General features: G+C 49.1%; 5 protein-coding genes across 7 annotated transcripts; 4 read left to right on the forward strand and 1 right to left on the reverse strand.

Annotated features, from left to right (window-relative positions):
- The first annotated feature begins 5,504 nt into the window (after positions 1-5,504).
- On the forward strand, positions 5,505-41,711 carry LOC117887077 (dynein heavy chain 17, axonemal-like). The gene is made up of 34 exons (XM_034789319.1): positions 5,505-5,849; positions 7,270-7,436; positions 7,867-8,059; positions 8,952-9,077; positions 9,951-10,106; positions 11,527-11,694; positions 11,944-12,060; positions 13,109-13,374; positions 13,574-13,769; positions 14,081-14,227; positions 14,739-14,847; positions 15,795-15,898; positions 16,788-16,931; positions 21,157-21,411; positions 22,802-22,971; positions 23,535-23,757; positions 26,009-26,125; positions 27,124-27,210; positions 27,735-27,887; positions 29,130-29,378; positions 30,708-30,830; positions 31,107-31,454; positions 31,550-31,641; positions 32,204-32,330; positions 32,967-33,119; positions 34,184-34,309; positions 35,364-35,471; positions 35,612-35,743; positions 36,170-36,330; positions 36,504-36,660; positions 38,108-38,269; positions 40,243-40,470; positions 41,383-41,520; positions 41,658-41,711. Exons 1-34 carry the CDS (start codon positions 5,505-5,507, stop codon positions 41,709-41,711), a joined length of 5,601 nt encoding a protein of 1,866 aa, XP_034645210.1.
- A 1,209-nt stretch (positions 41,712-42,920) lies between these two features.
- On the forward strand, positions 42,921-55,901 carry LOC117887078 (dynein heavy chain 17, axonemal-like). Its single transcript, XM_034789320.1, has 8 exons — positions 42,921-43,031; positions 43,166-43,314; positions 43,470-43,752; positions 51,717-51,890; positions 53,546-53,753; positions 53,852-54,017; positions 55,027-55,129; positions 55,427-55,901. Exons 1-8 carry the CDS (start codon positions 42,921-42,923, stop codon positions 55,586-55,588), a joined length of 1,356 nt encoding a protein of 451 aa, XP_034645211.1. The 3' UTR covers positions 55,589-55,901.
- Positions 55,832-92,744, forward strand: LOC117887079 (dynein heavy chain 17, axonemal-like). The gene is made up of 31 exons (XM_034789321.1): positions 55,832-55,865; positions 57,675-57,880; positions 59,056-59,220; positions 59,420-59,611; positions 61,455-61,721; positions 63,167-63,328; positions 64,577-64,810; positions 65,387-65,551; positions 66,789-66,884; positions 67,263-67,480; positions 67,826-68,033; positions 68,321-68,436; positions 69,179-69,371; positions 70,066-70,301; positions 71,229-71,351; positions 72,453-72,657; positions 73,599-73,763; positions 73,934-74,074; positions 74,216-74,386; positions 76,082-76,204; positions 77,941-78,134; positions 79,290-79,438; positions 79,593-79,720; positions 81,071-81,298; positions 83,259-83,450; positions 84,621-84,800; positions 85,263-85,445; positions 88,511-88,693; positions 89,502-89,645; positions 90,676-90,901; positions 92,319-92,744. The coding sequence occupies exons 1-31, from the start codon at positions 55,832-55,834 to the stop codon at positions 92,564-92,566; spliced, it is 5,475 nt and encodes a 1,824-aa protein (XP_034645212.1). The 3' UTR covers positions 92,567-92,744.
- PGS1 (phosphatidylglycerophosphate synthase 1) lies at positions 91,725-121,354 on the reverse strand. Of its 3 annotated transcripts, XM_034789581.1 has the most exons (10): positions 121,202-121,354; positions 113,516-113,705; positions 111,469-111,546; positions 109,719-109,818; positions 108,778-108,967; positions 108,011-108,189; positions 104,491-105,024; positions 98,549-98,697; positions 94,837-94,979; positions 91,725-92,500 (listed from the first exon to the last, which is right to left on the reverse strand). In XM_034789581.1, exons 1-9 carry the CDS (start codon positions 121,333-121,335, stop codon positions 94,860-94,862), a joined length of 1,674 nt encoding a protein of 557 aa, XP_034645472.1. In that variant the 5' UTR covers positions 121,336-121,354; the 3' UTR covers positions 91,725-92,500; positions 94,837-94,859. The 3 variants fall into 3 exon arrangements, 2 of the variants coding, with proteins under 2 accessions (XP_034645472.1, XP_034645473.1); XR_004648148.1 differs by lacking the exon at positions 98,549-98,697; XM_034789582.1 differs by lacking the exon at positions 91,725-92,500 and having other exon boundaries at positions 94,846-94,979; positions 98,549-98,624.
- A 6,760-nt stretch (positions 121,355-128,114) lies between these two features.
- SOCS3 (suppressor of cytokine signaling 3) lies at positions 128,115-130,814 on the forward strand. The gene is made up of 2 exons (XM_034790427.1): positions 128,115-128,252; positions 128,762-130,814. The coding sequence occupies exon 2, from the start codon at positions 128,830-128,832 to the stop codon at positions 129,457-129,459; it is 630 nt and encodes a 209-aa protein (XP_034646318.1). The 5' UTR covers positions 128,115-128,252; positions 128,762-128,829; the 3' UTR covers positions 129,460-130,814.
- Positions 130,815-140,831: the final 10,017 nt, after the last annotated feature.

The raw sequence follows: 140,831 nt of genomic DNA on the forward strand, positions 1-140,831 counted from the left end.
GTGGGGATGGCCATGCGCCCGGTCCCAGCTGCACTCCTCCCTTGCATGGCAGCCCCCATAGCAGAGCTCAGGCTGCCACCTCCAGCGCAGTGTGCTAAAGAGCTCAGGGCCAGAGCTCCAGCCCTGAGAGCTCCCTGACGGCCGTGCCCCATGGGTCTCTGCCCCGGTGCGCAGCTGGACTGTAGATGCTGTGAGCTCACTGCGTGAGCAGGGCTGGAACAAAGGTCAAGCCCGCAGGGGGGTGCGGAGGGGCCCAGCGCAGCTTGGCTTTAATCCTGCCCTGATTGTTGCAGGGAGACCCCCCTGGGGCATTATGATCTCATTGATGGCATCCTCATCATGCACTGGTGGTGGCGATTCATTGGTGACCCGTCCACCCAGCCATGCTGGCTGCTGCTGCTCCCTGGGGTCAAGCCAGGGGTGGATTAGGGTTTTGTGGGGGCCCCTCCCCACCTGCAGTCCCTCTGCCCCTCTCCCAGCGCTCCTGCTGGGAAGCAGGGTTGGGGCACAGGGGCATCCATTTTTCCAGGGCCCCCCAATTGGCCAGGACCTTTGGGCATGAGCCCTGTTGGCCCAGTGGCTGGGTAATCCACCGCTGGGTCAAGGTAATTCCAGATCCCAGAGAGTAAATAGCCACATGCAGGAGAACAGGGCGAAGGGGAGGGAGAGGCCAGTGACTGGGCCAGCAGGGAGTGAGCTGTAGGGCAGCAGGCAATACGGGGGGGGAGTGTGGGAGATGCTGTGCATGGGGGGTAGAGGTGTCAGAGCTTCACCTTCATTGTCTAGCCAGGAAGTTCCCCATCCTCCAGAGCTGAGCAAAGAGCTGCCCTGGAAACGGGGATCAGCTGCCACCTTTCCAAAATGCAAATCCACCTCCCTGCACGACAGCTAACAGGTGGCTAATGGGGGCCCCGGGCAGACCTCCAGCACCGATGCCCCGTGAGCAGCCCCCAGGAGGAATGGTTCGATGTGCTAAGGCTGAGCCGTGCCGTGCTGGCCCAGGGCCAGAGTGAGGTGTAGCTAATGCGGGTGCTGCCTCTGGCTCTGCCGGGGCGAATGCTGCATGTGTCTGCAGGCAAGGCATGGGCACCGCTGCAGGCTTTGTGCTGAAAACCTTGGGTGCAAAAAAGAGGAAGTTACTAGGTTCATGCTGGCTGGGGCATCACTGGTGAGTCTGATGGGCAGCACAGGCCTAGGGGAGAGGCCAGCTCGCAGGACATGGCAAAGCGAGGGGGGCAGTAATTCTAGGCCACACTAGCTGCATTTTTGGAAAGGGAACCCACTGCAGAAACTGGCCAAGGACACATGTTCCCCTGTCCCCCTAAAATGTGGCAGAGTAACACTGCAGTGAGAGGCAGAGAAGGAACAGGACATGGCTGGATGGGGCAGATTCTCCATCAAGGGAATGTACCCAAGAATCTCCGCCTTCCTGCCAACGCCAATTGCTACTTTAAACAGCTGCCAGGGGAGCAGGGGACCTCCGGTAAGGCCACTGGCTGCACCAGCCCCCCAGACCGTCCCAGCCAAACGTCCATGCCGTTAGGAGGGAGCCACCGCCAGTAGCCGAAGAAAATAACAGGTGCTGGGGCTGCTCCCCTGTGCTGCGGGGCAGGGCTGTGATCTCGATGCTACGGGGGGAACTGAGGCCCTGGGAGCCCGAGCGACTTGTCCAAGGCACAGGAGAGCAGGAAATTGGAACCAGGTGTCCCAGGGCCCAGGCTAGAAGCGGAATCACTGGACTGTCCTGCCCCTCCACAGGGAGCCTACAACTGTTACAATCTATGGAGCTTTTCTCTGGATTCTGCTGAGTGCATTTGCTGAGCCCCTGGCAGTGGCATTCACACGGCACGTGCGAGGGGGTGCAGGGTGCTGCTAGCTCCGCGGGCGCAGGAGGGGCTCTCCCGTTGAATTGGCACAGCCCCTCCATAACAGGGAGGAGGGGGAGGGACACGGAGTGCCAGGCAGCCAGGCTCCCGGAAATGCACTCCGCAGGGGCACTCGGGCAGCACCGCTCCTTCACGGCGGGGGGGGAATTAATCGGTGCTTGCGAAGCCTGGTTAGACGGGAGGCGCTGGGCAGATGCAGAGCATTAGTGCGGCTCAGTGTCACTAACCCCATTATCCAAGCCAAGGGAGCAGTCTGCTTCCTTCATCTTCGCCTTCGGGGGGAGGGGGGAAGGGGTTGGAATCTGCTCGGATTCACCTGCCATGTGTAAATCCATGTAACCCGGAGCATCTGGTACTGCCCCAACCGAGCTGCACCCCTAGTGCTGCAATGGCAGGAGTGCACGTGAGCGTTTCTAAACCCCCATCTCTTCCCCAGAGGGAAGACGTGTTGCCCACGGGATAGAGGTGGAGGGAGGGTTGGTCTAGCACAGCTTTGGGGGGTTTGCTCACAGGGAGTTCAGGAATAGGTAGCTTATGATGAGGTATAGCGGAGAGGCTGTAACAAAGCGCTGGGAGATCGCTCCAAGCGCCGGAAGTGCGTGTGCAATGCCATGTCCCATCACGCTCTCTTAGCAGGGTCACTATGCAGGAGAGACTGTGATCTGACCCCGTTTTCCCACCTCTACCAACTCTGACCCTCAGTGCTGAGTTCACAGGCTGGGAGCTGGGTCATTCCCCTATCATGCAAAAAGGCAACTTCAGTGGGCAATGTGGCTGGTGAACACTTTGAACTTGAGGAGCATTTATGGCCTCGTCGGCTGGCGTGGCCTAGGGGGTAAGTCACGTTGCGGACACGATGTCAATATATGTCCACATGAGAGAGCTGCAATTGGAGAAAACAACGTGGAGGTTTACAAACGTTGACTTGTCCATGCAGGTAGCTGCTTCACTGAGTCCCCTGGGATCGAGTCTCTGGTGCTTCCAGAACTTTCCCCTATTTCTGCTTCTGTTTCTTTCTAATGTGAAAGCAAAACAGGCAAACGCAGGCGATTGGACCCCGTCCAGGCTACCACGCTCCCGGTGACAGCCTCTGTGTGCCTGGGAAGAGCTGGACTTGGGTGATGCAAGGCTTGCTGCAATATCAGGCAACAGTAGGGTGAGTTACAGCCGGTGTCTCATCTTTACCCCTCAGGACAAAGGCCCTGACCGTTCTGGAGGTCAAACAGAGTTTGAAGGGGGTTGGCATGTTCAGGGCAGGGGCATGTCTAGTGTGGTCCAGTATCTATTGGACATGGACTTTCTCTGCAATCTCAGACCTCCTGCAGAATTGGGGATCGGTCCCTGACTGCAGGGTTGCATAATTCCTGGGTAGGGTCTGGAAAAAAGCCAGTCTCCTAAATCCTGCAGGAAAACTTCCAGTCTGTGTCTGTGCAGAAGATTTGTGAACCATGTGCTGTCTTGCAGAATTGCCCCAGTGCAGAGCACGGACTCTGGCAGAACAGAGAGCGTCTTTAATGCACTCCAAGCCTTGCACTGAAGCATCCTGAAGAAACAGACGTGGCCCCAGATCTCCTGGAAAACTGGAAAGAGACCAGGGTGAAGTGTGAAGATGGGCCAGGGTTCCCAAGAGAGCTTGGCAGGTTGGGCACATGTCAGGTGCAGAGCTCTTTGGAAAATCTGGCTGCCCTGGGCGGTTTCTTTGCCTGCTCTAGCAGTGGGCATGTTCCACACCACGGCTGACAAGGGTTCGGGATTCGTCTCACCTGGGTCTGTCCTGTGCCAATAAAAGTTGGAGGTGGAGACTTACTTGGGGACTCCCTGTTGTCGAGAGGGGCAAGGAGAGGGGATGATCTCAGCACCCGGTAGGGGCGAAAGGGGCTGCTGTGTTGGGCCATGGCAAAGCACGATGCCTGATGGGAGCCAGGCTGGGATCCCTGCCCCTCCCTGGGGTCCAGAGCTACTCTAGCCCTGGAGCAGGCCCTCCCGTGGTGGGGGGCACAGGGCCGTGCACCAAGCTAGATGGGGGCAGAGCGTGGGGACAGCTCGTGTGGCTGCCGGGCTCCCTGGCCCGGCCGGCCCCGCAGTGTCAGGGCAGGGGCGGGCGGAAGGTTCCGGCAGCAGGGGCGGTTGGTGGCGGATGTCCCTGACCCGGGGGGTTCCGGGGCAGTTGGAGCAGCCAGCTGGGGGCCTCCGCTCTGAGGGGAGCTTGGTGCCGAGACGGCTCAGAGCGCCCGCTCGGTGATTTGGGAGGCGCTGGGGTTCCTGTGGCCACAGGGCCCGGGGAAGCGGGACGGGGGGTCGATGAAGGAGCTGGGGGGGAAAATAGAGTCCGGGCAGAGCTATAGTGGCTGTGGAGCTGGGGCTGGGCTTGTGGGGGGACAGGGGGGAGTTGCAAGCTGCAGTTTAAGGGGGGGGTTCTGGGCCTGCATGCGATCAGTCCCACCTGCCAGCCCAGTCAGTCTGCAAAGAGCCAGCCTAGGACACACGGGGGTGAGGCGCCCTGGCCTTGGGGGCAGCCGGCTTTGTCTCTGTCGCTCTGGGACACACCCCAGTGTCACGCTGCAGCCTTCCGGCAAGAGGGTTTATGTCTTTGTCTAACTCTGGGCATGCGCTGTGAGCTCACCGGATGGGAGAGCGGCTATGGAGCCGGGAGAGCTGTGGGGCTGGACAGAGCTCTGGGGAGAAATATGGACCTGGATGTTGTGAAGCTGATGGGCAGGATATAGGCTTGGGCCCAGGGGGCATACAGGCTGCCAGACAGTCCTGGGCCTGAAGGCGATTGGTGGCTGAGGGAGGGGCCAAGGTGGGACTGTGAGAGTGGGTCACGGGGGGGGGGTTAATATGGGGCTGCGAGAAGGGGCTGGGGCTAGGGACATGGGGTCTGAGGGGAAAATGGGATGGTGGAGGCTATGTTAAGAATTGCCCCCTTCCTTTCCCTGAGAACGTGAGGGACCTATTGTTGCCTCTGTCCGGCAGGCAGCACCTCTCCCTGGGGTGGGGGTGAGGGCAGTTTTCCTGGCTCCTGTCCCCTCCCAACAGCTGGAGCCGTGAGGGGGCAGAGGCTGGCAACCCATTGATATAAATCTCACCCCAATCTTCCTGGGGGCAAGACCCAAAAGGAGGGAGGTGAAAACAACAGAAGAGGAGGCTCTAAAGGCCGGGCACTGAGCGCGCCAGGCACTGAGCACTCCGCTCACCCTCGAAGGCGGCCTCTCCCTTTGGGGCTCTCGGTGTGGGTGCCTGGTGTTAGGCACTGAGGCCCTGCCTCCAGCAGAGCCAAGCAGCCACAGCTCCCTCCTCCTGCCTTTGGCGTTGTGGGTGCCAGCACTTCCGCACACCAGCCCACGGGGCAGCCAAACGCAGGGAGCATTTCAGTCTAAAACTTCAGCCCCATGGCTCAGCCTTTGCAGCTAAAGACTGGCAGCAAGGAGAGCGAGAGCATGGGCGCCTGTGCAGGTGGGGCTAATTAGTCACTAATTACCTTGTCCTTTCAGTCTCACATTGCAGGAAGCACAGCTAGCCCTGAGTGCGGGAGCGACTAGGAGAAAACCAGCCTTGACCCCAGTGTGCTCGGTGTTACCCCTTTAAGTAGGACCCAGCTGAGCACCGAGGGGCAGGATGGCCACAGTGTCGGACAAGAGGGTGGAGTTCCTGGAGAACTATTCCACGCTCGCCCTCCGGTTCAAGCCAGACAAATGGGCCAAGTTCATAGGCAGCGAGGAGATCAATGCCCTGCTCATGGAGTTCTTTGAGAAGCAGGACCTGCTGGCGCTGGTGCTGACCCTGAACCCCGCCGGGCAGCTAACGCCCTGCCTGGAGTTCCCTCCCGCGCTCAAGAGCAAAGCGGTTTACTTTGTGAAGAAGAAGAGGGAAAACATCACCAAGGAAAACTTCCAGATCGGGCTCCTGGTGGGTGATATCAGCCCCTCCCCGGTGGATCAGCTAATGGCAGTGGTGGAGGAGGTGGGTGTCCTGGAGGCAAACGCTCCTGCCCCCCTCCGCTCCTTGGGAGCAGGCAAAGGGCTGGTTTCAGAGTACCCAGTGCTGAGGCCATGGGGGCAGAGCAAACCCGCTTGGCCCAAGGCTGGCTCCTAGAGTGTATCATTTCCACGCCAGCATCGCGTTCCATGCTGAGTGAATGAGCCGGAGTCCCAGGGACCTTCAGGAAGACTGTGGCTCCGAAGTTGCTGAGGTGCTTGCCCCTGACTCCCTTGTGTGTTTGCCATCTCTGCTCCCCATGGGCCTCCAGCACTGGGTACTCTGAAACCCCATTTCCCTGCTAGGCTGCTTCCAAACCTTCCCCAGCAACACCGAACTCCCCCTCAGCAGCTGCTCCCTCTCCAGAGCCAGGCCCTGCACATGACACATGCCCTGAGCTGAATGCTGTCTCCTTCACAAGGGCCAAGCCCTGGACGACCGCTTCTTTTGACTGGGTTTCCTCCTCTTTACATCTTGTAAGATACTGTGTTTTTTTTTTCCTGCCTTAATGTGAAGTGCCTGGGTCCCTGGCTGCACCAGGCAATAGCCGAGTGGTGCATCGGGGGGAGGGCTACCTGGGTCCCTGGCTGCACCAGGCAATAGCCAAGTGGTGCATTGGGGGGAGGGCTACCTGGGTCCCTGGCTGCACAAGGCAATAGCACAAGGAATAAAAAACCTCAAACCTTATTGCACATTCATGAAACACATTTTTAATAATTTATGGCTTGTAATTTTCCCCCCCAATTCCCCCAATGTCAGTGGCTCTGTGAGGGGAAACACATATCTCAGCTTAGTAGTTCTGGTGTTATTTATGTTGAAAAAATCTATTTCTTTAAAATATCGTGGAGTGTGTAATTTCCCCCCTCACTGAGATAACTTGGAATTGTCTGGATTTTTTTCAAACTACTAAATATTCACATTTACAGTATTGTCAACCCCAAGTGTTCAAAAATCGTGTTAGGCCCCCCCCAAATTCACGAGACATTAAAAAATATGCCAGGAGCATTTTCTTTTCTCTCTGAGCCATCGGGGTCTTACTCCTGTCATCTTTTCAAACTTTTCTCTGCAACCACAAGGACTAGAAATGTTGTTTTAACTGAAAACTGAGAGTCTCATGGAATCACCTGACTCCAGGAGCTAGGGCTTTAAGGAAAATGCCACACATTGCAAGGCTCTTGATACATTTGCCAGAGTTGGAAAGTGCAGCACCAAGCAGGGCACAAGCCATTCTTCTCAGCTGTGGCTTTGCTATATCACTTGGTAGTGATGTCACCTCTGCAAACAAGAGGATGATTTCTCAGCACAGTTTTATCTTCGGCCTCTGTCCCCCATAAAATACACACAGAGAACTAACAACTAAGGAAGTGTTTTCTTCTAGGTTGTTTATTCCTTATTCATGAACCAGGAGAACATGAGCGGGTGGCCTAAAGTGGTGTCTGATGATGTTGTAAAACAAGGCCACAGACTGAAAAATGAAATGTTTGTGATGGGAGGAAAGATCAAAGGGAAGACACTGCTCCCTCTCCCAGAGCACCTGGAGAACCTGGCCAGTTCCACCGATTCCCTAGACAGGTGAGTGCTCCAGGAAATTCACTCTTGTATTTTTCCTGCAAAGAATATAACCTTGAATCCCTAGGGACCAGGGACCTGCTCTGTTGCAGAGGCTGTGCTCTCACCTGGTACCAGCTCTATCTCACATGCATCAAACTGTGAAGTACCATTGGGAAGGGAAATTGGGAGTCAAAGGAATGGGTCTAACAGGGCGCTGGTCATGTGACCACCCCTAACCCATAGGCTCTGTGGAAGAGTGTGGGACACTCTGGGTTTTCATTAGGGAAGGTGTTTAGGATTAAAGCTGAAAATAAGGCTGCAGTTGCTCTGGCACCTAGTGGAAGTAAATGAGGGCAAGATTAGGAAAGAGTGGGGCCCCCACGTACACAGCATGAACTCCTGGAGCTGGTTTTTGATGCAGTCTCACCGAGTGACGGATGCTGCCTTTCAGACTCCCTGCGGCAATGGACAGCTCCTTATTACATGCCATTGAGACGATAATCATAGACTGGTCTCATCAGATAAGAGACGTACTGAGCAAAGATTCTGCCCAGCCCCTGCTGGATGGATCGAACCCACTGCCAAAGGTGGAATTTGAATTCTGGAGCTCCAGGCTGGTCAATCTACAATGCATTCATGAGCAGGTACCGTGTCTCCTGGCCATTTCTGGGCTGATAACGTTTCTCTCAAATACGCTGTTGTGCGCTCTTGGAATGCTGACGTGTTGATACTTTTTGATGTCTAGCTGCTTGCACCGAAAGTGAATAAAATAGCAGAGATTTTGAAGAAGGCGAAGAGTTGCTACTGGCCTGCTCTGAAGAATGTTTTCAAGGAAGTCAGTGCAGGTATAAGCCCCAGATAAAAATTTAACAAAAGGTATATCTCCATATATTGTATCTCATAGAGCTGGAAGGGACCCTGAAAGGTTATTAAGTCCAGGGCCCTGCTTTCACTAGCAGGACCAAGGACTGATTTTGCCCTAGATCCCTAAGAGGCCTCCTCAAGGATTGAGCTCACAACCCTGGGTTTAGCAGGCCAATGCTCAAACCACTGAGCTATCCCTCCCCCCTTTAGTCACAAAAAGGGATGGTTTCATTTTAGATTATATTTAATTGTATCTTCTGACTTCACCTACCCTGCAGTTTTCATTTGATGCAGGAGTGAAGGAAGCCAATGATATTAATCTATACTTGCAACCGCTTAAAGTTTTGTTGGAGGAAATGGAACAAACAGAATACCCTCAGGTATGTTGTTTGCAGAGAACTAGTACCCAGTTCTAAACCACCCAAGCTGCAAATTCCATGCAAGGATGTATGAAGCAGTTTCCAGATGTTTCCATGCATGGGTTTTCTGCGTGTCAGTTTAGTCTTGTCATCAGAATATTGCCATGTTTGACATTCTGAAATTCCGTTAAGTTTTATGATTTTCAGATTTCGTTATTGAAAGGTCAGGAAGTTCCAAGTGAAACTAACTTGCTTTACTGATGGGCCCATTGTTGCTTTTAAATGGATTCAAAGTATTGTCCTTTCTTCACAGCTGTCTCCCTACATTGACAGTGTCATGTACACCGTCTGCTTAATATGGGCTAACTCGGAACACTATAACACGCCGTCCCGGATCATTGTCATCTTACAGGAGATCTGCAACCTCTTAATTGAAATGGTACTGTCCTAGGGAAGGGTGCAATAGCATCGCAGTGTGGGTCTGCCTTCCAGGGTAAAGTCCATATGCAAGTGGGTTGCTGCCCCCCTTTTCCAGAGCGCCTGGAACGGTGGAGGGACAATTGCTCTGGGCTGCTGCTGTTCTGATTTAAATCCCCCTCCTCTGTTCCATAGCAGCACCCACAGTGGCACTCTTCCCTCAGACATTTTGGGATAGAGTCAAGCCCAGAAGTGACCTGTGCTTCAGGCTGAGGCACTCAGGAACGCTAGAAATTGCCCCTGCTGGAAAAACGCTCGCAGGGAAGGTGAGGTGAGGTGTCTGGGCCAGCTGGAAGGAGGGAGAAGACAGTCAGACAGTCAGTGTCCTGTTGCTGGGTGACCATTTATAGAGGCAGTTTCTCTTCTTTCTTAAAGGGCCAGGAGCCAAACTCACTGTTGCCCAACAGGGCAAAGGGGCTTCGGGGGTTGTATAGCCCCCGATGAATCGCATCCACACAGAGGCCTTTGTGCCACCATGGCAGAAACCCCTGGTTCATTCTGGCATGGGCCAGGTGAAGAACAGGGGCAGCAGAGAGGGCAGAGGAGGTGCTGTAGCCAGGACAATCCTACAGCCTCCCTGGCAATTCCCTGAGCTGCCAAGTTTGTGCTAGAGGCTGCCCCCGAGTAGGGGAGGCCCAGGATGCGCCACTCACTCCCTGTGCCAGCTCTTGCCCCGGCGCAGGGATGAACTGGGCTCGACAGTGGTGTATTGCGATTGCTGGTTTGCATAAGTGATCCGACTGGGGGAACTCCTTGCCTACAGAAGAAACAAAGCATGTGACCTTCTAGTTGGAACTGCTCTTAAAGGCCTGTTACTGCATTTTACTTTGTTTAGACCCGAACCTTCCTGAGCCCCGAGGAAGTGATGAAAGGCCTGCAAGGAGAAATAGAAGAGATCTTGGGAGGGATCAAGCTAGGCCCTTCAATTATAGAGAGACTTTACCAAACCTACCACAGGTGCTGCTCGGAGCTGATGCCCACGTTCTTTAAGGTATGTTTCTGCTGACCGCCTTTGGGATCAGCTGGGCACAGGGGCATGGAGAAAGCACTCAGCCGAAAGCACCACATCCCCATCTTACTAACCCTATCCCATAGCGATGCTGGGCTCGTATTACGCTGACAAATCTTTCTCTGGTTTCAGGACAAGGAGGCCAGGCTATGGGAGTTCCCTTCATCTCTTGTGTTTACCAGAATGAATTCATTTTTGCACAGACTGAAGACTATCGAGGTGCCTATGAAATATTTTGTGTCTGGTAGTTCAACTGGTGCTTGTTCTGATTGGGAAGCCTTTCTGTGTGCTCCATGTTTCCGATAGTGCTCACAAAATGGCAGGAGCCTGCCAAACCACCCAGAAGCTACAAGCCCTGCCCTGAGGTGCTCCCAGTCTAAAGACAGATGAATTAGCCGTCAGGCAGAGGGCAGGAGAAAGGGTACAACCAAATATACCTACAGGGTGTAAACTGGTCCCAAATGCCAAATCCTTACACCAGTTGTCACCATGTCAGCAGTGGGTCTCCAGGAGGAATGTGACAGGGAAAGAGGAGAGGTCTTCTGGGTGAACTTGAGGTGCTTCTTGCACAGTGGTCACCAGAGAAGCAGGCATTTGTGTGGGTGGAGGAGCTGCAGCAGAATAGGGCACAAGGCATTACAGGCTCATGAAAACTTCTGCAGCTGATGCATCCTTTGGTTTGATCCTTTTGTCATCAGCACCCTCGTGCCTTCCTTCTCAACGAGTGCTGCTTGTCAGTCATCCACTCTGTCATACACATAGGGGCCGGTACTTGAAGAAGAAAGAGAGGTTATGTATCTGTGCAATAACCAGAGTTCTTCGAGATGCGTGGTCCCTATCTGTATTCCACTACCCATCCTCCTTCCCTCTGCTTCGGATCCTTACAATTCATGGGAGAGAAGGCACAGGAGATGTGGTTGGTCTGTGCCACTCCTTGGTTTGGAGCATGAGGAGAGTAAGGGTGCAGGTGCAGACCAATGTCTTCTGGTCTCGGGCGCGTGGCGCACATACGCCCCCCACAGTGGAATACAGATGGGGAGAACTCCAGTTACTGTACAAGATAAGAAACCTCTCATTCATCACTCAGGCCCTGAGTCACTAAGCGTGTGCCGAAATGAAAGTACGTAACTAGTCCCATTAAGCTAGATGTGTGCTTAAGTACCTGGCTGAATCAGGGCTTTCTGTTTTCCCTTCTGCAAAGGTGAGGAGATAATCCTTTGAAGTCCTCTGATGAAAGACACTAAGTGCAACATAGAACTTGCATTATTATTAGTTAGTTAGCAGCTGCATTTTTCTTCTTGATCACCAGGTCCCTGTTCTCTTTCACTAGAACCCTGGCGTGTAGGTAACAGCATTTCGATATGAAGATGTATTGAGTGTGGTGATTGTTTCTGTTCATTAGGAGTTGTACGTAACAGCTATTGAATTTCTGAAGCTGGAGAAAATTGAGTTGGGAGGAGTGAGAGGAAACATCCTTGGGAGCATGGTATTTCAGATTTATGAGGAAGTCTCTGAACTCATTAAGGTTTTTGCTGATTGCAGATATGATCCCTTAGATCCTGCAGAAAAGGTGAGTAAATGTTAGTATGAAAAATGTATTCATTTGTTAGATGAATAAATTACTTGCTTTGAACAAGGCAGAGGACCTGCATATTAGAACAATCACCATGGCAACAAATGTACTTACTTTAGGGAAAAAAACTCTCATCTTAGCACTCATCCATAAAATCAGTTCATTTAAATTGAATGGTTCTCTATATAAAATACCTAAGCATGGCTTAATCCTATTATTTAAATCCTTTGTTCTTTTTATTGACAGGAATTTGATGAAGATTTTGCAGAGTTCCAGACCAAAATTCAGGATTTGGATAGAAGATTGGCAACCATTTTTTCTCAGGGATTTAACGACTGTAATAGTATTGAATCTGCTGTCAAGGTATAAATGTGCATGTATGGTTGGTGAGTCTCTTTTCTAGCAAGAGTGTTAGCACATGCCGTAATTAGGGTGAATTTGCTTTGGGGTCTGATACCAAATCTATGAACACTCTTGTCAGTGAAGAAGTTTCTGTATTTATATACACATTAAAATAACGATTGAACGTCAAGACTTTAGAGATCTTGGGGGCCCAACCTGAGACACTTCAAAGGGGGCTGATTTTCCTTAGAGGAGGCAGTCTGTAGGGGTGAGTGCAGGTCAGACAGAGGAAGCTAGTGGCGGGGGGGTGGGGTGCGCCCCGGCAGGGTCACTGAGGAAGATGTTAACTTGGAATGTAAATATTAGAGCTGGTCAAAACATTTTCAGTGGAGCCGTTTTCCATCAGAAAATGCAGTTTTGTCAAAAAAATTTTTTTACAGGAACTTGTCAATTTCGATGACATTTTCAATAGGAAAAAGCCTATATGAATTAATTGTTTAAACTTTTTCATTGCATTTCAACAATGCTGAAGTGTTTTTTGACATTTTCATTTAGACTTTTCTATGATTTTAAAATGTTGCCTATAAACTACAATATTAATTATATACATATTACATTTAACATTTTAATATCATAGAAAAGTCTAAATGAAATGAAACCATCAAATGTTTTGATGGTTGTGAATAAGAACATTTTGAAGTTTTTATGTGGAAAAATGTCTAAATTTCAGCTTTTTATTCCAATTTAGAACTTTTTTTTTTGTCAAAATTTGGAAATTTCCTATGGCCTGGAAATTCCGATTTCCTGCTCTAGTATCTATCCAATCTTCTGCACATGGACCAGATGGAGAGATGAGGCCATTTAACTGAAGTGGTTTGTGGAAGGGGCCTGTGGAAGAGGTGAATCTTTAGGTGATCCAGTATTTATAAAGTAGATGAAAGGCATTATATACATCTAGAGTGGTTTTAGCATAATTTAACTAATGCCTCTTGGAAGAATCAGCAGCATTCTCAATATGTCAGCAGATACGTTGATGTATAAACAATTTACCAATTTCTTTGTTCTTTAGCAAATACACATGTTTGGATCGCTATTGGACCGACCTCTGATAAAGGCAGAAGTGTCCCCTCACTACTCCACCCTTTTGGAAATGTTTAATGTTGAATTGGACAATGCAAAGATAATGTATGATGCCCAGATAGCGGCCACGAGATCAGGAGGCGTGCCACCTATCAGCAAAAATATGCCTCCTGTTGCTGGGCAGCTGAAGTGGGCTCTGGAGCTCCAAGAAAGACTAGAGACTCCAATGAAGGAGTTGCAAGCCATTGATCACCCGTAAGTAGGTTTCGTTGGTGTTTTGCACTTTAGGATATGCTGTTATCCAGTGTATGTACAACGGAGCAGCAATGATCATTTACAGAGGACAAAGCACATATCCACTTAGACCACCAAGGTTCTGTTTGGCATTGTGATTAAATCCCCAGCTCTATCAGTGTCTCTGTTTTGTCAATTCCAACTTTTCCTTTGGTTACAGTGTTATGGTCAGTGCTGAAGCTAAACTTGTGTCCGAGAAGTATAAGGAGATGATACGTTTGCTGCAGAATTACCGAGAGAAGACCTATGAAGAGTGGATAAGTAGAGTAGATGCAGACTGCCAATTTAACCTCGAACAGCCGCTGATACGGAGAGATCCAGACGCTACTCTCATCAGCGTGAACTTCAGCAAGGAGGTGGGTGGCAACTTTGTACACAAAGCTGTCTTGTTGAAATCAGTCTGGGCAGAAATGAAATGTTTGTAGCTGATACTGTATGAGCCCTGTTCTGTTAGTGTCTGTTTTATTTTGACTACTACTGCTGAGACAAACCCCTTCCAGTAACCTTGCTGCATTTGTGTACTGGTTTGGACTGGCACCTCAGTGAATAGCAGTGATAAACTATTTGGACTCATATCTGATTTTCTTGAGAGATTTTCAATATGGGATGATGCTGAAGCTTTTCCTTTTATGAAGAGGTAATTATTTCTAATTATTGTATTTCGTAGCTAGTTGCTGTTCTACGTGAAGTCAAGTATTTGAATTTTCAGAAGCAAAAAGATATTCCAGATAGTGCTGGCAATCTCTTTTCTCAAAATGAAACTTTCCGGAAGTTTGTGGGCAATCTGGATCTCATTGTCGGTTGGTACAATAAGGCAAGTTTGAAAAAGGGGGAGGCAATGTGGAAAGATAACAGGATCAGCGTGTGTCTGTCTCTTTGCCTTGTTTAGAAGAGTTAGATTCAAGTTTGTACAAAACTGGCTAACACTTTAAAATTGTGCTCCGACTATTATAAACTGGGTTATAAAAAATGCAGGTGGTTTGAATTAAACCGGTCAAACTGTCGTGTGTAACTAGCCCTACTTCATGGCTTAGGCAGCTCTCTCCTGCAGTGCTATCCTAGGGTTGCAGGTTGCTGCACATCACTGTAATATTTAAGAGCATGTTATTTGCTGGGACCTCTCCCATGTCACCTCCGCTGTTCCACCCTTCCAGCCTGTCTGTGTGGAATGTGAAGCCTCCATTTCTCTCTCTGAAACCAGCTAAGATGGTTCAAAAATGAGTGTGCTCAGAAAAGGCTGCTTTTCCGCAGTTACGGCAGCCGCTCACCCTTTGTCCCACAGAACTACTTTTGGATCCTAAGCCAGTGATGCTTTTGTTTTCCAGATCAAGACAACCATACTGTCTGTAGAGCTTCCACTGGTGAAGCAGGAGTTAGAAGAGAATGATATCAAGCTGCAGAAAGCCGAAACCACCTTGTTTTGGAGCAATGAAGGTACAAAGTCAGTCACGTCATCATTACCTGTTTCCAGTTGACAAAATGTTTCTGTGCGCGTTCTGGGGAGAATCCCCTGCGTCATGACATTAGAGCCATGAGTTCTCATTTATTTCCTGACCTTGGCCCAAAGGACCCGGGTTGGGCTGACATGTTCTCGGGTCCTAGAAGGGCTTTGATGTTGCTAGCATGGGGGGTCTTCAAGCGCCAGTCACGGACAGTGGTGCAGAGTGGCTCTGTCTGCCCCCCAGGCCGAGCACACACTGCTCCCAGCCCAGGGAGTGAAGGCTGACGCAGCTGCTCATTTGCTGGGCCAGCCGTGCTTCTCTGTGCTGATTTGCAGATGTCATTTTTGAAGCCTTTACCCTAATTCCTCCAAAGTGAGTCCCTTAAGAGGTCCCCACTCCCAAGGTCTGTACCCTGTGTGGGTGACTGCAGTCTTTGAGCACCTGCCACTGGCACATAGAGCTCACATGCCATTGCTAAGTACACTAGCAACTCCTTCCTCATGACTGACACTAAACTACTCGGAGTCCTAGCTTATTCCGCCAAGGCAATTGGAGTATATGGAAGCCCTGCCAGTTCCCACTCATTATGAAAAGCCTTTCTACCTCCTGCATGGATCAAGAATATACTGGGATTATCTCTAAGAAAGGGCTAATGATGGGAGGCAGTCGGGGTGTTAGACCCACTGAGCAGAGGCTGGGGGGTGCTGACATTCTGTTGTATGGCAGCCAAAGCCTTCAGTTGGGGAAGCCTCCTGTGCCACATGCATAAAGCAGAGCATGAATCCACTGTCAGATTTACCATCTGAGAATCCAAATTACAGGTAAATTTCTTTTGTATCTCTCCTCAACAATCTGATGATCAGAGCCATCAGGCAAGCAGTTACTTTGATGACTGGAGACCTTATCTGTCTACTAGATAGAAATGCATTTTTCTCTCAGGTGTTATGGAATATATTCAGGAGATGAGAAATGTCTTGCATGATTTAGAGGCAAGAATCCAGAAAACTAAGTTAAATGTGGAGAATATCAGCCAGCTTATGCAGGTGGGTGAAAGATTTTTCCAGGCACTTTTGAAAATAATATTCTTGGTATATATTAAATCTCTCTCCTCTGCAGGCATAGTATTTCCCAAGGGTAGTAAAAGTGCATCTTGTAGGTCTTTTTTTTCCATACAGGAATGGTCAGCCAGTCCTCTATTTGAAAGGAAAGACAATAAGGAAACGTCTCTCTTAGACTTGGATGGAAAAGCTAATACCATAAACAAACGCTATGCAGCAATTAAAGATGCTGGACAAAAGATTCAGACTATGCTTATGGTAAGAAACTAGGAAAGATAAACTCAGTCGAGTTGGGACTGTTTTAACAATAGTTAATGATATCTAGCACTTATGTGCTACAGCACTTTTAAACTTCTAACCACTTCCACACACAGTACTAATGGTTTCCATGCATGGGTATAAATGGTGGACTCAAACGATCTGGGGCACAGCCTTGAAGTCTTTACTCTGGCAGAACTCCCCCAGAAGTCAATGGGCGTTATAGTCAGTAAGGACTTCATGCATAAGTCTGTAGTGCTTTGTTAAAGACCTTTGGCTGGATTCATGTATTTTTTTTTCTCATGTTCTTACTGTACAACTGAGATTAAAAAAAAAAGTCTATATGACTGCTGTCTGGGGGGAATTTTTGACACATGTATGGCTTTTTGGCATGCCCTGGGGACAGTGTCTTTTCAGAGGACGTTACATAAAAGTTGTTTCTTTCCCTTACATTCAAATGGAATTGTAGAGGAGCAACAACATATACATTTGGTACCAGAAAACTAGACTTTTGACTTAATCAAATGTTAACTCCCGTTTTTCATTGAAAGAAGGTGGGACATTTGCCTGACCATTTATCAAACAAAAAGTTAATATAGCTTGTTTCTTTTTACAGGAGAATGCAGACTTATTTAAGGCTGATAAGACATCCAAAACATGGCAAGACTATGTGGAATATGTGGATGACATGGTTTTGGATGGATTCTTCCAGTTTATTCGCAAATCTTTACAGTTTCTGCTCACCAACATGGCAGCTGATGTATGTTATCCAGCTTCCTCTTCCCTTGTATGAACTGTCAGTGTTTGCACATATATAATGCTTGTGCCACTAGTATTTATGAATTATTTAAGGAAACCACCGTTTTTCTGATTTCTTAGAACATCTCTTGAAGTTACATTGCATGCACTGAATTTATTGTCTCAGTACATCCTATAAAGGTCTGTCCACAGGACAGCTGCCGCCATGCTTTTGTCCTAGTTAGTGGCCCGGTTATTGTAATCCGTTACAAATAACATGGTTCAGTGTGTGATCTGCCCTCACCCTCTCACCTCTTATTTGCCATTGCAGCCATCTGAGCACGTGCACACCAATCCCTCTGTGGATGTGCAAGTGAATCCTGGGACAGTTTCGACCACTATCCCATAGTGCTTCAGCAGCTGCTGAGCAGAGGATTGTGGGTCTTTGAAATTGCTAACGATAATAAAGAAGGGAGCAAGAGAGGAGAGCTTGGGAGCAGAGGTGGGGAGTTCAGATTAGCCCTGGTGTGGAGTGTGTGTGTGTGTGTGTGTGTATGTGTGTGTGTGCGGGGTGTCCAGGAGCAAATGGTGTTGCTCTGGCAGAGGGAGATGAGACTGAAGAGAGAAGACAGGATGAGGGTGGTGAATCGTTACTTGTGACCACACAAGTGCGCCCACTGACAAAGGGCAGAAGGTCAAGGACGGAGCCCTAGAAGCGATGCCTTCAGAGAGAGAGGGAGGAGAAGTGCCCCTAGGTGAGACAGTGGAGAAGTCCCCAGTTCCATCTGCAGCCCTGTGCTATCTCTTCTATTCTGAGTTTCTCCTCTGCTCTGCAATCATTAATCAGCCTCTCCTCCTCTGCGTTGCCCCTTCTGTCTAGTCCCAGATGCATCATTGTGTAACCCCGCTGCTTAACATGGCCAAATGAGCTCCTGTGTTTTCTTCTACACACTTTCTACCCTTCCCTCTTTCCCCATTGGGCTCTCACCATGTTCCCCTCCCTGTCATAGGGCATAACATCAGTGTCCTCTTTGACACGTCTTTCCTCTTCACCCACACATCCAGGCTGCCACTGAATTGCTCAGATACTGTGGTAACGAGCGTAGTCCAAAACCTGAATAGAATGGAATAGAAAAGAAATCTGGCCCTGATAATTAAAATGCTGCATGCCATTAATTTCTGCCTCAAGTTCAACTGCAGTAGCCCCCCTTGTAGAGAGGATAATGAGAAGGAGCAGTCAACAATGTAGGGGAGCACAGCGTCCCAGACCTCTGGGGAAGAGAGAGGTGCTAAGGGGGGAGCAGAGAGGCCATGCATGAGCGTGGAGAAGAGGCGACTGTCAGAGTCGGTGGAGTGCTGGGGCAGAAGCCAGGGAAAGGGGGTCAGACAGAGGGTTAGCAATGAGGCAGTGAATGTAGTGGGCTAAATAGCACATTCCAGATGGGGCTGAGGGCAGGTGTTTGGAAGGCAGACAGTAATGCGCTTTGCACTAATGTATCTCAGGCCAATGCAGCTCCTTTGTTTGAAGTGCACATGGAACTACATAATGATGAATTAAGATACCGTCCATCGCTGGAAGTGGGAGCAGATAATGGTTTTCTGGAAGTGGTGGAAAATCTAATGAATGATATCTACAACACGGCTAAACTTATACCCCGGCTGGCTAAGGGGAAACTCAGCTACAAGGTTAGTCCTTCTGTGACCTGGACTCTTTCCCTTAGCCATGTTTGTCTGCCACGCACGGAGCTCCTTGCCACGCACCAGCATTTCCTGAGAGCTGAATGACTGACTGGCTTGTTTGGTGATTTTTTCAATGCACTTGTCACTGCCTCTCAGGGAACATGCACATAAGCTTTTAGAATACAAGAAAATGAATCTTTGTAATGGTGCATAGGGAGAAAGCTTGTTTCTAGGGTTTCAAAACTCAAAATATAGGGGGCTTTCAGTATCAATATCCATATCTGTAATTGCAGCCCAAAGTGAATAGGGAGCTAATGCAGTATTTGGAACAAGGATGTAGCAGGCTCCTTATGGCCAGCTCTGCTAAGTAAATAGGCCCCTGCATTTTGCACTGTTTGTAGCTTCAGAGTGGTTTTCAAGGCTAGCCCTATATAGAGCACAGTGTGTCCGTGGTAAAGGCTTGGATAACTGTGATGATGTGAATATCAGGGAGACCGTCACAAGTATCACACGCAGCGCAGATGAAAAAGATGCACTTCTGACTGTGAAGCCATGTGCAATTCCAGGTGCAACCTGGGTGTGATGTTGCACTCCATATGCTTTATGAAAATATGCTTGGAATGTGAATATGATGTAACTGGAATATGCTTTATGCAAAAAGTCTCTTGTAAGGTATCATTACAAAGCTTATAATCTACTGAGTGTGTTCATCCTATTTGTATGTATGAATTATTCTTGTATCTAGAACTAGAAATATGAAGTGAACACTGAGGTCCTATTGTAATGATGCAAAGTGTGGGCCATTAATGGTGGTTTAGAATCTTGATAGCTCCCATTGACTAGGACAATTGGTTGTAGATGGTTTAACTACCTGCAAGCCTTCTTGTGGACCTGTGGGCCAGCCTGTGGGTAATGAAGAATGAGGTCTTACAGTGACATGTGATCATGTCACATGATACTGGAATCCATCTTAAACCTGGTGCTTTTCCATTTAGAAGGAGGGGTGGGGACCCAGAGAGACACAGGATTCCCGCCTTGTGCCAAAGCTATAAAAGGGGGTGGAGCAGGACAAAGAGGCAGCCAGTCATGAGAAATCCCATAGTTACCACCTGAGCTGGAACTAACAAGGATTGTACCAGGGGAAAGGATTGGGCCCAGACTAGGAAGGAGTCTAGTTTGTGAAAGAAGCTTATTGGAACATCTCTGAGGGGGAGATTTACCTGTATTCAGTTTCTTGCGTGTTTTGTTTTATTTTGCTTGGTAACTTACTTTGTTCTGTCTGTTATTACTTGGAACCACTTAAATTCTACTTTTTATACTTAATAAAATCACTTTTGTTTATTAATTAACCCAGAGAAAGTAATTAATACCTGGGGGAGCAAACAACTGTGCATATCTCTCTATCAGTGTTATAGAAGGTGGACAATTGGTGAGTTTACCCTGTATAAGCTTTATACAGAGTAAAACAGATTTATTTGGGGTTTAGGCTCCCAGAAAGACTGACTACTGGGTGCTGGGAAAGTCCCTGTTAACTGAGAAGCCCCTGGGCTAAGTGAATCTTGGTTTCTGTGAACTGAAGGGGGTGTGGCCCAACCTCTTGGTCTGTGCTGGAGCCGACTGGTGTGTCTAGCTCAGCAGGACGGGAGTGGAGGAAAGCCTTCTCTGGTGGGAGGTTTGTTCTCCATTGTATCCCAGCACACAGTTCTGAGGGAGTTTCTGTGACCCAACCCATCACACTGGGATCCAGAATGGTCAGTTGAACAAGAGGAGCAATGGGGTGGTGAGGACCGTAGCATGTAGATGTTGACTCCATGCTGACCTTGGTAGAGAGAAACAGTCTCTCTCTCTCTCTTTTTTTTTCTCTCTCTCTTTCTCTCTCTGAATAAACCATGATGGAAATTAAATGCAGAAACCTAACATGCTTATGGATTAAAACCAGGGCCGGCTCTGGCTTTTTTGCCACCCAAGGCCTCCCGCCGCCCCCTGCCCCCCGCCCCCCGGCGGGGAGCGCGGCAGGGGAGGGCGCCAAGCCCGGCTGCAGCCCTGGTCTCCCTGGCCGGCTGGAGCGCCGGGAGAAGGGCGGAGAGCCCGGCCGGGCCCCGCTCTCCCCGACCAGCTGGAGTGCCGGGAGGAGGGCGGAGAGCCTGGCCACGGTCCCGCTCTCCCTGGCCGGCCGGAGCGCCAGGGGAGGGCGGCAATCCGGCTGGGGCCCCGCTCTCCCCGAGCGCCGCCTCCCTCCAGGTGCCACCCCAAGCACATGCTTGGTAGGCTGGTGCCTGGAGCTGGCCCTGATTAAAACACTAATATGTCAAGAAACGTTTAAGTGAAGGGTGTCATAGTAACACTAGATTTCCCATACTGCACATGTGTATCATTTTTGGTGTATGTACACTGTAACTGCATATTAACAGTATGTATGTGCAATGCAGGTGAGATAATGTTACTGAGAAACCTTCACTTTTACATGTATTGCATTGAGCATTACTGTGTGACCCTAATGTAACATTTAATGTCGTATATTGCATTCGTTTACTTCCTGACCCTGATGAGAAGTGTGTGTCTTTCAGAGTGACCTGGAAGATATGTCAGATCTAATTGAAATAAGAGAGGAGGTGGTTTCTCTAGTTGTCAGTGCCATGAAACAAGCTGAGGAATATGAAGACTCCTTTGAGAAATATTCCTATTTGTGGATGGATGATCACCACGAGTTTATGCAACGCTTCCTCATGTTTGGTCATGTGTTCACCCCAGAGGAGCTGGAGTCTCATGCAGAGGACTACTTACCACGCATCCCACCCACCCTAGAGCAGTTCCAGCAACAGGTGAGAGAACTCCCAAAGCAAAGGAGCTGTGGCTCGGTGCATGGCAGGTCTATGATACTAGCCTGGTACTATGAGGAGAACAGCAGCGATGCTGGTGCAGGGCCAGCCATCCCCCTCATAGACCATCCTTCCCATGGCACCCAAGCTCTTTCCATCCTTCTTCAGGGGAGCAGAGGGACTGCTCCCACACACACCATTGAGGGAATCTCTCTATACCAGTGGTCCCCAAACTTTTCAGGGCCACGCCCCCCGTGGAACCAGAAATGGGGCTGCAGCTCCTGCCGGGGAAGAGGGGATGCAGACAGGAGTAATGGGGCTGAGGCTGGGGGTGGGTCTGGGGCCGGGAGCAGGGCATAGGACTAGGTGCGGAGCCATGGTCTGGGGAAGGGTCTGGCGTGGGGCTGGGAGCTGGGGGCATAGCTAAGGGCCGGAGCAGAGCTGGGAGCAGAGTGGGGCTTGGGTGGCGCTCCCTCCCTATCCCCAGTGGGGGTTGGCCTGGTCCCTACCACACACCCCTGAATAGTTTGGGGACCTCTGCTCTATAGCCATCTCACAGGGGCCCAGGACACAAGTTTCTTTTCCATCTTGCCATTGTATGGAGAACAACCATGCATCCACCAACCCTAATGCACTGATAGACATCTAGGGCCTGATTTCCCCACCCACCCCCCACTGCCCTGCCCCAGTCTCATTTATGCCTGTCCACAGTGGGTGTAACAGGGTCACCAAGTCAGAATAGAGAATCTGTATCCACTTTGCATAGGTGTAAATGGTGAGGCAAGGTGCACGACTGTGGAGAATCAGGCCCCTGAAATAGAGGGGGAGAGCGAGCAGCTGGTGCAAATCCATGTGGTTCCATTAAAGTAACATAGGCAATCTTCACTGACGTCAGTGGAGTGACGCTGACTTAGACCAACTGGGGATCTGGCCCATTGACTCTAATGGAGCAGGGCCGATTTACAGCCGCTGGAAGATCTGGCCCAGGATGGATAAAATGTTGGGTTTTTTACATTTAGACCTGTCCCTCAAGCACGTTTCAAAGCACAGCGCTGAGGGACTCGCTAGCTCAGCAGCCCTGTGCTACCTGGGAGTTCGGGTGGGAGAGCAGCCAGGAAGGCACCTGCATGGAGGGGTCTGGCTTTGGTAGCAGCTGCCCTGACAGCATTTTGCTCCAGCCTCCCTGAGAGCTGTTAATGCAGCATTACTGTGTGTCTAGGTGCCCCCAAACAGCGGAAAATCTGGGGCTTCAATAGTTTAGAAACAGTTGTGCTCAAAGTTTTACTGTTAAAAATCTTGAATTACAAAGAATGATTTTGTGAAGCCCCCAGACAAGAGCCCCACTGGCCGTTCCGAGCTTGCTCCATGCGTGTCATTTCTACGCACGTTTCAGATCGACTCCTACGAGAAGCTCTACGAGGAAGTGTCCAAGTTTGAGAACACCAAGGTGTTTAATGGCTGGCTGCAGAGCGACTGCCGTCCATTCAAACAAGCACTTCTAAATATTATCAAGCGCTGGAGCCTCATGTTTAAGCAGCATCTCATTGACCACGTCACGACCAGGTAAAACAAGAGCGTGGTTCTCCAAAGCAAATCTCGCCTGACACACCCGGGATGGGAACTAGGGGTTAAGATTAACGTTGGAGGCAAGGATTTTGTAGCTGTGCCAATGGCTGTCGTACATGGAGACCAAGACTAAGGTCAGTTTTGGACTAGGAAAATGGGGTGTGTTTAAACATAGTGGCCAAGAAATTCAAAGTAACGTGATATGAAATGATATCGCTTTGCACCCAGTGTTTAACGAGGTGCTAGTGGGTCGTGCTCAGACCTGAAGGCCAGTGGAATGGCATCCATTTACACACACTGAGGGTCTGAGACGCCAGTTTTTGTTCTCCTTGGAGAATTGCCCCCGGCATCCCCACTCCTGGGGCCCCTGGACTTGGAAAGGCTGTAGCCCCACTGGATGCTGCTCCCCTGGCCAGAGCCCCATGAGCCAGGGCTGTGGATCCATTTGGGCTGATATCTCAGGGAGCCACGGTGACTGTCAGAAGCAACCAGGCTTTGGATTTTTCTTGATCCTTTAACTGGCTGTTCAGAGAGGCTCCCACTGGCTTCTTTTCTTTTAGTCTCCAGGAGCTAGCAGCTTTCATGAAAGACGCAAATGCGGGCTTGACTAAACCTTTGAAAGAAGGAGATTATAATGGGCTGGTGGAGGTGATGGGACACTTGATGAGAGTCAAAGATAGACAGACAGCTACAGACCACATGTTTGAGCCCTTAAAGCAAACAATCGAACTGCTAAAGACTTATGGAGAAGAAATGCCGGAAGAAATTCATATGCAGCTGCATGTAGGTTATTTAATGTTGTTAGCTTAGCTTTGGGGTATTTTTAATAATGAAATCTGATGAATTTGCTTCTTTGTAGTAGGCTGAGATCCAAACTCACCTTTAATCATTTTTATTGCACACTAAGGTGCAAAGAGGTTCTAACTCTTTATAGAAAATGACTGAAATCAATCACTGCATTACTAATGCCATCTGTTACTGTGCTGCAAAAATAAGTACCTGTTATAAAAGAGAGCAGGAAACATTTTCTCTGAGATGGTCACTCTTTACTTGTTACCAGAAGGACCATAGGAATGGCCTTGCTGGATCTTCCAAGGGTCTGTCTAGACCTCTCTGACAGTGGCTGGTACCACATGCTTCAGAGGGCATTACAGTATTCAGGGAGGGATCCCATTGGGTTACACAAGGGCGTGTGAGGAGTCTGTCCTCTCTTCTCTTCCATTCTATCAGATTTTTGACATGGTTTTTTGTTTTCAGCATTGCTCCTCACTGAGACGAGAGGCTCACTGAGCTGCCCGCAGTCACGCCCAAATCATTTTCCTGAATGATTTTAGTTCATTTAGAACCCACTGTCAAGCTGCCTGCAGTGACTCAGGAGTGTGAATTCCAACCTCAGGGCAGATGGTTGAGAACCAGGGCACAAATCCCCAAATTGGTGATGAGTTTATACTTAGATTTCACCAACCAATTATTACATGTAAGATCCTCAGGCACCAGGAGTCTGACAGTCCCCTGGGATAAACTCCAATCTGTCTCGCCACCAAGGTGAGCTTGCCTTGGTAATAGATGGTCCCTTACACAAGAATCATTGCAATACTCAGGTTACTCCCAGAACCAAAGCACCAATCACTTTCCCAGGTCAACTGCACCTTAGGTCTCATTCCACAGACAATGTTTGTAGCCAATCCTGTAATAAATTATATACAGATTTATTCAACAGGAAAAGGAAATAAGAGAGTTATTTACAAAGTTAAAGCAGGTAAACATAGATACACAAATGAGTTACAATCTTAAGTTTCAAAAGTAATAGAAACTTCTATAATAAGCAAGTTCTAAGCTCTGGGGATCCCTTGTGTATGCCTAGAAACTTTGTCTCGCAGAGTCCAAGCAGCAGAGAGAGACAGTTTCTTCTGATTAAGGGTTTTTATTCCCCTCCTCCCATGTGCTCTGAGCTGTAAACTCAGCTGATTGGAGGAATCCACTTGCATGACTCATCTTCATGGGAGGTGGGGGAGCAGAGCACAACATCTTTTGTCCTCTTTAATGTCCCACAATAGTTTGGCTGCTGTTGACCAGGACACAACACCTTTGGTTCCCGATCGGCATGTCACACTAGTTAATGTCTCTCTCCTGTGTGGTGATTTACATAGTTATCGAGTCTTACAACACCAATGCTCAAATATTCCCTTTCAATATGGAGACTAATATTATAAGTGAGGCTATGTCTATGTCTACACTATTGCAGGATCGACGCTCTGGCGATTGATGCACCGGGACTCAATTTAGCGGGTCTAGTGAAGACCCACTAAATTGATGACTGAGTGCTCTCCAGTTGACCCCAGTACACCACCGGGAACAAGAGGAGTAAGGTAAGTCGACAGGAGAGTGTCTCCTGTTGACCCAGCGTGGTGTAGACACCGCAGTAAGTCGACCTAAGCTATGTCAACTCCAGCTACATTATTCACGTAGCTGGAGTTGCATAACTTAGGTTGACCTACCGCGGTAGTGTAGACATAGACTGAGATTATTGAATGCTTGTGAACTGCTGCATGCATTCAAGTCTAAACACTAAACACACACTCATAATTCTAATCCCTATTTTAACAATGCTAAACACAGATGAGCCAGGCTGATTCCATCTCTGTATTTGTCAGTGCTCCATTGAGACCTGGGAACCTTGGCATGAGCTGGCACCTGGTCTGCCAGTGTCACATCACCACTGTGTATGCAGAGTTTGAATAATTCCGTTCCACATGTTTGTCAACAGTGAGTTTGCTTTGCCCTTGTGCTGCCCATTCACCTAGCTTTGCCCAGTCCCTTTGACGTTCCTCCCAGGTTTGTGTTCTTTAGTCTCGATTAACTTAAATAATGTTATCTGCAAATGTTGCCCTGCCTGTTCGCTGCCCACATATTCTCCTTCGTAAGGAACTTCAGGATGTATTTGGGCTTATCTTTGCCAGACAAAGCATAAGCGTCTGTTACCTCTCTCGGGTGAAATGGGGTTTGGTGTTGATTCTACTTTTGCTTGCTGTAGGATCTGCCGGAGCAATGGAACAACACCAAGAAGTTATCTTTCCAGGTGAAACAGAATGTGGCTCCTCTGCAGGCCACCGAGGTCGCAATCCTTCGGAGGAAGTGTCAGCAGTTTGAGGTACTGTTACTGTGGGTGTTTCGCTGTAATGGGCTGAGTGGATTGGCCTCAGCTTCTCATCTAGGCTAGGATTCGTGTGAACCTACATTAACGCTGTGCAGACTTTTCGATTCAGATACCTGTCCCTGAGACTCTACACACTTCACAAAGCTTAAAAGCTACAACCTCAACACAAGGCAGTAATGGAAATAACCACTAAGCAATCAGGCAATGAACTGCCCACATCTGAACCACCAGACTAGTCCTGGTCACCCCACATCAGCCAACAGAGTAACATCCCTCCCCATGTGCCAGGAGTGAATCCAGGCCCTGTCCGAATGGGTGGGGAAGTGTTCCCCGGTCAAGGCCTCTTGTGGAGCGCCCCAGACGACTAGCCCTGACCCTGCTGAATGCAAGAGGGCTGTAGTGCAGTACCCCACCCTGATCACAACTGTGGAGTGCATAGGGAAGGAGATGGGCTTTGAAGGCAATACGGTCCCCAGCCATGCAGGGCTTTATAGGCTAATCCCTTCCTCTCCAGCAGGGAGCTGACAGGTGCCAGGGCAGATCCCAGAGCAGCAGTGTTACTGGCTCTTTGTCTGCAACTCTGCCCAACAAGCAAGCAGCCACGTCCTGCACTAAGTGGTTTCCCAGCGGTTTTAAAGTATTGCCCCATGAAGAGCATGTTGGACTCATCTGTCCTGGAGATGACAGCATGGCTTGGATGCCTGTAGCCAAAAGAAAACGCACACGCTTGGAAACCAGCATATATGGGAAACCAGTGCTCTTGGTCACACCAGATGCCTGGTCGTTCAAGCGTTGTGAGTCTGCTAGTAAACAGTGGATGCACTTCATTGTCCATGACTGCAGCTGTAACCCAGCTCCAAACAAGCTGAATTCGCTCAGTCTGAAGTGGCCTTGCCTCGGCCAGCTAGCCCTCCTCCACACCCGGGCCTCTAACTGCTGAATGTGCCTACCCCCGCCTGCGTGTGACACTCTCTGTCGCTGCTTCCTTGCAGATTAAACAACACGAGTTCAGGGAGAAATTTCGAGAAGATGCTCCCTTTTCTTTTACTGACCCAGATCCATACCGGTCCTTAAACACGGTAATTGGCTGAGATGGGAGGGCGTTTGGGGCAGATCCTCTCTCCACCTGCCTCGCATGGGCTGTGGCTGCTGCAGAACGGACACAATTCTCTTGCACAGCTGGCCAGCACGGTTCCAGGAGTCTGCGCCGCTCCTCTGCTCTGATTAGAGTTTGTGACCGAGGTCCAGGGAAGGGGGAGGGGCTTGGCTCTGGAGATCCACCCCTAGTGCATTCCTGCATAAGGGAGATGTTTCCTGAGCACTGGCTACTCCACCAGGGGCTGGACTTGATGACTTCTCAAGGTCCCTTCCAGTCCTACCTTTCTGTGAGTCTGGCCTACATGTGCAGGATGAGGGTTCCTCTCTCTTAGACTCCCCACCCTACAGGCTTGGGCCATGCACAGAGAGAGCACTTGGCCCTTTATGTATGTTGTGGCCAGTGAGTTATTCTATAAAAGTGGAGATGTTCCATTTCTCTTAACGCACAGTGAGGCCGCACCAGCACCTCGCTGCCGGCTCAGTCCTTTTCTTTTCCTGGTTCTAGCAACAAAAGAGTATCACTGCCATGGAGAGTGAAATGGAAGCCCTGTCCAAATCTGCTGGGTTGTTTGAGGTGTCAGTCCCAGATTATAAACAACTCAAAGCATGCCATAAAGAAGTACGTTTACTCAAAGAGCTCTGGGATATGATTGTCTTGGTAAGTGTTTGACTTTGGAATGTATCTGAAGTGCTGAGACATTGCTACTTGCCAGGCTAATCAGGATCACTTCACTGTTCCCCTTAAGAGACTGTCTTTATCTTTGTGTTTGCAGTGCCTAGCATTCTGGGCCGTGACCCCTGTCGGGGATGCTATGCACTACCCTCAGAGAAACAATGCATATTAATAATAACGGCACCTGCCTGATGATCTCACCTGCTCAGGGGAGATTGCTCACTGTTTCAGACAAGAGAATGTGTTTGCAGGAAGCTCAGAATAAGGGAAAGAAATTCTTTGCTGGCTTTTTAAACTGAACCCCCTGGACTTGTGACCTGCAAACAGAAAGCCAGAGATGTCTTAACAGGCTGGGGCTGGCACTCAGAATACTGAAGTTGCTATTTTTTAAATGACTGTGTGTGAAAAGCAAACGTTCTGTGTGCTAGTGTGGTTAAAAATCACAATGGCTATAGGTGGCAACATCCCCTTTCCAAGGCCCCGTGTGGGGCTAGCTGTTGGCAGTTTCATGGCCGGGCAGAATGACCAAAAAGGGAAAGTTTGCCGGAGGCTCTTGTTTGAGCACAAATTACTCTCAACCAGCAGAGGTTTTATTGTGGGAATACTGCTGTAATCCGGAGTGGCACCAACCTGGCAGGAGTCTCCAGCAAGATAGTACAAGCAGCAAATTCAAAATATCTGTAACCCTGCTGGCAGTGGGGATTAAACCTGGGACCTCTTGAGCTTAATACGTGAGCTGAAAGACAGATGTGACTTAGCCAGCTCTGTAGCCGGCTCCTCAGTCTCTAGCTAGCCTAGCCATCATGGGGGGTCGGGGAGACAGAGTTCCACACTGAGCACCATGAGTTACATACACAAAACCAAACTACAGACCACAGCGGGGCGCTCCTGTAGTTCCCCAGACAGTTGTGTTGTTGGAAGATGAAAATGAAGAAGCCCTGTTAACCAGGTTTCTCAGCAGTCTAGTGGAGAGGTAGTAGGCCATCTGCCAGTCATGTCACAACAGACTGTACCACTCAGCCCTTGCAACAAGGAGAAACGTCGGGGACCACGAATGTGTGCTCTGCAGTGCTGTGTTGGAGTGAAAGCAACATTAAAGTCGTTTGGAAACAGGAATAAGAATTGTGAAAGTGGAACAATAATACACTTAGGATGAATAAGTGATAGAAAATATTGATCTGCATGTTTGTTAACAGTATGGCATGTGGAACTGCTTTCCCAATTCAGGTTAATGCAAGCATCGATGACTGGAAGACCACCAAATGGAAAGAGATTAATGTGGAACAGATGGATATTGATTCTAAAAAGTTTGCTAAAGATGTGAGAAGTCTGGATAAAGAAATGAGGCCCTGGGATGCATTCATAGGATTGGATAACACAGTGAAAAACATGATAACCTCCCTCCGAGCTGTGAGTGACCTTCAGAATCCTGCTATTAGAGAACGTCATTGGCATGAGCTCATGCAAGCGACCAAGGTAAGCTGAGCAGGTTTCAAAAATGTATTGACAAGTAAATGCCATCATTCCCCAATCCCGGGAAGGGGGAACAGTTTCAAAAGAACCTAAATGACATAGGTGCCTAAGTCCCACTTTCGAAAGTAACTTTAGTCATGAAGTGCCTCCTTCTCTTTTGAAAATGCAACTTCGGCTCCTAGGTAACATTTTCAAAAGCATCTAAATTACTTCAGGCCTTTAATATCATTCCTTTCATACTGAAATGATCTGTCACATGATTTACTATTGCTGGATGGCCACTTCTAGCAAGTATCCAAACATATCAAACCTGGACACTCATCAAAATATAGAATAAACAAAAATTAAACAAAGCATGATGATTGTATCTACTGAACTCTGACTCACTGTAGAGAATTTTGACTGTGTCAAAAGCCTTATTAAAAATCAAGATATATCACATCTACATCTTTCCCCCTATCCATTAGGCCAGTAACCCTGTTTCTAAAGAAAGAAATTTGGTTGGTTTGGCATGATTTGTCCTTGGCAAATCCATGTTGGCTATTACTTATAGCCCTATTATCCACCAAGTGCTTACAAACTGATTGTTTAATAATTTGTTCCAGTATCTTTCTAGGTATTTAAGTTAGACTGACTAGTCTATAGTTTCCCAGGTCCTCTTTGATCCCCTTTGTAAAGATAGGTGCTTTGTTTGCCCTTCTCCAGTCCTCTGGGACCTCATCCATCCTCCAGGAGTTCTCAAGACTAATCACTAATAGTTCCAAAATTTAGTTCCTGAAGTACACTAAGGTGAATTTCATCAGGCCCTGCCAATTTGAATACATCTAACTTATCTAAATATTCTTTAAACTGTTTTTTCCATATTTTGGCTTGTGTTCCTTCTCCCTTATTAATATTAATTGAGATACATATCTCATCACCATTAACATTTTTAGTGAAAATAGAAGCAAAATAGGCATTAAACACTGAGGGACCCGCCGCCGAATTGCCACCGAAGACCAGGACCCCTTTCCATTGGCCGCCCCAAGCACCTTCTTTCCGCGCTGGTGCCTGGAGCCGGCCCTCTGTGTGTGTGTGTGTGTGTGTGTGTGTGTGTGTGTGTGTGTGAGAGAGAGAGAGAGAGAGAGAGAGAGAGAGAGAAAGAGAGAAATTAATCTTAACAAGCTAATGAACTGCAGAAATAATGTTTACCGGGTGACTGTCCATAAGTATTTGTTTGAAATCTTAGAGACAAAGACAGCCTTATGTATTGTGTGAGAAAGCTAGTGTGGGAGAAAATATTAGATGTGTCACTCGTGAAGAGTATTGCTGACTATGTCCATTCTGCACCAGGTGAACTTTATAATGTCAGACAAGACAACCCTCGCCGACTTGCTGCAGCTGAATCTACACAATTTTGAGGATGAAGTTCGCAGTATTGTAGACAAGGCTGTGAAAGAGTCAGGAATGGAGAAGGTACCGTCTGTGCCTCCGTTCCATTTCTACCACATCATTCCTAAAAACAGCCTTGCACTTGGATGTAGCACAGTCAGAAGCTATAACTTTCAGTTTTTCACTCTTATGAAAAGGCTGAAGGTTAATGCATAGAGTCTCACCCTTCCATGAAGTGCGTCTGTGCTGAGACACACATTTTAAGTTCTAGGACTTTTCTTTCCTGAAATGTTGTTTATTTTTTGTACATTTTGAAAGCTTTTGTGCTCAGAGCATTTCTGGATATCTTTTTATTCAAAGGTATTGAAAGCCCTGGATAGTACATGGTCAACCATGCAGTTTGAACATGAACCCCATGCTAGAACTGGTACCATGCTGCTCAAATCTGATGAATTACTCGTAGAGACCTTGGAGGATAACCAAGTGCAACTTCAGAACCTGATGACTTCCAAGTATTTAGCTCACTTTCTTCAGGAGGTGTCAGGCTGGCAACAGAAATTATCTACTGCTGACTCTGTTATTAGTATCTGGTTTGAAGTGCAGAGAACTTGGAGCCATCTGGAGAGCATCTTCATTGGTTCTGAAGACATCCGGAATCAGTTGCCAGAAGATTCTAAACGTTTTGATTCTATCGATAGAGATTTTAAAGTGAGCAAGTCTGTGTCACCCCTCACCCACAACAATTCTAGCCTGAAGGATGAATTTAAATGTAATGTGTCACAGATCATCTTTTCTTCTTGCAGGAATTAATGGCTGAAGCAGTAAAAACCCCTAATGTAGTTGAAGCAACAAATAAACCAGGCCTTTATGAGAAGTTAGAGGTCTTACAGAAAAGGTTAGGATGATGCCATATTTTGGGAGAAACATTTGGTCAATTTTAAAAACATCCAGATAAATTCTAGCTGCTGGGAGTGAATGCTTTTCTGGATTGGTAATGGGGACTAACAGCCTCACTCCCCTACATCACTAGGCCAAATTTACCCCAGATCAGTAGTGACTCTAAGTTTTAGTCTAATAGCCATTCAGTAGTTTGTGAAATCAGAGACTAGACTCAGTCCAGTTCCTGTGTTGGACATGTGTCCAGTTCAAAAAGCAACCATCACAAATGGCCAGATTGTTGGGATCTCAGTAAAGAGGCTAATGATGAAATGGTCATTAAGGCTGAATTATACTAGCTGTATTTTCAAAGTGCTGATTCTATTGCTGCCCTCTGACCCTTAGGCTCCGTAGAGAAGGTTTGAGGCATATTGGTGAAGTCAGATGGGGAAATTGCCACTGCCTGTTCTAAGGCTAAATGAAGGTTTTTGTTCCACTGCAGTCAACAAAGCATGATCCCATCACAGCCTTTACTTTGCAAAGAATAAAATTACGGCACCTTTTCCCTTTCTTTGTGTTAGCTTGGCACTTTGTGAAAAGGCTTTGGCTGAATATCTAGAGACAAAAAGGTTGGCTTTTCCCAGGTTCTACTTTGTTTCATCTGCAGACCTGCTGGATATTTTATCAAATGGCAATGACCCTGTTGAGGTAGGATTTAAATTTAATGGATAGTCCTTTGTTTCTTACATGAAATCTTTAGAATGTAATTATAATGTCTTTAATCTGAAAGGATTAAAAACGCTGAACCAAATTTATAACTAGGCTTGGAAGGAGTAGATTTTTTTTATTGGTAAATGTTGGTAAACATCAATTTCACTGCACACACACACGCAACTAAAAATATTTCCATCAATAAAATTGAAATTTACAGAGAGGCAAAGTAAGAAAAATTCTGTGTGAGAACTTATTAGAGATTGATTTAAGGATATTGACTTTGTATATTTTGACGCATGATGTTGACAGTTTGTGTCTTAATGGTTGTAAAGCTTTAACTTTTTGAATCTGTGTCTACTGTCTTTAAATAATTATTGTCTGAAGCCCCCAATAGTTTCCTGCAGCTGTGAACATTTAAATTGACAAAAATAGAAAAAAATGCTTTAAAATCAATATCCATATTATCCATCAAAATGTATTTAAAAAATCAAATTCTGCCAAGCCTGGTTATAACAGTGTGTCAGAGATGCAAGATCATAAAGAAAAGTATGAAAAGTTAGTCAAAACTGTAAAATATTTCTGTGCACTGACAGCAATTCCTGATTTATCCTTGTGTTGCTTTACTCTAAGGTATGCCGCCACTTGTCTAAACTGTTTGATAGCATGGCCAAGCTGAAGTTCAAAATGGATTCAGACAACAAGCCTTTGAAGATTGGCTTGGGAATGTACAGTAAGGAGGATGAGTATGTGGATTTTGATAAGGAATGTGACTGTTCCGGGCAGGTTAGTGGAGTTATTTAAAATTGCATTTTAAACATGCAGGTTGAATTGCACTAATACAAGAATAAAGTGGTTTCTGTGTCTAAGCCTGAATTCTCCTTGCTGCTATCAGCTGGGACCTTAACTAGTCAATCAACTGGGAGTCTATTTCCTCTGTCTTTTGTTCATCTGAGTAAGACCATGCTTCATCAGTTAGACTTGAAAACATCCCATTTGAGGCAATCCACATAGCCTCTTTCGTGCGGAATATCTCAAAGTCAAGGGAACAGCCCCCTGAAAAGACACACACACACACACACAAGTTCCATTGTCTTTGAGATGGCAGCCTAGGGAGGGAATTCTAAAAACACCTGGGGAAAGGCAGCGGCAGTGGGGGAGCTAATTGTCACCTACATGCACTCCAGAAACCTGCAGCAAGAGACAGGGTAGAAGAGCCTAAGTTGTCTGCCCCTGTTTTGTTTCCTCCAAAGCATCACAGACAGAGGCCTCTGTGCAGGGAAGTGCTTCAGAGGACTGCTGTATGCAGGCTGGGGGGTGGGCCACATTTTTGTCCCTTCCCCAGCAGTGGCCTGTGAGCACAGTGCCACAGACAGCCTATTCCTATCTGTGCAGGGACAGGTCTTGGATGGAACTGTGTCCATATAGCCCAGCACTTGTTTGGGGGCCCCTTATTCTAGGTGCCAACCAGAATCTGACCCCCAAGAGTTTAAAAGCAGCCCTGATTTCCTGTACAGAAAGTCATGTGACTAGGGTGACCAGACAGCAAATGTGAAAAATCGGGATGGGGGTGAGGGGTAATAGGAGCCTACATAAGAAAAAGACCTAAAAATTGGGACTGTCCCTATAAAATCGGGACATCTGGTCACCCTACATGTGACTGATAGATGCCAGGATCTTGGTAAGGTACATCCTGTTAAGAGAACAACTGCAGTTAAACACCATAGCCCACAGTAAGATTTACAAGTCTACGTCAGCAGCCGTCAATTTAAAAATAGACAAACAAAATAGGCAAGTAATGCTGAACTATACTAGCAAGGACACTTATTAGAATGGGGCTTTGTACCTAGGTTGAGGTTTGGTTAAATCGAGTGCTCGAGAGAATGTGCTCCACACTACGCCATGAAATTCCTGAGGCTGTAGTGACTTATGAAGAAAAGCCACGAGAACAATGGTTATTTGATTACCCAGCGCAGGTATGGAACTAGTCATGTGAGTAGAACATGGGGTTTATTTGATGTATTCAACATGTGCAACACACATACAATAAATAGAATGTCACTGTATGTGCAATAGATCCTGTGTTTAACCCTGAACTCTGGAGTATCGCTTCTCTTAGCTGGATATTGAGTTGTGACAGGGGAGGTGGGCTGGTTTCTGTCCAGGGACCATGTTTGAGATCAATTCAAGTTACAGGGAAACTGGAATTATTGAGTAGTGTTGAACAATTAAAGTGTTGTGGTCCCTTTTGAAATTTTGGCTTAGACTGAGACTAGCAAATGAATTAGGGTGAAATCTTGGCTCTGTTGAAATTCCCACTGGCCTTGCTGGGGCCAGAATTTCAGCCCTAGTGTTTAACACAGAAGCAAGGAAATGCAGCCAATACCCCAGGAGCTGGGGAGAACAGTTCTGAACAGGTTTAGAGGGCAAGGCGTGGGACGTGTCAGTAGTTTGTCTATCTGGGGCTCCGCGCCCTACTAGCAAGGGAGGTAGAGTGACACCACTGTGAGCAATGGAAAGAAATTTGTGCGGAATTTTCCTGGTGGGAATGAGCTAAGGGAAGCCTAGCAGGCTCACAGAGAAGCCAAGGGAGCTGAGGATTTTCTGATTTCTTAAAAGGTTTGAGTGTGCCTGGGCTGGGCTTAGGTCTAGCTTTGGACCATTTTATCTTTGATTTTGATTTTTCTAGTAAACTTTGTTTTATTTGAGACAATTGGGTCCTCTTCTGTCTGCAGTGGGAGCAGGCAGAGCTATCCTGGAAAAAGTAAATGAATCTTGGCCTCTGAGGAGAGGCAGTGGGGGTCTGGAAAAGACCCACTGCTAGGCTTCTTGGGCAGAGGTGTGGCACAGGGACCCTTCCCTGAAGTGCCTGTCTGAGCGCTGGCCAGGCCGATGCCCAGAGCATGGGAAAGACCAAAGACCACAGGCCAGAGCTGGGGCTGAGGGGCACAGGTAACAGCATTGTCATTGAACATGAAATATTCTGCCACCAACTAGTCTGTGACCCTTTTTCTATGCGGTTTATGGTAGATTGCGTTAACCTGCACTCAGATCTGGTGGACAACAGAGGTCGGCATTGCGTTCTCAAGACTGGAGGAAGGTTATGAAAATGCAATTAAAGATTACAACAAAAAGCAGGTGTGTAGCCAGATATTTATGATTGCATCTGTACTGCAGCAAACTCTGTGCAGTTTCCTTAGAATACCTTTTATTTGGCAGGAAAACTAGGCAAAATATTACATCACTTTCCTGTGTCAATCCATTCTTTTCTTTCTTAGATTAATCAGTTAAACACGCTAATTACACTACTCATTGGGAACTTAACCTCAGGAGACAGAATGAAGATCATGACAATCTGTACCATAGATGTACATGCCAGAGATGTCGTGGCAAAAATGATCCTTGCTAAGGTATAAGTTGCAGGCTACGTTTTCATTGCTTTGTTCATTGGTACTTTTGAACAAATGTTTTCCTGTAATAACTTTTATTATTTTCAAATATTTTAAAAATACTCCAAATGGAGTGGAGCAATAAAGCATGAACAAAATAGTCTTGCTTGCAAATTTAAGAGTACATGTGATCCAGTGAGTTAACAACCAAACAGGGATTCGCAGGAGACTGGGTAATGTATACATGTTCTTTAAACCTTAATGTGTTAAGGGCAGGGACCAGGGTGAGGGGTTTGTACTGTTTGGTGCCTTGTTCACATTCTGAGCACCATAATAAATAAATAACTCTAATATATATGAGGACGGCTTGGGGAATGAATCACTAGGGTGCATTTTCACTGAAAGCATTCACAGAAAAAGTAAATACATTTTCCATTGGCTCTGCAGGTGGAGAATTCTCAAGCGTTCACCTGGCAGTCCCAGCTCAGACATCGGTGGGATGAAGAAAAAAGGCATTGCTATGCTAATATATGTGATGCTCAACTTCAGTATTCCTATGAATATCTGGGTAACACCCCTCGACTGGTCATTACTCCACTTACAGACCGGTACGCAAGGTTCAGCTCCTCATACTTAACCTCCGTATTTAACATTGTGCAGTCGAGATTTGCCTTAAAACTAGACAGCAGTTGTGGGAAACGGCAGTTTGGTAGGCTGGGCAGTGGCGGGTAGGGGACTGTTGCTGGCCATTTAGACATGGTGCACTTGCCTTGCATTTCAGATGCTACATCACTCTGACCCAGTCCCTTCACCTGATAATGGGGGGTGCACCTGCAGGCCCTGCTGGTACAGGGAAAACGGAGACCACTAAGGACTTGGGCCGAGCTGTAGGGATCATGGTCTATGTCTTCAACTGCTCTGAGCAAATGGATTACAAGGTAAAACTCAAATGAGTGAAAGTAATGAATGAGTTCAGTGGATAGGATCCCAGAGCCCCCTCCCCAGGCCATGTCAGGGAGCAGTCCTCGAAGGGGGTGGGGGTCGGCATGTTCAAAGTGCTGCTGCATTCTGCCTCTTGCTGGCTGTGAAAAGACTCCTGAGGCTAACTTACACTGGAGGGCAAACCAGCCCCGGAAAACTCCAGGACTTAGGGAAAGCAAAGATGCTTTGAAGCACCCACTCAGAACCTCCACCCCCAACCTTCTCCCCTGCTTTGTGTGGAACTTGGGTGCTGCTAAGGACCTTGCCCCAAAGGCTTGTGGCTGAAGCAGTCTTGCCCAGGACACACTGATTGGCAAAGTGGTGGTGACAGGGTCAGCATGAACTCTGGTCTGCTGGGGAATGGGGGCTGGAAAACTTAGACTAAATATCAGGAAAGCCTTCCTGCCAGTGAGTGTATAAACCTTTGACAGTCAACCCAGGGGGAGCCCTCTCCCTACAGCTACCTGAAACTAGACAGCACAGACGGCTAGCCAATATATCGCAGGGACAAAGCCCAGACTGGCCAGGGGACAGATTAGCAGGTCATCTGAGTTCATCATGAGGCTATTGACGGTGTTGGAACCATGACAGGAGTGAGCCCCTCGGAGACCATCTCTCGGGGAGGGGTACAGCAAACGGAGTGCACAGCAAGCTGAATTCCAATCCTTTTCCTCCCCCTCATGACAAATTCAGTATCTCATCTTCCCAAGCAATGCACAATGTGTGCTGAGGGCAGCAATTGCTAGGAGATTGCATTCTCCTATTCATTTCTAATTGGCCCCTCCACCGTGCCTCTGAGTGTCCCCTGCATGAGCTGTGCTAGCTACTGCAATAGTTTGTGGCTTTGCAACCAAAGTCAGGCATGGGAACTCATTGCCATGAGCCGCAGAGCCCTTTCCCACTGCTAATCCTGTCATTTCACACAGTCTGGCAGCTGGGGTGAGCTTCCTTTCCCACTCCAGTTGCTAGGGAAAAGCCCAGGCGTCAGGGGTACCTCTCTATGCTGTGGAGTGTCATTCACACACCTGTAGTGACTGTGGGTCCATGGGAGTTCTGGCTTTGACTTCAGCAGGAGAACACTCAGTCTGTGTGTCTCAGGCATTTTTTGGCAGGAAGCCGGGACTGGAGCATTTGTGGAGTTCCTGCATTTACAGCTATCTGGACAGCACATGCTGAAACTAGAGGAAAATCCTGGGTAGCTGCAAAGGAGTTTTCGCAAAGGCGGCAAAATTTCCCTACAGGAGGGGGATTTTTCCTCTCTATTTTTGAATGACCCTATGTTGTGTGAGGCTATCCTAGAGAAACAGTGTGTAGTGTAAATGCCAGATTAATGCCTTAGAACTGTTCTTTTTGTAATGAATACCCATGGTGCAGTCAGCCTTCTCCAATCACTTTGCTCTCTAGTCCTGTGGAAATATCTACAAAGGGTTAGCACAGACTGGAGCCTGGGGATGCTTTGATGAATTCAATCGCATTTCAGTGGAAGTTTTATCAGTGATTGCTGTGCAGGTAGGAAGTTTTCTCCAGTATCCAGCTATTCTTTATGTAAATTACTGTGATGTTGTGGTAAATACTCGTCTGTCCTGATTGTGACAATTTCCTTGTCTACTTAAGCCATTCAACAAATGCAAGGTGTTATGGGATACTTGGCATAAGTGAATGGAATTATAATAAAGATATAGGCCAATTTAGGCAATGTAATTGCTCTAATATTTGTGCTTAATGCATATATATATATTAGGGCTGTCAAGCAAGTAAAAAAATTAAGCGTGCGATTAAAAAAATTAAGCGCTGTTAAACAATAATAGAATACCATTTATTTAAATATTTTTGGATGTTTTCTACATTTTCAAATATATTGATTTCATTTACAATACTGAATACAAAGTATACAGTGCTCACTTTAGTTTTGATTACAAATATTTGCACTGTAAAAAACAAAAGAAATAGTATTTTTCAATTCACCTAATACAAGTACTGTAATGCGATCTCTTTATCATGAAGGTCAGTGTGCTCCCTGAGAGATCAATTCCATCCCTGACTCAGGCTGAGTAGCACCTTGCTACACGAAATCAATGGGACCACACAGGCAGGTTCTGAGTCCCACCCGCAGAATAAGGAGCAGTTACTCACCAAATAGACCTATTGAAGTCAATGGGACTACTTGGGAGTAATTCCTAGCGAATGTGAGTACAGGAAGTCACAGTCTAGCTCAGAGGAAGGGTGACTGCACCCAATAAGCCCGTCCGTTAGTACTTGTTTTAAAGGGTTTTTAGAGTGCACAGGGCAGTGCTGCTTGGTTGCTTAAGATACACACTGTAATTCACTACATTGTTGATACTGAATCTTCCTCTTACTTGTGTAGGTAAAATGTGTGCAAGATGCAATTCGTGCCAAAAAGAAAACATTTAATTTCCTTGGAGAGATAATCGCTCTTATACCAACAGTTGGACTATTCATTACAATGAACCCCGGCTATGCAGGCCGGACTGAATTGCCTGAAAATCTAAAGGCTTTATTCAGGTATTTGTGTGTGGATGACTCTCATCAGACCTGGTTGTTAATTGTCAGTATGCTGATTATACACTCTGATTTGCCACCGTGCTGTACCAAGGGCTCTTTCACTCTTATTAGAGTGAGAGAGATTGTGTGTGTGCAAACGCATCATGTATATAATATAATGAAGACTCTATACTGAAAATCCAAACACACAAAATTCCATCATCTTATAGCTCAGCTCTGTGCATATGTATGTCAGAGACGGGGCCACAGAGAATGTACGTGGGCAAAGGCTAATTTTCTCAAAATTTGACATGGAACTTTGTTCACCTTGTTTCCTTTAGACCCTGTGCTATGGTTGTCCCGGATTTTGAGCTTATCTGTGAAATCATGCTTGTTGCAGAAGGTTTTCTTGATGCCAGACTTCTTGCTAGAAAGTTTATTACTCTCTATACACTATGCAAAGAGCTACTTTCTAAGCAGGTAATTTAATATTAGTCCATGGTTCTTTGAGCAGGAAGAGTTTATCTATTTTAAAATCTGACATACATATATTTTAAAAAATCACAAGTTATTAGTAGCAACTTGGCCTATATTTTTCCAAGCATTTTAAGCTACATTGCTGGAAAATTCCACTCAGACACTGATGTGACTTCTGACAGACTCAGCCTGCCTGCGGCATGGACAGGCAGCAGGAAAATGAAGAGATGCTGCACAGTGCTTACAAGTAGAATAAAGCCTGTACAGATGATTCCATCCTCACATTGTTCATGTCAATTGACTTAAAAGCTAATGGAAATCTGCTTCCAGGGAAGCAAAACACACTACCCAGCCAAAAGTTGCTAGGGTTTCGTTCATTCCTGTGTTGATCGGTGTTTCCCCTGCAAATACACACACTTAATGGCATTTCTTCTGGGTGCTGTGGAGACTTTTTGGAGTTTAGGTTTTTTGGGACAGTGTTGTGGTTTTTCTGGTTCTTTTATTTAAAACCATTTTATTTCACCCAAATGCAATGTAAGGCTTTGCTCACTGTTTGCCAGGATCATTATGACTGGGGCTTGAGAGCGATTAAGTCTGTGCTGGTGGTAGCAGGCTCCTTGAAGAGAGGCGACCCTGGCCGTCCGGAGGATCAAGTCCTAATGAGAGCTTTACGAGACTTCAACATCCCCAAGATTGTGACGGATGACTTGCCTGTGTTCATGGGACTAATTGGAGACCTTTTCCCAGCACTGGACGTACCTAGAAAACGGGATCTGAACTTTGAAAAGGTGAATGCACAGGCACGGGCCTTGCTGACCTTTGGTATTCAGATTATTTGTGGGAGGTAGCTCTTGGGTCTCCTATTTTTTCCTATCATAGGGCAACACCCACCTGGCATGTCCTCCTGCAGCAGGTTGCTGCACAACAAACCTGTCTGCCTCAGTTTCCCCTTCAGAGTCCCCAGAAATAGCCCTTAAAGGCTTTCCAATTATATATAGTCCTTACAGGGTTAATTTATTACACATGTCCCATACACATAAATCCTAACAAAAGTCCCTCAACCATAATCCAGAATTCCCCAGCACAGTCCAAACAATATATGCAACCCGCCACGTCCCGCCCCGGTGTGTCTCACCACACCTAGCTCTCCAGTCCAGCCCCACTGTCTCTCCCCATGCCTCACTCCCAGCCTTCCGCCCTCTCTGGGCCTCCAGCTTCAGCTCTCAAGGCATCTCTCAGCCTTCAGCCCTCTCCAGTCCGGCCAGCGGGCTAGCCCCTCCACCAGCTTCCTAGCCCTCTGCCATTTTCAGCCTTATGGCACTTGCTCTCTAGACAGGATAGTCAGCAAACTAGCCCTGTGTTGGCCTCCTAGACAGTTCCTCCATCATCCCAGGGAGGGCCTGCAGAGTCTCTCTCTCACTGGCCTCTTTCCGCACTGATGCGCCTGTCCTGTTTCCAGGCTCTCCCACATTTATATGGCCCAGGTACCTTCTTTTAAACCCAACTGCACTGAGCTGGTGAGTCACAGGCCTTGCTCTCTCTCAAAGGGCCAATGTCACCCTGTGATATCCCCCTTTAACTTGCACCTCCCCACCCTCAAAGGCTGGTTCCTCCTAAGGACGTAGTAGCTGTGATCTGTAGTGATTCTGTTCTGTGCAGTGGATCAGGACAAGCTCTCCTATCTTTTCTGAACGTCACAGATTATTAAGCAGTCCATCCTTGAGCTCAAGCTGCAGGCAGAAGAGAGCTTTGTGCTGAAGGTGGTGCAGCTTGAGGAGCTACTCCAAGTGAGACACTCGGTGTTTGTCATTGGCAACGCAGGCAGTGGCAAGACCCAGGTACGGGGCAGCGGGGAGAGGGGGGCAGACTAAATGGGCAGAGATTTCTTGCAGTGGCTTTTTCCAAACTCTAGGAGCTAGTGAGCCCTTCTCCGATTAAAATACATTTCCTAGTTTCCTCACTCCTCCCACCTCAGATGTCTAATGCTGACCGGGAGCAGGCAAAACCTTGGAACTATGAGCAAGCCTAATTATGACATTTCAAAAAGCAAAGTGTAATGGTAAAGGAAGTGCCACTTCTACACAGCGTCCTCCTTTCCTGTGGGCACCAGGTCTGTGCTGCTGGTAGAAGTAGTGGGAGCTGTGATCACAACCACGTGGCCAGTGCATTACGCATGGGCAGGAAATTCATGTTCCTCCCCTGGCACCTAGGGATCCAAACCCACTACGTCAATTGGAGTCTTTCCACTGATTTCAGTGGGTTTGGAATGAGGCCTTTTGAGAGGACAGTAGGTGCCCGGCCTGTTAGTAGGAGAGGTGAAGAGTGGAGGAGTGTCGGCAAGGGGAGATTGCTGATCATTCAGGAAGGCCTGAATTTCAGTTCTTCATTAAAAGAGTGGAGCTGGCACTTTCACTTCTGAGAGCCAGTTCATTTCAGAGTGAAGAGAGCGCAGTGTGCTCTAGGGTGGGAGATTGCCTGCTCTGAAGGAAATGTCCATCATCTTGTTCAGCAGTAGTTCCAGCTGGTGCTGTTCACTGGCTTTCGGCCATTCGGAGGGGCCTAGACATCTTCAGTGGTTCCAGGGCCTCCATTTGTGACATAGGGCCAAAGCCTATCAGATAAGGGGGAAGACTACCACTCTTTTCTGTGGCTTTCATTGCTTAGTCCCCAGAGACCATGTCAAAGGATGTAGATGCCTTCTTTAGAGAACCGCAGTCCTGTATGAGCATGTCCATCTTTCCTTGTAGGTACTGAAATCCCTGAATAAGACTTACCAAACCTTGAAAAAAAGGCCCGTTGCTGTGGACCTTGACCCTAAAGCTGTAACCTGTGATGAGCTATTTGGAGTTATTCATCCAGCTACTAGAGAATGGAAAGATGGTAAGAAATCGACCGTCTTCCAATCAATGCACTCTAATAGTGTTTAAGTAGCTGCATTTACTGTAAATCATACTGAATGAAATGTTGGCATTTCAAAAACCTCAGCAAGCAGTTCATTCATAACAATACATAAACCTTTTAAAAATGACTGTAGAAATGGGAAGATCTTTTCTTTGGCTTCTCCCTAGAATTAGAAGGGAAAATTTTTAGCAAGGCTGGCAGGTTTATTGAGGAACTATTGTGCTGCTTCTTGACCGCCTCCTCCTGAACAATTTAGCTTAAATGAAGAAACCAAGTACTAGAAAGAAAAAACAAGCAAAGACTCTGTTTGTGTTGGGCAGGTCTGTTTTCTACAACGATGCGAGACTTGGCTAACATCACTCACCTTGGTCCCAAATGGATCATTCTCGATGGAGATATAGATCCCATGTGGATTGAATCTCTGAATACTGTCATGGATGATAATAAGGTCAGTACTGAGATGCTATTGGAGTTAAAAATCAGAAAACTTCACTTGAGGATGATTTTAAATTAACCAGCTCATGTGTATTTCTGCTCCTGCGGAACGACATGGTTTTTTCTGTCTGGTTGTCTTCATCTTAGGTGCTCACCTTAGCGAGCAATGAGCGAATCCCACTAAATCCCACCATGAGACTCCTCTTTGAGATCAGCCACCTGAGGACAGCAACGCCAGCAACAGTATCCAGGGCTGGAATTCTTTACATCAACCCTGCGGATCTGGGCTGGAACCCGTGAGTTCTGTTTCACATTCCCCTCTTTGAAGTGTGAATGCCATGCATTTCAAAGTGCAGCACGTTTCCCCATAGCACAGCAGGAAAAGGCTTATTACTGTTATATTTACTTACTGCCATATGTTGAAATGTGAAATATGTCCATTATTTTGTAGTGTGGTAAGCAGCTGGATTGAGAAGCGAAATGTACAGTCTGAAAAAGCCAACTTAATGATTCTGTTTGATAAATACCTGCCTACATGTCTAGATAAACTGAGGTTTGGGTTCAAGAAGATTACCCCAGTCCCTGAAATTACTGTCATACAAACCATACTGTATCTGCTGGAATGTCTCCTGACTCCAACTAACACGCCTCCAGACTCCTCAAAAGAGCTATATGAACTGTACTTTGTTTTTGCGTGTTTCTGGGCATTTGGAGGAGCGATGTTTCAAGACCAGGTTAGTGACAGCTTGTAATATAAGGCCAGTTAAACTTGGACGGTAACAAAACATTTTCTTTTTAGATCTCTTTGCTTGAACAGGCTGAAGTGTTGACCCCAGAGTTAATGCTACTCTATCGCCTGTCTTTTTTTTATTTTATTTGGTTCTGAAATATCTCATGCTTAGTCTAAGCCTACCGTAGAATTTGTCTGGAAAATGTTGAGGAAATCAAACGAGATTTCTGCAGTTTGTGACTGGGGAAAAAAAAAAGGCGGTTTGTATTTTTAAATGATTTTTGATTTCTGAGTCACAGAAAACAAAAAGAGCAAAAGGGAAATTAGTTCATAGTTGCAATGAAATGGGGGTTCTTTTACCTTCTGCTGAAACATCTGGTTCTAGCCACCATTAAAGACTGACAGGACACTGGCCTAGATAGACCATGGCTCTGATCCAGTCTGGCAGTTCCTATGTTCTGAACACAGGAGCAGCGTTGGCTGCCGTAGTGTTTATGGGGAATCCATTCCGAGATCTGTGCCAGTCTTTTAGAGTAGCAAGTACAGCAGCTAGGTCACAGGAGTCCATTCCAGGCTTTGGTTCTGACTGGTGGGAGAGGGAGTTCCCTTAGCTACAAAGAGTGGGTGCTGCAGGATGGACCCAGTAGCCTGGGGACTCTCACTTGAACGGTGTCTGAGCAGTTCATCCCAGAAGCTCCTAACCAGCGAGGACACAGCACTGGCCACAAGGATCAACAAGAACCAGAAAACAAACAAAACCCCACAACATAAGAAAAGAAGGGATGAGCTGCCCATAAGAACAATAGTCTCCCTGCTGTACTGGCAGAGACCTCTCCTCGCATGCTGTAATCATCACGGCAGCGAATGTGCCTAGCTCCGCCGGACCCCGTGGGCCGTTCGAAGTGTGGCGTATCCGCCAGGCTGCATCAGAAAGCTTGAACATGTTTGTCTGATATTTTAAAAAAACAGAACACACAGAACAGTGTTCACAGAACACTGCTAACCAAGGTTCTGTGACAAGAAACTATCCAGGATCTACCTCATCTCTCACAGCCGCACATACGCTTTGCTAGACTGCAGTCTCCACTTAAAAAAAAGAAAAAAAAGTTCCCGAACTGTCCTGAGTTTCCTGTCCATGAATCTCATTCCAGTCTGAGACACAGATGGAAACTTTGGCTTGAAAGGTTAGAAAAGCTGTTTGTTGTGATGTAGAGTCAGCTTCCTTCCACAAAAAAAGCTACGATCCTACACTTTTCTGGAAGTGAGATGTGCCATATTTTAAAACATTGCCTGACATTGGGGATAGCAAGGAATAAGAAAGCAAAAACAGCCCTTACGCGGTACTTTAAATCGCATAAAAACATTAACTGTGGTCAATATACCTTCTGTCAAGCACATCAGTGAGAAGGGGAAAGTATGTATGAGTATCATGCCCACCTTTGTCACTTTGCTAGTTCATGTGAGTTCACAAAGGTGAGTCACGAGATACGAGGCCAAATGATACAAGGATGTTTGTCGGATAAGCTGAGAAGACAAACTCTCCAAGACACCCCCACAAATGACTTGTCAGAATACTGGACACTGCTTGAGCAAACAAGTTGTCAGAAACACATGCTCAACAACTAGAGCAGAGACAGCTGGCACCAAGCCCAGAGACAGCACGTGTACTCCACGCTAAGAGCTCCATCAGGAATTGCGTCTGGCATGTTCAAGATGGTAACCAACCCCAGAAAACTCAGGGTCCAGCCACGAAGATGACAAGTGTAAAATGCTACAAATGTGGAGGCTCATACCCACACCAAGGTGATTGCTCAGCAAAAGGGGTCCTCTGTCATAAATATGGAAAACAAAACTACTCTGCAAAAGTCCGCAAAAAGAACAGGAGTACTTGTGGCACCTTAGAGACTAACAAATTTATTAGAGCATAAGCTTTCTGGACTACAGCCCACTTCTTCGGATGCATCTAATAAATTTGTTAGTCTCTAAGGTGCCACAAGTACTCCTGTTCTTTTTGCGGATACAGACTAACACGGCTGCTACTCTGAAATCTGCAAAAATCTGTAGCTCTACTATTCTCCCACAAGTCGAGACAAATTTACAACAAAGATTGAATGAATGCACTCCAAGCTGACACCTCAGAAAATGACAGTGCTTATGTTTCCACAGTATTTCCAGAGAGAACCAAGTCTTCTGAACACAAAGTTGAGCCACGATGCCACATCATCATACGAGGATATGAGACTGAAGTTTTAAGTGACACTGGCGCATCAGTGAATGTGATGGATCAACATATGTATGATGGCATGCCACAGAAACTGCTTATACAACTGACAGAAAAAGTATACGCCTATGGAAACCTAGCCCCACTGACAATGTGTTGGAGAGTCTCAGCTCATTTTGTATTTAAGGACTGGTCTGTTACCAGTGCAATGTACTTGGTGTCCTAATAGCACAGATACACTGATTAATTGTGCCATCCAAAGGTACAGCCTAACAGGCTAAATCAACTTGTCCAGTCTTGAGAATATGTTCATAAGAATAGGAAAGTTGAAGAGAGAGCAAATAAAATTGCACTTTGATGACATGGTTCAGTCCATAGCACTACCACACAGACACATCCCTTGCCATGTCAGAAAGCTGGTGGAAGAAGAACTAGCACACTTAGAAGAGCTTGACATCAATGAATGAGTGGACGGCCCCATACCATGGGTTTCCCCTGTAGTAGTGGCCCAGAAACCAAAGCAACCAAACAAAATCCAGATTGCGTGGATATGCATTTATGCGGCTATCAAGTGTGAGTGACATGTCACCCCCACTGTCAGGGCCGGCTCCAGGCACCAGCCCACCAAGCATATGCTTGGGGCGGCGCCTGGAGGGGGGCAGCACGGCGGGGCCCCAGCCGGGCTCGCCGCCCTCCTCCCGGCGCTCTGGCCGGTCGGGGAGAGCGGAGAGCCCCGGCCGGGCTCTCCGCCCTCCTCCCGGCACTCTGGCTGCTGGGGGCTCTCTGCCCTCCCCCCGGCGCTCTGGCTGCCAAGGAAAGCGGAGAGCCCCGGCCGGGCTCGCCGCCCTCCCCCTGGCGCTCTGGCCGGTCGGGGAGAGCGGCCCCGGCCGGGCTCGCCGCTCTCCCCCCAGCGCTTCGGCCGGTCGGGGAGAGCGGAGAGCCCCGGCGGGGCTCTCTGCCCTTCTCCCGGCGCTCTGGCCGCCGGGGGCTCTCCGCCCTCCCCCCGGCGCTCTGGCTGGTCGGGGATTGCGGGCCCGCAGCCGGACTCGGCGCCCTCCCCTGCCGCGCTGGGGGGGTGGTGCGCAGCGAGTGGCTTTTTTGCCTAGGTCGGCAAAAAAGCCAGAGCCGGCCCTGCCCACTGTGCATGCCAATAGTGCAGATCTAAATGAAGCAAAGTTTTTTCTCCCAGCTTGACCTCACAGTAGGATACCATCAACTTGAGCTCCACCTAGAGTCAAGACGCATAACAACCTTCATGACACATGTGGGTCTACACAACTATAAACAACACAGTTGTGGCCTTCTTCAGCCTCAGAAATATTTCAAAACACCATATGTGAGGTACTAGCTGGAATCCCTGGAGCTCTTAATGCGAGTGATGACACGTTAGTATTTGGCACCAATCTGAAGAGCACGACACTTGACTAGCAGCTGGTTTTGAATGACTGCAGGAGCAGAATCTCACAGTAAACCCAGACAAATATGAGTACAATAAACCCACATTCGAATTTTTTGGATACACATTCTCCAAAGATGGGGCTTCAGCAGATCCTAAGAAAGTGAAGAACATACACAATGCCACCATGCCCACAAACTCCAGTGAAGTTCGTAGCCTACTAGGGCTTGCAAATTACTGTGGCAGATTCATTCCAAGTTTAGCTACCATTACACAGCCTCTGAAAGATCTTACCAGGAAAGATTAAATATGGGTTTAGTCAGGTGAACATCAACATATATTTGAGGAACTAAAGAAATCCCTTACCAGTGATGTAGTCATGTCATATTTTGATTCTGGTAAGAGAAGTGAACTTTTATTAGATGCCAGCCCTGTTGGATTAGGAACAGTCCTCACACAGCTTGACCAATGTGATCCAACTTACACCCTTGCTTATGCCAGCAAGGCTTTTTGTCCACTAAACAACGATACTCTCAGATGGAAAGAGAAGCTCTTGCTGTAGAATGGGGACAATCCCATTTTCATTTATACACTTACAAATGTCATTTCACAATTCAGAATAATAGTGAACCTCTTCAACTTATGTTCAACAATCCCTCTTTTTGCTCACCAGCGCCCTCTGAGCAGTAGATGACCACATAGTTATCTATTCTCCTAGACAGGATAACCCTGCTGACTGGTTCTCCAGGCACACAGCTAGCAATTGTAACACTCCAGAGAAAGCAGCAGTGCCTGTAAACGTCGTCCTCTCACACACAATTCCCTGAGCTCTCTTGTTTAAACACCTCCAGAGAATCTGACACAAGTCTCCAAATGGTCATCAAAACTGTTTAAAGTGGTCAATGGAAAGAACTTCTGTGTAGCCTCCAACATTTGATTCCTGCAATACAAGCTGTTCTATAATTGTTTGCCCATGTTACAGTGAGTTTACCATCACAGGTGGTGATCTCCTACTCTGAGATAGAAGACTTCCTCTTCCGTGTCTGTGGTGGGATCACATGATTAGTTTGGCTCACAAAAGTCACCATGGACTGGTAGAAACAAAATCTCTGGTCAGAGAAAAAGTCAAGTTCTTTGGGATTGATAGCCTTACTGAAACATACGTCCTGCAGACTATGCCAGGCAACAGTTCTTCAAAATCACACTCCTCCTGTATCTCCTCTGCCCACATCCCCTTGGATTAAAGTTACCAGGGATTTTTGTGATTTCCCTAATAGAAAACATTTGCTGGTTGTTATAGGTGACTGTTCTCGTTACCCACAAGTTGAGAGGGTCAGTACTATTTCTGCCAAGAGTTTCTCAGCCTGTGGGATACCCATCTTTATTAAAGCTGAACATGGTCCTCCTTTTCAAGGCTCGCAATTCACCCAATTTCAGATATCGTAAACTTACTCCAAACTGGCCACAAGCCAATGGAGAAGTGGAGAGGTTTATGCGAACACTCGAGAAAGCGCTGCGAATTGCTGCAGCAGACAGATGATTAGACATGCACAGGAGTTACTTCATTTCCACCGTAGTTATCAAACCACGCCCCACTGTTCTCCTGGCACAGCAACAGCAACTGTCCTGTTCGGCAAACCGCTAAGAACAAAATTGCCACAAGTTGAGATAAGGGCAGATGATGAATCTCTGCATCAGCATGACAATGAAGTGAAGCTCATCATGTAAAATATGCCAACCACCCCAGACAGGCTAGGACCATATGTTTCAATGTGAGGGACGTAGTTCTTGTCAGAAACTTCCAGCTTCACAACAAACTCTACGCCCTTTTATCCTGAGCCGTATACGGTCACAATGGTCAAAGGCGTGATGATCGCTACTGAGAGAGGATCCCATAAAATCACATGAAATGCATCTCATATGAAACCACTTCATGACACTCAATATGTTCCCGTTCTGCAAGATGCTGCTGCTAACTGATGGCCTTACAGAGACTGAGGGCATGGCTACACTTGCAGATCTAGAGCGCTGTGAGTTAAACCCGCCTTCGTAGAGCACAGTAGGGAAAGCGCTGCACTCTGTCCACACTGACAGCTGACAGCGCACTGGCGTGGCCACATTTGCGGCACTTGCAGCGGCATTGGGAGCGGTGCATTATGGGCAGCTATCCCAGCATGCAAGTGACTGCAACATGCTTTTCAAATGGGGGTGTGTGTGTGAAGTGTGACAGGGAGTGTGTTTTGTGTATGTGCGGGGAGAGAGAGTGGGTTTTTGGGGGTCTGAGAGCATGTCAGCATGCTGTCATGTAAGTACAGACAGCAGCAGACCCACCCTCCCCCCCCACCTCTCTCTCACACACAGCATTCGACAGTAACGGCTTGCATGCCAGCTGTAAACAGCTGTGCATATCTCTCTATCATTGTTATAGAGAGGGGACAATTTATTAGTTTACCCTGTATAAGCTTTATACAGAGTAAAACGGATTTATTTGGGGGTTGGATCCCATTTGGAGCTGGGTGTCTGGGTGCTAGAGACAGAAATACCAACTGAGTGGTTTTCAGTTAAAGCCCGCAGCTTTGGGGGCGTGGTTCAGACCTGAGTCGGGGTTGCAGCAGACTGGCGTGTCTGGCTCAACAAGGCAGGGTTCTGGAGTCCCAAGCCATCAGGGAAAACAGGCTCAGCGGTAATTTCAGCACATCAGAGGACAGTCCCAAGGGGGTCTCTGTGACCGAACCCATCACATGCACATACTTAATTTTAAGCCCAGGCATGTTCTCACTGAAGTCAGTGGTTAAAGTTAAGCAGAGGTCTCTGTGTTTGTGGATTCAGGGCCATAGATGCTCAAAAGGGTAACACAGCCAGTGGCTTAGATGCTGCTAGATCAGACTCACAGACTTTATAGAAGGAGCTCAAGTAGCAACATTCTTGGTGTTTTCCCCACATTTTGTTAATGCAAAACTTGAGAATTTGATCAGAAAACAATGTAATAGAAAGTGCTTAGGTCTCTCCTGAAAAGGATTCTTCCTGGGAATTCCCTAGAGAGGGAGATCCTCTGAGCACAGTCACACAGCTCACATCTGCTCTCTAAGGCTTCCCCTGTGTAACCATCTTCATCCAAAGACTGCTGTGTGTAGCAGGGGTGGCAGCTTGGGCTGGACTGGAGCTGAAAGGGGCTGGAGGGCCCCTCCACACAACAGAAACCCCAGTACCAGGCTGACTCTGGGCCAGAGGGCTGAGCACAGAGCTAGGTGTCAGAAGACTTGGATTCTATCCCAGAATCTGCCCTTTGCTTGCTGCGTGACCTTGGGCAAGTAACAATCAATGCCTATGCTAGATGACCCTGTGAATGCAATGGGGATAATCATATTTACACTTGTCTGTAAAGCACTTTGAGATCTAGGGCTGAACATAGAAAGGGTCAGTAAATATCAATGTGCACGTTTTAATGTCTAAGCCCAAATCCAAGGGAGTCTTTGGGAACTGTGACCTGCTCTTTGGCAAATACACAAAGGAAACTATAGAAATGTCCAGCTGGAAGGGACCTCAGGAGGTCATCTAGTCCAGCCCCTCTCACTGAGGCAGGACCAAGTCAATCTAGACCATCCCTGTCCAGCCTGTTCTTAAAAACCTCCAGTGAGGGCGATTCCACAGCCTCCCTTGGGAGCCTGTTCCAGACCTTAACTACCCTTAGAGTTAGAAAGTGTTTCCTGATATCTAACCTGAATCTCCCTGGCTGAGTCCTTGTTCAATTCTGGGTGGATAAGGCAAACAGTTGATCCCTATCCTCTGTATAACAATCTTTTAATGAACTGTTCTGTACGTTATAGTGCATGATCCTGTTATGAAGGCACGAGGGGGACAAGTTAAGTGTGGTCATACTCTGCAAACTAATCATGTAAAAGAGTTGCCTGGCCTGAGAGCAAGAATTGGCCGGGGAGCTGGATTCTGCCAGCTGGGGAGAATTATTTAATTCCCCCTCTCACTATGCAGCACGAGTTCACACTCTGGAGAGCAGGGGGCTGAGGCAGGATCTTGAAGGCCAGGGTTGGAGCTAAGAGGGAGACAGTGTTTTTCATCTTCCTCTATGGAATTGGCTGTGGGGAGATTACTTTACCCTGGCTTTGGCTGAGTAAAGATGTTTGTATCTGGCTCCTGCAGGGGCAGGCATGCTAGACTTCTGTGCTTTACTCTAAAGCACTCCACAAAGGTGTTTCAATGCCACCTAAGCACGCAGAATCCATCTCGGCTCCAAACAGCCTGTGCTGCAAAGCCTTGGGCCAGAGTGACTAACTGAACATGTCCCTCAAAGGCAATAGAAACTGTATAATGAGCTTGTTTTTCTCCTCCTCAGCTGGTGGACTATCGTGTAGAGTTCAGTAAATGGTGGGTGAATGAATTTAAAACCATCAAGTTTCCATCTCAAGGGACTATTTTTGACTATTACATAGATCCAGAAAGTAAGAAATTCATGCTTTGGAATGACAAAGTGCCAACATTTGAGCTGGACCCAGACATTCCCTTACAGGTAATTCCCCAAAATGATCTTCCTTGATTCTTTCTTTTTACTTTACTTACTAATTTATTGCCCCCCTCCACACTGGAGTAAAGGGCGTCTTGATAAATCATGCAAGATCTTGCAGACAATATCATAATAAGGTACAAGAACAGCATGGCATACGCATGGGTTATTTTATTTCCATTACTAAACCTCTGGCTATGCAAGTTCAGCCAGTGACGTAGGTCAGTCAGTCTGATATTTAGGATGCAAGATGGTAATGTACTCTGATTACACTGGGCAAGTCCTATGGCTATTGTTTATTTCATACACATCTCAGGTGTCCCTCACTGTGGTGTGTTTTGTGCTCTCAATCCTGTCTTTAAACACCTGTTTCCAGACCTGGGGCAGAAAAACTGGGAGGGAACATATGGGAATTATGGATGCCCAAACAGGAGGGAGACTTGAGCATCTCCCAAGTGCATATTGGCTCCAGACTATTAACCCTCAGGAAATGAAAAAACGTCAGATGGCAAATAGGGGCAAAGCATGCTGCACTTGGCTTAAAGAAAGAGTTAATTAACAAATGCAAATAGTGGGAGTGGAGCTTCCCAACTCTGACTCCAGGCACCAGCTAAGTACCCTTACCTTGTACACACAAACCAGGCTTTGCTGTGTCCGAGTCGCACGCTGCAGCTTGCACTTAGGGTCAGCGAAAAGTCTACGGGGCACAGCCCAAATATATCACAAGCACAGCAACCCTGCCCAGCATTATATGAGCACTGGAACAAGGAGCTGAGTATAATGCCTGTCCAGTTGGCGTGCTATGGGAGCATAACGAGGTCCAAAAGACTACATATTTTAACAGAAATACTGAGGAGGAAATACAGCAGAGCCCAGGCTGTATTTGGCATGGTTAAGAAAATCATTGGCACAAGCATTGCAACTATGAAGTGCTGACGTCTGGGTTTCCTGGAGCGTCAGTATTTGGGGGTAAGGTAACGTTCTAGGCGCAGGCGTTGCACAGTATTCATGGTGCCCTGCACTCAGCGGTTTTGTCTTGGAAATCTGCTCCTGCTGGGAAGGAAGCAGCTCTGGGAAAGTGCTCCTCTGCAATGGTTTGCTGAGACCGGAGCCAAGTTGGCCATTAACGTCCTATTTCTGGGAGCATTTGCTGCTTGTCCTGGGTTTACACAGGCCTCAGGAATCTAGGGCCTGATCTGACAGCCCATACTCATGTGAGCTGTTCTACTGCCGTCTCCTGGGCTGCTTACTGCAGGATGAAGCCTTCAGTGCTCCCATGCCAATGGCTGATTCTGAGGAAACAGTCGCTGTAATCAACAGGCTCGTTTCTCACCTGGATACAATGTGCTCCTGGTTCACAAGCTGTACTCTGGCTTTGTACATGTTGAAAACCCCAGTAAAGGGGGAAAGCCTGTCAGTGCATTGACTGACTGCAAAGCTGGGAAGACAAGGGCTGGGGTTTTCGGAAACCGTATTTGGAGCCTGTTCAGTTCTGTAACCGCAAGCCCCAATTGTAACTGCAGAACCTTTCGAAGAATCTGGCTCCTGAGATGTTCACGCACAAGCATTTCCATATCTCACTTTCAGATACAATCTATCATCAAACCCAGTTTGACTAAACTTGATTAAAATAATTTATTTCATTGATGACTTTTCAACAGGCTTCCGTGGTCCATACGACAGAAACCATCCGAATTCGCTATTTTATGGATTTGCTAGTGGCAAAGAAATGGCCTGTGATGTTAGTGGGGAATGCAGGTACAGGGAAGTCAGTCATGATGGTGGACAAACTGCAGTCTCTGAACACTGAGGACTACCTGTTGCAGGCTGTCCCCTTTAACTTCTACACGACCTCGGCCATGCTGCAGGGTAAGGTGCTTAGCCGGAAACAGCCTGAAAACAGGCTCATCTTACCGGGAAGCAATGACTGCACAAGTTATTGGATTGGTGTTGCTGTCGTTCTGCAGCTATTCTCGAGAAGCCCTTGGAGAAGAAATCCGGGAGAAATTTTGGTCCTCCGGGCACAAAGAAGCTTATTTACTTCATAGATGATATGAATATGCCTGAAGTGGACAAATATGGCACAGTAGCTCCTCATACACTGATCAGGCAGCATATAGACCATGGGCACTGGTAATTGTGTAGCTAAACTCTTCAGTTGTTTCATCCATGTGTTGAATTACTCTTGCTCAGATTATGCTACTGTGGTGACGGGGTCTGTGTGTCTGTCTAAGGAGTGTATCTGGCCCCATCACCAGAGTATCTGAGTGCCTGATAATCTTTGGTGTATTTATCCTCACAAGGTATGGCAGGGCAGTGCTATTATCCCCATTGTACAGATGGGAATGGAGGCACAGAGAGACTGAGGGAGTTGGCTAAGGTCACGCAGGCAGTCTGTGGCAGAGCAAGGAATTAGAACTGGGGCTTCTGAGTCTTAGGTCAGCACATTTGAAGTACACAAAGAGAATGATCCATAACATAGCAGTTCTGGATCACGAGATCTCTAGAGACCAGGACAGTCCAGAATTGCCAATAGCGAGCCCAGTGTGAGCCCCCCTAGAAGTGCTGCCCAGTGGCATTGGAGCAGTGGGTCCATCTCACTGGCCTTTCCTACTTTTACTCTTAGGCCCTGTCTACACTATAAACGTATATTGGTATAACTACATTGCTCAGGGATGTGAAAAATCCAACCCTGGAGTGATACCATTTTATCGACCTAACCCCTGGTGTAGACAGCACTACGTTGGTGGGAGAGCTTCTCCCATCGACACAGCTCCCGCCTCTCGCAGAGTGGATTAACTGTGCGGACAGAAGAAACTCTTCCATTGGCCTATTAGTGTCTTCACTGAAGTGCTACAGCAGTGCAGCTCTGCCGCTGCAGTGTTTTAAGTGTAGAACTGCCCTGAGTTGTAACTATTTTCTGGACAGCAAAAAATGTCTTTTCCTATGCAATAGATGTTATGCTCTGCCAAGAGAGGCAACTGGGCAGATGAACATCTCCCCTGGATCTTCTCTGTAAAGGCGTCTGGGAGGGATCAGTGTGTGTGAAAGTTGTTTGGGGCTAGGTTCATACTACGGGAGGGACAGCTCCTTTAGTCTTCAGAGAATAAAGACACATCCTTCTCCTTCACCTGCTGTTTAGGTATGACAGAAACAAGCTGACATTAAAGGACATTCACAACTGTCAGTATGTAGCCTGCATGAATCCAACATCTGGATCCTTTACGATTGACTCCAGACTTCAGGTATGCAATGGAGAAACGATTGGGTTGCGCTTTTTAGCTTCAGTCTCAGTGGTAGCCACCCCTTCGCCAGCAGTTTGGCTCTCTTTAGATTTTACCTCCTCTCCCCTTTTATGGGTCCTTTGACACTAGTAGAAGGCTGGAGTGTCTAGTTTGTGGTGTCTGTGTCTGACATCCACCATCTCACTTGCTGTGGTGGGTTTGTTTCCAGGCAATGTGTGTGGCAGGTGGAAACGTGGGGGTTCTCATGGAAGTCACGCCCTCTCCTGACAGGTTTGGTTTTAAATTGCTTTGTTTTAGCGACACTTTTGTGTGTTTGCTGTGAGTTTTCCTGGCCAAGAAGCACTTGTGACCATTTACAGCACCATCCTTGCACAGCACATGGCAATCCGTAACATTCCGGTCCCCATTCAGAAGATCCTGTCACCACTAATTGCGGGAGTGCTGGGTAAGCAGCAATAGCACATTCATGTTTAGAAAGGCAGCATTATATAGGGCAGATCTCTATCTTCATTTTTTCACCAGTATCTATCGTATCTGTTGTACCAGTGTTTGTAAAGTGCACACTGTGTCGGAAAGAGGGCAAATAACCACCTCCCTGAAAAGTCCTGTGCAGCACTTTGGAACTGTACAGGGTATTGATTGTGCCCCGTGCGGGTGGAAGGGTGAACTGGGCATTGCCCCACCTCTGTTCCCAGAACGCCAATGGAAGGTTTATCACTGACTCAAAGGAAGCAGGGTTAGGCCAACGTTGAGCACTTGTGAAAATCCCACCTGAACTGTTTAGCGAGAGAATGCATGTTCGGACTGCAGCAGGATTGTTCCACCCACCTGTACTGCAGCTCTCTACTGCGTGTGCTCCTTGACACCAAAGCCTTGGGGGTGCGGGGGGGGGGGGCAGCAGAGAGCTGCTCTGGGGATTGGAGAGGGGAGTCAGACAGCTTGGGATGTACCTGAGCCAATGGGCTTGCACCATGCTAGTGGGAGGCAGGTTATGGGGAGTAGTGCAGTCCTGGGCACTGCAGAGCCCTGTGCAGTGGGGAGTGTTGCTTTGCTCCCATGCATGGGATGTGGGGACTAGGAATCTACAACTCCATGTATCCCACGGCCACTAACTACACATGACAAGTGTCAGCCCCGTTGCTTAACGTGCCCCTAGGAGGAGCTCGGCTGCTTTGGCGAGGAGGACGGGATAAGAACCTGGATAGACCAGAAACAATGGAACAGAATCCCTCCCTGTGCACAGTACTTATGTGACCACCGCAGGCTGCTGCTTCATGGCCTGGGGAGCTGAATCCTTTCCCCAGAAACCCAGCCCCACGTCCCCGGCTCATTACAAAGTCCAGCTTTTAACCTGGGGCTCTAGTGTCCTGTTTCTCTTGCTGTGTGCACATATTGTTTACACTGGATGTCTAATGTTACACACACAGATCCCTATCTATGCCACTGGCTGCACCTGCAGCTTCATGTGCATCAGCAGGATCTTCGGTTTCTCAGCACCTTGGAAATGAGGCCTCTTATTAGGGGCTTAAATATGGATTTCGTGCTTATCTGTAGAGACCCACATTTGGGAAATCTTGGCCATCTGGTTGATTCTGCTGCTGTACATGATACACTATTTTTACTGGCATCAGGATGAGTAGCTGTAAAACACAGTTGGTAAAGTAAATGGTCTGTGAAACTATAGACTCCGCTCCCACTTTAAATAAACGTACTATACAGTGTAGGAAACCTGTGAGTCAGTCCCTAGTATTTCTTTGTATTACACACATTTTTAAAGCTCCCCTGTCAGTACCATGAATGATACAAAACTCTTATGAAAATGATCTGGTTTCATTCTAATTCTGTCTAGGTTCTGTAACACGTATACTGGTTTCAAGAAACCTCTTGTTGCATTGTTGTTCCATGCTTGTGGTGGTTAGGTTCTGTGTGGTTTTGCTGTGGCTTTAATTCAGGTCAAGTTTCAGCTTCCTCTCCACCTTCCTATTTTGTGTCTCACAACCTGATGAATAAATTATTTTGGGGTGAAATGGTCCAAGCATGGTCTCAATGAAAAGATGGTTCTGTTTTAAAGTTTCAGCAAAATTGATTCTGTTGTTTAGGGTTTTGAGTGAGTGTGGGAAAAAATCCACTTTTCTCATCTTTGCATTGAAATTACACAGTACTTTCACTGAAGAATGATGAAGCAAAAATTTCAATTTTGGTTTATTTGATAAACTTCAGAGAGGATGAAAACTCGAGTCATGTTTGAAGAATACTTTAAAATGTGTACTCTTCGGGTATCCGGCTGCTCTCACATACAGGGTGTTTTCCCATAAACAGCCTTACATCAGAAAATTACATCAACATTTCTGCCTACGGCCATCAAATTTCACTATGTCTTCAACCTCCGGGACCTCTCTAACATATTTCAGGTAGAGTGTATTTTATTTCAGTCATTTCATTTTAATTTATGTCTGTCTTCTCTCTCTCTACCACTTCCACATGTACCGTGCCCCTGCCATCTCTTGCTGTTAGCTTTCTCCAGCGTTGGCTCTTCCATTTTGAGCATCAATCAAGAAACTAGGACTGACCGATTTGTATGTTTGGCAGGGACTACTGTTCTCCACTGCTGAATGCCTTAAAACTCCGATTGACCTAGTCCGGCTCTGGCTGCATGAAGCTGAGAGAGTGTATGGAGATAAACTCATTGACGAGAAAGATAAAGAAAGCTTTGAAAGAGTTCTAGTAGCTACCTGTAAAAAATACTTTGACGTAAGCCATATTTTGAAATACTAAGAGCTTTTAGGTTTGAGGTGCTGAGTCTGTGATGGTGACAGAGCTGGGTTCAGTGGTGATATTTAAATCATTTAACTTGCACCTTCCAGCTGCTTGGAGTGTAAATGATACCACTTACCAATATGTAATTTATGCCTCATACATATTGCCTCTGGAGCTGACCCATAATCTACCTGTCAGGATGGGAATTAGAGTGCGTCTCAGAAATGTCAGAAGGTGCTAGCTGTAGAGTTCGTGGCAAGCATAGCTGCCAGTTAGTAACCGCTCACTATGGATGGGTTCTCATGACAGTTAGAACCCGACTCTTCCAGAGATTATTTCAATGTGTAGATTCCAAACCTATCTCTCGTCACATGAATTATGAAATCGACCTTTGCCAAGGGGCTTCCAGCACTTGTTGGCCTGTGCCTGGACTGGATGTCCTTTTCATTTCCAGAACAGCAGGTTTGGTAGGTGCTGCTTAAGACTACCTGGCCATTGTTTTTCTTGACCACGGTTGATGTCCAGTTCAGGACTGGAGGGTGTGGGAGACAAAGACGAGATGATAGGACATGGCCTCAGCCCAGATGGCCTGGCAGGGAGCTGGAGGTGACAGCCTGGATAGCCATCAAGATGGAGGACTCCTTCGCAGTGATGGAGAAGGGAGGGAGGGGGTCTCACCGTGATCCTGTTTGAACTTCTGGCTGCACATCCAGGACGATAAGTGGGACGGAGGAAAAGGAGAGTTGAGGGTTAGTGGCAGAAGTAATAATGGGCTGTGAGAGCATACATGGTCATTCAGCATTGGGGTGGAGGGCCTGATCCTGCAATTGAGTGTATGCAAGGACACCCCTGTGCCCACATAGAGCCTCATTGACTTCAATGGGGCTCTGTGCATAGGTGCACCCCAGTGTCTGGGTAGTCAGCTGCAAGGTCGAGGCCCTACCCTAGAAATAGGGTATTTCTTAGATGGGCTGAAACTTTATGCTGTGGAGTAAAACTATCCCCTGGCTGGAGGAGTCAGGTCTTACATTTCCCCACACCCAGCCCTTGTGCTTGTGAACGGACTGCAGCATTTGGGTCGGAGATACAGACATTCTGGGGGCGCCCTAGTGGAAAGTGAGGGTGGCCAGTCACTGTGGAATATCTTTGTTATCTGTGTTTCTCACTAGGAACTTGGTGAGAATCTGCTGTTTGCGAAGCCCAACATTTACTGTCACTTTGCCCAGGGCATTGGCGAGCCCAAGTACTTCCCTGTGTCAGACTCCGGGTATCTGAACAAGCTGCTAGTGGAAGCCCTGGAGACGTACAATGAGGTCAATGCCGTGATGAATCTGGTGAGTATCAGTGTGAACTGGCAGTAAGAGTGAAATGCTAGGGCAAGAGATTTCTCCTAGCATTTTGGGGTGAAATCAGACTTTTTTACACCTGTGCTCTCTCTGCTTCATATGCTTTTCATTTTGATGTAGTGGAGTTCATTGCAAACTCTTATGTTGGTTCAGACTAGCAAAGGCCTCTCCTGTCTGCTCTGTTCAGGTGCTGTTTGAAGATGCTGTGTCTCACATTTGCAGAATTAATCGGATATTAGAGTCTCCCCGAGGGAATGCCTTATTGGTGGGAGTAGGAGGGAGCGGAAAGCAAAGTCTTTCCCGACTAGCAGCCTATATTAGTGCTCTGGATGTATTTCAGATCACACTGAAGAAAGGATATGGAATTCCTGACCTCAAGGTTAGCACTGGCTTTTCTTCACCCTTTGCTGGGGAAATCCAATCTGCTCACGCAAAGAGGACATGATAAATGGTGCTAAAAGCCTGCTAGGCAAGCGCCTCACATTGATCTTATGGCCAAAAATAGGCTTGTAAAGGCTTCATGTTCCATTATCTTATTTATCGGGTATTTATGCTGGCATCCACTCTGGGCAAGGCACTCCCCAAACCCTCCGGAAGGAATCCCTGGTCTGAGGCGCTTACATTGGAGAGACCCACACACAGAACAGAAAGAGACTGGGGAAGGGGAACAGCACTAGGCAGTTTCTATACACATCCGCTCAGGTCATTGTACACAGCACAGCAGGGGGATTTAAACACATACAGGGCAAGGGCCATGCAATGAGCTCACAGGGGTCGGACTTGCCCAGGGGAGGGAGTCACCTGGAAAAAGGGACAGAGGGGCTGCAGGAGAAGCTGATCACTGGGCAGATGAGACGAGGAATATTGTAGCGTACTGGGGTCACAATGCTGGTCTCATTCCACTCAGCTGATTTCTGGAGTTAACTCATGCAGCAGCGTGTTTCAGGTGAAAGGCTAGGACTGGTGGCTTGCTGTAGATGCCAGCTAATTAGAGGCCTGTGCTGTAAGCTGGAGAACCAGAAAGCATCCACCTCAGTACAGCACGGTGGGGCTGCTCCGGTCTCTGCAGGCAAACAGTCAGTATTCCTGCTCTAGTGTCTGCAATAGCGACTGTTAAGTTACCAGCTTTGCTGGGAGGGCAAGTGAGCTTTGGGGGTCAGGAAAGGGAGACTTGGGCCCAAACAGAGAGGGGAAGTTGTACCTTTACTAATAAAGGAAAGAACCAGGTAGAAAAAAGATTAACAAACAAGGGATGTGTTAGCAACCATAGGGGAAATGTCACCTTACCCGTCTCCCTACTGTTCTTGCTTCTCCGCCCACTGGATCTGCTTCTGCTAGTGTATCATTGCTTCAGCCTCCAGCACCAACCTCTCACGTTGAACAAAGAGTGGCACTGCCAGAGCAATGAGCCAGGCCAGCACTCCCGCTTGGGCTGCTGGTGCGGTTTTCTGGGGGCTGAAGGCACTTGGCTCTCAGCCTGTCTCACACTGGGGCCTCCCTTAGGTACGTTATCTCCAACATACACCCTTTTGTGGCTCGTTCCTGTGTGGGCGCACACTGCAGACTAGGGCCCCAGACCCTGTGCATGTGCACAGAGCAGTTTGTAGGGTCAGACCCATTTCACGCTTCCAAGTTACTTTTGGCAATAGAAGTACAAGAAACAGGCATGATTAACCCATGTGTTTCAGATGTGTTTGTGCAGAGCCAGTGTGGCATCTAGTGACCATGGGATTCCTCGCGGTTCTGTGTTCCCTGGACACGTGTGACAGTGTAGGAGATTAACATGCTTTCCCATGAGTTCTCAAAGCAGCTATGCCGAGGAGATGTCCATCCACCCTCCTCCTGTGTAAGAAAAGCCAGAATTACTCTGCCTGCCCCCACACAGTCTTTGGACAGAGCAGTTCTGGACTTATTGAGTTTGACTGTCCTGATCACAAGAAGGGCGCTTGTCCCAGCTCTAGGTTTGTAGCTGCTGCGTCTCACCATTGCCCCCAGCTGAAGCTGTGGCTTCTTAAGCGTGAGAACTTAGCTTTGCCCTGACCAAGAGACTCCTTATTCCCTCCTGGGTCAGTCAGTCCTGTCATCTTTTTATGCTAGGAAGAGATGTTCCCACCCTACCCTAGAGTGAGGTGCTTACTGTAGGAGAACTAATCATAATAACGTGATGAATAGGACAAGTTTCTGGGTGACAGAGGCGTAATGGTTTCTGTCTTTTGCACTAGCTGGATCTGGCCTCTCAGTATATCAAAGCAGCTGTGAAGAATACACCCACCGTATTCCTAATGACAGATTCACAGGTTGCAGAGGAGCAATTCCTGGTCTTGATCAATGATCTCTTAGCCTCTGGAGAGATCCCAGGACTCTTTCAGGACGACGAAGTGGAAAATATTATCGGTGCCATGAGGCCACAAGTGAAATCTATTGGAATGCAAGATACAAGGGAAAACTGCTGGAAATTCTTTATAGACAAAGTCAGGCGGCAGTTAAAGGTAGGAGTGAGTCTGTTTAGAATGTACATGGGCTCCCAGCAGTTCTGACTTTGTCTTAACCCCAGAGCTTTTAGGAACCAGTGCCCAGGCATTGCTATCTGCCTGTTTGTATTATATTGTGATAACTTTTAGTGAAACCCATTTTCAAAGTAACCTCAGCCCAGGCCCTAAATGTGTACCTCCACGCTCGTGAGTGTGCAAGTTTTGCATTCTAAATATTTACCCACTCAGACCTGTGTGTGTAAATAAACTGCGCTCGCTCCCATCAGGGAGCTGGCCATCTAGAGATGGACTTTCAAAGAGTTCAGTATCCAGCAGTATCAAGCACCTAAGTGGGAGCTGGTGTTTTAAAGATCTGGTCCCGCAGGTGAGTGCTGAACTCTTCTGAAGATATGGCCCCAAATCCACAGACCTTGGGGGGCGTGGTTTTGGGCATGTAGAGTGAGAGGCAGTTTGGGGATAACTTGTTGGTTGGGTGCTGGAGTTTCCTACTCTTCACAGTGGTAAAGAGTGACGTCGGAGTTAATGCTTTCATCCACGCCTATTAACCTGCCATTTCGATGTTCCTGCCCTGATGCTGTCATGTGCCATTCCCAGGAGCAGATTTTGATTGTCATGTCCAAATCTGCATCTCTCTGTTGCGAGTGGCTGTTATACATGTGGGACCAGGTCACCTGCTGCACACAGTTCTCGCTCAGTGCAGCACTGAGGGGCTGAGTCTCCCTGATTTTCTGCCTAGCCTGGAGAGCTGTGAGTCAGTGGAGGACAGCTGGAGATCAGGATGCTCCAGCCACACCTCCTCCCCTCCCTACCCAACATACCCCTGTGCTGGGGGCTGCAGGGGTGGTCTCGGGGCTGATGACACTGACTCCCACACACCAGATGAGAGAGAGCTCAGATACTATGGTGATGGGCAGCGGTAGCAAACCGTAGCTAGAGGCAGATTCCATTCCCCGGGGCCTCCCGAGCAGTGTGGCAGTGAGCCTGGCCCACGGGGAAGTGACTCTGCACTGGGTTATGCTTAGCCCATGTGATGTGATAAACGCAAGTGGAGAATGTGCACCAGGTTCTCTCCCACGCCAGCAGCACAGACGGGCTGTACCCTGGCTGGGGGTCTCCAGCTGAGGTGTGTGCTGGCTTTAAGGAGTCCACAGCTGGTGTGGAGACAGCAGCCCTTGTGGAGCGTGTGAGGGGACCCTGGCTAGAGCACTACTGCGCTGTAGTGATCCCCAGCTCCATGGAGGATACAGGCAGCTGGCATTGGTTAGACCAGCCTTTCAGCTGCATTACACCAGGCCAGCGCAGAGCCAGCTGCAAGGTCGGGCAAGGAGACCCCTAAGCTGTGCTGAACAGGTGCTGGGTGCAGCAGCACGTCTGGCCCCTGTGTTCATCTTTCTGTTTTGATGCCAGCTTGTCACATGTGCTGTAATGTGCTATGGTCCCAGGTCATCCTGTGCTTCTCTCCTGTGGGTTCTACGCTGCGGGTACGTGCAAGGAAATTCCCTGCTGTGGTCAACTGTGCGGCCATAGACTGGTTCCATGAATGGCCTGAAGATGCTCTGGTGTCCGTCAGTGGCAGATTCTTGGAGGAAACGGAGGGAATTGAGGTGAGCAGTTGCCTGCTTGGCCTGAAGTGCTGTGGTCCCTAGCAGCGGGTGTCATGAACCAGTCTGATGGGCAACGATTGAGCTGTCACGGAGTCCCCGGGCGGTGCTCTGGAACTGCTCCCCACAAAGCCAGTCAGGACTTTTGGGAGCCTCCTCTCCCTCGGAGCAGACTGTCTCCAGGGCAAGAAGCTCACACTTCTGGAGCATTCAGCGTATGCCCCTCCGTGCGCTTCCCACAGCGAGTCCGCCCAGGCGGGGTCCTGGGGAAACCAGAGGTCCTGTACGCACCCCCACTTTGCAGTCAGGCGTGACTCTCAGCCAGCCAGTAAAACAGAGGTTTATTAGATGACAGGAACATGGTCTAAAACAGAGCTTGTAGGTACAAAGAACGGGATCCCATTCTGGGGCCCAGCGAGCCAGTCACCCCCATCTGCGCTCACTGCCCGTCCCCAGCCAGCCCCAAACTGAAACCCCCTCCAGCCCCTCCTTCTCTGCTGAGTTCCTTTCCCCGGCCAGCAGGTCCTTGCAGGGGGGAAGGGCCTGGCCATTAGTTGCCAGGTGACAGAAACTGAGGCACCCACACAGTATTCAGAGGAAACATTAAGAACAGTCCCACTTCGTTGTCACATGAGCCATCAGCCAATCTCAGCGCACTGGCTGCTTTGCCCTCCTCACGCCAAGGGGTATTGACCCAACTGCGAACATGAGAACTCTTGGAAAGCTCCCCTGCTGCTTCTCTGCTTCGTTTTAGCTGAATTCAAAGGTGTTCAGATGCTGTAGAAACCTCAGGCTGTGAATTTGTACACAGAGTTCATAGTAGGAAGGAAAGGAACAGCTGCAGCCTTCTTGCCAAGCACAGATGGTGGATAAACCTTCTTCTCTCTTTTCTCCTTTGGTTCCTGTCAAACACACACACAGAATACCCCGGGAAATCCAATAGTTGAAAACCTGGGCCCTCTGCTAATGCACCAAAGGTTATCTGCAGAACATACAGAATTTGAGGAATGCAAAAGTGAAGGACCTGAATAATAATAATTGTGATAACTTACCTCATATTTGCAATGATTATTCTGCTGTTTGATGCACAGCAATGCCGTGGGCAAGTTGGTGTTATTTTGCCTACCCTGGGTGTTGGTATTTAAATAAGTAACTGTCACGTTACATGAAGGCAGGGGTTTGCATTGAATGTCTATAATGAGCCTGTATTTAGTAACGGGGTAACTGATGGCATGTATGGTCCTATTGCAGCCAGACGTCAAGCTCTCCATCAGTCAGTTCATGGCCTATGTCCACAAAACTGTAAATGAGATGTCCAAAGTCTACCTAGCCACCGAGAGGCGCTATAACTATACAACCCCGAAAACCTTTCTGGAACAGATCAAACTTTACCAGAATCTGCTCTTTAAAAAGAGAAGAGAGCTCATTGCAAAAATCGACAGGTTGGAGAACGGCTTAATGAAACTTCAGAGTACTGCTTCCCAGGTGCGTGTGTCCAGGGACACCTTCACCCCTCCATTCTGATCCCCAGGTTTTGGTGGTCAGTGCTCGGGGCTGCTAATGAGAGATGAAATGTTCTAGTTCTCTTCATCTTGGCAGAGACCAGGGTCAGTTACAGCAAATGGGCAGGGAGCCCATGTCTGGGATCCATCCCCATTCCGCGTGCTACTGTAAGTCCCACTGCTTTTGTTCTCTATATTGGAAACATTGGGTGAGCAGTGACATCATTCTTGGGGTGGCCTTGAGAGCCCCATTCTGCACACACGTCACAATGACTGTCCCTGCCCCAGATGGTTCACAGCCTTAACGTGTGATGAGAGACAACAGATGCAGCAGGATGGGGAGGATATGGAGTGGTGAATGATCTGTTTGGTATAACTGAGCAGTGGTCCTGGTGCTCCCCTTGCCTCTTTCTGTCTCCTTTACGACTTGAAACCCTCTTTTCTCTAAACAGTTCCAAAACAACCGTAGATACCAGGCATTGCCTTCCTGTGCAAATTACCTAGCTGTTTTCCTGTCTCTGGGAGCAGACTGTTCCTATTCCTACTGTACTCTGTGTAGGTTGAGGACCTAAAAGCCAAACTTGCTGTCCAAGAGCTGGAGCTGAAGCATAAGAATGAGGATGCAGATAAACTGATCCAGGTAGTAGGTGTTGAAACTGAGAAAGTGAGCAAGGAGAAGGTGATTGCTGATGAGGAGGAGCTGAAGGTTCAGGTCATTAACACGGTATGTTCACATCTCCCAGGACATCAGTGCATTTAGCTAAAGCTTCTCTCCTGCCATGGCACCACCACAAGAGGCTCCGTGACTAGGGACATCAGCTACTGACTAACAGAGAAAGCTCCTCTGATGGGGCTGCCCAAGGGTGTGTTTTGAAGGAGCTCAGCGCATCCCTGCTGCCAGCTGCTGTATTGCAACAGGGGAAAGAAATCTGGAGACAGAACAACTTTTCTTCCAAACTGATATTTAGTGGCTAGGCCCCTGAAGCCTCGGCTTGGTCCCCAGCCCAGTGAGCTGCGTGCACGCAGCCCGGCAATGACAGGGGCTGCGAGGGTTCCTTTACACACCCAGCACTTGAAGCTCTTGCAGCTCACGCTCTTCCCTAGGCGTCTGCCCAGAAGTGTTGGTTATTACTGTACTTTGGGAAGGCTCCTAGGGGCCCAACCAGGGGAGAACGAGCCCCTTTTGTACAGCCAGTCCCTGTCCCAAAGGTCTCCCTGTCTAAGAGGATGACAGTAAAGCGGGGCCGGGGGGAGGGGACAGGTTCACAGGAACAGGAGCTCTGTTGTTCTGGAGTCACCCTGTGCCCATGTAGCTATAGAGTGTATGTGTTGGGGTTATTTTTCTTGGAGATAAGCAATGGGTAGCAGGCATCCCCACCTGGCCCCTGCCTGGCCATCACCAGCTAGCAGGATTCTGTGGCAGCCGTTAGCCATGAGCTGTGATTGGGGAGGCAAAGGAGGAGGGGCAGTGGCTTTACAGTTGGTGGGGGAGGTTGTTCCACACACTGGGGCGATGCCTGGGGGAGAAAGGGACAAACTGGCATCTTTGAATAAGCTGCCATTCAGTTCAACATGCTCCCTCCACCCCGAGTGCGAATCCCTGGTTCTGTCGATAACTTGGCCCTTCCCCTCGCCAAGTGCCCTGCTTCTGACTAGCTCGAACAGAGCCATCCCCGTCCCTGCCGGGCGTTTGTGCTTGTGCTAGGGATGGCGTGACAGACCCGCAGACTGAAGCGAGGTGGGGACTGCAGGGCCATGGCAGCTCAAGTTTCCCGCCCCCCGGGTCCTGTCCCGGTTACTCCCCGGGGACCATTCCAGCCCATCGAGCCTGAGCCCATCCCAGCCAGGGGCAAGCGAGCCTCAGCTGTGATGTGAAACAGGCACCTGTGCAAAGGGACCAAGCCAGCGCCCAGCAACCCCCTGGTGCAGCCTGCGTTCACTGTGTGCATTGCTTCCATCAGAACGTAACCGAAAAACAAAGAGCCTGTGAGACTGACTTGGCTAAAGCGGAACCTGCTTTATTAGCGGCACAAGAAGCTCTGGACACTCTCAATAAGGTAAATATTTTCCTGAGTGGGGAGGAAATGATTTCCCTGGTTAGTTTTTATCTTCTGGCTGCTAGGCAGGGACGTGCGCAAGGGGGGCAAGCGGAGGCACGAGGCCCCCCCCAGTATTCTCCCTGTCCCGGGGCTGTGGTGGGGAGAGAGCCGCAGCCTCAGAGCAGGGGGCCGGGGGCAGCAAGCTTCTCCCGGGGCCAGGGAGTTTCTGTGCACCCCTTTCCAAAAGGGGTCAAATTTAAATTCCTGTGCATGCCCCTGCTGGTGGGAACCAGACTAACTGGATTCCAAGCTTTGTTGCAAAGCTAGACGTGTTACTTCACTTTTCAGTACCCTCCACCCTGTGCAAAACTCATCAGTCTTTTCTGTTCTCCTTAGAACAACCTGACAGAGCTGAAGTCTTTCGGTTCGCCTCCCGAAGCAGTGGTTAATGTCACAGCAGCTGTGATGATACTGACAGCTCCAGGGGGCAAGATACCAAAGGACAAAAGCTGGAAGGCAGCTAAAATCATGATGGGGAAAGTAGATTCTTTCCTGGATAGCTTAAAGAAGTATGATAAAGAGCACATTCCTGAACCCTGTCTGAAAGCATTTAAGTGAGTGAAATGAGGGCTGGAGTCCACTGAGGCAGGGACTGAATGAAAGTTGGGGGTCCCGGAGTGTTTTTCAGCACCTCCGGCCATGCAGTTGTCTCCACAGAGCTATACTCCATCACTGGAATCTCTGTCATGAGGCAATTCTGGGACCAGAGCCAAAGATTTCGGCACTAATGAAAACCAGGCCCTTGGTGGGTTAAGCTGGGCACCCGAAATCAGTGTCTACTTCTGAAAATGTGGCTGCAAGTAACTTGTCCAAGGCCCCAAAGGAGAATCCGTGTCATAACCCAGATTAGCCAACACCATCTCCTTTAATGCTATCTTGATTTGTATTTCTCTCTTCAGGCCCTATCAGTCAGATCCAACCTTTGACCCTGAGTTCATACTCTCAAAGTCAACAGCTGCAGCAGGTCTGTGCTCCTGGTGTTTAAATATTGTTCGCTTCTATGAAGTGTACTGTGATGTCGCACCCAAGAGGCAGGCGCTAGAGGAGGCTAATGCAGAATTGGCGGAGGCACAAGATAAACTCAGTCACATTAAAAACAAGATTGCAGTAAGTACATGTTACTCTCACTGGCAAAATAATCCAACCACAAACTTGCTACCTGAGTCAATATCTCTGTTTAAATTGGTTGCTGTCCATCATTGGTAATAAATGGTTAAACTGTGGATCAGAGAATGAAGCCAAAGGTAAGTGAGACGGATTCCTAGAAGTCTGTGAAGTGCAGACTTGCTTTGTAACAGATACCTGTGTCTGCAGAGCTTTCTCCCTCCTCTGTATCGTGTGGCATTCACAGGTGCCATATTGAATAGCTAATTGCAAACATCTTGTTTTTAAAGGACCTAAATGCCAACTTGGCAACTCTCACAGCAGAATTTGAAAAGGCCACAGCTGAAAAAATCAAATGCCAACAAGAGGCTGATGCTACTAACAGAGTCATCACCTTAGCAAACAGGTACAGTGCCACTGCCAACACCCAGCTCATAACGCACGTCCCTGGCACTGGCCAGGACTGTTCAACCACCAGTCTTCAATGTCGGCTGTTTAAGGATCAGACCTGAGATTCTGTAACATCACCTCCTGGGGGAAGAAACTCTCTCGAATGGTATGAAAGACAAGATGAACGCACTGAAAAATCCCTGATATGGGCATGATTTCAGTTGCCTCATTTAGGAATGGTCACTTGACGTGAATATGTATCTTTAGTAATTGGTTTAATAGAATTGAAGTTTGTCAGTTTAATATTCAACATTTTCAGTCAATAATGTTCTTCCCATCAAGAGCTTTGTATCGCTGTCCAGTTACTATCCATTCTGCGCCCCCTGGAAGCAATCTCCCCTGCTTATGCCTTCATTACCCAGACTTGTCCAGCCAGTAGCAGTGCACAACTAGTCGTGAATATTTGTATTTATCTATCTCCGAATATCAGTCACTGGGAAGCTCCATAAGCCACTGAGCCCTCTGGAGACAGCAGCTGTACCAGCTTTTTCCGGCATCTCGGAGCTGCAGCCCCAGAAAGCTTTTTGGAGAGCTCACAAGGAAGAGTTTTAAATGGATAAATATGCAGAGCTTATTGATACTTCCAGCCTCTGCAGTTACTTCTAGGAGACACTGTAAATTCTCCAGGCCAGGGCAGGCCCACGGGGTCAAAACTCAGTAATAATAAGATACTTCTCTCCTTTGAAACGTCACTGCAGGCTTGTTGGAGGATTAGCATCGGAAAATGTTCGCTGGGCTGAGTCTGTGGAAAACTTCAGAGAGCAGGAGAAGACTTTGTGTGGAGATGTCCTGCTGATTTCAGCCTTTGTTTCCTATGTTGGCTATTTTACTAAGAAATATAGGACTGAGCTGATGGACAAGTACTGGATACCATACTTAAATGAATTGAAGGTAAATCAGTATAGCACAGGCATAAAGCCAACGGTGTTTGTTTCATGCCACTAGGAAAAGCAATGTAGGCTGAGCATAGGGCTGGTATACACAGTTTGTTCACCCCCTTACATTGTATTTGTGAAGATCCTGCAAGGGGTTGTGATTTAGCCTGGCCCATGGCACCTTCTGATGGACTCGGGTAGGTGGGAATGCATTTCAGTGCATTTTCAAATGGACTCTAGCCAACAGGGGGCACAGCTGCCTTATCTCAGGCTAGGTCTACACTGGGGGGTGGGGGGGTCGATTTAAGATACGCAAATTCAGCTACGCGAATAGCATAGCTGAATTCGACGTATCCGAGCCAACTTACCCCACTGTGAGGACGGCGGCAAATTGACCGCTGCGGCTCCCCCGTCGACGGCGCTTACTCCTACCTGTGCTGGTGGAGTACGCGCATCGATTCGGGGATCGATTGTCACGTCCCAACGAGACACGATAATTCGATCCCCGAGAGACCGATTTCTACCCGCCGATCCAGGCGGGTAGTGAAGACAAGCCCTCAGAATGGTCTTGGTGTTTTAAGTTTTTAATCACATCTTTGGCCTGTACGTTGTTAAATAATTTCGTGCTCAGTAGTTTGAGATGAGCTAGAGAGAGCCTCACCCACAACCCTAGATCGGCAGGTGCTTCAGAGATACCTGTTGTGTTGCAGGTGCCAATTCCTGTTACACCAGGGTTGGATCCTTTGAGCCTTCTGACTGACGATGCGGATATCGCTACTTGGAATAACCAAGGGCTGCCCAGTGACCGCATGTCTACCGAAAACGCCACGATTCTGTGCAACACGGAGCGCTGGCCGCTCATTGTGGATGCCCAATTACAAGGGGTCAAATGGATTAAAAACAAATATGGAGAAGAGCTGAAATCAATCAGACTGGGACAGAGAAGGTTTGTTTGGCCACGTTGGTTCTTTACACAGCTGTCTGATAATTTGCCCTCACAATACTCTGCAGAGTTCCTCTGCCGGAAAGACATGCCTTAATGATGAGACCAAGCAGGCAGCGTCAGGTCCAGCAGAACCCTCTCCTTTGATGTTATTTGTGTAAAGAGACACCTGACTGGGTTTATTCTGGGGACTCTTCAGTGCTTGTTTTATGTATCAATTACTATCCTTCATGCCATGTCCTCTGCAGAGCCTCACGGAGAGCATGTGGGGGCGTACGCTCTGCTGTTCCACCATTCCAGAACCAAGGGTACCCTTGCCCCCCCGCCCCTCACTTCCTGAGCAGATGTGGAACCCAGTCTTCTCTCTGCTCCAGGATCTGAGCCTCGCCACAGATCTTCTCCCATCCTGCAGGAGGGAGGGGGGTGTTTGGCCCATTAGCCTGTGTGTCAAGAAGTCAGATCCTCAGCGCACTTGGAGCACTCCAGGTAACAAGAGAAAGAAGTGTAAGGAAACCAGGTCTCCAGAGCACTCAGACTGCCGGCAGTGAACCTGGCTGGCTATGTCCTGATGCAGACGGCCGCCTTGGGTCACCTGGGCCAGAGATAAGGGGCTGCTCAGATCCATGCTGCTCGGTCCTTTGTCAGAACCTGTGCATCTGACAGTGCTGGGCCTCCCTGGTCAACGTAGTCTGAATTATTCATTGGATCCTGAGTCTGCAGGTGATGGGCCTCTTTGGATCCTCTATTTGAACAAGGCCTCGGGCTTCTTCAGCCCACGTAGCTCTGTAAAGCTCTGCAGAGAACCAGGATTACCTTGGCAAGCCACCGTGGTGTGTGAGGGTCTGGAGGGTGCTGGTGCTCCTCCCCCTTCGCATAGTGCTTCCTGGGGCAATGTTTGCATGGCTAAGGCTCTTCTCCAATGTGCTGCAGCTATCTGGATATCATTGAGCAAGCTATATCAGAGGGACACCCCCTGATCATTGAGAACATCGGCGAGTCGGTGGAGCCTGTGCTGGACCCTTTGCTAGGCAGGAACACCATCAAAAAGGGAAAGTAAGTGTATTCTCACTCCTCTTGACAAAGGAATCGGAGCTTCTAGCATAGAATCAAAGGGTTGGAAAGGACCGTATGGGTCACTGAGTGTGATCCCCTGCCAAGATGTAGCATTTGCTGTGTCTAAACCATCCGAGACAGATGGCTAGCCAGCCTCTTTGAAAATCCTCTGCTCTGAGCAGTTCAATTTTCAACCCACTGAAATGTGCTGGCAGATTTGGGACCAGACCTTTCTGGGCAGAGCTGTGACTCTCTGACCAGTTTTCCTTCCCTTTTTAACAACCCTTTCCTTGGGGGGATTTTCACTGTCCCTCTTACTGTGTTTTACCACAAGGCTAATTTTCTGGGCCACTGAGTCACGGTTGGTTAACGATTTGAGAGCAGAAACCTTCACAGGTGCTTGGGCTGCACAATAAAGTGAAATAAACAAGAAGATTTCTTTTGTTTTACACTAAATGGGAGATGCAGGTACACACCCAGCAGTGGGGGGCTTTCCTTGAGAGCTACTCCAAGTGCCCTCACCCCTTGGTCGGTCCCTTCTCCCACTCCTGCTTCTGTGCCCATCTCCAGTCCCTTCTCCAGGCCTTTCCATCTCTCCATTCAAAGCTCTCTGAAAACTCCCTCCTGCTGTGTGACAGGGCTGGGGATGTTAATCATTATTGACTAAGGAGGCTGCCTTAGCACCTGGTCCGAAACCCTCTGCCATCCGCAGGAATTTCCCCATTGACCCGTCAGAGCCTGACTGAGTCACTGCTTGATGGGTTTATTGTACTCTGGCCCTCTCTTTGCCGTGCTTTGTCTGAATGGAGACCGTCAGGCTGGCATTTGCAAAGGCATCTCAGGGAGTTAGTTGCTCAAACCTAGCTGCAGTCCAACAGGAGTTGGGCACCTACCTGCCTCCAGCTGCCGGGACAATCCCAGTCCATGCTCTGCTGCAGAGCTGTGTCTTTGTATGTGCTCCAGTAAAGTGGGGCTCAAAGTAACGAATCTCTCATAACTAGCAGTTAGGGCATTGGTAGGAGGGGTAGTGTCTGTGTTGGTTTGTTTAATGCCAAATGGTTTAGCACTTACCAAAAGTCACTGTTTTGTTCAATTAAACAGATACATTAAGATAGGCGATAAAGAAGTGGAGTACCATCCAAACTTCCGTCTGATTCTGCACACCAAATACTTTAACCCCCATTACAAGCCAGAGATGCAGGCTCAGTGCACTTTAATTAACTTCCTGGTAACCAGAGATGGACTGGAGGATCAGCTGTTGGCAGCAGTGGTTGCAAAAGAGAGGCCAGATCTAGAGCAACTGAAGGTATCGATGCTATTACTGGAGAGAAGGTAGAGCCTGCTGTAACTTTACTCACAGATAGCGAAACACACCTGCTGTTCCAGCCAGACCTACGCTGTTTACAGAAAACTGACTGAGCCCTGATTAGGACTCACTGTCATCTATGCTGGGTACTTTCTCCAGGAAATCTCCAGTGCCAATAAGAGCGATAATGTTCGGATAGATTTGCTCCTTAAATTATAAATATTGGTGTGGATCACCTGTACAACACATGTAACAGTGATCAATAGACAACACATGATCTACTAAAAATTATATCTAATAACTCTACCCCTACGGAAAAGGGAAGCAGCATCAGGTCCATTCAGCCTCAGCAATCCACACTAGATGGTGGGGTACAATCATTTTTATTTTGATGCATTAAACTGACTATATCATTCTGGAGTTGCAACCCCACCATAACGGGACAGGAGTGTCATTGCCCTGTCTGGTTCTCTATGAAGGTTCGGATGTGTCAGAATGTTGTGATTTAACTATGAAGGGCCTGCCTCTCCCCTGCATTGCAGCCACTTATGAAAGCGTTTTAGTGGTATTCTCATGTCATGGTGCGGTTAGCAGGCCCAGCTAATATATTTTAAACAAAAGTGTAGCGTGCACTCCGAGAGAAAGGGTAGGTGAGATAATAATCTTTTCCTATCCTGGGACCAACATGACTACAGCAACATTGTAAACATAGAATACATTCCGTCATTTCTTCAGTGACTTATACAGCCCATAACTACATTATAAACTAAACCGATATGTAAAAGAGCATAAAACCAACAATAGCACCTGCTAATTGGTGCATTATTCCATTGTGCCTGTCCAGGGTACCTAGTTTAAATCACTCCAAACTGATGCTATGAAAGTTTTAGTTGTAAATCCCTTGCTAACTAATTTTCCTCTTTTGTGCATTGATGCTGTAGGCAAATCTCACAAAAAGTCAAAATGAATTTAAGATTTTATTGAAAGAGCTGGAGGACTCTTTGCTTGCCCGCCTCTCTGCTGCATCAGGAAACTTCCTGGGAGACACCGCATTGGTGGAGAATCTAGAGACAACAAAGCAAACAGCCATAGAAATTGAGGAAAAAGTAAGAAAGCTGCCCCAAGGCTCCTGCAGGTTACACTGTGGAACCAGTAGAGTTTCTTTTAGAAAATGAATTTGGTGTCCAACTCCATCAAAGCAGGGGAGAGGACTGGGAGACATGTTGTTTTCCAGGACATACAAAGCTGCTGTAGTAACATTATGTTTGTTTTTAAGGTGAGAGAAGCTAAAATTACAGAAATTAAAATTAATGAAGCTAGAGAAAACTACAGGCCAGCTGCAGAAAGGGCATCCTTGTTGTACTTTATACTGAATGACCTCAACAAAATTGACCCCATCTACCAGTTCTCATTAAAGGTAAGTAACAAATATGGGGCAGACAGTTCTATGTAACTGAACAGATTTTCAAAGAATTCACAAGGGTCATTGTTGCTACAATTCTGAGTGTTTTATTGAAAACAACAATTGGGTCATCCATCTCTAACCGTTTCTGGCTAGGCATTCAATGTAGTCTTTGAGAAGGCCATCCAGCGAACTCCTCCAGCTGAAGACGTGAAGCACCGGGTGATAAACCTAACAGATGAGATCACCTACTCGGTCTTCATGTACACTGCACGGGGACTCTTTGAGAGAGACAAACTCATTTTCATGGCCCAAGTTGCCTTTCAGGTAATACTGGACTCCAGTTAAAATTAGTAGCTAATACAATTTTTCAGATATGTAATACATGGTGGTCTCTTATTTCTGGGGCAAAGCATGTGTCCCCCATATTAGCCTTAATTATTATTATGATGATTTTGTCATGCAAACTTTTACGGCAGAGCTGCAGGGAAAAATCTCCTAGTTGAGGAAGTGTCATAGCCTGTGGGGAGGGGTTTTAGAGTGCGAGCCCACCTGCCCTGGCAGTTCCTGACCTGCAGGGCTGGGTCCAGCTCCTCACTCTGGGCGTTGCAACCCCATGCGCTAGGTCACCACTCCAATCAAATTTGGCCCATCCGCCCCTCTATCTCCAGCTATGGAAAGGTGGAGATACCAGACTCCAGTGGCACTCTGACCACATGGCCCAGCTCTCCATTTCCAGAGCAGAGAGCCAGGCCCACAGGAGCCATCATTGCAAGGGTCACAGACTTTATTAAAATTCCGATTGCCATGAACACTGTGCGCTCCAGGCCAAAATCGTAGCTTTAATAATAATCTTCTGGATGGTGTGTAAACGCCCCCTGCTTTACAGGCAGGGCTCAGTCAGTCATGCTCTCACCCGGAGAATTTACATCCTAAAGTTTGAGTCAAAATCCACTGATGTCAATGGAAGATTCCCCCAGACTTCAGGGGACTTTGGTTCAGGCCCCAACACCTGTATCCACTAGGATGCCTGAGAATGTGCTCAACTGCATTGAACCCTGGGGCCCAGTTCTACCAACACTTGTGAGAGCAGAAGGGACCGTCATGTTCAAGCCACTTGTGTAGCACAGAATCTCACTCAGTGATTCCTGCATCAAGCCCTTGTATGGCGCTCTGGTCCCACTGAAGAGAATGGCAAAATGCCTACTGACTTCATTGGGCCAGGGTTTCACCCCAATGCTCAATAGTGGAGTAATCCCATTGCTTTCCAGAGAGCTAGTCGGGTAAGTGAGCGCTGAGCCGTGTTGGCAGAATTGGGCCCGCACACGTGGGGAGGGGCAGAGTTGAGATGCTCTGGGAGAACGCAGGGTAGCAATTGTTCCTGGGAGAAGTGAGTTGGAGGTGGGGAGAGGTGCTTGGCGGGCTGCTCCAAGTGTGTGTGAGAGTGAAGCAAAGAGGAGGAGACTGGGGCAGGCGGGAAGGGGCTGTCATGGTCAGAGCAGCAGGAAAAGGGTGACCCTTATGGCTGCACTGGGTAGAGTAGGGGGGAGAAGCAGGAAGGTGACCGATCCAGCTGGCAGTAATGATCCAAATGGAATGCTAGTGCAGACAAAGCCACAGGGGTTCCTCCCTTCATTGTAGCCCCATCATTGGTCCCAGTGGGCTTGTCTTGGTGGGCCAACAGCCTTCTCCAGTGCTGCTGCTGTTACGCATTTAACATTTACAGTGGCATCGCGCCAAGAGGCCAGCCAGGTCCCTGCCCCATTGTGCGAGGCTTTGTACAAACGCAGTAAACGTGGCTCTGCCCGCAGAGAGTTCCACTGCCAGAGCCTGAGGGGTCCAGCCCATTTCCTCCGAGAGCCCATGCATCTGCACCACTTCTGCAATGTCCATTTTCCCAGCACATGTGAGCACAGGGCTTGTGACACACAGCAGTTCTGCTAACAACGCTGTTCAGAAATGGATTATGTAACCTTGGGCAAGAGGCCTAACATTGTATTGTAATCTCTGCTTTCTCATCAGGTCTTGCTAATGAAGAAAGAAGTGAACCCGGTTGAACTGGACTTTCTTTTGCGCTTTCCGTTCAAGGCTGGACTGACGTCCCCTGTGGATTTCTTACAATCTCAAGGTTGGGGAGGAATTAAGGTGTGTCTGAAGAATGTAACATTTTGTACAAAATCTTGTGTTGTAAACACTACACAGAATAGACTAAGACACTGCACTGTGGAAGTCAGTAAACCAGGCCACACTATTGTGAGCCCACTAATATGCAGGTTGAAACAGGAGACAGGATAAGTTTAATAATGCTGGAGATTATTGGTTAAACTAACACCCTTGGGAGTTGTAGCTCTTAAAAATGCTGCTGTGGAACAGTCACGTTATTGGAATATTTCTCTAAAAATAATGTTGATTAGAAAACCCCTAATCAAATAATCAGCTAATCACCAAAGTAGCCACCATAGCAGAAGGTGGCACGAGAAGCAGTCAATTTTGCAGCACTGTGTAACCCAGCATCACTTGGGAAGGCATCTTCGCGTTGGTATCGTTTGAAAGCTAAGAAGCCAGGCTTTGAGGTGTTTCCGGGCAGCGGCTAATGTCCCTTTTGTTTGTGAAAGTATCGGCGTTAAAATCAACATTGTTCATGTTTGTTTGACTGGCCCCTGAGTTACGGATGTTGCCCAGTAGATACACACAGCCATGTGGCAGCTCTCCGCTGCTCTGTATGCCTCTGCTCCACACTGGGACCTCCCATTGGCTTCAGTGGGCATGTGCTGGAGAGAGCCACGGTTTCACGCCTAGAGAATAAGGCAAGTCAGAGTCAACAAATGGAATAAGATCCAGAGGGAGAACATGACGGTGTTAAAAAATACCGATCCTGATGTTGAGAGTTTAAAAATGATACTTTCAACACAAATATTATCCTTCCCTTTCTTGTGCCTACACTGCCTCCCTGCCTGGGCCAGCACCAGGGGCGGCTCCAGGCACCAGCGCACCAAGCGCGTGCCTGGGGCGGCAATCCGCAGGCGGCGGCCTGCCGGTCGCTGTGGGGGCAGCAGTCAGGGAGTCTTCGGTGACATGCCTGCGGGAGGTCCGACTGTCCCCCGGCTTCGGCGGCAATTCGGCAGCGGGTACGCCGAAGCCACGGGACCGGCGAACCTCCCACAGGCATGTCGCCGAAAGCCGCCTGACTGCCGTGCTTGGGGCAGCAAAATACATAGAGCCGCCCCTGGCTAGCACCACCAGCTGTGCCACGTCAGTAGCTTAGACACCTCTTCTATGCTTCAGACATGTCTACCTCTTAAGTTTCTCCTATACATACCACTATTAGCTGTCTCCAAAGATGGTTTCTGGCTGGAGGGAAGGTGAACATGGATCACCATTATCACAGCAGACCCTTCATGTGCCTCTCATTTCTTGCATAATTGCACAGCCTAAATTGTTAGCATATTTTGGGTGCATCACAAAATCTCCACCTGCTCCACAAGAACCCCCAAGCCTCCACAACAGGAATCCAATGCTAACCACATCTTACCTTCTTTTTCTCAGATGGCAGCAAATATCTTGATTATGTCAGTGTTCAACAGAGTATCTGAGTATTTTTATACTGAAAGCTCACAGCCTAGGCATGATGCCACAGAAAGCTGTAGGCAGTGATTTTACATCACTTAAATTAACTTTAAATAAAAATAAAAGGCTACCAGGTGTTGGGCTAGAGCATGTAACTGGCAACAGTTTGTACGAAACACTCAGCACTTGAGTCTGCTGTCAGCCACACCTGTGAAAAGCCACAATGTCTCCAGCAAGTCAATCCCACTGGGTCACAGAGCAGGAGGAAGCACTAGAACACATAAGCAGCTGGTCCTTTTCTCCTGTATTTAAAGGTCCTCTCAGATATGGATGAGTTCAAGAATTTAGACAGTGACATTGAAGGTTCGGCAAAGCGATGGAAAAAATTTGTTGAGTCGGAGGCGCCAGAGAAGGAAGTGTTCCCGAAGGAGTGGAAGAATAAATCAGCTCTGCAGAAGCTGTGTATGATGAGGTGCATGAGGCCAGACAGAATGACCTACGCAGTCAGGTATTCTCTCGTGATCCTGGAGGGACCCGTGCCGTCAGTGCCCAGAAGGGTCTTGGCAAGCCTACGCGGAGTGATTCTGGGGAGGCATTTCACGGTGGTGCAGTAGAAATGGGACATGATGGAGCGTGCAGCTGTGCAGTAACTGCACCTGCCTGCGGCATGGGGATGAGGCACAGAGCTGACGGCATGCGGCCTGTCGCATGGTAATAGGCTTCCAAAAGGGCGTTTGAAAAAGGGGGGTTATGGTTGTTCGTCCGCTTGTGAAGAGCCAGCCTGGCCTGTGGGACATGTGCCCAGAGACATCCAGCTTCCGGCACCCATGCCACACCAGCACCCTTGGTGGTCCTGAACGTGTGCCATGTACCCCAACACCTCAGCTTCATCCTTTCTGCAGCCAGCTCTAACCGCAGAGACCTCCTCTACGCCCACTGCAATTGCGAGGGCTTCCCGCCCCAGCCCCGCTGTGTATCTGGAGCAGACACTTGTTGAGGTTGTTGTTCAACTAGAACTCGGCAGAACACTCTCGTTTGGCCCAGGCTGCCCTGGCAGATGGCAATGCTGAGGGGGAACACTGAAGGGATGTATGAAGTCACTGGAGGTGTGGAGCTACCCTTTTTATGGTGGGGATGGGAACTCTCTTGCCTGTGCAAGTGTAACACCAACAGACCCCGGTCGTCAGCGGCTGGCATCAAACCTGGAGCCTCTACAGCCTGAGCTAGAGCCGGCTCATTAATCTCTCTCACTAAGTGGTCTTGGTGCCACCAGGTGGGACAGAACACCATACCCAGGAGATGTGTGGGTTACACAAGCTAACGGTTCAAGGTGACAATGGTGTAGATCTGGCCCAGATACTTTCCTTAGAAGTGCTCCAGGCATGCTGTGTAATCCACTTTTTCTGTTATCCGCTCTTCTCTGGGATTTCCTTGCTCGGATTAAATTTTTGTGCATTATTTTGATTTGCAGCTCCACTCTCTGCCCTTAACACCTACTGAGCCATTGTAGGAACATTTTCTGTTTTCATACAGTACTTAAAACCTATGCCCTGATCTGCCTTCGAGGCTAACTGTAGAAACACATGGCCTAGCCCTGCAAGTTATTTGTAATAAATCGGTTAAAAAGTCTGGGACTAATTGTGCATCAACTTCTTTTTCACAGAAACTTTGTGGAAGAGAAGATGGGAAGTAAGTTTGTAGAAGGCAGAAGTGTTGAATTTTCTAAATCATATGAAGAGAGCAGCCCATCCACTGCAATATTCTTTATCCTCTCTCCAGGGGTTGACCCACTGAAGGACGTAGAGGCACTGGGTAAATCAATATTCCCCTTCACTAACAGTAGGGTCTGTAGCAGGGTAGTCATGGAAGACGTTATCAATAAAGAGCAGACACTGCGTGCAATTTTTGGATTTTTATTTATTTTTATTTGTTTAATTTTAATGTGTTCCTGTGGCTTCCCCCCCAGGAAGAAAGCTAGGCTTTACCATCGACAACGGCAAAATCCATAATGTGTCTCTAGGGCAAGGACAGGAAGTTGTGGCAGAAAATGCCCTGGATGTGGCTGCTGTTCAAGGACACTGGGTCATTCTGCAGGTATTAGACGCACCATTGCATTGTCGGTTCTCTGCTGTAGCTTTGTGGGTTCTGTCGTGATCTAATAGTATTTAGAGCAGCCCATTCTACATTCAGAAATTCTCCATGTCGGTGCAAAGAGTTCTACATAACGCACGTTGTTCAAAAGTCCTGCCTCTCCTCTCAAAGTGAACTGTCCTTTCCTAAATGCATTACCTCGCGCTTGTCTGTATTGAATGCCTTCAGCCATCATGTTACCCAACTTCCTGGTTGGTTAGATTCTGGAGTACATCGCCTCTCTACCTCATCACCTGCCACCCAGCATGATTTGCTGCATCTGATCTTTAACTCCCATGGGCCAGCAGAAGCTAAGACCACTGTGGCGGTAGGCAGTGCATTAGGGCCCAGGAGAATGGCTAGCCATCCAGCTGATACAGCAGCACAGTGCTGGGAGAAGCATGTCCTGTATAGCATCTAGTAAAGGACGTCTAATGTTTCAGTGAAGAACACTGGCGAATACGCCATCACTTGGGAAGCTTTAAACCAAGGCTTGATTTCTTTCTAAAGAGGTGCTCTACATCAGTGGTTCTCAACCAGGGGTATACGTATCCCTGGGGGTACACAGAGGTCTTCCGGGAGTACATCTCCTCATCTGGAGATTTGGCCAGTTTTACAACAGGCTACACAAAAAGCACTAGCAAAGTCAGTACAAACGACAGTTTCATACAATGACTCGTGTATACTGTTCTGTGTACTGTACACTGAAATGTAAGTACAATATTTATATTCCAGTTGATTTATTTGAGAATTATATGGTAAAAAGGAGAAAATAAGCAATTTTTCAGTACTAGTGTGCTGTGACACTTGTATTTTTGTAAGCAAGTAGTTTTAAAGTAAGGTGAGACTTGGGCTATGCAAGACAAATCAGACTCCGGAAATGGGGACAGTCGTCTGGAAAGGTTGAGAGCCACTGCTCTACGTCCACCAGAAGTTGTGGCCTATGTTATGCGGGAGGACAGACTGGATGCTGCTCATGGTCTCTTCTGGCCTTCCAGGCTATTCATCCAAATGTTAAAAGATGATGATGGGTACAAACCCTAGGAGACTGACTACAGTATTTGGTGGGCAGCTTCCACTGACCTGCGTCAAATCTAAACAGGTGACTATGTCACCAGAGGAAGCATGGGGCCTTGTCAGTGTATCACATCCCAATGAAACAACAGGGAACAACTCAGGGCTGCTAGGCCTAAGAGGTGTGAAATACATCACCTCCTCCAGCACAGCACTTCCCACCTAGCACTGTGAGGGACTTCGGCCGTACGGGATTCAAATTTAGGAGCAAGAAGTAAAGTCAAATTGTGTGTGTTGCAGAATATCCACCTGGTTGCAAAGTGGCTGAGCACTCTGGATAAGAAGGTTGAGAGATACAGCATTGGCAGCCACGAGGATTACAGGGTGTTCATGAGTGCAGAACCTGCTCCCACTCCAGACTCGCATATTATTCCTCAAGGACTCCTCGAAAATGCCATTAAAATTACCAATGAGCCACCGACTGGCATGCATGCTAACTTGCACAAAGCACTGGATCTCTTTACTCAGGTATTCAGATGACAGGATTGATTTTTTGGTTGTTGTTTTTTTTTTAAGCTGTTTGGGTTTGTTTTGTTGTTGTTTTATACTTTTTTTCTGCAGTCACAGCTCTTTATTAGAAGTTGTAAGGCCTCTCTCTTTTCGGGCTTTTCTCCCCAGGAGAGAGAGTGCAGCCTGCCTAGGAAATGGATTTCTTAAGAGTCTAGACTCATAGTTTACCCCTAAGTCATCTAGTCTGACTCCTCTCAGCTCTGTTCTTTTCAGTGCACTAGTTCATACTGATGCCCTTCATAAAGGCATCTTCGCCACATTGGCATTAATTACAGGGCTTTTTCAAAGGTTTTTGCGTGCTTTCTGCATTGTACTGGAAAAGGTACCCTTGTGATGTCCACTAAAGATCTCTGGGTGTTCCTAGTATCAGTGTTCCCATAACATAAGATTTTACTAGGGACAGAGCAAATTTGTAATCCTTACAGTCCTGTTCAGCAATATTAAAAAATAATTAAATGTAAAGCTGCTAGTGATGGGGATGTTAAGAGGTGAGATCATGCCAAGCCTGTCTGATTATAGAAGCACTCTACTGCAGCTGTGGGTTTTGCCTGGCTGCAAGTTTCTACTTGTAGGCTAATATACTATAGTCTGTCATTGCACGAGTCATTTCTTCTCTGCCTGTAAATACTAGAAAATTGCAGCATGCTATGGTGTGTACCTTTAGAATGTTCCACAGCCAGTTCCAGAACTGGTAGAATCTTTCCACCAGGTGAAGCTTTTTAAGGGCCCTACTGCCCTTGGCCTTCAAAGACACAGGTACTAACACGTCTCCGTCTCCCGCTCCTCCTACCTGGCGTCCAGCGTCACTTCCGGGGCTGCTGAGGCGGGAAGCACTGGGCACGAGGCAGAGCTGGCAAGTCCGAGCGAGGGGAGAGGCACCCGGCCTGGGCTCGAGCCGCAGCTCACGGGGGCTGGGGTCAGGGGGATTCCCAGCTCAGAGGGGCTGGGCTAGGAGCTGAGGTCAGGGCTGGGTGGGGGGATGAGGTCAGGGGGGTGTCTGGCTCAGAGGGGCTGGGCTCGGAGCTGGGGGTCAGGGCTGGGGGGGGATTGGGGGGACGGGGTTCGGCGTGGCTGGGGGGGTTGGGGGGGGACGGTGTTCGGCGGCACTGGGGGGAGAGGGGGGCCTGTTTCAGCACGGCCGGGGGGTTTCGGCCCTCAGCTATTTTCTTTGGAGTAATATGGCCCTCGCCGCTTTACGAGTTGTGCAGGCCTGTGATACAGTGTAAGCTACGTACTGGCTAGGAGAGCAGAGGAATGACTAGGTAACTTGGACTTGCTTAGAAGAAAACATGGCAGGGTTTATACTTAATGCTTTTTTCCTACATCTGAACATTGTTGGGCCTGGTGCAAAAGATGAACTTCTGAAAGGAAGAATTGTAGGTCACCTTGGTGTGCCTAAGTATCAGAGACAATACAGATAATGCAGTTCTAGGAAGAAGACTGATCAAAATACACCTCTACTGCCTGCTTCTGAAGCACCACAACTAACCTTTCACAGAGCCGTGTGACCAGTAGCTGTAGTAGTAATTACTATGATTGAGATTTTGGTTATTTTTAACTCACTGATAGAGTGCAAGAGTTTAAAACGAGCAGACAGTTAGAATTAAGAGGTCATTTCTCATCAGATTATAAACACATCACATTAAGGTGTGTGGACGAGGCCAGGAGTTTCCCTCTCACACATTTCAATGTACTATGAGTAAATTCTGGGCAAGCAGCAGTGAATGTTGCTGAGCCTACACGTGAGCTTTTGAGAGCGTGCATAAGCTGAGACACCTACGTGCACTTTGTGGTAAAGAAGGTTCAGCTCCGTCTTTGCTGGCTAGTTGTGAGAAGTTGTTTTTATATTCAGACACCCATTGGGGACATTTCCTCTTCTGCACACAAGCATGTTCTTTTCCTCTTTCTTCTGCTTTAGGACACTTTAGAAATGTGCACCAAAGAAATTGAATTCAAGTGCATCTTGTTTGCTCTCTGCTACTTTCATGCGGTGGTAGCTGAAAGGCGTAAGTTTGGTGCGCAGGGCTGGAATCGGTCTTATCCTTTCAACAATGGAGATCTGACTATATCCATCAACGTGCTGTATAATTACCTGGAGGCTAATGTCAAGGTTAGAACGTGCTTGTTTAACATCGGCAAGTCAGACTGATTGTCCCCAGGTTACAAAAAGCAGCACTACAGGGGAAACGCAGGGTGCTGCTTAGACCTGCCCTTCGTGCCCCCCTCCCGGCCTCCTGCCTTAGAGGTTTTTAAGGCCCAGCTTGACAAAGCCCTGGCTGGGATGATTTAGTTGGGGATTGGTCCTGCTTTGAGCAGGGGGTTGGACTAGATATCTCCTGAGATCCCTTCCAACCCTGATATTCTGTGATTCTATGATTCCTGGGTTGGGGGAGCATTGTGGAAGCACAGGGCTCCAACAACCTTTGGACTGAAGAAGGCTCTGCCGGGGGCTCCTTGTCCCCTGACTGCCCCAACCCTTATCCACACCCCCGCCCCCAGACAGACCCCCGGGACTCTCACGCCCCATCCAACCTCTCCCCACCCCCTGACAGACCCCCACCCCCAGAACTCCCGACTCATCCAATCCTCCCCCGGGACGCCCCTTACCACCATACCGCTGGAGCCGCTGGCGCCAGGTGGAGGCAAAACAGCTGCCAGGCTGCAGAGCGCACAGCCCCACCCCCGCAGAGTGCTGAGGCGGGGGGGGGAAGGGGCTCTGGCTGCTGGAGGCCAATGGGAGCAGCTCAATCAAACCCAGCCGCCCAATCAGCCGCGCCGCACTCTGCATGGGGGAAAGGGGAGGGGAAGGGAGAGGAGGGGGAACAATCCCGGACCTTTTACCCTTATTACCAGTTCCTCCTGGACGGCTATTTAAAGACAAAAATGCCGGACATGTCTGGGGAAATATGGACAGATGGGAACCCTAAGCACACTCCAGGCCTTATGGAAGTGGCAAAAGCTTAATTAAATTCAGTTGGGATGAAAAGAGACATGATCTAGAGGCAAGGCTCATCCGCCACTCTGGGGGGCTGTCTTTGTGCTGGGGAAGGGGTGAAATCCCCAGTGAACATGGTCAAGAAAGTGACGGCTCCATGCTGCTCTTCCCCCCCGATGTTGATGCTGATCTGTTCATGTGTGACTGACTCCAAGGGCTCGCTCCTTGCATGGTGAGGGCACAGCAAAGCTAACTTGACATGTGAAGCTTCCAACTGCTGTCTGGAACTTTTCAGAACACACATGCTATAGAAATCACTTTGCACTGAGTCGGCATCTTGTCTAGGTTCCATGGGACGATCTTCGCTATCTCTTTGGTGAAATTATGTATGGGGGACACATCACAGATGACTGGGATCGCAGGTTGTGTAGAACTTACCTGAGAGAATACATCCGGGTGGAGATGCTGGAGGGAGAAATGGCCTTGGCTCCAGGGTTTTTAGTTCCACCCAACTCGGATTACAAGGTGAGGAAAGGCTCTTCTCTTCTATGGGGAGAGAGCTCCACAGTTCACTGCAGCTGTCAAAAGGCTGTGGCTCTCTTGGGGATGTATGTGTGATAAGAGCACTGCCTTGCAAAACCTGTAAAGAACCCTGTAAAGATGACATAAGGAGACACTGGGGAGAGTCCATGGAAACCTGGAGAGATTCCCAGAGGGAGAGTGTCAGGACAAGAAAAAGCAGTTCAGTAATAAACCAGGAGAAAGCTGAGGAAGGACATGAGTAAAAACTTCTTAGGGAGGGAGGGCAGTAGGTCTACGGCACCCTCAGTGGGAGACTGAGAGATGGTTTAGATATTCTCCAGGCGGGAACACCAAAGACTCCTAGTCCATGATGGAGTGGGGCTAGATGAGCCCAAAGGTCTTAAAAGCCTCGTCTAGGAATAGGGGTCTAGTCACTCAGTGTTTGCTATCTGCCCTGTCTTTTAGGGTTATCATGAATACATTGATGAGAACCTCCCCCCAGAGAGCCCGTACCTTTACGGGCTCCACCCCAATGCCGAAATTGGCTTCCTCACTGTCACGTCTGAAAAGCTTTTCCGTACAGTTCTGGAGATGCAGCCTAAGGAGTCTGATGCTGGAGGCGGGACGGGTGTGTCCCGAGAGGAAAAGGTAGGAAACGTTTCTGTCCTTTGATGCTAACCAGGAATTCATCTGCTGCGGGTTTGTTCTCAAAGAAACAAACACACCAACTAAGGGGAGGCTCCATACTGTAACAGCCTCATCTCCCACCAGTGACAGAACCTCCAACGGTCTGTTAAGCACATTTGTGCCTCAGTGCTCCTGACCAAGTTCTCCCTCCCACCGTTACCATGGACTAGCACAGTAACTGAACAGGGGCACGCCTGCCTACGGCTGCAGAGAGTTGCAGCCTCCTGCATTATTCAGTAGGGCAGTGTAGCGAGGCAGTGGGATACCTCACAGCCCCGCTGAGGGCTGAACCTCCCCTAACACCAATGTGGGCGGAGCCACTGGGTCCAGCGCCCGCCCCTCAGAGGTCACGGCGCCGACCCGGAAGTATAAAAGCCCGCCTGCAGCGCTCAGTGGAGAACAAGCCGGTGGAGAGAGCAGACATCTGTGGCTGAGCGCCCGCTTGGGAGACAGCAGCAGGCCGGCCAAGCCTACCCCTCGCCCGGTACCCTGAGGAGGACTGGCCAAGCCTGCCCCTTTCCAGTTACCCCGAGGAGGAGCCGAGCCTGCCCCTTTCCTGCTATCCCGAGGAGGAGCTGAGCATACCCTTCGCTTCCTACCCAGAGGAACCGATGCTGGTGGAGAGCACCGAGGACACTAGTACGGCCAAGGTACCCTACGAGGGGGAGTGTGGAAGTAGCCTGAGGGCAGCCGACCCCAGTCTGGCTGCTGCACTGCCAGAGCCTATGTCAGTGTGTTGCTGCCAGGATCCCCACTGACAGCAGCGAGTTTCCGCCGCTACTAGGGCCCCGCAGTGGAGTGGGAGGGCCTGCGTCCCCCCTGCCACCCACTCCTTGGGTGGCAGACTCCCCCTTCCTCCTGGCCTAGAGAGGCTGGGACCTCTTGCTCCTTGACCCAGCCCCTGCTTAAGGGCCTGGGCTCCAGACTGCATGATTACTGCTCTGCCCTGATTGAGGGCTCATCCCCTGCTTACGGGCCTGAGCCCCTAACCGTGTGTTTGCTGTCCCACACTACCGCTGGACCAGGACTGACGGCGGACCAGAGCGAGGCGGTGGGATACCCCACAGCCCTGCTGAGGGCCAAACCTCGGCAGAGACTATTACAGGCAGGAGAGAGAGGAAATGGTTAATCTCTTTGGCTTCCTTTTTCCAAAGCTACACCTCCTCCTCCAGCTGCACTGGCTGGCAGCCACTTTCCATCGCCTCAGGTCCTGCACTCAGCTTTGCAAGAGCCCTAAAGCATCTGGGAGCTGCTCACCCCCACCGCTGGGGGTAAAGAGACAGTGGGACCAGAGTTCCCAAAGCACATTATCCACCTGCGTTTTGGATCCAGAGTTCTACTAGCAGGAAGGGCATATCGAGTGGGGTCCTGCAGGGATCAGTTCTGGGTCTGGTTTTGTTCACTCTCTTCATCAATGATTTAGATAATGGCACAGAGAGTACACTTATAAAGTTTGCGGACGACACCAAGCTGGGAGGGGTTGCAAGTGCTTTGGAGGACAGGATTGAAATTCAAAATGATCTGGACAAACTGGAGAAATGGTCTGAAGTAAATAGGGTGACATTCAATAAGGACAAATGCAAAGTAGTCCACTTAGGAAGGAACAATCAGTTGCACACATACAAAATGGGAAATGACTGCCTAGGAAGGAGCACTGTGGAAAGGGACCTAGGGTCATAGTGGCTCACAAGCCAAATATGAGTCAACAATGTAACACTGTTGCAAAAAAGCAAACATCCTTCTGGGATGTAATAGCAGGAGAGTTGTAAACAAGACACGAGAAGTAATTCTTCTGCTCTACTCCACACTGATTAGGCCTCAACTGGAGTATTGGGTCCAGTTCTGGGTGCCACATTTCAGGAAAGCTGTGGACAAATTGGAGAAAATTCAGGGAAGAGTAATAAAAATGATTAAAGGTTTAGAAAACATGACCTCTGAGGGAAGACTGTAAAAAAATTGGGTTTGTTTAGTCTGGAGAAGAGACAACAGGATGGGAGGGGGAACATGATAACAGCTTTCAAGTACCTAAAAAGTTGTTACAAGGAGGAGGGAGAAAAATTGTTGTTCTTAACCTCTCAGGATAGGACAAGAAGCAATGGGCTTAAATTGTAGCAGGGGAGGTTTAGGTTGGACATTAGGAAAAGCTTCCTGACTGTCAGGGTGGTTAAGCACTGGAATAAATTGCCTAGCAAGGTTGTGGACTCCATCACTGGAGATTTTTACGAGCAGGTTAGACAAACACCGGATGGTCTAGATAATACTTAGTCCTGCCTGGAGTGCAGGAGATGGGACTGGAAGACCTCTCAAGGTCCATTCCAGGCCTACAAGTCTATGATTCTAGCACTGCACCTGTAAAATAATGAATATTACTAATGATGTGGGGAGTTTGCTCAGTTACTGTACTTTGAGGTAGGTGGCAGAGAGTACTTATGGGCTGATTATGAGCAGGTGAAATTTGTAACCATAAAAATGAAACGCAGGCAGCTGCTAAACCTAATCTTCCCCAGAACAATCTGTCTTTAAGGCTGCATTCCACTTCTTTGTTGACCTCTGCTCATATCCCTTTGGCTGCCAATAAACAGGTATGTGGCGCGTACAACATGCAAAGCATGTGGTCACAGTGGGCTATATCCTAATCAGGCAGTGGATATTGCAGCCATTCCCCTGGGTGAGCTGAAAGGTGCTGGGTTCTTGCTGTACCATGCCACTCAGCCACAGAGTCATGGGAGCAGCACCAGCTTCGTTACTTAATGGAACAGGAGCCACTTCAATCCTTGATGGTTTTGAGCGCCAGCCTGTGGAGGGGCAAGTCCGGCTTTGCCCAGTTTGCTCTCTTGATTCTAAGGCTCTGGTGGACTCTACAGACCAAGTTCATTTGCCAACTTAATTCTAGGCTATTAAAGGTTAGTGATAAATTCTTTCAGGAGACTGAAAATGTTAAATCAGTGGAAGAACGACGTTTTACATGCCCTGTACATGGAATTTGTTCCCTTGCTAAAGATGTTTGATGGTGTTACGTATTACAGGTCAAGCAAGTCCTAGATGAAATCATTGACAAGCTACCCGAACCATTTAATATGCTGGAAATCATGGCTAAAGCAGCAGAGAAGACCCCGTATGTCGTGGTGGCCTTTCAGGAATGTGAAAGAATGAACATCTTGACAAATGAAATTAGACGCTCTTTGAAAGAGTTAAATTTGGGGCTGAAGGTGCGTGACATCGATATTGTTTTACACCATGGTAGTAACTGCGGTAAGGTTGTTGGGTTGTGTGTGTGTGTTTGGGTTTTTTCAATATACCAGCCTTTACAAAGTCAGTGGAACTAAATGTTCAATTCAGGTTTAGTACCAAGGTAATGTGAGCTGCTGGATTACTATGAGTTTCTCTTCTTCTGCCACCCACTACAACTTACATTCTAACTACAGGTCATTCTAAGGCAGCCAACACTACTCTCTCCTTCATTGTGACTCCTGCAGGTTTGTGGCAGCCTAAAAGCTGAGTGCGCAGGTGCACGTGCACAAAGGGACAAACGCCTACACTGAGGGAGACTGAGCCGGCTTGCAGAGGCCATGGGATGATGGGCAGTTGCTTCTGCTGAGATAGCCTTTGAGGCCTTAGGTCAGCACTGAAAAGGCACCTGTAAGACAGGCTATGTGCCAGTTGCCTAAAATGCTGGCTTGTTTCCAAAAAAAAAAAAAAAAAAAGCAAAGCTGCTCTGTGTCCCCACCACTACTTCTCAGGGAAGAAATCTCTAACAGGAATTTGAACTCCCTTGGACTTGCTGTAGAGCCCCAGGCGTAAGGGATGGGGCCCTCTCTGTTGGCGGAGACTAAAGACAGACCCAGGGCTGATGGAAAATGCCCTGTCAGTAAACCAAGCTTTAATGTTCCCAACTCCAGAACCAGTCGCTGAGCCCTTTGTGACCGACCTGCAGGGTGCCATCTTGGCTAGAGCTTTGCTCTCATCACAGTGGGCCAGTTCTTGCTTAACTAAACCACGGTTCTTTTCCTTTCGAAGGGGGAGCTGACAATCACAACAGACATGGAGGATTTGTCTAATGCTCTCTTCTATGACAACGTGCCCGAATTCTGGACAAACCGGGCCTACCCCTCCTTACTTGGCTTGGGAGCCTGGTATGCTGACCTACTGCTCCGGGTCCGGGTGAGTCTGCTACACCTCCAGCCTCTCTTCATGGCTCTTCGTGGGCCAAAGATCTCTCTTCAAACTGTTGCTCATGGAACATATATTGCTGTCTGGCCAGGGCTGGGCATGTGAAGGTGCTTTGCATTGCTTGCAAGGATCTAAATTATGTACTAAAAGGAGCATCAGAGCTCAAACACTTCTCAAAAGCCCAGAAAATCTAGCTTGCTTTGCAAGAACCTGGGGTGCTGAGACCACCACCATGGCTTGAAAGAACAGTGCTGAAGTGATAAGGGCTAAGTGCACTTAGGAGCCAGGGCTACATCTTCATCTGAGGGTCTAAAGAGATGGCAAGCCCCTCTTGCCTCAATTCGTGCCTGGAATTCAGGGCTTTCGAAGATGGAGTGTAGCTCTTCTCTCAAGTACACAGTTGGCATTACAAACCAGTGTGGGAGGTGCCATAGGAGAACCAAACAGTAATTCTAAATCTGTAATCTTCATTATAAATTTGCCCTGATTCCAGCATTTAATGTCCAGCCACTTAATGGAGCTGCATCAGTACAAACCCCAAAAGGTAGCTCATGACAGCTGCACTTTGCACCAACAAAGATTTTCTGGTGCAAAGCACAACCTTCTTCACCTGCACATGAGGTTTGCAGTGGTAGCAATTGATGCAAAGCCCCACTGAAGACAAAGCCTTAGTTTTTCCAAAGAGTCTCAGCTTGGTGCCCTTCTCCTTGGTGACGACCCTGTCCACCTGCAGCATCGCAGATCCAAGAGGGGCTCTGCTGAGATAGGGTTGTTCTTTGGAAACTTACTCCAGGTGTTTCTCTATCTGCCACATGCCATTACTTTCACAACTTGGCCCTCCTGAAATTGCAATCCACTGAAGATGGGGGGTCTTAAATCAAAGAGGGGCTGTAAAGACAGTTCTCCCAAATGGATTACAGGAGTAAATGTAGTAACAAGTCCACTGTATCACTCCACCACTTCAACAGATGCACCACAGCCGATGTACTTGGCTTTAAACTGCTGCTGCTTTATTTTTCAGGAACTAGAGGCCTGGACGACTGACTTTGCACTACCCACAACAGTGTGGCTGGCAGGCTTCTTCAATCCCCAGTCTTTCCTCACCGCTATCATGCAGTCTATGGCCAGGAAGAATGAATGGCCACTTGACAAGATGTGTCTTTCAGTGGAAGTGACCAAGAAAAACCGGGAGGATATGACGGCTCCACCCCGAGAAGGCTCCTATGTGCATGGGCTGTTCATGGAAGGTACAGGACCACCTCTTTTTGGCAGACCCACGCCTGAACAATTAGCCCAGCACACACTTAGAATCATAGACTAGCAGGGCTGGAAGGGACCTCGGGAGGGCATCTAGTCCCACCCCTGCTCAAAGCAGGACCAATCCCCAACTAAATCCCCAAATGGCCCCCTCAAGGATTGAACTCACAACCCTGGGTTTAGCAGGCCAATGCTCAAACCACTGAGCTATCCCTGCTCCCCTTCTTGAAGGCAAATGCTGTGCAATCTGCATTTGTACAGTTTTTGCTCCTCAGACCTATTTTTGAACATTGAATGTTAATCTCCAGCACCCTGCTACCATGTACTGATCTTCTCCACAACCATCTCAGCCTTTGCTCTCCTGCCCTACAGTGATCCAGGCCCTTCCGCCTCACTCCTAAATTGGCTTGGTTTGAGGCAGCAGTTTCTAGCAGGGTTTACACTGTGCATCTTTCTAATCTCCAAGCCCTGCTCTGTCCCTGTACTTTTCTGCTGCAACAATGATTCCACCCCACCTGTGAGCGCTACTCAGCACAGTGTCAGGTAAAGTGGAAGCTCTCTCAGTGCTGATATTTCCTGCAGCTTAATACCCATTGTGTCCCTGCTAAACTTTAAGGTAGCGTACAGATAGTTACCTAGTTAATGCTTATGCACCTATTACTGTAATAAAGTAGCAATTAGCCTTTCCCAAGCAGTAGTCGAGGAATAACTGATGTCATGTTTGTCAGCACTGCAGGAGTGTAGTGTGAACTGGAGCCAGCTCTCATTCCTTTGGCAATAAACAGAATCCATTAATAGAGCCGCCAGGTTCAGTTTGGGTAGCAGCTGCCTTTATTGTGCATCATTGTCAGAAACGTGCCAGCAGAGGGCAGCCCTCATCTAACAGACAGACAGTGACCATTAGTATTTATTTATTTTGGAAATTAAGACAGCTACAGGTGAACCTCAGAGCAGAGACAGCTGATGTTATTGGGGTCTCATATATATATAAATAAGGAAGCTATGACTGGACTCAGGGCATATTCTCTCAGCTGTAGTTTGAGGTCCCTTACAGCTAATAAACCCAGAGGGATGAGGCCCTGGCAGGATCACTGTACTGTCAAGCTTAGGTCCATGCCCAGCAGATGCTATGGGAGAGTTTCCATATTTACCATTCTTCCCCAAGCTGTGCAGTCTCCGCTGACATGGGCGCTGGGGGGGAGAGTAAGGACAGAATTGACCATTGTAGTTAGAGATCTTATCCTTAGTAATATTGTTAAGGCTACTTCAGTGCAGCCCTTTGGTCCTCCAGCTGACCCTTAACCATGCTTCTAGGAGAACTCTCCCCCCAGCAGATACAGCAAATAGAACCTTTGACTGAAAAAGCCCCATGGCAGCTGGTATACTGACTACGCCATAACACTGCAGGTGCTCGGTGGGACATTCCTAGTGGTGTCATCACAGACGCTCGGCTGAAGGAGTTAACGCCCTCGATGCCAGTCATCTTCATCAGAGCCATCCCTGTGGACCGTATGGACACCAAGAACGTCTACGAGTGCCCAGTCTACAAGACTCGCATGCGAGGCCCCACCTACGTCTGGACCTTCAATCTAAAGACAAAAGAGAAGCCAGCTAAGTGGATTCTTGCTGCTGTTGCTTTGCTCTTACAAGTTTAAACTTTTACTGCCTCTGCAAAGCACTTGCTCCACCCAGCTCAACACTAATCCCATTCGTCAGAAAGTCCACCCAGCTTTTTGTCTGCCCCAAAGTATTTTAATAGTGACAATAAAAGATAAACATGAAATGAAAGTGTTAGTGCTCAGGTAGATAAAACAACTGGCCAGCGGTGGATTGGTGTCAGAATACACATCAGAGAGGTGCCAGCCGTGGGGAACTCCACAAGGCAGGTTACAGTAAAGCACTACAGGCCCAGCACCGAAGAGAAGGAGGAAGCCAAAGTAAAGGCCTTGTCTACACCGCCACGTTACAGCGCTGAAACTTTCTTGCTCAGGGGGGTGCTGTAAAGTGGCAGTGTAGATAGTGCACCAGTGCTGGGAGCTACTCCCCTCGTGGGGGTGGGGTTTTTACAGTGCTCACAGCACTGGTGCCGTGACTATACGGCCACGTTAAAGCGCTTTAACGTTTAGTAGTGAAGACACCCAAAGTTTGTATGTGGCCGTCTGGATTCCTCAGTGCCTGTTCAGTGCTCCTATGTGTTGGAGTTCCAGTCCCTTCCCCAAAGAGCTTCCAACGTAAACAGACCAGACAAAAAGTGAAGGAGAAACAGAGCCAGGAAGAGAGCCCAGGTACCGACCCTGTCCAGTGCCTTAGCTACTGCTCTGTGTTATCCTCTACTTCCCAGCAGTGGAAACGTGCACACAGGTCACCCCGCTCAACCTTTAAGCATCTGCTATTAAGCCTTCCAGCACCTGTCCCACAGGGCTGCATAAAGAATACACTCTGGCAATGCTCCCTGTTTACTACCCATTTTTCTAGCTGGGGAGGGAAGTCAGTCAGGAAGCACATGTCCTTCTGTTTCTAGGATGTGAGGTCTATCTGTCCCTATGCTCCCAGAAGTGCAGTTGTGACAGACAAGGCCACACACTACAGCCAGCCTTTGAAATACAGCCAGAGTCGTTACAAGACTCATGAGAAACGAGACAGAAAAAAGGTGAGAAATGGTGCTCTCCAAAGCACTAGGAGTGGCAAGGCCTGTCACCAGTGGCTAGGAGGCCCCTTACGGCTGGTACTGTGTGCAGGGACCATGAAAGCGAACTCCCCTCTCACCCCCGAGGGGAACATTGTGGCAGAAGCAGGAGCAAGCTCTCTTGGTGTAGCTGTTTGGAGCATAAAGGATTTGGGTTCGCCTTCATGCCACTGCCATTGCCGCCTGGCCAGGCAGCTCAGCACTGATAGTTAGGGGCTGACCACCCAGAAGAACCCAACCCCCCTCTCCCTTCTGTATGGAGTAGTTTGTTATTTAACATCTGCTAGCAGCACTCAACTGCCTGAAGACAAAATGATAAAACCCCAGTGCTTCAGCATCTTCTATTTCAACACTGACTTTGGCCGAGAGGGGAGAGCTGTGAAGGAATGCTCAGGGCAACAGGCAACTGCCAGGCTGCTTGTGGCCCAAGGCTGGCCTGGCCATTTATGAGGCCTCAGTAGTCCTGGTTCGTCAATCCCTGGAAACAGAGGAAGTTTAGAACCAGTTACCCTGATGTGGCAGGTGGCTGGCACTTACCCAGAGCAAGCAATCTGGGCTCCCAGAACCAGAGGGTTGAGTGAAGGTAAAGGACCAGAAAACACATACACATGCTCCAGCACTAAGGGTCTTGGGAATGAAAATTGGCAAAAGTTGAAGTCTGAGTTGGCATTTTCACCAAGTCTAGGGGATTAACTGGGTGAAAAGTCCTGGATCAGTGAGTCCACCGCCATAGGAAGACAGACAGCAAATGGCTTTGTGTCAGCCAACATTCATGTGATAAAGGTATTTTAGAGGAGACCTCATTCTTACAAAGCAAAAGCCAGAGGTAATGCTGACTTTTTCCCCTCTTTAATCCCAACTCAGGCAGGAGAGCAGCTTAGATTTCCCCACAGTGTCTCCCATTGGCTGGCCAGGGTAAAATCTAGGCCTGACCCTAGGTTAAGTCGCCATTGCAGAAGAGAAAGTCTTATCAATGCATGGGGATAACTTGGACTCCTGCCTCCCACTTCCTGAAAAGGATCCTTAGTTACTGCTAGACTACGACATGCATTGGAGATATAACCCACTCCAATGGAAATCGAATACAGGCCCTCAGGAAAGAGCTTCACACTGCACTGAAAACCTTCCCCATGCAAGGGAAGCATTGGGCTGATTCTTCCCGCTGCATTAATAAGTGCAATCATCTCAGTATCATTTCCTGCAGCTTTAGTTCTTCCTGGAGCAAAACTTCAGACTCACCCAGAGGAAGATCCTTTCTCCTTTCAAAAGAAGTTCTTAATCAGAGGCGTTACCAGCTTCACCCACAGCTTTACATGGCGGGCTGGCTGTTCAAATGTAGATGACGACACGACGCCTGACTTGAGGTAAAGCTGCTCCTGCTCCTACAAGACAAAATCCCAAAAGCCAGTTTCACCATTGCGCCCTCACATCATCTGGCACCCTAGCCAGATTTGGTGCACCTACAGTCACAGCTTTTGCCTGGCCAGAGAGGCATATCACCCTTCTCTCATAGGGCTGCACACACATCAGGGGCTAAGAATCCAGCCTGCCCCTCCATGTGATGTGAATTGTAGACAAGTAGCCCAGCCATTGAGCTGTGAGCATGGGGAATGTCACATGGCAACTGCCCCTGAGGTGTGACTGCTGCAGCAACATTCTGAGGCTTGACAGCTGCATTCTGAAGAGCCACATTCACATCACGTTCTGGAGAAACGTACTCAGAACCTGAACATTGGAACTCAAAGGGCCCAAGGTGGGTGGCTTTGCAGGATCAGGCCCTACAACGATCCCTAATTACGTAACTAAACTACAGTTATAGGAATAACATAAGTCAAACCCCTAGCTGTAATTGCCTGAAAAGGAAACCTGACTTTAATCTCAAGAGACTGGTTTGCAGAACTCATCCTAGACACAGCTCTAGTGTTGTGTTTTCAAATGAATATGCAGTCATGATTTCAATTAAATTACCAGAAATGCTTAAGTGCCTTTAAAGTATAAACAATACAACTGGAAGAGGAAGTGAACCATCTCTGTTACAATAGACATTTCACATAGCACATGAAAAATAGTGGTTTGATCAAAGGCAGAAGTGGCTCTTTCTGCAAAACTAGCAAGGTTTCTGGTTTTACTCTACATGCAAACAAGAAGCAGGACGTTTGTCAGATGTAGCAAAATACCTCAATTTCTACTCCACAGATTACAGAAATCTTTCCCTGTGAGAAAGCCCGTAAGCACTCTGAATTTTGACACATCAGGAAAGGAACCACAAATTATGGGAAATAAACACAAAGGGCTGAATGTAAAAGATTCCGGCAGTAACGAGCCTGCTTTTAGAAATGAAGAGTGTTGCAAATCCCACTATAAACCCTCCGTTAGAGGCAGGGTGTCAATCACTTCATGCCGATAGTCTAGGTGCAGTTCAGTTATTTGTACTGAGACTCAAAACTCATAACAAAATATTTACTTTGGTTCACTCACTGCAGCAGCCAGAAAGCCATCTGGGACTGCTCAGCATCTTCTCCAGCATTCCTTTTTGAAGTGGAAGTTGGACTTCAACATGGGCTAACCCCTGACCTTGGGTTGGTTTGAAAAACATGGCCGGAGATGAGTTAGTTTGAAAAGTGATCGGTGCATATGTTTTGCAACAATGCTGCAAAGCGCTTAATGTGGGTTCTAGTTCATGCTGTCAATTACAATACAGGTATAGAGTGGTTATTAAAATGTATCACCCATTTCCTTCAGACTAAAGGAATCTGCACTGGAAACATCTCAAACAATACAATGTACAGGACTGCAGTAATGCAAGGCCTGGGTAGTCATATGGAGTTCCACAGCAGCCCCCACCCTACTGGTACCCGAAGGTCAGTCGTTTGAGGAGTATACATTAGTCAGGCATTTGTCTCACCAGCCCCTGTGCTAACAGGAGACTGTTTGTCTAATTTGTTATTTGACAAATCAGCAACAAAGGAAACAAACTAAAAGTGACAAAGGTTCCAAATACCAACAAAATGAAGCCTGCTGCTTCCCCCCATTGCAGGGGTGTCAGAACAGGGGGTGATCCCATGCTGCACTGAGGGTAAAAAAGGCAGGTCAAGACTGGCACAGTCTCTTGTAGGGAAGAGAAGGGACTCAGACACCCCATCCAAATCTGTAATGTAATACTATGTAGCCCCAGAGGCTGTGCTTTTTCTGTTAGCCCTATTTACAGATAGGACTACAAGATCTTAGTTACCATATGTGAGGCAGGTGATTTATCTCCCATAATGCCAACTGGGCCTCCCCACATCAAATCAAGGCAGATGATAGAGAAATGATTCACACTGAACTGTTCAATACACACTGGACAGGAGTTTCACAAATGAACAGTACTACCAGCTCACAATATTTGTTGCTCTTAAAGCTGCACCTTGGAATTGGAAAAATCTCAGCTTTCATTTAAAAAAATAAGTTTCTACCCTCTTGGTTGTGAAGAAAAGCATGAAAACATGAACCTTACAGGCTCAAAGAAGAGAAGGCAAAGATATTTTAAATACAGTTTAGGTTCTCATGTTTTTTTAATGCTAGGGTTCACAATACGGGAAGATCCAAACCCCTCAACTGTTCATAGATTTGGAAATGAAGTCTTCATTGAGAGCTTTGCATAGGGTTCACAAAACAGCACAATGTCTCTAACACTTATTCCAACCAGCATACAATGGAAGGACGAAGTGAGAGACTGATTCCTTAGAGGGTCTGTTAGATTTCATCTCAGCACAGAACAGTCTCCACACAAAGATCACAAACAGCAATGAAACAGGTGGTCACTTCTAGTATACTGGGGCGATTCAGCCATATGCATTTAGCTAAAATGCTTTGTTGGGTCATTGCAGTCATCCTTCTCAGCTTTACACAATCCCTTTGTTACAAAAATATTTTCACGGATTTTTCTCATTACAGATAAAAACAAATACAGGCCAAATAAAGTGAAACATTAATGAGACTCTTCCAGTAAGACAGAGAACCCTGCTGGATTAGATACAAGGCTGACTCAGTGGGCCAAATTCAGCTCTGGGGTAAGAGATGCAATTCCCATTGATTTTTATGCAGGCAGAGCCTTATGCCAGGTCTGAGTTTTATCCAATACATGTTTTGCAAAGCATCACGTAAAACTCACGCACTGATCCAATTTGCTTCACTGCTGAACACTTTGGTATCACAGGAATTACTCAGGGTGATGCCAATTCCAGGACTAGATTGAAAAGCAGGTCAGTTGGAGAAAACTATCTATGAGAGGAGACAAGAAGATACCAAACAACCCAAGCTGCCCACCCCTTTACAGCTGACTATACACTAAACTGGAACACTGGTCTTTAAACCACTGGAAAAGAGCCTACGGTCAGGATTAAAAATAGGACCACACTTCTCCCTGAGAGGAGGACAGAAATTCTCTTACTGTAGAGGAGATGCTGAGTGCAGATCCCCTTCCCTTCTCCAGCCCCAAATCCTGTGAAAGAAGAAGTTATCTGAAGGCAGCCAGGGTGGGGTTTATATAAATATTGACATGGGGTTAGAGACACTTTTGGTTGCAAGTAGATTGATAAAAGCACTTTACAAGTGAGAGGTCAGCAACTCAGGGAACCTGAATTCCATTTCTGCAAGCTCAGATGCCCAAGCCATGGAGGCAAGGCATGAATGTGCAGCGTATACGAGAACAAGCAGCTTTACTCTGAATGGCTCATCTGTGTTTGGTGAATCTCCAGGGCCAAATTCAGCTGTCCATTCTCATTATGGCCTCTAGGTCCCAGAAGTGGGCACTTGTAGCCAACAGCTCACCAACAGTCACTTAACTGACAGTTCCTCAAGTTCTCCTGTGCTAGGGAAGGTTTGAAGTTCTAGTAGTTGAAGATTTTTAAAGCAATCATCTCACCAACACTCCCCCACCCTATGAAACCTCCGCATATTTGCCACCAACCTGATGGAGCTGCTGCTGCAGGTCACGATTTTCTGTCACTATTGCAACCTGAGCTTCCAGGTCCCGATGAACCGACCTGTACCCAAAATTAGGAGAGCCAATCAGAGTCAGGCAGGGTAGACTGCTTCCTGCCAAGTACAGCCAGAGGCCTGCAGGAAAAGAGGGGGAAAGGAAATATGGCAGACAAGGGAAGTGACCATGGTAGCCTCCAACACTTGCTCTTATTCAATGATTTTCATTTCTTTTAAAAGCTTTACTAGATTTACAGGAATGGCAAGTAGTCATGACACAAAGCAAGCGGACAGGAAACAGAGATGCTTCCTTATGGACAGCTTAGCCTTGCGGAGCCCTGGAGAGCCCTCTGCCACGGCTGGCTCTGGCTCTCTACACTTGTTACTGTGTGTGCTCTGGGGGACAACGTGGCTTTGGCACTCTGAGGGGGGTCTCATCAGCGACTCTCCCAAGGGTAACCACTATCATTTCGACAAGCCTAATACACTGTACACAGCAGCTCTACCCGTGAAGACTCCAAACATAACCCTAAATGGCTAGTATCCAGTAAAGAAAGGCCACACAGGAAATACCTTGGAGAGATGTGTCTGCAGCATTCTCTTCAGTGACTGGAAAGAGAGCTCTTGATCCCCTAGGCCCTGGAGATCTGCACAGCAATCCTGACTCAGTTTCCATTCTTCCCCCCCCCCCCCCCCCCCCAACACAGGCAGATACTCTGGAAACATGGCTATTTCAATGCTCCCCTAGAGAGATATCACATCTGAACAGCAACATGCAACCAAAAAATCTGTCCATCTACAAAACAATCATCCTTAATGCTGCCCCTCCCACCTTCTAGCAGATCTGCCCTCTTGAAACAGAGGACTATGCAGCATATTCTGCGCCGTGTCATCCGCCCCCAAGCCTGCACTGAGGGGCTGTTCCTCCCTGCGTGGAGCCAAAGGCCCACTGCACTGGCAGCAACAGGACTAAGCGCCATTCTGGACCTCACCCCTGTGATATTTTTACACTTCTGTTTCTCCTTACTACAGGTGGGAGTGAGCAGCTCCCTTATCGTATCTCTCAACTGCCAGTAGCTTGTGTGCAAGGGAAACTGGCTCAGTGCATCACTATCTAAAGGTAACATCGTGCACTGTGGTAATCAGGTCACTGGTGTCAGCTGTTATGAAAGGGTTTGAATAACATCCCTCCAATTTCTCTAAGTAAGCAGCAGATACCCTGGCAAAGAACAGCCTCATCTTTAGCACGAGCTCTTTTCCCTCTCAGACTTTTCCCGGGTTTTTGTGGTTGGGAAGTTCTGTAACTTTTTCATTGGAGTTCTCCACAAACTTTGAATGGAATGAGTGCATGTGTGCAGACGGCCTTGCCTTTTCTCTGAAGCTTATAATGGTTTTCAGACCTTCTCCACCAGGCAAGAAAAAAAACCCATACCATAGCAGGGGCACAAGCCCAATTTCACCCCCCGCCCCCAGGTTACATCTAAAAACCTCTTGGACTGAGAGCTAGTAAGTCACATTACCCAGTCCTGAGGGCAGAGTCTGCAAGAGATGGCACCATGAAGACTCTGAACAATCGCATTGGCTGGCTCTGGCCAGTGAATTCCTACAAGATTGTTACCAATAGGGCAGGTACAAATGATCGCATCCACTCTTCCCCTTGAACATCACCAGAGGGTAAATTAAACTGCTCCTATTTATAGCACAGCACAATCCAATTTCCTGGGACTCCCAGTCTCCAAACAAAGATACTGGAGAGCTCCTCTTCATTCTTCCAACTCTAGTCACAAGAGAAACATACCCTAAAGCCCCAGGGAAACCCAAACCCTGCCAGATATAAACGGAATTAGGGTCTGGTGTCATGCAACCAGGAAGGCAGTTCACAAGCCCAGGCCTGGTTCTCAGGCACGTCACAGCGTTTGTAAGATGGAAGGTGGAAGAGCGCCCAGAGGTGCTATTAAGCTATGGCTGAAGGGAGCCTGACAGGCCACTTGCTGGACAGAAGCTGATGTAAGGGAACTGCTTGCTCTCTGCTAAGCAGGGCACATGTGAGTCCTAACAACAGAGGCATTTTCCCAGCCCACAAGTCACACACAGAACACAGCAGAGAAGCTATAGCTTAAAAACCACCTAGTCCCTGAATAGACGCAGGTTTCCTAATTCAGACCAAGAGCACTTCCAAGAATGCCTTGAGTAAGAGGCTGCCGATTCACCGCCTGTTCCTGTAACACACGCCCCACCCCCACAGCACCACAAAGCCAGCCGCCTCCCCAGGGCCACTTTCAGTTACACCTTCCAGTTCAAGAATGGCAACTGCCCATACCACAGCCTGATTGGAGGCTGCTCCCCAAGCCTACCACACCCACTGAGCCTGGGAGGAACTTCTGGATGCTGTCCACACAGGGAGCCCCTGAAATCCACAGAAACACATGAGCTGTGCAGAGATCCAGCATGTCCCACAATCATTTTTGATTTACTAGAGCAGATTCCCAGATAGGGCCGGTCTGGTAACAGCACATATGGGATCCAGAGCTGGGGTTGGGGCAAAAACTTGATGGCAGGAACCCACCTGCCAAGCTGGGGTTGTGATTAAAGGGAGAATCTAGTCACCTCCCTCTCTCACGTAGCCAAGGGAGGGAACCCTGCAGCCCTTGTTGTGGCCTTGGCTTTGTGACTGTGCCAGGAGGAGATTGCTCACACAATGACTCACTTTTCCAGGAGAGGAAAGGCAGAGTTTTCCAGCCCTCTGGCAATAAAGCACCTTCATCTAGGTCCCAAAGGACACACACCTGATCACCTGACACTGGAGCAGGAGACAACAGCTCCTCATCTCACCAGGTCAGGAACTGCCACCACTGCGTGTTTGCACTCAGGCACGGGCCATGGAAATCTCCTTAGGTACAAAACTGACATTTCCCATGCACACTGGCGCTGCAACTGTGTAAGCTATAAGAGCACTCAGCCTTACTCAGGGCAAGTTCAGTCACAGCAGCAGTGGGAAAGCTCGTGCAACACTGTCTGTATGGACACCAAGTGCTTGCCCGGGGCTTGCCCGGCCGAAACACAGTAGCATAGAAGTGCCAGGTCCTATAAGAGATTAAAGGGTGCCTTCCTCTGAAGCCTGTCAAAGGAAATAAGATGTCCAGCTGCTGCTGAGAAGCAGGGAGAATTGGGGTTGATCCCACACCCTGTTCCAAGACCCAAACTCTAAGCTTGATTATTTCAAACTCTGCCTCTGAGGTCCCCTCCTGCTTCTCCTCTTTCAGCCCACTCTCAGCCCTGAGCATCATTCTGCTGCCTAGGGTCACAGTAGAACAAGTCAGGTGAATCACAGATCAGCCAAAGGGTGAACCATACCAGAAATGGGGACTGGAGACGGCCCCTCTAGCACCCAGAAGGGAAAACAAGATCTAAATGGCTGACACGCCACGTTTCTTCAGGTTTACATCTTCCCCAGCACTGATCCTGCTGAAGCTCAAGAGACTCCTTTGCTCCTGCGCAATGATAACATAACAAATCGACCTCTAAGCCCAGGTGCATGGAAAGGCTTTGGCTTCTTTCTAAGAAGGCAAATCCCATGTGGTAAAGAACTGCTCCACAGGAACATTTCGGTTCCTTGGAAAAGCAATGCATTCCTTCCTAGCTCACCACTCTATGCCTGCCCTGGGGAATCTCACTTGCAGACTTGCATTGTCCAGCAGCAGGAGTATTCCATAGACACCTGAGCAGGTCATTCCTGGACATCAAAACACCCACTGCTACCCAGTCAAGCAGGCTCAGGTTCTTCTGAACGGATACATCTAGTCTAGGCCCATCTGTAAGCATTCTCCTGTACAGGTACTACAAGCAGTGTAATCTGTGGCATAGGTATTGCATACACAGGTTAGAGGACCTGCTGCTAAAAAGGTCTGCAGCTGTCTCCACTAATGCTCTCACCACTGGTAGCACAGATATGGAAAAACACACATTTCTTAGTCAAGAGAAGGCTTTAGTCAGCAGCTTCCTCTCCCATCACCTCTGAACCCTCTTCCGAGCAGCCCTGCAGGAACCAGGGTAGATAGTGGCATTCCCACAATCATTAACAGCCAGTGTCTTCAGACAGGCAGACATCCTCCAAAAACTGCAGGCCCTGGCCTTTGGGACGTGGTGTTACTGGCTCAAGGGACTAACTGCACCGTTCCACTGTTCTAATTGGATTTATGCTGCAGACAATGTGCAGGCCCCTCAGCAGAGTGCAAAACTGAGTCTTGAAACAAACATGAACACCGGACTAGATCTTGCATGCAATGACCCTGTAGTTGTCTCGAGGGGAGGGTGCCCCACCACATGACCTGGCAAAACTCCCAGCTCTACTTGAGGAGGACTGGAATAGCAGCGGGTGCTGTGGATTGGGGTTGAAGGCCATCAGCAGAGCTGAGTGAAACCAAGGACTCGAATAGCAGGGATATCAAAGATTTCCTGTGGGACCATGGCTTAATCTCTCTGGGCCTATATTCCCCATGTGCAAGATGGATAGAATACTTTCCTACATCACAGGGATGCTGCAAAGATAAGTCGTGAATATTTGTGAGGTCAGATGCTATGGGATAGAGCTGTATAATAACCTAGAGAGACAGAAAAGCTGTTTGCAAAGAGGAGAGCTGAACTCCACACACAGCAGTCCTACGTACCAAAGCACACAACAATTAAAGAGACTTCCTACCGACACTCAACTATGAAAACCACTCATGAACTGCAAACAATTTACAACTACGTATGTACAACTACTTGGAGAGCAGGAGAGTATGGGTCTCACTGCTCTGGCAGGAGACTACAGAGGAGCTGAAGAAAGTGAGGAATTTATGCCCCAATCTGAGCAGTGTTGGATTTGTGGGAATTGGACATGCCCGCAGCTACCAACTACTGCTCAGAAAAGTTCTGTAGCCACACGGGTTGGCACATGACTCCTTGCAGCGGAACTGTGGAAGCAATCTCTTAGGGACTCCCTTTAAGAGATCACATGTATTTGCCTACTCATCTCTACTTATTCTGCCATGCTGGTCTCTGTGTGCTGAACTCTCTTGTACAGCAGAGGGAGATGTATATCCAGCCCTCCGTTAGGTTTGTAAAGATGGTCAGGGACCCATCCTCATGGGGGCCTAGATACCCCAGAACATTGGAATCACTGCTGGCTCACTGTGACTCCTGTTTACACTGAAGATCCTGCCAATTTCCTGCACTCCAATCCCTTTCACATCCTTACAACAAGACTAATTGCATCACTTCCTGTTCTGTAAACCGGTTAGATCAGTGCAACAGGAAACTGAGAAACTATGAATCAGAACTGCTATCACTGTCATGAGTAGAACCAGATGCCTCTTCTCCCCCACCAAGTGTAGTCTGAACCACTCTCTTCCCCCCCACCTACATGTCTGAGAGAGGTAAAGTAATTTTGTAATTTACTACAGTGCACGATTTCCCCACACCATGATTCCTCTACCCTAAACTTCTATGAAGAGGCCAGCTCAAAGGAACAGGGAGCTCAGTCCATCCTTGACTTTTACTCAAAGTGCAAATAATTAAGAACTGTTAAATAATGCATCTGAAGAAGTGAGGCTCTTACCCACGAAAGCTTATGCTCCCAATACTTCTGTTAGTCTTAAAGGTGCCACAGGACCCTCTGCTGCTTGTTAAATAATAATTGCTTCTAGTCACTACTGACTTGGGACTGGACTGGAACTGAATCAGAATCCTAGAGATGAGAGACCAATTTCCATCCTCAGTCCCCTGAACCATCCAGATGTATGCATGTTTTGGACCTAGTATATTGTGACAGGGACATATGGCTTAGAACTGGATGAAGCCCCCACCCAGCCTCTCATTGGCCTGATGCTCTGTATCTATGCTAACCTTCAATCTCTCTACAGAAGGCCTCCTAAGGACAGGCTGTCTCACCTTTAGCGTGGAAAGTCCATCCATTCCTGGAGTACTCCTGCAGTTGGACCCTGTCTTGCTGGCCAAGGCAGCACACCTCGTTGTAAAACTGATGTGCAATGTAAACATAGGCAGCAGGAATGGCACCTGCCACCCCTTTGGCACCAAAGAACCCATTCACCTCCGGTGAGGCCAGTAGAATCCGATACTCTGCTCTGGTGCCCAGAACGAGATCCATGTAGGCTTGCGTGAGGTTGAAGTAGCCAGTGGTGAGGTATATTCTGGCACCTCGCTCTGCCTCTGTCAGCAACGTCTCTGTGACTCTCTCATCTATTTGAATCCCAAAGGGTTTCATTTGAATTAGTGGATAAATCCAGGTGTCTGGTTCTGGTTTTTGGTCCCTTCCTGCATTAGGTTCTCGCTGGGGCAATAACGGATCTCCTTCTGATCGCCTTCCATGAAAAGTCTGCGTGTGGAGTTCTTGTCGTGTCCTGGCAGCGTTGATCACTTCCATTACTCTCCTATTTGCCACTTCACAATATGCCGTCTTGTCTCCTGAGTGAAAACAAGGAATGACTAACAGAAGATATAGAGCTGTGACACTCAGGCTGAGGCTCGCGAGCCACCAGTGGCTCTTTGAGGTGTCTCCCGCGGCTCTTTGCAGCACATGGTATTAAATCACTGTGCGATTTCATTATTAACCAACCTAAGTTATTAACCAATTGTAGCTGATAAAATAATAATGCTTGGTCAGTCATTTTGCTGTGAGAATAAAGAATAAAGTTTCTGTTGCCTCTCCAAGACCAAAATGTGGACATTAGCACAGCTAGGGCAGCACATGACAGAGGGAGAATAGTCACTTCATAGAGGGAAGACTTGAACGTGGGCAGCACTTCGTGCTCAGTGAGAAGTGAAAAGCCTCCAAGCAGGGCTGGGGCAGAATGGCTGTCCAGGAAAGCTCTGCACCACAACTGCCCTCTGAAGAGGACTGGAAGGTGGCAAAGGCAGCCTGTATTCGCACAGTCTATTTGCACAGGTGGTTTAGTGGGGGAACCCTCAGGAACCAAGTGTCAGTGGAATTTCCAGATGGGGATTTTAGGCAAATGCCGGAGGGAACTAAGAGCCGCTCATTTACTTTTGTACAAAAGGTTCTCTCTGACCTGCAGAGTGCAGACACCAGCCCCATCTGCCCCACAGAACAGTACTCAACTGATGCCACCCTATTCTGCTCAGGTTCTTACACTGCACCCCTCACTGTGGTATCTGAGTGCTGGTAAAGTGCTGTTTACCAAGAGTGCAGTGCCAGATGCAGACCTGATACACCACCCACAACTTCACTGCAGAGCAGAACAATCCCTTGTGAATCAGACTGGGGCTTTCCTTAGGGACTGAAATTTGCTCCAGTCAAAGGATCACAGCAACTTTCTACTGTACTTTATAACAAAGGGATCTCTGGTCTCTTCTGCTGGGACTAGAACTGGGAAAACACACACGTGCAGCCTTAACAAGCCTATGGTGGATCTGTGAATCTCATCGCAATTTGAACTGTGGGTTTGTGAAGGAGACACGTTTGTTCCACCTTCCTCTCCTGCTGAATCCCATTACTTAGAGCCTGTGATTTGACTCAGCAATTTTACCTGTCCTATGAGGAAATGCAAGAGTGCCCTCTACACCCCCACTGGATAGCACTGTCACCCATTACACGCGCTCACACCCAGAGGCCCAACCACATCATGTCATATGGATGAAGGCCTGACTACAGTATTTCAATGTGGCTCAATTCAAAGAGTCTCCCTTTGATTTCACTCAGTTCCCCATGTCTGGTATTCTCCACACTGTAGTGCCACAGAATAACATGCCCCTAAGCAGAAGGGCAGTTCCCAGATCTCCATGGGCTGGGGAAGAAACATTAAACAGCTGCAGACATGGCCTGTTCCTCTCTCAAGGGGAAGGTGACCCTGAGGTCACTTTCAGTGACCCCTGCTGCCCAGTTTAGGAACAGCAACGATAAGCATTAAGTTGACCTATCAAGCCATTGTGGAAGAGAACAGGGAGCTACAAAGTAAGGAGATGTGCATCCTTCGTTCAAGAGAGACCTTTCTTTTTCATCCTCCTTTGGTAGGTTTGGCCTATCTTCTACGTCACTGTGGGCAGGATGAGCTGAAAGCACCCTTTGCTACCACCGTTCTGGGAGCTACACACTACATTTAATATAGCTCTTTAACACTAACTACCGACTGAAGAATGCTCAGGCTTCTCTCTTGGGCTTAAAGATTAGTCCCAGACTCCTAGCAGGGACCAACCTGTAAAGCAAGCTGATGAAGGTTGACAGGGCCCAGAGGGTGTATACTTGCTCCAAACAACCAGCTCAAGTACTAAAGTAATCTACACCCATTGGAAGCAAGTTTCCAAGTGTAAAAGAGCTGTGTCTAGGCAACCGGTCAGTGGGGTGTTAGGCCTGTGAATGATAAACACACTAAGGAGTCTTACTGTAAAAGACTATTTATCTGATTAGATACAGCAAATAAATATTTGCATGCTACCCACCAAAAAGAAGCTCCCAGCTAAAACCTGAGAAGGACTCGGTTCTTTATCAGGCATATTTGCCTCCAGGATTATTCCACACAAAATCAGCCTGCTGAAGGGTTGTCATTGCTCACTGGATCCACCTACTTCTATTACATTTAGCTTTGGAAGCACCACATCGGAATGTTACTGACATTTAAGACATCCTGCTGCCAGGAAGCAGCTTTGCTAGTCGGCAGTTCTTGAACTAGGCTTCCCCATGGAACCTAGCAACAGTCCTGCGTGCCTTGTACTTGAGACCGACTTATGTTTAGTACTGCTTCCATAAGACACAGGGATCCAATGCTCTGAACAATGCACTATGCAATACGTATTCCTGTCCACAGCATAAGCTTTACCCACACACACCCTGTTACCAGAGTACCACATGTCATCTGAAATATTCTCCCCTCTTGTCTGCCCATTCCTCCACCATAGGGTCACTGCCTCCTTCCAATTGGGCACTTATCTGAAAGCCAAGAACACATTTGAGCGCAAAATACTATTCACTGAAAACAGACTGGAGTCACACATACACTCAGGATATTTACAGGGAACTATATTAATATAGCTAAGAATCTTGGAAAGGATACGATCCCTCTGGCTTCAGGGCCTAAATCAATTACTAACTAGTGGGGTTAGGAAGAAACGCACCCTACGGGCTGGTTATTCTATAACTGACTTCTGCGGTTCCTTGCATCTTCCTCTGAAGCAGCTAGCACTGGCTGCTGTCAGAGACAAGATACTGGGCTAGACAGACCTCCAGGCAGATCCAGTCTGGCAATTCCTAGTAATCTTGGTTTGCAACAGGTGGGCTGAAGGGGATTCCCCACACCCAGCTAACCAACATCAAACCCTCAGTGATCCATAAAGTATTTGGAGTCAGACCCACCCCACTCATCTCTTCCCATTGTTATTCCCTCCTTCACCTGGACCATATCACCCTCATATTACAGGTCAGATAACTTTATCATACCTTGGTAAGGATGCACCATCCCCTCCATCATCTGGACTGTATCATCTGGCTGTAACTGCAGTGACACATCTCCAATTGCATCCACTAGTTCAGTGAAGAAATCGGCGATCTCCGGAGAGTCCTGTAGGAACACATAGCGGTCCTGCCGATTGGTGAAGTACGAGTCACTCAAGTTTGCGCTGGGGGAGGGGAGGAGAGGAGGGTAAGAATGCCAGGATAAAGAGAACAACCACATGATCCTCATCACGTATCTCATTGCACAGGCCCAGATACAGCTGAAGAATTACAATACAAAATGCCCTGATTTCGCTTTTTAAAGAACATTCCCCAACAAGAGTGATATTTATTTTTTGTATTATCCTAGCACCTAGGAGCCCTATTCATTGACCTGGACACCATTGCACTAGGCACTGTACAAACACAGAACAGGAGGACTGGCCCAAACAACTTACAATGCACTCCCTAACTTGGTGCAGCTAATGTGGAAGAGAGCCACAAAAGCAAGATGCAAAGAGGTTTCCCTCTGAATCCTGGGACAGTTGCAACACCATAGCGCTCACTAAGGTACAAGCAGGTTCCAGATGAAAACAATGCCATCAGCATGTGTCTCAAGACCAGCAATATGCATTTTCAGCTCTAACAGTGCTGCTTCTTTACCACATCCCTGACTGGACCACTCTCTGTAACTCTAGTCAGGATGACAGGAATTCCCCCTCACCCAAATGCGGCACAAAATACTTATAAGGATGGACAGAGCCAGGACTCACCCACTCAGGATCACGTTATCATCAAAGAGGTAAACCTTGATGTGCTGCAGCCCGATGGTTTCGTTGAAACGCTCAGGGATTAAACGTTTGAGAAGCCCACGCAGATTTGGAGTGTGGAAGAGGGATACACGGACTTGCTCTGGAAACCTTCTCAGCAGTGGAAGTAACATGGTTCGAGAGTTCTTCCTGCCTGTGAGACAGATGGGAATAGTTATACATGGAGCCACTTTTCTACCACACCACCAGATCTGCCAGACAGGACCCCAACAAGAGGGCAAAATAGACCCCTTCTTCCCCCCGCCCCCAAGCTGGAAGCTGCCTTCCCTAGGATCTGTTGCTTTATTTGCTTGACATTTTGAGAGGGTTTCTTGTTTTAAGAGAGGATTTATTTGCATTTTATATTAATGTTATCATGATGTAACCAGCATTCCAAGGCCACTGGTGGGTGGGCTTTATAAACTACTTAGCAGGATGATCACATTCATGCTTCTTCCCCTGGCTACATGTAACAGTAACTGAACTGGAGTGAGGATTTACAGCACCACCACTTCTGCCAACTCCAACCCTCCTTTACAAGGTGAAGGAGCAGAAGGGTGGGGGGGGGGGGAGCAAATGCCACTGACAGGAACTGGCTTTGGTGGGGCTGCGTGGATGTAACTGAGGGCAGGATTTGACTCAGCTAGTTTAACTTTCCTGTCATTTATTTTCTGAAGCAATACTACCATGTTGGAAAGTTACCTGAGAATACAAAGCGACTGTATTTTGATGATCTGTGGTTCATAGCAAAACAGAGCTGGTTTTAGAAGAGGGCAGATTTTAAATCTTTGGGTCTGATAAACTATTTTTTAGAGCGAGGACCTCCAAGCTCATCTGACCAATCCAGTTTGCTTGCTGTAAAAGAGCCTTTGAAGTGGGCAGGAGGGACACCCCATAATACCTACCTCGAGATCCCCTTGTGAAATCTAGGAGAATGGAAACTCTGAAGTCAGAGGGCCCACTTGCCTGCAGTGACCTCTCCAGTGTTTCTTCTATGCAATCCACCTGAGGGGAAAGAGCCACACTGCACATTACACAGAGAAAGTGAAACTTTCCAGTGATCAATCTTTCTGATTTAGACCTAACCTCTTTGGGGCAGCGACCCTGCCTCTTTTTTAATACATCAAGCACTAACAACATCTCGGGCATCAAAAACAACAAGGGTATAGATTTTGTCTGCACACAAAGCCATGATTCAAGCCTCTTAACTCCAGTTATGCACAGCAGAGAGTCCAACCTCACTCCTAGATCAGAGACTTCCACTGCCATCCAAAAGGGGAGGGAGCAGTTCCCATGAGCTGCAGAACTTGTTCTGCTCCTATTATGAGCAAATTAAAGTCCTGTGTACAAGTCTTAAATCAGTTACAGATCCACAGAGGAAGCCAAACAAATCAACATCCAAGACAATCTGCCCACCTGCTGGACTTGTCCTCATAGTGGGAATTTGTAGTTCAAGCTACAGAATAATTTCAGGGCTCAAGATTTCTGCTCAAAGCTCTTTGTAGAGAAAAGCCTTGTTTCCAGTAGGGCAAGACAGGGAGCAGAGAAGGTAAAGCAACATGAGGCAAAACAGTGACCTCCCCCTTGCTACGACAGGCTGACAAGAAGTTGTATGCATACAGATCACACTCATTGCACCTGCATGCAGTACACAGGGGACACACGATACAGACTACCACATTAGCATCACTAAAACTACTTCCACTCTTTTGAAGGCAAGTGCTAATGTGTGGGTACCAGCAACCCTACAGTAGGAGAAAATCTGCAGAAACTGTGCCAATAACTTTTAACCCCATTTTGGGCCCCACACTACAAGAAGGATGTGGAAATATTGGAAAGAGTCCAGCGGAGGGCAACAAAAATGATTAGGGGTCTGAAGCACATGAGTTATGAGGAGCGGCTGAGGGAACTGGGATTGTTTAGTCTCCAGAAGAGAAGAATGAGGGGGGATTTGATAGCTGCTTTCAACTACCCGAAGGGAGGTTCCAAAGAGGATGGAGCTCGGCTGTTCTCAGTGGTGGCAGATGACAGAACAAGGAGCAATGGTCTCAAGTTGAAGTGGGGGAGGCCTAGGCTGGATATTAGGAAACATTTCACTAGGAGGGTGGTGAAGCACTGGAATGCGTTACCTAGGGAGGTGGTGGAATCTCCTTCCTTGGAGGTTTTTAAGGCCCGGCTTGACAAAGCCCTGGCTGGGATGATTTAGTTGGGGATTGGTCCTGCTTTGAGCAGGGGGTTGGACTAGATACCTCCTGAGGTCCCTTCCAACCCTGATATTCTATGATTCTAGGATTCTACCCATCCAGATTCATGGCATGTGTGACAGTTCCTTAGATCAGTAATAGGTTTACACCACATGCTCCCTGAGCCTGTCCTTCAAGTGCCCTTTCTGCATGCCAAGCCTATGTGCAGTCTGAAGCCATGCTGAAAGGCTCCCAAGCTAGAGGACGGAAGCATAGGGAAAGTCTGAATCCAGGTGCTCAGATGGACACCCCATTCTAGCTAGCGCAAAGGTGAATGCACGGGCACCTACCCCATTCTAGCTAGCGCAAAGGTGAATGCACGGGGCACCTACCCCATTCTAGCTAGCGCAAAGGTGAATGCACGGGGCACCTACCCAAGTAGGTATTTTTTCAAGCCTCCATCCATACTTACCAGCTCCTGTTCTAGGAGTCCTGTTCCAAGGTACAGCGAAGCCACCACCACTCGCTGCTTGGCTGCCTTTATCTGTTCCTGAGGACAGTGAAAGAGGAAAACAAGTGCACGTTCACAGGCTGAGCTGTGATTTCATAAACACTCTTGGTTCTACAGAGAACACCAAATCCCTTTCGTAGCCCTGTCAGCTACAGAATTAAGCCACAGACAAGCAGCAGAGGTTCACAATGGGACACATTTAACTTCAACCAGTTTAGAGGGGTTTGACTTTCCCTCCTTCAGTGTTACCCAAGTATTTATTTTTATTCTCCAATTCATAAAGGCACCAATTGCTAAGTGTCAAAACAAGAATGTGTGAAAAATAGGCTCTTCCCCATCTGCAAACCCCAACCCCAAACTACCTCACTCAGGTGAAAGTCTGAGAAGGTCATCACAGGTTCTGTCAGACAAACAGGAACATTCTAGCAAGGATATTATACACCTCCCGCCCACAGACATCCATACAGGACAGCAGTTCTCAAACTGTGAGTCAGGACCCCAAGGTGGATAGCAACCCCATTTTAATGGGGTCACCAGGGCTGGCGTTAGACTTGCTGGGGCCCAGAGCTGAAGCCAAGGTCTGAGTCCCACTCCTGGGACAGAAGTCCATGGGCTTCTTTGGCTTCAGCCCTGGGTGATAGGACTCAGGCTACAGGTCCCCTGCCCAAGACTGAAGCCCTTGGACTTCAGCTTTGGTCCCCCCTCCCCCCGGAGCAGCAGGGCTCGGACGGCCTCAGGGTTCTGTCCCCACTTCTGGGGTCGTGTAGTAATTTTTGTTGTCAGAAAGGAGTCACAGTGCAATGATATTTGAGAACCCCTGATTTAGGGACTCTTCAGGAAAGCCCTCACTCAGTGCAGTGGGGAAATGCAAGGAGAAAGGCAGGTCTTGGGCGGCCAGGATGCAAATCACGTAGGGGCTTTATAGAGCAATTTCAACACCTTTACATCCACATTCCCATCCAGAAATAAGCAGGAAATCAATGCAGCCTCCGGAAAAGTGGGTAACTTGCTCCCTGGAGCTACCACCAATAAGCATTCAGGGCACAGGAGGCACTCTGCACCACCTGAAACTTCAACAGAGCGAGGCTTTTTCCTTCTGGGGTCATTTTAACTCCCTTAATTCCTATCCTAATGCTTTGTTTCTGGACAAGAGGGCAAGATTCATGTCTTCCCCAGGATTCAATGCTGCTGCATTCCTTGGCCAGGACCAGCCAGTGAGCTTGATATTCCTGTATCCTCCCCTTCAAGGGCTCAAGTTTCCATCCTGCCCACAGACTGAGCCTCCATGCCTCTGGGCATCAGAGTTTCTAACCTGCCCGTCAGTGCTCCCCCAGACCCCGCCCCAGCCCCGTCCCCGCTCCACCCCTGCTTCTTCCCAGTCCGCATCTTCCCACCCAGTTCTGCCCCTCTCCCGAGCGTACTGTGCCCTCGCTCCTCCCCCCCAGCACCTCCTGATGCCACGAAACAGCTCATTTGCGGCAAGCACTGGGGGGTGGGTGCTGATCCGTGGGGCCGCAGGTGGGCAGAAGGTGCTGGGGGGAGGAAGAGCACCCACCATTTTTTCCCGTGGGTTCTCCACCCACAGAGTCAGCGCCTATGCCTCTGGGTGCTTTCACTTGTCCCACACAGAGGTTAAATGTGGCATTTGCCAGTAGCATCTCTCCTCCAGCGCTGACTTTACAAAGGAAGGCCTGTCTGTGGAAGCTCCTGGAGGTCCTACTGACTCATTCATCGATCTGGCCAATCCTGTTCCCCAATAACTTACAAGTCATAAGGCAATCCTAACACTGTCATTTTAAGAACTCCGCATCCCTACGTTTGAGAATTTCTGAAATGTAGGGTTGCTAATTTTAACAGTGACAAGATCCAAACAATCAAACTGAGCAAGGAAATTCTCATACCAGCCCTGTTGCATGTCTGAGGAGAGATACATTATGGAACCTGCATACCAGCCACATTAACAGCTGCCCCCGCCTCCCCACATGCATGCTGGAAGCACACAACTCACCTTCATGAGCTCATAGAATTCAGTTGGGGAGGAGAGCACCTGGATGTGAGAGCTGGAGACCCCAAACTCTGGAACCAGGTTCCTGATCCACTGGAACCTGTGCGCCCCCTCAGGACAAACGCAGAACGATGGGGCTGTGACCTGAGGAACCGCAGGGGTGAGCAATGGGGCCACCAGCAGCCATGATGATCTGGCAAAGGAAAGACAGATTGAGGAATTCTGCATGATGGAATTGCAGTTCCTACAAACGCCGTCCAGGTACATGAGCAAAGGCGAGGTCTTTCCAGTAGAGACCGGGAATTGTTAGTGCCATTATACAAGGCACTGGTGAGACCTCATCTGGAATACTATGTGCGGTCCTACATGTTTAAGAAAGATTATTTCAAACTGCAACAGGTGCAGAGAAGAGCTACTAGAGTGATCCAAGGAATGGAAAACCTACCTTAGGAGAGGAGACTCAAAGACCTTGGCTTGTTTAGCCTAACCAAACAAAGGCTGAGGGGAGAGCTGATCGCTCTCTATAAATACATCAGAAGGATAAATACCAGGGAGGGAGAGGAGTTACTTAATTCAAACGCCAATATGGACACAAGAACAAACGGACAGAAACTGGCCATCAACAAGTTCAGGCTTGAAATTATACGAAGGTTTCTAACCATCAGAGGAGTGAGCTCTGGAACAGACTTCCAACAGGAGCAGTGGGGGGCAAAAAATCTAACTGGTTTCAAGCTTGATAAATTTATGGAGGGGATGGTATGATAAGACTGCCTACAATAGCATATAGCCAATCTGCGACTGCTAGCAGCAAATATCCCCAAAGGCTGGTGATGGAACACTAGATGGGGAGGACTCCGAGTTACTACAGAGAATTCCTTCTCAGGGGTATGGCTGGTTGGTCTTGCCCACATGCTCAGGGTCTAACTGATCGCCATATTTGGAGTCGGGAAGGAATTTCCCCTCAGGCCAGATTAGCAGAGACCCTCAGGGGTTTTCACCTTCCGTCTGTAGCATGGGGCATGGGTCACTTGCCGGTTTAAACTACTGTAAATGGTGGATTCTCAGTAACTTGAAGTCTTTAAATCATGATTTGAGGACGTCAGTAACTCAGCAAGAGGTTCGGGGTCTATTACAGGAGGGGTGGGTGACGTTCTGTGGCCTGCGATGTGCAGGATGTCAGCCTAGATGATCATGATGGTCCCTTCTGGCCTTAAAGTCTGTAAGTCTATGCAAGTGGGCCTGCAGCATTACACATCTCAGGGATGTTAAGACTGCCTTTCACCTCTGTCTGTCACAGCAGGATCACCAGAGCTACATGTGGAAGGAAACTACGAGCAAAAGAGAGGAAGGCAGACCTGAATATCAATGACTCCCCTGGATTCCACAAAGGGAGAGGCTCCCTGAGGGGCAGCAGAGCAGACATGCAAAGAGGAAGAAAGACAATGAATGGCACTGAGAGCAGAAACAGACACTTAGCCGTCCGCAACCTTTCAGAAGTGCTGTGCCGAGTCTTCATTTATTCACTCTAATTTAAGGTTTCGCGTGCCAGTAATACATTTTAACATTTTTAGAAGGTCTCTTTCTACAAGTCTATAATATATAACCAAACTATTGTTGTATGCAAAGTAAATAAGGTTTTTAAAATGTTTAAGAAGCTTCCTTTAAAATTAAATTAAAATCCAGAGCCCCTCAGAACGGTGGCCAGGACCCGGGCAGTGTGAGTGCCACTGAAAATCAGCTCGCATGCCGCCTTTGGCACGTGTGCCATAGGTTGCCTACCCCTGCACTAGAGGAACAAATGGAGGACGCTAACTCCTAGGATTCCCCATTCTAACTCAGCTTTCCAAAGGCTCTCTGCCAACTCTGGGACAAATCACTCCTCTTCATTGCCTTTACTACACAAACATCAGCTTCACTGTGGCCAAACGCTGTTTTCCGTTCTGTTATAGCCACTCTGATTTGTGTCACACACACACACCCCGCACACACACACACACACACACTTCTTATAATCCAATCCAAGAGCTTTATAACCACTTTCACAACTGTGTATGGCCTTTAAGACACATTTTGAATCCACATTTTTAATAAACCAAGTACTTTAGGACTGATCCAGAACAAAATGTATAACACCCAAAGCACCCAACACCAGTCCTAGCAAAGCCACTGAATGCATAATGCTGCAAGCCAGAAACACCACAATCCAGGAACTCCCCTCACTGAAAAACCCAGAGAAAGCTGCCAAGTGCTGAAGTATGCCTCAGATAAAATATAAGAGCTGAAAACTGAATGGGAAGAAACTGCAGCTAACATACAGCGTCACAGAGAACATAAGGGATTGGAAGGAGGAAGTCACGGTTTCACTCACTGAAGCTACAAAGTGTAACTGGAAAATGAGTTGCAGGAAACACTTTTACAAAAAAAAAGTTTCAAAGAACAGTTCAAACTCCTCATATCTTTGAGGAATGGTTAGTCCCTCAGGGCCAACATGCAACCCTGTAATTTTGATCTGCCCTGACACACACTGTCATCTCATACAAAGAAAATCCTCTTGAGTATTACCAGAATTTTATGAGGAACTCCATATTACCACCATCCAAAGCCAAAATGACCACAGGTTCCAGGAAGATAAGATGATTTCACTTATTTACTTCATGATAAAACACTGAATCTTCACAAGGTTGCAAAAGCCCTTGCATAAAAGCCAGACAGTTTGCAGCGGCATTTCCCAAAAAATCCAACAGTTTGCTGCCTATTCATCTCAGTGGAGTCAGCTTGTACAAGAATTCCTAGCAGATCATGCAGACTGAACTTTAACTTAGCAGCCATGAACTGCAGTAATTTGATCTTGAAGAGGAACGGAAACCTTCCCCAAAGGAAAGACATTTTAAAGCACTTCCCTAGCCATTTCCAAAAGCAGCTCCCTATGTGAAATGCATTTTTAAGGGTTGTTTTTTTTAAGTTATTCATCTGCATCCTACAGGAGCTGAGCAGCACCATGCAAGCACATGAAGGTCTTTGCTTACTATGTCCTGCAACGTGACCTACACAGATACAGGCTGAGCAGAGACCCACTGTGATGGCAACAGATTTATCACTGAAGCCAGCTGGGAAATAGGAGGAATCAGGAAGCTTACACTGCCTAAGTTCACACTGGTATGCAGAAATGCTTCACACACACGTATAAGGCCTGGAGAGCCACAATGGAGACAGCACTATAAGCTACTCTTAAATCAGAAAGGCTTATTGACCCCTAGAATTATTCCATAGGAGGTGGTGGCAGCAAATTTTACATGCAACATGACAGCAACTAGCGAATCACACAATCGAGAATCAATATTTTCCTCATTAGACTGCTGGCCAAGCCTGACGCAAACTGCATTTCCCAAAATACATGACAACGGTCTAGAATCAAGTTTCAAAAGGAAATTTTTCAATAGCATTTTTGAGATTTCAAGGAAGTTGTTTCACCGCAGAAAGTCTGAAGACCGAAATTAAACTACGCTCCTCCATAAAAAACCCAGAACTAGGTATGGCTTAATAAATACTCTTCTGGAAATTCTTTGCCACTGTGGGAAAGATTTTACTTTATGCCAGGTTCTCTATGTGTGTTGATAGGCATTGGTTGCCCTTTGTAATCTTCTTTGATGCCTCTAAGATTAAAAATAAAATGTGTAAGTACATCACTTGATCTCTGTAAGCCAGATTTGGTGTTTATAATTTGAGGTGGAGTCTACAGGATTTTATAAGTGGGGCTACAAAACCCTTCAAAGTGAATACAAATTTAGCGCTCGTCAACTGTAACTAACAGCAGTGTATGGAAGCAGATACCTGTACCCAAACCACTGAAAATAGCTCAAGCAACTACCTGCGAATCATCCCAAAAACGTTCTGCCCATACAGCCATTGGAACCCTAAGTTAAAGAGAACCCACTAGAACCCACATTTCCAACAAACCAACAGTATCCAAGAACAGACGGAAAAAACTTTCAAGTCAGTCCACAAACAATGCCGATTTAATCTGAAAAAGAAACCAGAACTAGCAGAGGTAAAACTGAATCTTTTCTGCATAAAATCCATTCCCTATTTATAGATGGGAGTTTTTCTGGACATTCTATTTTTAAGAATTGTGGTTTTGTCATGCAGACTTATACATACTAGAGGGAACTCAGAAGCAACGATTCACTGTAAAACCTCAGCTACAGCACAGGAAATGAACTGAAACTGCAGAATCCAGCTCAGTCCTTTCACCCACACAGAAGTCACCACACAGTGGGATCTGTAAGTTGCTCTTGCCTTGAAATTCAGCACTTGGGTATATACAGTTTCTATAGAGCTTTAAGGGTCAATGGCTGAGTCTGAAAATTGATTTTGTGGTTAAAACGCTGATGCAGCCAACAGGCAGAGAAGCTTGAGAGCAACTTCTTTGAACTGCCAAGACCAAGGAGCAGTGTGATGCTAAACATATGGCCTGTTCTTTTCTTCCCAGACTCTTGCTCTCTCTGTTTTTAAGTCCACCGAGGAGAGAAGCCAGCCACACTCTCACTGGAGTCTATAAGGTCACTTCAGCATTCACAGGTCAAGCTGCTGCTCACCTCCTACCCACTAGAAAAGTATCAGTGAAAGAAGATGCCAGGCGACCAGGGAGGGTAAAGCAGCACACAGGTTGTAAAATGAAAAAAGTCATGTGTGCATTGGCTCATGCTGTGGAAGTTGTACTATTAGAAAAACAAAACACCACCATGAGATGGTTGTGAGAATTTTGGTAAGTGAAATGAAAGTTTCAATGATTCACAGGATAAGAAGATACCCCTCCCCAAACATAACTTACTATATTAAAAATACCAGCAATTAAGTAGACTAAATACAAGAAAGAGATGTGCACCCTTTTGCCCAGGAGACAACATGGAAAGTTAATACTAGAGTTGCTTTGTGAGCCAGATTGAATGCATCCAACCACTTTTTCAACAATTGATTCTTCATGGAAATTGGCAACAGAAATTGTGGCTTGGTTGCCACTTAAGAAATCTTTAAGTAAGTTTTAAGTATCAAGAGATGGCAAACAACGACTTCCTTATTCAAAAGCTGCCCCCATCTCTTGGCCAAGAGGTGGGGGCAGCTTTTGAATAAGGAACTCATTGTTCACCATCTCTTGATAATAAATCTTTAAGTAAGTTTACTGTACCCAAGTGAATTGGTGAGAACAGAATAGTCAGAACATCTGTGGAGACAAGGTCAGATAGTTATGAGAATGTAACAAACTTCCTGTAATACGAGCAGCAGATGGTCTTTCCCAAATAATGCAAGACTCTCAACTATCCAAGACAATTTAAAGACTTTAAAATTCTTGTACATTGCAAAAAGGCATCAGTAGCAGTTATTGCTAGTGTTGGCACTCAGTCTCCAACTGGATGGTGTAGGTATCTAACAGAAATACACTGGTGGAAAAGTAGCCAACTCGCCAGTTACTACAAAACATGACACCACACGTTAAAAAAGCAAGAGTCTTCAGCAAGGTTCATTCTATCTGATGCCTCCATTTAGTGGATGAATGAAGGAAATGTAGCCTTCTGTCATGTACCTCTCATGGATGCCCCACACACCTTGTGTAAGTGACCAGCTGGTGAGTGTTACTGTTTAAACATATAATAACTACACTCCTATTGTACAAGTGCCAACATTTTTAGTGAGGAGCTTTTCCTGCCCCTGATATGCTAACTGCAGAGCATTATCAGCAGGAGATTTCTGCTAAAGTCAAAGTTCATCTGAACTTGAGAATAGCACAATATATGGTATTCTACAAGAATTTATGGCTGCAGAGCTTGGAATGTCAGTATGCAATCTGCCCAGAGTAAAGGGCAGCATGTGGCCATCTTATGCTCCAACACAAGAGAGCAAAAGGGTAGAGGATGAACCACAACATGGCTCTAATTCAGCAATCACTTCTTTATACTTAATTTAGATGCAAAAACGTTAAAGATAGAGACACAAAATGCTGTACCCAACTTCAGGGGAAATGAAAAAATAAAGAAAACTGGATGCCTCCCTTCAAGATACGGATATGATTTGAGGATATAAGGAATGCTGATTTTTCTTAATATGAATCAGATTTGGAGACTGTGCATGGAATTATCCCAGATGAAATCTCAGAAAGCAGGGTAATAAGACGCACATAGTGCCAGAAAAAAGGTAATTGCTAAAGGGCTTTGTTTCAAAACCATGCCATATACAGTGAGGCAGCTGGCCTATGCTCTGTAAATGCTTCATTTACAATTCCTCTCAGTAATAATTTATATCCTGAGACTCTGCATTCCCCCTTTTTTTGGGAGGGGGATGAGGGGGGTGTCATTCAGTAACAGGAGGCTCCTCTGAAAACAGCAAGATCTCAAGAGACTGTGACAATGCAGAATCTTGCAGATGTGTCTTTGGATTGCCTGGAAGCTGTACAGTATTGTAACTTCTTCTAAAACTAAATATTTGCTCAAGAATCCAAACAAGAGTCCAACCAAAATCAGGCATAAGCTTTCCTAAATTAAATTTCCTTTTCTTGATCTCTCCAGAGGAAGTCACCTTCCACAAGATTAGGCCAGCAGCTCTCAAATTGGGCTTCCTGGTGATCTGCCAAAGGAATGAATTTAATAACTGGGGGAATGGGCTGTTGCGAATGGAAGGCAAGTGTTACCAAGGAATCCACAGAATGAAAAAGAGTTGGAGATGCCATGGATTAGGCCAAACCTGGGAGTCCAAAAAGATCACTACATTATTCTGCCCTACTCTAGAGGGATTTTTGTTAGCTAGGCGTAGATTTGGAATTTGAGATGATACTGAGTTTTTAGTCAAAAGACACTGCAAGAAGCTCCAGAGATGGCGAGCAGGAACACACATGCCAGATAAAATAAACACTGATCTGTAGCCCAAAACAATCAGATCCTTTTAGAGTTTAAAAGAGATGTCATTCTTTTCCGATTACCCATTAGTTTGCATAATCACTCACGCTACAGATTTCTGTTTATTACTAGGGACAGCGAGCATCAGCAGTGTCACAACAAGGAACGGTCTCCTCAGGTTTCTGGACTACTCTGCACTCCAGCGCATCAGCTAATGCATCAAATACACTCAGTATCTGCATTTCTTTCTATTCAGATGCTGTGATTTTGACACAGAAATGTTTAGTAAATTTCACAGCAGGGTTGTGAGGAAAAAGAAATCAAGTCACAGAAAGGGCAGTGTTGGAGAGCAAGACCCCCTGGCCCGGCTCCTCGCTCTGGGTGTAGCAGCCAGGCAGGTGGGGTCAGAGCCGCTCAGGTGTGGCTGGGCTTCCCCTCCATGAACGGAGGCGGAAGGGCGGGCAAGGCGAAGCGGAGGGACAGTTGCTGCTCGGGTGGGGGCCAATTCAAACGCGCTTTCCCGGACAGTCCCAAGAGTTCACAGACTTCGCGCGTATCCAGCGCTCCGCGATAAGCCCGAGGCCTTGCTTCAAACGCGCCGTCCCCGTGGGCTCTGGGCGCCTCAGACACGCCCCGGCGGGAGGCAGGTCCCGTCCCCATTGCCCAGCCAACGCTGCCACGGGCTGCCGGCTCGTCCGCCCCGCCGCGCCGCGCCCCAGGAGCCGGCCCCGTGTTCCCGCGCCCGGCGCCGGCCGGCTCGCAGCGCGGGCAGGGAACGGGAACGGGCCCGGGCCACCCTTACCTCCGGGAGCGCCGGTCCCGGCCGAGGGACAGCCGGTCCGACAGGCGCCCGAGCAGCGCGGCCAGGCCCAGCCTCCCGTGAGGCAGCAGGCCCAAGAGCCGCCGCCACAACACGGGACCGCCGGCCGCCGCCATGGAGACTAGGCTACTTCCGCTTCCGGCCGCCGCCATGGAAACCTCGCTACTTCCGCTTCCGGCCGCCACGGGGCGAACAAGCCACCGCCTTCAAAAGCGAAAACTTTATTTGGGGCGCGAGGCACGGACACGGTCCCCCCTGCGCAGCCGGGCCCGGCCCGGACGCCTGGGTTCCGTTCCTAACCTGCCCCCCCCCCCCCCAGCCTGGGCCCCCCGGGGGCACGGGCCTGCTGCTTCTGTGGGGCCCAGGGGCCGCCGGCCTCCGCATCCCCCGGGGCTGGGCAGGCTAGGCCGAGAGAGGGGCCCAGGCCACAGCCCGTGGGCAGGTCACAGGAAGGAGAGGCCTGGGCAGGCAGCCCCTTCCACAGGCCCGTGGCTCAGCCTGGCAGGGCACCATGAACGCCGGGCCCGTGCTGCGCTCTGCCCGGTCCCCCAGCGGGGCCAGAGTCCTGCTCAAGCCCTCCGTGCTGGACCTGGCGTCCATGGTCCCCCCCGCCACCCCCCCGCCAGCTATGAAACAGTGACACTTGGCCAGTGCGGGGAGGCCTGTGGGCGTGAACAACGGAACGGCACAGGCAGTGCACCTACACGATGGAACTCACTGCTGCGGAGAATGATCGGGCACCTTCGCTGTGCTCAGAACCTCCTGGGACAATAACGGCGTCACACCCCGTTTGGCAACAAAATAGCATTCCTTGATCTTCTAGATTGTAAGGTCACTAGGATATGGACTGTCTTGCTCCACAGTGCTAAGCACATTGAAGGCACTTTTAATAATAATGCATCATTCACTGCTATCTAGGTACAGGAAAGTTGGTTTGTTTGCCTGGGTAGTGGGTTTACAGCAGGACAACGGTGTCTGTGCTGAAGGGAGGCAGATGTACATAGAAAGTATAGAAGTAACCTGACCTTGCAGTTATTACACAGACAAAACTCCCATTGAAATTTGTGGCAGTTTTACCTACATCACAAATGCTGAATTGGGCCCAGAAGTATGAAAGGGTTCACCTAGCAGCTGGAGGTGTGAACGTGAATACTGAGCATTCCAAGTCAAACAAAAATGCCTTGACATCCTACTCATCTGTGCTGCATTGTCACTATTGATCTCCAAGGGACTCAGCAGAAATCCTGACATCTTTGTCCATCTTCTGAGTGCCACAGCCAGAATGCCTGGCCACTTCAGGGCCATGCCAGCCTCTACATCTTCCCTTTCAATCCTCTCGCCATTTTCCAAATAAACAAGCAGAATGCAATATTGCTTGGGGCAGCATGTCTGAGAACATTCCCTGTACTGAAACCAGAGAATGAAAATCTCTCCACAGTAAGACACTTTTGTAAGGAACTGCTGGGCTCTTTACGGTGTCCGTGGATACCGTCTGATTCAGAAAAAGCAGGAAATCCTGAGTTAGGGCTGCTGCTGCCAAAGTGTCTGTGATTCACCCCCAAGGCAAAACCAACACAAATAACAGCCGGAAAGACACCCTGCCCAGCGGCTGTTGGCTTTCAGATTTAGGCCCCATCTGGCTTATGCCCATGAGTATTTGACCAAAACCAACTTTTAATTATTTTTTTTTTTAAATCAAAGCATAGTTTTGCCTTTCCTCATACCCTACCATTGTCTCTGCCGTAACTGGCAGCTGGACACTAGAATCAACAGTCAGCTACTGGAGTCCCATCCTCATAGCTAGATTTACTGTGTGTGCACATGTCCTGTAGATTACTGCTGCCCAAATTTGGACTGGGGTCCTTCTGGGGGGCCATAATCTGCCACTTTCCCACATAAGACAAAAGGGTACATCTCTTCCTCCCTCCCCCTGGTAAGACTACTAGGAACTGTGCTATATTAAAGAGTTATATTACTCTTGGAGCCTTCTGACTCTCCAGAGCCCTTCAGAAACCAAAGGGACTAGCAGATTCACCCATGCAAGTTCAGAAAAGAGCAAATCCAAAGCAGAGTCGGAGGATCAAAACCAAACCCACTTAAGGATTTAGAGGGGATTTTAGAAAAAACAGACTTAGTGAAAAACTTCTGTGATTCAGCCCCAAAACTTCAAAGATTCTTTCTTTTAAGTGTAGTCTCCTGTCAAGGTCTATGGGGGAGACATACTCAGATGTCTCTTCCCCCAGTCCCATATCGGTCTATGACTACCATATTTGAGGTTGCAGTTGGGACCCAAGTTTAAGATGGCTGCATGTGGATGATGCTCTTTCATATTTCACAGAGTTCCCCTGAAGTGATCAGAACACTAAGGTGCTCAGATACCACAGTGATGACCAGGGACTAAAAACCTTTAGTAGAATACATTTTGCAACAGCTCCTCTAAAGCTGATAAATGTTGTCTTCTGTGATGGGCAAGATAAATGCAGTTCCTCCATGCGCTCTGAAACCTGAAATTCTCCATCCCATCAAAGCTTTGTTTTTCCCAAAAGGGTTTTGCCAGGTCACCACTGGAAGAGAATATTGCTTGTCCAGCGCCAAGTCCACCATTTAGTCCCCAGAAGAGGCAGCCCGGGGGAGGCATGGTTCAATTTCTGGCTGATGATGCAGAGGACAGATGAAAGTCTGAGACAGAGCCTTGTGGAAGGCACATGCCAGACCCCACTCTGCCTGGGGGGAGGGAAAGGAGAGTGAGTTCACTGGGGAAAGAGCACAATCAGCTCTTGTGGGGTTTATTTTCCAACTTATATTTTAAATTGTCCAGAATCTTGTCATCTGAGATGCTATTGCCCAACAGCCTCTTACTCAGCGGCTCAGCCACACGGGCGGCAACTCCAAGGAGCCGTAGGAAGCTCATTTTTGATAAATGAACATGTCCTCCCTGCAGCCAGGTTTCTGGAACAGAATCCCCTTAGATGGGGCTTCTTGTTTGTTGTCCTGTCCCTGCGCTTGTAAACTGAAGGCAGATAAATGAAGCTCTCTTGATATCAAGGGAATCTCAGCAGTTTGTGGCATGGCAGGCAGCCAGGGGCTGCTCTGGAGCCTTCTACACAAGTCATCCTTTGGCAGATAGTGCAGGGAAACACATCATTATCTAATCAGGTTACTTCAGAGGGAATTCCCAGCGTTCAGGGCTCCAGAAGTTGTCAGGGCAGAGCAGAATTTACAGCACATGAGTGTTGTCGGGACTATCCTGAAAAGCCTAGTTTCCCTACGGTCTGACCTGCATCCCCTGCCCTGGACCTCAACACACACCTGTCAATGTACCTCCAGCCCCTGCTATTCCAACCCTAGTTCTCCCTCACGCATGCACAGCCCTGCCAATGCCCCTCAGGCCTGACAAGCAGCATTCCCTGTTTCCAGTCCCAGGCCACACCCAGCAATGCTAATGGAGGGTGGGGAGTGCTGCTAGCCTGCATTCTGGGGGAGGTGCAGCCCTGATTGTCAAACACTCCCTGCATGTGTCAGATGCAGTCAGAGGTCAGTCTGCAAGGAGCTTTGGGCCTCTGCCCATGCCTTTGATCAAGGTCTTAAAGAAACTAGTCAAAACACGAACAATTGTATTGGCACAAAGGGGGAAGGGCTCATTGTCTGTGGCAGGCAGGAGGCAGCTGGGCTTGGAGACTTTCCCTGACCCATATATTTATGCATCCGAAGAAGTGGGCTGTAGCCCACGAAAGCTTATGCTCTAATAAATGTGTTAGTCTCTAAGGTGCCACAAGTCCTCCTGTTCTTTCTGCGGATACAGACTAACACGGCTGCTACTCTGAAACCTGCCATATATTTATGTAGGACTTTCAAAATTGTGCTTTGAATCTTCAGCCTCCCCCGATCCCCAGGCCACCTCACCCCCAGGAAGGGGATTGTTGAGGCAGGTTCATTTCTTGAGCATAAATGACATTTCCTAGCTCCTAGGTTTCTTGAGGCTGCTATTTACATGGATAGAAGGGAAGCTGCCTGGCTGAGGGGTAGGGTAAATTTGTGCCTAAAACATGGGAGGGGCCACTTGCAGCCTTCTCAGGCATCAGGCTGGCCTCCCCATTGGAGAGGGTGGAGAACAGTCCATGAATTCCAAAGAGGAATCCCGGAAGTGGCATCCAGGGATGGGGGGTGCTCAGCGTGTGGCAGAGCGCTGGCCATCCACCGTGCACACAGAGAAGGCATGCTCCTATCTCAGAGGGTCTCCCCTACCTCAGTGATGATGGGGGAACCCCAGCCCTAAGGCTTGTTTCAGGAGAGAGCAAAAGAGGCTATTGAAGGTACATTGGTCCTCAGTTCCACCCGGCTGCAGAGTCAGACCTAGCATTCAGCCAATGGGACTGGGCTTCTTTTCCGCAGCAGCCCCTCCCCTCATCCTCCCCACCGTAGAGTGGAGCCCGGCACTGCCAGCAGGGGCTCTCTGCCACCCAGGGCCTTCTCGCTCCTCCTTCCCTTGGATTTCACCACTCCTGCTTGAGGCAGAGTTCCAGGACTCGTTTGCATTTCAGACCAGCTGTTTCACCACGGCCTCACTTCCCAGAACTACTCCTTTTGTGTTTATTCCTGACTGGCAGCAGCTCCAGGGCAAATGAAACTATTTAAAACAGAATCCACTGACAATGTGTGTTTTGTATGGTCAAAGTTGACAATTGCCAAAATTAAAGTTTTAGAACCAGCTGAGAAGCCAGCTTAGCTATCCTCATCTGCCTGCCTGCAACTCCTCCAAGAGACAAGGTGGGGGAAGCCAGGTCTTCTATTGGCCCAGCTGCTGTTGGTGAGAGAGACCAGCTTTCTCTCCCAGCAGGAATTGGTGCTCCAATGAAAGATGTGACCTCACCCACCTTGTCTCTCTAATACCCTGAGACTGACACAGCAACTACACTGTAAATCCTCAAGCAAATGGGGAACATTGGTGGACCTCCTGGCCCTTCCCCCTCTGACAGCATCTGGCCAGCTTGACCTGCCAGCAAAGTGTATTTGAATTCTTTGAAAGAGTCGTTGGCCCCTGCCTCTGGTCTGGTCCCTTCTAACTGGGGCTGGAGAACCCTGCGGACCAGATTCTCTGCTAGGCTATGAAGAGGCACAGCCCAGCAAATGAGGGGATCCCGGGCTGCTCTAACAGCGGCTTGGCTTCCTACACGTAAAGTGCCCCGGACACGTCCCCTCCTACCCTCTGCCACCCCTATGCTGAGGGCTGGCACACCACTGCCTATGCCAAGACTGCACTGAGGAGGATCCCCAGGGGCCAGTCAAGCCACTCTATACAGCAGCTGAGCCCAGAATCAAGCCTTTATTTTTGTTCGGAATATAAAGCTAACCTTTGCTCGGTCATTCCTCTCCCACTGACTGAGGCACTTTAAGTGCTGCTGCACATCCAGTAACCTGACCCCTTTCGCAGAGCCCCGGGTGCGTTTAATCATGTTAGGGGAGAGTTTCACCCTTATTGTTCCCAAATGTTAAATCAGGGTTTTTTTTTCCTTCCCTGCAGCTCTTCTGGGAAGTGCAAATGAGGTCAACGGTGGCCTGGAATGTTGTACTTGAACTAAACTTCAGAGCCATCAAGACATTTGATCCACAAACCTTTCCATAACAGATTAGTAACTCCCTTCCCCTCCCACCAGCAGGGCTGAGGGGATGGCAGTTCTTCTCAGAGAAAGGCTCCCAGATGAACTCCCTGGAATTTTTGATCTCATGCCTGCTTCTGCAGCACATTCTGCATGCTAGTGGGGAATACCGGGAATCCTCAATGTCCTCTGAGTGGCAGCAACATAAGGAGCCGTCTATCAGGGGAAGAGGCAGGAGGGTTCTCCAAGGCCATTTTTGTTTGTACTTTGGCTCTTCCACTACATCTCCCCATATGCTGTAGTTTGGGGGGGGGGTTATAAACTGCAATTGGTTTGCTGCGCTAGAGGCTAGTGGACAAACAATTCCCCTTTTGGGAGCTCACCTCTAAACTTTGGAGCCCCAGCCACATCAGGTACCTTTGCCTGCCTCCGGTGCCTCTTTCGACACAAGGCACTCAAAGCACTTTGCAAACATTGGTGAATTAGCCTCCAGCCCCTGGGAAGCCTTAGCCCAGCTTACAGTTGGAGGAAGGAAGACAGGGGCAAGCCACAAAGGGCATGGGAGGCAGAGCTGGGACCAGAACCCAGCCTCTCTGCGTCTGGATCCCAGGCCAATCCTTCCTCGCCCATCTACACCGCAAAGAGCTCACACCCGCCAGCCCTTGGGCTTCTGCCCCCGCTCTCCTCATCTCGATCCGCTGGGCTCTCCTGCTTCCTCCCCGCTGTTCTGACTGCCCTCCCTCCTCCATCTCCTCTGCGCCCCGGGCCCTTGACACCCTCCTGCCGTCTGTCCCGGGCAGCAGCTGCCCCACTGCGGCCAGGGCAGGCAGGGCACTGCCTAGGCGGCTGTCAGTTTCCATCACCTGTCCTGGGCAGTGCCCTGCAGCTGGAAGAGCCCCTCCGCACCCCACCAGCGAACTGCCTTTGAACAGAGAAGCTCCCCAGAGGCAGCCGCAGCTCCCGAGGTCTCTGCCCCAGGGAAGGAAGCTCCAGCCTGGGGGGCCCACGGGCAGGTTTTCCAGCGAGCTCAGCGCCCCGGGAGCCGCTGGGCGCTCCGGACAGCCCGGCTCGCCCGGCCCAGGTGCTCGGCGCGGCGCGGCTCGGCCCGGGGGGGCCCGGCCGGAGACTCACCGCTTCTTAGAAGGAAAGCGCGCGCCGAGCCGCGGGGGGAGCCCCGCGCTGCCCGGAATGGGCCGGCGCTGCCTGGCGCGCTGCCCGGGCCGCCCGGCGGGCGGGGCCGCGGCGTTACAAGAAGAAGCCGAGTTCCAGGAAGCGCGGGGCGGGGCCGGGCCGGGCCGCGGCGATATAAGAGGCGGCCCCGAGCGGCCCCAGCAGCTTTGGAAGGCGCCGAGCCGGGCGCGCACCGCTGAGACCCCGCCGCAGCCCCTGCCCTGCCCGCAGGCGAGATCCGCGCCGCTGCCACCGCCCTGCCCCAGGTAACTGTCCCCGGCCCGGCCCGCCGGGCACCGAGCGCCGCTGGGAGCCGGCCCGCCCCGGGCATGACAGCTGGGTACAGCCCGGCACGCTGCGGGGTGCAGCCTAGAGAGCGCCCGGGGGCACCCGCGGGCAGGGGGAGCTGGTACCGGGGGGCAGGGGCAGCTGGTACTGGGGGAGGGGGCAAGAGGAGCTGGTACCAGGGGAGCACCCCAGGGGCACAGGCGGCTGGTACTGGGGGAGCTGGTACCAGGGGCAGGGGGAGCTGGTACCGGGGGGAGCACCTCGGGGGGGCAGGGGGAGCTGGTACTGGGGGAGCTGGTACCAGGGGCAGGGGGAGCTGGNGGGAGCTGGTACTGGGGGAGCTGGTACCAGGGGCAGGGGGAGCTGGGGGCAGGGGGGAGCACCCTTTGGGGCAGGGGGAGCTGGTACCAGGGGGGGCACCTCGGGGGGGTAGGGGGAGCTGGTACTGGAGCGCTGTTTTTCTGACTCTGTCCTTGCCTCCGTCCAGGTGATGGTTTAGCAGCCGCTGCACAAGGCAGCAGCACAGCAGAGCTCGCAAAGCTGGCTCCCTGCGCCATGGTCACGCACAGCAAGTTCCCCGCTGCTGGGATGAGCCGCCCGCTGGACACCAGCCTGCGCCTCAAGACCTTCAGCTCCAAGAGCGAGTACCAGCTGGTGGTGAACGCTGTGCGCAAGCTGCAGGAGAGTGGCTTCTACTGGAGCGCAGTAACTGGCGGCGAGGCCAACCTGCTGCTGAGCGCCGAGCCGGCTGGCACCTTCCTCATCAGAGACAGCTCCGACCAGCGGCACTTCTTCACCCTCAGTGTCAAGACTGAGTCGGGCACCAAGAACCTGCGCATCCAGTGCGAGGGCGGCAGCTTCTCTCTGCAGAGCGACCCCCGCAGCAGCCAGCCCGTGCCCCGCTTCGACTGCGTCCTCAAGCTGGTGCATCACTACATGCCTCCTTCCCCGTGTTCCCTCCCCGAGCAGCCCGGGGGGACCCCACACCCGAAACGTGCCTACTACATCTACTCTGGGGGCGAGAAAATCCCGCTGGTGCTCAGCCGCCCGCTCTCCTCCAACGTGTCCAGCCTGCAGCACCTCTGCCGCAAGACGGTCAATGGACACTTGGACTCCTACGAGAAGATGACTCAACTGCCAGGCCCCATCAAGGAGTTCCTGGACCAGTATGATGCCCCCCTCTAAGGAGTGCGGAGGAGGGAGCAGCATATGGCACAAGCACAAAAGGGTAGGGGGCACAATGATCTACTGGAGCATGAACTTGCAGGACAAAAACAGACCCCCTTCCCCTTTGGAAAGGGAGTGGGGGGATGACCGTGAACTTAGGGGTGACCAATGGGCCCTGCCCAGCACAGAGACGTCTGCAGTTGTGTATGCGTGTTGGGGTTTGGAGCCCCTCTCGGGAATGGCAAGAGGCTGACGTTACTTGACTAAGGATTAACATACTGAAGCTCCTGTACACAGCCTGCCTCCCCTTCTGCAGCCCAGTGAGAACTGTGTCTGTTTCTGGGGCGGTCCCACCAGATATGAGGGCAGCTGCTGGGAAGGAGCCGTGCTGAACCGTTTGCAAACAACACGAGCAAGATGTGTACCTTGCAAACTGCTGTCGCTCAGCTGTGGCTCGGATCCTCTCCCCCATTTTCTGGCCACCAGGACCAAACTGGAGCTGGTCTTGTAACAAAGCCGGTCTGAAGACCGTAGAAGGAAAGCACTGGAATCCAGCTAGTGCCTGAGAACTCTTCCTCAGTTTTAAGGGGAAAGTGTTTTTTTACCTCTCACCGCCTCCTTGTGGGTGGAAGCTCCTTTCACACCAAGCCCCAGACTTGGAGGATGCTGCCTTTTTCCCTCACTACCATTATCCAGGGGACTAAGCCTTAAACTCCATCCTCGTCCCATGGGTTGGGTTACTGCACATTACAGGCAACACTTACAATGATGGTCCAGGCTATGAATCGTGAATCCCAGTCGGGAAAGGAGCCCGTCCCGATGGCACATCGGCACCAAGGAGTTTCATGTGAGCAGGACGAGCACCAACGGGATGAGTTGTTGTTAGACCGTTATTCCGAAGTGCTGCCCCATCCGGGCTTCTCCCAGAGCCTGCCCCAGACCCTGGACTCTCCGCTTCAGAGGGCTCCAGAAGTTGGGATTCTCTACAGTCTCTGGCTGGATCTGGGGCTGCGGGTTTGCCTGGTCCCCAGCTGCACTGCTCCATGCTGGCAACCGTGGCACTGATCCCTACAGGAATGTAGCAACAACGGAGCACCCTGGAACCGGTCCCTTGGTACCCGCTGTCCCTGTCGAGGTGGGGAAGGGCAGTTGGGTTTTTCTGGTTTTTAGAGAAAGCACCATTTACAGCCCTGCCTGAATCACATCTTTTATAAAGATTCTGCCTTCACCTCCAGCCTTGAGGGCTGAGCTGAACATGCTTGAAAACTCAACATAAACCAAACTCAGAAGAAACTTTGCACATATTTATATTTATATTCAGAAAGGAAGCATTTCTGTAATTTATAATAAAGAGCACTATTTTTTAATGAAAACCCCACCTCTGGTTTTGTCTTGCGCCCCCCACCTCTGCCTGCCAGACCTTAGTGAAACACACACGGTAGACACAGCCTTCCACATGCAGCTACTGCCATCGCTTTAATGATAATGGGGTCACAAGTATCGGTTTCAGACCATTTTTAATGCCAGGATCTAACAATTATTCATAGCTTATGTCAGGCGAGAGCGATTCTTGAGAGCGGTGGCATTGGACAGGCCAGCCTGCAGTAGTACTGCGAGTATTGTAAAGTACCTCGGAGCCGCTTAGATGCTGGTTTGCAAACAGGCTGCTGTGGTCGCAGCTACCCGAATCTTGCTGGCACTGAAGGGACAAGCGACTTCTATTGCCAACACTAGAGGTAATTAAGCCATCTCCTAGGGAAGTCACTTTCCAGACAAGCATTAACTGCCTCCTGAGACCTATTCTGAGGCACCATTTCATGGGCATGAGCTCCAGGCCCAGGAATAAACCTGCCAGTTCAAGTAAAGAGAGGCCAGAGGATGGATCACATGCAGAGGAATTAACCCTCTGATCATTTCTCTCCCCCCCACCCCACCCCACCCCAAGAACACAGCAGCAGCCTGTGCTGCGCGAGCTGTGCTCAGGGGAGACGGTCGTGGGGCTGCCCAGGTTTGCCTGTCTGTGGGAGTTGTTCAAGGGCATAAGAACGGCTGGACTGGGTCAGACCAAAGGTCCATCTAGCCCAGTGTCCTGTCTGCCCACAGTGACCAGTGCCAGGTGCCCCAGAGGGAATGAACAGAACAGGGAATCATCAAGTGATCCATCCCCTGTCGCCCATTCCCAGCTTCTGGCAAACCATGTGCTTCAGTCCCTGTGCTGTGTGCACAAGGCTGCTTCCTACAGCTCTGCCTCCTGACAGAAAAACAGGGGGGCTCCTACTCCTCCCCACTGTGGGACCAGCCAGGCCCTCAGCCCCACCACCATCCTTGGCACTTTCTATCCAGTGCAGCATTAAACCAATTCTAGTTAATACCCCACTAGGTCAGCCCTGCGGGAGGGCTGCAGGTTTGCAGGGTCCCCGTGCCAGAGGGCTATGGCAAGAGAGGTGTAGTGGCATGGGCAGGGCTGCCAGGGAATTCACACAGTTGGCACTGGGGCGAGGGACCCCCCCCACCACCCACTCAGCAGCACTTTGGGAGAAACTGTTTATTTTTTGGAACCAAGCCAAATGCAGGGGCCATGAAAGGTGCCCGGGTCCCAGCCGCACCCCCAGCCACACGCAAGGCTGGCTCGCTGCCTCTCTATTTTGGTACCATTCTCTCCAGCCCATTGTTCCAGCCCTGCCAGGAAGAGTGACTTCCCAGCCTGGCCAGGAACCGAGGGAGTTATGCGAAGAATGTCCAGGCAGTGCAGAGTGGGTGGCACTCTGCCAGGCCTTGCTGAGGCACATCCCCGACGTCAGCACCATCTGATCCCAAACACCACACCCACGCCCCTCCCCGGAGCTGGGTCTCCCAGGCAACAGGGCTGGAATATCACTGTTTATTCTCAGCCCAGTGCCAGGAAATTAGGCTGCGCTCCTCCCTCCCCTTCCCTGCTGCCTGGGGGAGGGTGGGGGGGTAGCCAGGGAGGCCAGAGCAGGGGTGCTTACTGGTAGCCTGGGGAGAGGGGCCAATGATTTGCATGGGAAGGGCTGTTCCAAAGGCTCCCTGGGGGGAGGCCAGACTGGGCCAGAGCTGGCAGCACTCGGCTAATTCTGGGGAGACTCCCAGCGCCTCAGTGGCCCTGGAATAGGGGAGTTGTGCTGCCCAGGGAGAAGTGTGACCAGGAAGGGTGTCTCAGCTCCTGGGGCCTCAGCCGTGCTCCCCACAGGCCAGCGGGCTCCCTCGGAGGCAGCGGGACATGCGCGGAGCCCTCAGTTTGCCCACGTTGAGCTGCAGCTCCCAGAGAATAAGCTACAAGTGACCGGCAGTGGCCTGCAGTCAGGGTCATCACTGCCATGCCCTCAGCCAGCCCGGCAGAGCTCCTTGGGGGCCTGCCATTACCCATATCAGCTGCACCTGGGTGCCACTCAACTCCCCCTCTCTTGGGCTGCATTGGGCAGAGAGCACCAGGTTAGCAGCTGGGGGTAGTGCCAACTCCCCAATGACCAGTGATGGGGCTCCCAGGCATGTCCCCAGTAGAGCCCCTGAGAAGCGAGAGCACCCTGGGGCCTCACAGTGCAGGGGGAGGGGGGCTCCCCTGGCCTGTTCGTGCTAGAGGAAGGCCAAGGTTTGTTTCAATACCAGGTCCTGTCTACATGGCCCCTGAGCCTCCTTGGCCCCCAGCCCCTCATCTTCCTGCTGTAACCACTTGGGATTTCTTGGCCTCCCACAAGAACCCCTGATGCTTCCTCTCCCTCTGCTCAGGGGCCTCTTCCCTTTTGCCTCAGGAGCCGGTGCCGTGCTGCAATCAGCTGGTGACTCGGAGAGTGCGGGAAGCCTTGTGAAGCTACCCGCTTCTTGGAACCTCCCCAGCCCCACAGCAGCAGTGACACGGACGACCAGTGGGCAAACCCCTGACAGAGATTTCACAAGCCTCTCGCCTCCCCCAGAAATGCCAAATGGACTTGACCCTGCATTACGTAAGGAGCTATTTCTGTGCGTCATGGACGGTCAGTTCCCCGCTGCCCCACTTCTGTGCCTGGGAGAAGGGCTGAGCTCACCAGCACAGTAATTTCCTGGACCAGGAAGACCTGCTCCACCACACATGGGGATTAGGTGGAGCAGGTCATTGTGATGAGCTCGAAGACCCCGCACTAAAGCAGGGCTAGGCACAGAGCAGCAGTGGGCTAGGGAGGCCCCACCCCATAGGTGCTGGAGCTAGGGGAGCTGCCGCACCCCCAGCTTGAAGTGGTTCCATCCTATACAGGGTTCACAGCTCCACCAGGTCAATGGCTCTCGGCTTCCCTCTGCGGCTGCAGGCAGCGGGATCGTTTAAAAGGACCCTGGTAGCCGGGGCAGGGGGATTTGGGGGATCTGCCCCAGGAAGTGAGGCTGATGCCTGGAGCTGAGAGAGGAGGGGCTGCAGCGTTCTCACTGCAGCTACAGCTCCTACGGCGAGGGCAGGTCCTCCACCTCCCCGAGAGGCATAACTGTGTCAATGGGAGACGCCCTCCCATTAACCTAGCCCTGCCTACAGCGGGGTTAGGTCAGTGTAGCTGCATCACTCAGGGAGGGGAAATCCACACCCTGTTATACGGCATAGAGCAGGGCTAAGGCTACGCTGGCGCGGCCATGAACCAGGCTGCCCGCCCTCCCCCCACCCAAAGCATGGGACGTTAGCCCACTGACTGACTGAACAGATTCTCCTGTGGCTGTGTCTGTGACCACGCCCCGACGGAGAAGCCACAGCCCACTGGGAAGCGACCGGGGGGGGAGTAGAACATGGGTGGACCAGTGAGTGGTCCAGGTACTGTATCACCCCGCCAGGGCCCTAGGTCAGTCCCAATGGAGGGGGAGGGCTTGTGTCCATTTACCTCATCTGCCCATATCCCCATATGGCAGAACCCGAAGGGGAGTGGAAGAGACTCTCGGGCTGGGTTGAGGCCAGCTGCATATATCTCAGCCAGGGCCCCTCTAGAATAAACTGGCCAGAAAGATGGTGTCACCACTGCCTGACCATTAGCCCAGCTGGCTCTGACTGGCCGGCAGGCGCCACGCAGGGGCACCACATCGGGAAGGGGCAGGAGAGCAGTGGAGGATGGGAGCTGGGATTAGAACTCCGCACTTACCTGGTGCTTCACTAGCACTAACCAGTTCACCTCCCACCCCTCCTGGTGAGGGTGAAGGAGGTGAAGTGAATCACGTGACACCCAGCCAGGCCCTGGCAGAGCCACAGTTAAACTAGCACTGGGCTCCCAGGCTGCAGGGAGTCTGGGGACCGGGCCTACCCCCCAGTACCCTCACAGCCGAACTCCCGCTCTGCACCATTTTGACGTGAGCCCCATCGCACAGAGGGGAACAAAGGCCCTAAGTGACACAATTAGAAACCTAGGTATTGTCTGGCTGGAAAACCCCACCCGTCTGCCAAGTCTGGCACCTCGGCTGCCACAGCAGAGACGGTTCAGTGCTCCAGGGTCACCTACTCTCCCAGGAGAGGAACATTTCTTACCTCAGCGGCCAATAACTTCTCCCCGGCCGGGGCCTGCAGAGCCTGCTCCCCGTGTCCTGGGCAGCATTGGTTCCTGTGATACCCTGAGAAATGGCCAGCTCTTTCCCACGCAGTTCACCGAAAGCACCCGGGTACCCAACCGCCCCGAAGGGAAGGAACTAGCCTCCTCGCACCTGGCCAAGGGCTGGGAGCTCTGGAAAGCTCAGAGCATAACGAGCGGGGAGTGCGGCTCCCACTACAGGATTCCAGCAAATCGCAACAAACTCATGCACTGCTTAACTGCACTCAAGGGCGACCCAAGCCGCACCATATCCATAGCTTCTCTGGACATCAGAGCCCCAAGGTCCTGAGGCAAGTTTCTCCTGGAGGGAAATGAAGGTAAAGGCCGGACTCCCCCACCCGCACCTCACTGACAGCTGGGCCAAGGCGTGTCCTGTGTGAGTGGGCGGAGCGCTGATTGGCAGCTGCCCAGCTGTGCTTGGGGGCTCGGCCTAGTCTCTCCTCCAGGTGACACTGGGCCACATTCGTCCCTGGTGGGCACATGGGCTTCAGGGGAGTTGTGCCAGGGATGAGCTTCATCCAGATCTTGCGGCACTCGGCACAGGGCCCGAAGTGTGGGGCAGGGGGGCAAAGCCCTTTAATTAATACCCTTTGGGCTTCTTCAGCGCCTTTCGCCTATGGGGCTCACCGACACCTGCATCTCCGAGTGCCCAGGGGAGAGACGGAACCAACGTGGGCCAAGATGTTCAGTGACTGGTGATGGGGTGGGGTGGGGAGGTTGAGAAAGTGAGTGCTCAGCTCTTTCTGAAAAATCAGCTAGCTGAAGCCAGCACCCAGAATCCCTGGTCAGGTGTGAAAATCTTGGCCATACAGTATGAGAATTCTCTGGCCACTAAATGCAGCCACCTCTGGGGTGGAAAGCAGCAGCTCTTCAACAGTAACCAACAAAATGTCTCCTTCCACCAGAAAAAACGGCCATTTGTCCAGCTCTTTGCTTCCCCTCAATTAACCCGTAGCTCAACTCAGTGCTTTAGCCCTGGCCCTGAGGTCATTGTCTCTCCTTAATGACCTGAGGTGAGGAACACAGTCAAAGGCCTTTAGAAGATCTCAAGAAATAATACCCACTGACTCCGCAGTACCGTTCCCATTGGCTCAGTGTGCGACCACTGGTGAGCACAGCCCCAACTCCCCTCACAATCCAAGGGAGCGCTAGATTAACCTAGGTGCTGTGTGTATCCCGCCTCAGTCCTCTTCCTGGTCCGCAAGCTCCTAGCTCTGTCGCTCCTGGGCTTCCCCGGAGCCCCTGGGCTGCACGCTAGCAAAGCAGCGGAGAACCACAACTGGTGAGCAATTGGCTGCTCCACTCACTGAGCCCTGAGGGACAGGTGCTGTCAGATGCACATGGCAAAGGCCCTGCCAGAGCAGACACCCCGCTGGGAAGACTAGACCCAAAGATGTAGAGAGCAGTCGAGGCGTGTTCCTGGGGCACCCCTGCCTGACCTAGGGCCCATTCACAGCTAGGCGATGTTTGTCTGGGGGGGGATTCTGCATCCCTTGTGCACATGGAATGATCCCATTAACTCCAGTGCTCCTGGCTGAGGAATTGGGACGTGCCCCTGGGCTCTCCTCGCTGTGGCATGTCACCGCACGATGCCCCATTTGCTCTGGAACACAACCAGAGACATTCAGCACTGCCCATCTGGCTGGACAGGACACTAACTTGGCTTGTGGGGGACCAGACTGCTGAGTACGAGGCACTCGGCCTAGTCTAGACAGAGCCGTAGTCAGAACAGCCACTCATGCTCCCTATCTTGGATCCAACCAGTCTGCAAAGGGAGCGTGCTGATTTCCAGGCCCTCGGGAAGTGGGGCTGTGTTCTGCCCAGGGATTCCCTAGAGCAGTGGTCTCCAAAGTGGGGTGCGTAAGAGGATCCGTCGGGGTGCGCGGCAGGAGGAGTGCCGCCGGAGCAGCACCGCTTGTTTTTTCCCTTCGACAGTTCGGCCGGGAGCAGGGGATGCATGCTCAAAAATATTTTACTGGTTGGGTGCGCGATCAAAAAAGTTTGGTGACCACTGCCTTAGAGCTCTACAGTAAGGACAGGGAATGTTCTTGTTAGGAACAAACATTGACACACAATCCCTCCAACCTCCCAGGGTTCATCTTCACAGGGAGACCAGCATGCATACAGCTCCCTAAGTCACACAATGTCCCTTGGCAACTCCACAACTGCTCACGGGAAAAGATGACATCAGGAAAGTGGGAGAGGGATTGTTAGCTTCCTGTAATGTGATTCATCAGCTAGAAGAAAAGAGGAGCGCCAGGCCCCATGGACTGACCAGTCCCTGGGAACCCGCAGCCATCTGTTCTGCACTATGGGAAACTGGCCTATGAGTGGGAACTCATGAAACACTCTGTAACTGTAACCTCTGCCTGCCTCCCAATGTCATTGTCTTCCCCACACTGTGCTGACTGGCACAACTGGATCATAGCAGCCAGCACGCCTAGAACTGGCGGGCAAGAGAGACTGACCCATGCCTGCCAGGCTCCAGCCTCTGAGAGCAGGAAATAGGTCACTGAACACCTGGCATGGGAATAGGGTGACCAGATGTTCCGATTTTAAAGGGACAGTCCCGATTTTTGGGGGCTTTGTCTTATATAGGTGCCTAATACCCCCCACGCCCGTCCCGATTTTTCACACTTGCTGTCTGGTCCCCCTACATGGGAAGGCTGTTGGGAGGGAGAGCTCAGAAATAGCCAATGTGGAGCTCCCAAAATAGGGAGTGCGGCTCCTTTGCAGGGACGTCTGGGAAAAAAAAAACCAAACGTCCACAGCTCTGAGGCCTGGTGTCAGAACCTTTGTGTTCTGTCTGCCTGTGAGAATGAAGTGATGCTGGGATGGGAGGCAGGCGGTTGGCTGCCCCAGCTGGTGATGTGCAGAGACCCCCTTCTGCCCCCAGGAGAGTTCAGAAAGGAGACTCCCCTTCCCTCCTCTGCGCTGGCTCCTTACTCCCCCTGACACTGACCTGTTGCGGACACTGTCTGTGGGTCACAGCATGAGCCTGGCAGAGCCCAGGGGCTCTGAGCAGCTCTGAAGCTGGCATGCTGAATCCAGCCAGTTTCCCGCGGCGCTGGTCTGAGTCCTGTTACTGTAACCAAAAGAGAGAAAACGAGCTGTCAGCCAGGAGCTGGAAGCCCAGGTCAAAGGGCTGCAGGAAATGACCAGGACCTGGGCCCCACCAGCAGGACTGCAGCGTTCAACCCAGCACAGTTGGTACAACAAACCAGCAGCCATCAGTCGTGAAGGCCGCAGGGCTGCGGCTCAGACCAAGGTGCCGTGCAGCCACCTAGGCAGGATCGCTGGAAAGCTAAACCCGCCTGGCCTGGGGAGCCCTGTCTGTGAGCAGCGGAGGGGCAGAAAGCCCCCAGCAGGGGAGGAGCTGTTTGGCAGAGCCCCTGGGGCTCAGCGTGGGGAATGGGGCTCAGCTAAGAGGGCAATTCTGGTTGAAGATCCAGACCTACGTTGTCTGGCCACCCTGGGCTGGGTTCGGCTGCTGATGCTGCTGTAAGTGGAGTGCAGGCCTGCAGGTGAGATCCAGCCAGACGGTCCCCTGCTCCTGCTTGGCACAGTCACAGTCACAGGCCTGGGCGGGTCAAGCAGCTGGCTGCAGGACACAGCAGGGAGGCTGGCCTCCAGAACAAGGTGAAGGACCCAAAACAAAGGAACTTGCCCCAAAACTGCGCAACAGTTCCTAGGCGCAGGGTCGCGCTGAGCGGCCCCCGAGGCTGTCACGGAGGTGGGAAGAATGTCACATTTAATGCCCGGCACTGGAAATACCCCGGGCAAAGGCCTGTTCCTGTGCAGGGGCTGGGTTATCACCTGTCTCTATCCTGCGTGCTCCAGGCCCATGAGGTACCCACAGAGACCTGGCTCCTTCCCCCACCCAGCGGAGCTCAGAGGAACCCCACTGAGGTCAGCAGGACACGGCTGTGCAAGGTGAGAGAGGAGTAGGCCCAGGCATCCGCAGGGGGACTCCTGTTGTGAGTGACTGGTGACTGCATGCCCAGCTCCAGGGCTCACATCCCCATCTGCCGTCCCTTCTGTCCTTGCCAGCTCCAGGACACACTTGCATCCCCTGCAGAACTTCCCAGTAGGGCACAGGTAGGGGCTGTGCTGCCGCGGGGCAGTTACCACCTGCTCCTCACAGGGGGATTGCTCTTGGCCAGGGCCGGGATCCCAGGGAGATCTGGGAACACTGGCCTGAGAGATCTGCTCCCTCTCCTGTGCCAGCTCCCACTCACAAACATGTTCCTGACACCAGAGGGGCTGCTGGGCAGGGCTGGGGATGGCAGAGCTGAGAGCCAGGCCTGAGCAGATCCTGTATGTTCCAACATCTGCTGCCTCCAGGCTGGGGTCCCTGCCAGCTCCGGGCAGGGGGGCAGGGGCCTCTGGCAATGCTCTAGGATTGATTTCAGTCTCTGCCTGGCTTTGGGGAAGGGGAAGGGCTGGTAACTGCCAGGTGGGCCTGGAGCCCAGAGCTGAGTGTCCCCGAACGCAAACTGCAAACAGAGGCACGCAGGAAGCTCAGAGGCAGGCGAGTTCATCCCCTAAGAGGGACAAGCACATTAGGAAGCGCCCTGAATCGCCCCCAAGGGCTGCTGTTCTCAGGAAGGGGCTCGGGCGGGGTGTAACTCCGGGACAGCCCTTCCTGCTGGCTCGGGAAGAATCCTCACAGCCCCATGACGATGTTCCTGTGGCTCTGGCGCGGGGCTGGGTCCACGTCCCTGCTCTGCCACATGTGCCCTGTGGGCCAGTCACCCAGGCCTGCCTGCACCAAAACCTCGGTTGACCCAGTTCCGTCGCTCAGGCCTGTGAAAAACGTCACGCCCTGGGCAGCGTAGGTCGGGCGCTCTAAGCTGGGGTAGCTGTGGCTAGCCTGATGGAAGGAGCCTTAGCTAACCTTAGCGATTCCCTCTCGAGGGGGTAGATATACCACAGCGATGGAGGAACCCACCACCACACTACGGCACTCCCCAGCTGTGCCCCGGCTCTGCCGCCTGGCTCTTTGTAGGGACCGTCTCCCTCTGTGGGCAGTGCCCAGCACCAGGGACCCTGGTCTCAGACAGGGCCTCTGGGTGCTGCGGGAATAAACACCATCAGACCAGTAAGACGAGGCTGAGCCATTGACTCTGGCCTGGCATCTCTGGCAGAGGGCCACTCTCGAGGTCAGGAGCTGGGCTAGGGACTCCATAGGAGTGGGAATTGCTCTTTATTGCGGCATGTTGGACACATGTTGCTGGAACCTGATTTCCCCCCTCCCCTGTCCCCACCCCGCCTCCTGCCCAGCCTTTCAGGGAACTGAGCACTTTTAGCAGAAGTGTGAGCACAGGCAGGGGGAGGGGACGCTCCACGCCAGGGCTGATGTATATTTTGGGACAGAGAAGCTGCTAATAAAAAGTCCTGTTTATGTTTCCATAGTAACTCATTGCTGTTGCTCTGTCTCCAGCGAGCGCTACGTAAACTCCTAAAAGGAACCAGCCAGCTGCAAATTCCTCAGTTGTTCCATCAGTGCAGTTCCTAGCTGAGTCTTCTCTGCCCAGTCTGAGACACATGATGTCACTGCTTTCCCCTCCAGCATCTCCCTGGGCTTTCCAGACACTCTAACCGCTGAGCCAGGCGGAGCTTCGCCGGCTGGTCCCAGTGGAGAGGAGCACGCACTCAGCGTAACTGACACCGCAGCAGGGCCCATCCTGGGGCTCCCTGTGGCGCTCACTCTTTGCCGAGCAGCCATTGTAACTAGCAAGTGCATTGGCCATCCCAGTCCAGAAGAGACCCCACGGCCCAGGTGGGTAATGTGCTGAGCTGGGGTGCAATGGGGCCAAGCGTTGGGCACAGCCTCCC

Source organism: Trachemys scripta, chromosome 14 (genome assembly GCF_013100865.1).
Source record: "Trachemys scripta elegans isolate TJP31775 chromosome 14, CAS_Tse_1.0, whole genome shotgun sequence".
NCBI lineage: Eukaryota > Metazoa > Chordata > Testudines > Emydidae > Trachemys > Trachemys scripta.

What these genes read in the sequence shown, in the direction of transcription:
- LOC117887077 (XM_034789319.1), top strand. Translation starts at nt 5,505, where the DNA reads ATGGCCACAGTGTCGGACAAGAGGGTGGAGTTCCTGGAGAACTATTCC. An exon ending in TTGCAAGCCATTGATCACCC is followed by an intron (nt 13,375 to 13,573) that starts GTAAGTAGGTTT and finishes CTTTGGTTACAG; the next exon opens with TGTTATGGTCAGTGCTGAAG. An exon ending in ATTGACCACGTCACGACCAG is followed by an intron (nt 22,972 to 23,534) that starts GTAAAACAAGAG and finishes CTTTTCTTTTAG; the next exon opens with TCTCCAGGAGCTAGCAGCTT.
- LOC117887078 (XM_034789320.1), top strand. Translation starts at nt 42,921, where the DNA reads ATGCGAGACTTGGCTAACATCACTCACCTTGGTCCCAAATGGATCATT. An exon ending in CTGTCATGGATGATAATAAG is followed by an intron (nt 43,032 to 43,165) that starts GTCAGTACTGAG and finishes TCTTCATCTTAG; the next exon opens with GTGCTCACCTTAGCGAGCAA. An exon ending in GACCTCGGCCATGCTGCAGG is followed by an intron (nt 53,754 to 53,851) that starts GTAAGGTGCTTA and finishes GTCGTTCTGCAG; the next exon opens with CTATTCTCGAGAAGCCCTTG.
- LOC117887079 (XM_034789321.1), top strand. Translation starts at nt 55,832, where the DNA reads ATGGAAGGTTTATCACTGACTCAAAGGAAGCAGG. An exon ending in TCAATGCCGTGATGAATCTG is followed by an intron (nt 59,221 to 59,419) that starts GTGAGTATCAGT and finishes TGCTCTGTTCAG; the next exon opens with GTGCTGTTTGAAGATGCTGT. An exon ending in GTCATCACCTTAGCAAACAG is followed by an intron (nt 68,437 to 69,178) that starts GTACAGTGCCAC and finishes ACGTCACTGCAG; the next exon opens with GCTTGTTGGAGGATTAGCAT.
- PGS1 (XM_034789581.1), bottom strand. Translation starts at nt 121,335, where the DNA reads ATGGCGGCGGCCGGCGGTCCCGTGTTGTGGCGGCGGCTCTTGGGCCTG. An exon ending in CGGGACCGGCGCTCCCGGAG is followed by an intron (nt 113,706 to 121,201) that starts GTAAGGGTGGCC and finishes TTCCTTTGCCAG; the next exon opens with ATCATCATGGCTGCTGGTGG. An exon ending in GATGGTGCATCCTTACCAAG is followed by an intron (nt 105,025 to 108,010) that starts GTATGATAAAGT and finishes GTTTTCACTCAG; the next exon opens with GAGACAAGACGGCATATTGT.
- SOCS3 (XM_034790427.1), top strand. Translation starts at nt 128,830, where the DNA reads ATGGTCACGCACAGCAAGTTCCCCGCTGCTGGGATGAGCCGCCCGCTG.